Raw genomic sequence first — 141311 nt, 5'->3', positions numbered from 1 at the left:
AGCACAAGCAGCCAAGGGGCTGGCCTTGCACATAGTTGACCCGGGTTTGATCCCCAGCATCCCATAGGTTCCTTCAATCCCCACCAGGAGTAATTTCTGAATGCTGAGCCAGGAGTAACCCCTGAGCATCACCGAGTGTGGCTCAAAGCAAAATAAAGTAGCTTCCTGGAAATACAGACCCTAGTGCTCTCAATTCTTACAGAGCTGGGGTACAGACCCTCTGTGTTCTCTCTGGAACTGAGTCCCGGGACCATGTACCTTCTGGGTCATTTTTGTGCATTCTTTTGCTAAGTTTGGGTCATGCCTGGTGGTGCTAAGAAGCTGCTCCCAGCTCCGTTCTCAGGGTTGTTCCTAGTAGAGCTCAAGGCCTGTGCAGTGTGGGTTAGGGATTAGGGTCTCCTGCAGACAGAAACTGCACCCAGCCCTCTGACTGTCTCCCAGGCCCCTGGGGATTCAGCATTTGGGGGCAGTATTCATTCCACAGTGCTCAAAGCTTAGTTTCCTGGCTCTGTGCTTGGGGATTACCTGGTGGAGCTCAGAAAAATGGGATGCTGGGATGAAACCCAGGTCAGCCTTATGCACAACTCGTTCCCCACTGTGCTAGCTTTTGGGCATTCAAAACTTTTATGTGTGTGTGTGTGTGTGTGTGTGTGTGTGTGTGTGTGTGTGTGTGTGTGTGTGTGTGCATGAACATGTGCCCATTTCCATGACTAACATGTGGCTTCCTCTTGGTGCTCAGGGGCCTGCAGAAGGAGGAGATCGTGTTGCTCACTCACGGAGACAGTGTCGACAAGGTTGCTGACGGCTTTAAGGTCGTTGCTCGTTCTGGAAACATCGTGGCAGGTGAGCATCCTGCACTGGTTGGTACCTTCTCACTGATGCTCTTCCTTTCCTGCTGTTTGAGGATTCCTGGTTCCCAGAAATCTCAAGGTGTGAGGGACCCTAGCTCTCAAAAGGAACTGGACAGTGAAATGAGCTCAGCAAGGTTCTCTTCCCTGACAGTTTACTTCATTTTGAACCACTTCCTGGTGACACTGTGGGTTCTTCTTGGGGGACCTTTGGGACTGGGGGAAAACTCCACCTCACACACAGGAAGCCCAGTCCCCCAAGCCCTCATTCTTTTTTTTTTTTTTTTGGTTTTTGGACCATACCTGTTGATACTCAGGTTACTTGTGGCTATGTGCTCAGAAATTGCTCCTGGCTTGGGGAGGGGGGGACCATATGGAAGGCCGGGGGATCAAACCATGGTCCATCCTAGGCTAGTGCACACAAGGCAGATGCCTTACCGCTTGCACCACCAATCCCAGCCCCCTTAGCCCTTATTCTTACCCACTCTCTGGTCCCTGTCTCTCCACCCCTGTCCCCATGGCTTCTGTCGCTCTGCTCTGCCTCTCAACCCCACCCATATGACAAATGTTCATTGCAGTGTGTGAGCAGCTAACTATCCAGTGTGTCCACTGTGGCCTCTTTGAACAGTGCTGGGGTTATACATGTGTCTTGTGTGCATGTATGAAGGCATGTACTGGATATCTGAACTCCAGGTTCAGGGCTGGACCCCCTGGGTTTTGTGGCACTTTTGGCAAAGCCCCTCCATCACCAGGCGAAGGAAGTGATCTGGCCTGCTGGGCTCAGGATGTTCGGTCTCTCCTACAGGCATTGCCAATGAGTCGAAGAAGCTCTATGGGGTGCAGTTCCACCCTGAAGTGGGGCTCACTGAGAACGGGAAGGTGGTGCTAAAGAACTTCCTCTACGACATCGCTGGCTGCAGCGGCACTTTCACTGTGCAGCGCCGCGAGCTCGAGTGTATCCGCGAGATCCGGGAGCAGGCGGGCAACTCCAAAGTGCTGGTGCTGCTGAGTGGTGGCGTGGACTCGACAGTGTGCACGGCCCTGCTGAACCGCGCACTGAGCCAGGAGCAGGTGCTGGCCGTGCATATCGACAATGGCTTCATGCGGAAGCGCGAGAGCCAGTCGGTGGAGGAGGCACTGCATAAACTGGGCATCCAGGTCAAAGGTAGCTCCGGCTTGCATGGGCATCTCTGCGTCCCCTGCTCCATCCCCAGGCACGCACGCATGCATGCCTGCCCTTAACTTGTCTCTATTTAGAAATGCTGAGTGGGGACTCCTCAGTTTGGGCAGGGCTCCCCGAGGTTTGGTGTTATGTCCTGGTCACAGTAGGGGGGCTCCGGGGTTCTGGATTATTTCAGCTTTGTTGACCTGCATCCATCCTGGGGACTGAGGAATGGAGGGCTCAGGTCTAGGGGAGTTGAGATTACCCAGTGCCGGACTTGGAAGTTCTGGTGCTCTGGGCCAACCAGAAGGGCTGGCAGATTCCCCAGGAATCAAGGACAGTGAGGGGTGGGCTGGGGGGAGTGATGGTGTGGGGACCGTGACCCTCCGTGTCCCCTCTGACCTGGCATTTGCCCATCCCCCACAGTGATCAATGCTGCCCACTCCTTCTACAATGGCACGACCACCTTGCCCATATCTGACGAGGATCGAACCCCGAGGAAGAGGATCAGCAAGACCTTGAACATGACCACGAGTCCCGAAGAGAAGCGGAAGATTATTGGGGACACGTTTGTTAAGGTGCCTCTTCTCTCACCTTTGAGGGTGTGCACAGGGTGCCCTCTTCCTTCTCTGGGTGTTAGATAAGGCCACTCTACACCTTCTTTAGGTGTATTTAGGGCACCTGCTGCCTTCTGTGGGTGTATGTAGGCCTCCACCTTCTGTGGATGTATACAGGGCAGCCTCCATCTTCCTTGAGTGTAGAAAGGGCCTCACTTTCTGTGCTTCATAAGGTGTACCCAGTTTTCTTCTTGATCTGAGCCCTGAGTCTCCTGAAAGCATGTGAGCATGAGGCTTACAGAGGTTCAGTGCTACCACTGGCCATGGCTCTAGTTTGCTGTCTTGTGGACACGTATCCTGGGCTTCCCAGATCGCCAATGAGGTTATTGGGGAGCTCCACCTGAAGCCCGAGGAGGTATTCCTGGCGCAGGGCACACTGCGGCCCGACCTCATCGAGAGCGCGTCCCTCATGGCCAGCGGCAAAGCCCATCTCATCAAGACACACCACAATGACACCGAGCTCATCCGAAAGCTTCGGGAGGAGGTGAGCATGGCTCCCCAGGGTGTGGGTCTGGGCAGAGAAGACCGGGTGCGCTTAACTCAGCTTGTCTGTGTAGGGCCAGCCTGTTTGTTCCCTGATGTCAGAACCTTCTTTCCCGCTCTCTGGTTGTCCTGCAGGAGCTGCAGGATCTTTGTCCTTTTTTGGTTATTTGAACCACCCTAGTGGTGCTCAGAAGTTACTCCTGCCTCTGTGCTTAGGAATTACTCTAGGCAAGGCTCAGGGGACCCCAGGCGCCCTGCCCACTGGGCCATTTCTCTAGTCTCAAGAACTCCAGTTTTGAACACCAGCTCACTCTTGTCTTAGATTGTCATAAGACCTGCTTCAAATCCAGGAAATAGGCAGCTGACTTACTCATGTTTATACTGCTAAGTGTAAAATGTGTTTACAAGTGAAGGGAGGTGATGTAACTTCCCATCAGCATGTAGGAAATAGAGTAAAAACTGGTTATAAATACTGCTGTTTATACAAGGGCTGGGGGCATTTTTCTTGGACACAGCCAACCCAGAATCTTGGTTTTTGGGCCACACCCGGTAATGCTCAGGGGTTACCCCTGGCTATGTGCTCAGAAGTTGCTCCTGGCTTGGGGGACCATATGGGACACCGGGGGATCGAACCGCGGTCCGTCCAAGGCTAGCGCAGGCAAGGCAGGCACCTTACCTTTAGCGCCACCGCCCGGCCCCCCCAACCCAGAATCTATTCCAGCCATTCCATATAGTCTCCTGAACACCATCCACATTGATTACTAAGAGCCAGGAGTGGGGCTGGAGAGATAGCATGGAGGTAAGGCGTTTGCCTTTCATGCAAGAGGTCATCGGTTCGAATCCCAGCGTCCCATATGGTCCCCCGTGCCTGCCAGGAGCAATTTCTGAGCATGGAGCCAGGAGTAACCCCTGAGCACTGCCGGGTGTGACCCAAAAACCAAAAAAAAAAAAAAAAAAAAAAAAAAAAGAGCCAGGAGTAAGTCTTGATCATTGCTAGGTATGGCTCCCAAACCAAATATAACAACAAAAATGCTGTTTTGGGGGGCTGGAGAGAGAGCACAGCGGTAGGACATTTGCCTTAGGTAGGTACGCAGTCTACCTTACCTGGGACAGATTCTCGGCATCCCATATGGTCCCTTGAGTCTGCCAGAATTGATTACTGAGCGCAGAGCCAGGAGTAACCTCTTAGCGCTGCCAGGTGTGACCCAAAAAGCCCCCCCCCCAAAAAAAAACTGTTTTTTTTTTTTTTTTTTTTTTTTTTTCAGATTAATATCTCAAGACACCAGTCTGTGCTTTTTTGGCTTCCTTGTTGTCTGTGGTCCTTATTTGTATTTATTGGTCCTTTTCCCCTCCTCTAGGGGAAGGTGATAGAACCTTTGAAAGATTTTCACAAGGATGAAGTGAGAGTTTTAGGCCGAGAGCTAGGCCTTCCGGAGGAGCTGGTTTCTAGACACCCGTTCCCAGGTGAGACTACTCAGACTTGGATGGCATGATTTGTTCTCAGATTGTGACCTGCGGCAGCTTGGGAGCAGGACTTCTGCTGTTGCTCCTGGGCTCCCCTATATCCTAGCTCATCCTAGGGGGAAGCTGCCCAAGGCCTGGCTCACGATGCACGAGCTCCTTCATCACGTAGGTTGGTTCCGGGGACCTTCTTGGGTACCCCAGGTTGCACAGAACAGAGGAGTCAGTTTTATTTTGTGGGGAAGTACTTTGTGTTCAGGAGTACAGATGTCTTCACACTGCATTTTAAACTGAGTATCTTAAGTCTTTTGTCTCTTTCTTTTTAGGTCCTGGCTTGGCCATCAGAGTAATATGTGCTGAAGAACCATACATTTGTAAGGATTTTCCTGAAACCAATAATATTTTGAAAATAGTAGCTGATTTTTCTGCCAGTGTTAAAAAGGTACTGATTTTGAATGAAATTTGGGCATGCAGGGAGTCTTACTTATTTATTTTGGTTTTGGGCCACACCTGGCACAGAGCCACTTGGAGTGCCAGGGATAGATCCCAAGTCATGGTGTGCACTAGGCCTCACAAAAGGCATGTTTAACACCAGCTCATGAATGCTAGGAACTGGAGTGGAGGAACTGTTGTGTCCATGTGTGTAAGAAAAGTTCTGGGCCCAGAGAGAGCACAGCAGCATTTGCCTTGCAAGCAGCCGATCCAGGACCAAAGGTGATTGGTTCGAATCCCGGTGTCCCATATGGTCCGCTGTGCCTGCCAGGAGCTATTTCTGAGCAGACAGCCAGGAGTAACCCCTGAGCACCGCCAGGTGTGGCCCAAAAAAAAAAAAAGTTCTGAGCTGCATCAGGAGTAAGGAAGCCTATTGGGGGGTCTCTTGATTCAGAGAATCTGAGGCCTTGGCAGTGACTGAGCAGAATCTGCTCTTGCATCTCAGAAATGCGGTGGCTCTTTGTGGCCCCTGAGTGCTTGTCCCCAGTTCTGAAAATGCCACACAGTTTGGCAGCCTGGGTGGTGGGGTCCCCCCTGCTCCATGTGCAGGAGCAGCAGGAATAGCCACTAGCTCCTCAGGCTGGGCTGGTCAGAATGTTTCAGCGCTTTCAGGCTGGCAGGAAACAGCGTGACTCCTTTGCCAGGTCCCCCATAGGATGTTAGCAATATGGACAGTGCCCTGACCTACAGCACGGTGCTAGTAGTATGGGTTATTCTGGCAATGTGGGCGGTGCTGTCGGTGCAGATGTGCCAAGCCCGAGCTTCACAATGCTCTCTGCTCCCAGCCACACACACTGCTGCAGAGGGTGAAGGCCTGTACTACCGAGGAGGACCAGGAGAAACTGATGCACATCACCAGCCTACACACGCTTAGTGCCTTCCTGCTGCCCATCAAGACAGTTGGCGTGCAGGTGAGCTGAGGCTCCACCACCAATGCCCCTCGCCCCAATCCTGGCTTTGGTTGGCTCTGCATGGAATACAAGGACTGAGTTGGGGTACCTTGGCTGGAGCTGTGTCTCTCCCTCAGCCATGTACATAAACTGTGCTTGCTTTCAGGGAGACTGTCGCTCCTACAGCTATGTGTGCGGGATCTCCAGTAAGGATGAACCCGACTGGGACTCACTTATCTTCCTGGCCAGGCTCATCCCTCGAATGTGCCACAATATCAACAGGTTTGTACCATGCTGCTCCCTGGGGGAGGGACCCTGGCCCTGTTCTTGGCGGTGGCTGAGCTGAGAGCTGCTGCCAGCTCAGGCTACTCGAGTCCCTGCAGACCCAGAAAGCTGCCTGCGGGCTGGCTACGTAGACAAGGCCAAAGACAAGGAGTGGGAGGACAGAGGTTCCTCCTGGAAGAGGCAGTGAGTCCCTGCTCTGGAGATCGCTTTGGGCGACTTCTGTGTCGGTCCCTGCTCAGGGTGACATGGTTTGTCCAGAGAAAGTTGTGGGTCTTCAGGTAGTCTCACTTCCATCTCCTACGTGTTGAAGATATAGAGGCGAGTTCGAACTGTACCAGGGAGCCAGGCTTTTTGCTGTTCTGGTGGGTTCACTGTCCTTGCGTGGTCCTTTTGGGATTCAGAATCATCTTTCATTTTCACCTGTCCTGCTGGCTGCCTGATGGACTGCACAGGACAACCCAGGGTCAGGCCCGATTCCCTGTGGTGATGTTCATGAGGTTGACCCCCACCACTGTAGGTGTGACCTGAAACTTTTAGGTGGGGGGAGCAAGTTGGGACTTGGCCTGGTCTCTTTCCCACGGGTGTCTGCTGTAGTACCTCACAACCCCATTTCTGCAGGGTGGTTTATGTATTTGGACCCCTGGTGAAGGAGCCACCCACTGACGTCACCCCCACCTTCCTGACTACGGGTGTTCTTAGCACTCTGCGCCAGGCCGACTTCGAGGCTCACAACATCCTCCGGGAGTCAGGTATATCACAGTCTCACAGCCCCCCAGAACCCTGCGTGGCCTAACACCCCCTCCTGTGCTTGCAGGAGCCTGGTCACTCATGACCCACTGGCAAAGCCACAGTGGCCCTTGTGCCACTGTGACTCAGTGACAAGAGGGTCCAAATCTCAGTTTCTACTTCTGCTTTTGCTGGATTTCCCTGTGTGGCATTTTACCCACTCTCAGCCCTGCCCCAAGTGGCCCCAAGTTTGGGTAGACTGTGGAAACCATGTTTGTGGCAGGTGGGGGAAGCAACTTGTGTGGGGGCCATGTGCTGCCCTGTGCTGGCCATGGCTGCCATGGTATAGCCAGTGTCTGTGCCTTGCAGGTCATGCTGGGAAGGTCAGCCAGATGCCGGTCATCCTCACCCCACTGCACTTTGACCGGGATCCCCTGCAGAAGCAGCCTTCCTGCCAGAGGTCTGTGGTTATCCGAACATTCATTACCAGCGACTTCATGACGGGAGTCCCCGCCATTCCCGGCAGCGAAATCCCCGTGGAGGTAAGAGATGCATCTGCATGCTACACAGGAGCATCATGGCACAGATGCCAGCTCTCTGACCCGAGCGTCTGTCAGACACTCTGTGATTGGCTCCCCTGCTGTGGGGTAATCCTCACAGCTCCACCTCTGCTTGGGGACACTCCAGCTGCCTCTTTGAGCCCCAGCTCCTGGAGGAAGGAGCCAGTGATGGTCAGGGGGCTAGGAAGCACTTTGGGACATTGCCACTGTCCAGCTGTGCTGGGCCCAAGGCACTTACCCTGCCATCTGCATGATGTTACTGAATGACTGTGGCACATCTGCCCTTGGGCACAGAAAAGGGTCAGAGTAGGTCACTCACTGCCTCTGGGGCTTCTGGGATAGCCCCTGCTGAATTTCCTCTCTGCAGGTGGTGATGAAGATGGTGGCCGAGATCAAGAAGATCCCAGGCATTTCCCGGATCATGTACGACCTCACATCCAAGCCCCCCGGGACCACCGAGTGGGAATAATAAAGTATTTGTGTGTCTTGCCATATGTGTGTCCTTGTTCCTGGGCACAAGAGGGGCAAGGGTTATGCAAGGGACAAAGATACATACCTCCCCCCACCAGTGGGCAGATGGACAGATGGATGACATACCCACCTTTCCCAGCCCTGTGCTTGTTTTCTGCCCCAGACAAGCCCATTGTAGCAGTTTTTGAAGACCTGCCTCCCCAGGTTTGACGCAGGCCATTTGGATACAGCCTTGCTGGTCTGCTGCCTTGTAGAGTGTGTGGCCTGAGGCCTAGAGCTTAGGGTCTTGTTTAAAGTCTGGAAGGTTCTAGGAGGTTCATTTTATGATTTAGGTTCTTTGGTTAGGTAAACAGAAGTTCATAATTTCGATAACCCTAGAAGGGGCACAATTGGAGTATGGTCATGTCACCACACCACATGGTTCAGGCACACACCCCACGTGTCTGGCCTAGATTTGATTCACCATGTGCACCACTGAGTACTGTCAGTTGTCCCAGGTCCCCTGAACACAGCATCCTGGGCTCCTGAGCACTGCGCCCAAACACATGCCCCTAAGTAAGTATTATATCCAGGATACCTGCTTCTGAGCACCTTGTCCAGGGCCTCTTAACACTGTGTCCAGATCTAAGCTCTTGTCTAGGTGCCTGTGTGTCCAGCACCACCTGGAATAGGCCTGCATGTGTTCTTCCTTGGTGCCCACCCTGAGAGTTGTCTCATGACTGAGACTGAGGCTCCCCACCCCCACCCCAACAGCCCAGCTTTTTAGGACCTTCAAAGCACAGCCTGGAGAGGACCTCAGGAATACAACAGTGGGGTGGGCAGTGGGATCCCCAAGGCCAGCCTGTTGGTGAGACACAGCTCTGTGTATTTGCTATGAGAAACATGGGCAGACGCCAGTTTGGGGGGAAAAGCAGTGGACCTGGAAGAAAATTTTGAATAAGTTTCATGGTTGATAATTTCAGTTTTCAAGTTAAACCTTAGAGGCCAAACTTAGCAGAAGGGACTGGCTGATATAGCGAACCCTAGAGTTTGGTCAGAGGCTCTGGCAAAAATACAGCTGTCTCTACCTTGGTTACTTGGTTATTCATAACCCAAGCAGTCGGGCTGGATCCCTGATCCCATCCTACCACAGCAGTGTGGTGGGAATACAATCAAACAGCTGCAACATGGACAAATTTTATATAGAAGATCAAATTAATCAGAGGCTGAAATGTAAGTTCAAACCAAGAGTAATCTGAAAGCAAGATTTCCTGGAATCGGGCTGGAGTGATGGTGCAGCAGTAGGGCATTTGCCTTGCATGCTGCTAACCCACTGATGTCCCATATGGTCCCCCAAGCCAGGAGCGATTTCTGAGCTCATAGCCAGGAGGGGTGTTGCCCCCCCCCCAAAAAAAATTCCTGGAATCATTAGCTGGTAGGGAAATTCAGACCACAGTGAGGCACTATGAAGGTTTTCGTGTTTGAATTTAGTGTGAGGGCCACACCCTGCTCTTCCTGGCTTTGTGCTCAGGAGTGACCCCTCATGGTGCTCAGAGACCCTATAAAGTGCCCAGATCAGGGCCCTCGAGGCAAATAAATGCATTAACCCCTTCTCTCTCCAGTCCCTCAAATGCCACTTTATACTCGTAGGATGACTCGCAGGAAGGAAGGACCCATAGCAGACTGGAGAAGCCACGGAAAGACTGGACTGGCCCTAGTTGGTCAGAGGGCTTTAGGCACTTTCTCCAAACATTAATGGAAAAGTTCTGACTCAGCAATTTCAAGTTCCTATACAAGACGATTCAGAGCAGGCCTCAGGAGGACTTGGAGAAGCAGCCCAATGGATGTCCTCTGGGGCCAGAGACAGTGAAAAATCATGTGTGGCAGCATTGTGATGAGCAGGTTTGGACTGAAGTTTGGCTGATTGCAAGGAACCAGGGACTCGGCAGGGTGCCCAGAGAAAGAAAAGGAGGTTGCTGGTTGGGCCTGGGCCATCCTTGATGGCACCTATGCACTTGAAATGATGAGTGTTAGCTGCATAAATCACCCATGAGTGAGATCTCAAAGAAAGGTTGGTCTGGACTCTGAATCAGCCTCAGAGCCAGAAGTGTTGGGATGTCAGGGCCCAAGTGAGAGAAGCCATGGACCTAGAGTGTGGGGAGCAGGCAGGAGGCTCCAAGGCCAGTCCCAGGGTTAAGGGGACTGGGTGGTAGGCTCTCCCCCTATCTGGGAGCCAGTTCTCACAGCACAGCTGAATGCCTACTTTTTGTTTTGTTTTGGGTCACACCCAGTGGTGCTCAGGGGTTTCTCCTGGCTCTGTGCTTAGAAATCACCCCTGGTAGGCTCGGGGTACCATATGGGATACCGGGATTCAAACCATCGTCCTGTGTTGGTTGCATGCAAGGCAGAGCCTTACTGCTGTGCTATCACTCCAGCCCCTAGATGTCTCCCAAACCGATCTGACAGCTTTGTATTATGAGAGCTCAGGGGAAACAGGTACAAACACTGCCCAGAGGCCACAGAGGATAGCAGGATCCCAGGGGGCTGGACCTGAGTGGATTCAGGACAGGGCCTCAGACCCAGCACTGCCACTGGAGCAGGGGATGCACTGCAGGGTGTCTCACCCCTCCCCCACTAAGAATGTGTCACTGCTGTGTAATTAAAGCCCCATTTCACAAGAAAAACTAGTAAATACCCAGGTGGAAATGAAAACCATGATCCCAGTCTCTAGAAACATGCCAGGCAGAGATATGCAGATTCCTTTCTCTGGGTTCCAAGTCTCCAGAATCTCACAGGTAAAGTAGAAAGGTATGGGGAACTGGGAACAGGCTTAGGGTGCATTGGAAGTGCTCAGGGACCAAATTGGGTGCTGGGAATGGAACCCAGTCTGTGACTTTATTTTATTTTATTTTATTTTATGTTATTTTATTTTATTTTTGGGCCACACCCGGTGATGCTCAGGGGTTACTCCCTGGCTAAGGAGCTCAGAAATTGCTCCTGGCTGGGGGGGGGACCATATGGGACACCGGGGGATCGAACTGAGGTCCTTCTTTGGCTAGCGCTTGCAAGGCAGACACACCTTACCTCTAGCGCCACCTCGCCGGCCCCTAGTCTGTGACTTTTTTTTTTATTTTGGTTTTTGGGCCACATCTGGCAGTGCACAGGGGTTACTCCTGGCTGTCTGCTCAGAAATAGCTCCTGGCAGGCATGAGGGACCATATGGGACACCGGGATTCGAACCAACCACCTTTGGTTCTGGATCGACTGCTTGCAAGGCAAACGCTGCTGTGCTACGCCGATGTGCTATCTCTCCGGGCCCTAGTCTGTGACTTTCAACGCAGATGCCCTCCCTGCCTTCCAACTCCCATTTCTGCTCTTTAAGCAGCGTTATTTGAGAAGTTTTGTTCAATCTTGAGCTATTTTGTATCAGGATAAGATTCTGGGTGAGAGATGGACTGGGAGGGCTGGCGAGGGCCTAGAATTTCCTGCTGCTAATGAGAAGCCTGTTCATGAATCTTTCAGGCGGATAATGATGCTATCAGGTAACTGAGATCTCAGTTCCACCAGGGCATTCAGACAGCAGGGTCACACCTCAGACTGAAGCACCACCGATCTGAGACCTGAACCCTGATCCTGGGCTGCTGTCTAGCTTTAAGGACCAAGTTTTTGTTTGAAATGCTGTGATGTTTTGTTCCCAAACACTTGAAAGGGAAGCAGAAGCAGGAAGTTCGAGTCCCAGCAAGCAGCACAGCAAAAGTTGCCTCACTGGAATAAATATTAATTCCTATTAAAGGTTAATATCGCCACTGCACCTGGCCAGGTCACATTTATCCAATCCTGGCGACTGCTCAGTAGAGTTGAGTCTCAGCCCAGAGGTGGTCCTAAGCACCCTGGTGTGGCACTTGCTGTGGGAGGACTGATGACACGTCCTCCCCTGACCAAAGCCCCACAATGACTTCATAATTGCTTCCTCAAATGACGTCTGCAGGAGTCAGAATGTGACTTCTGGCCTGGTGCTTGGGTCCATGGGAAAAAATGATTCTGTAGTCTGACAGTGGGGGGCTGGAAGCACCCCTAGTTCAGTAAGAAATAGACACTGCAGCAAATGCTGGAAGGATTGAGGGCTGAGTGTGTGTGTGTGTGTGTGTGTGTGTGTGTGTGTGTGTAGCGAGGAGACCTCCAATGCCTGGCAGAGCTCCTGATGGTGTCTATTGAGGAGATAGGGCCTAACCTGGGAACCCACAGCTGTGGTGGGGACTCCAATAGGGAAAGTATGGGCCCTCAGCCTGGGAATGCATAGCTGAACACACCTCCATGTCCATACAGCCGGTTACTGTCCCTTAAGCCTGTCTTCCCTAAGGCCTTCCAGAGAGGCCCTGCCAAGCTAGTGCACCTCTGACCTGCTCAGCCCCTCCCTGAACATGTCCCGTACCCCTGTGCTTTCCTTTGCCTCCCTTGAGACAGGCCACCCTCTTCTCACACTCTCACAGGTTCCTATGGAGCTGCATTCCTGGGTAGGCCAGGCAGCCGCAGAGCTCTCAAGAGCTGACGAGCCAGCGTCTCTGCAGACCAGTACGGGCCCTTCAGACAGTGTGGGCCATGCTGGGGTTAAGTTCCCAGAGATTTCAGCAGTGGCGCCTCCACTCTTCCCAGGAAAATTCGCGATCCCCTTTCAGAGGCTTGGAGCCTTCTCGGTTTCACCCCGGGGCCAGGAGAGGGAGGTGCAGCAGAGCAGAAACTTCTTCCCGCAGTCCTGTCCATAGACCCAGAGACCCCCTCAGGATGCTGGCTGCCCGCACTGGGGCGGCGGGGACTCAGATCCCTGAGGAGAACCCCAAGCTAAGGAAACAATCTGGACCGCCTGGCAGCAAGGACAAGCCTGCCCGGAGAGGCACGGAGAGTGTGAGGGATGGTGCCCGGGGTCCCTCCAGCCAGAGCCAGCTGCGGGCACGACAGCTGGCACAGGCACGAGAGGTAGAGATGAACTTGTACCTGCAGCTCCACGAGCTGTCAGCTGAGCACACCACAGCCCACACCACTGGCATGTGGCACAGGTGAGAGGGCAGGGAAGGTATGGGGAGCAGCGCAGAGGAGATACAGGGGAGCACCACAGTCACCTGTGTCCTGCCCTCCGCTGGGTGGTCCGGGAATATTTCCGGGGTGACTCATGTTTGAGGGTGCTGAAGTTCCAGAACCTACTGAGATGTTTCCATGGTGGAGTGAAGCAGAAGCCTCATGGTCCCATGAGATTTATGGGTGACCTGTGAGCAGTTGGAAGGGGCTCACAGGAGCAACAGCCACTTTTGGGAGGGTGGGGACCCTAGGAGTGACCTGTAGGTCCCTCAGCCATCCCTGAGTCTTGTGTGACTGCTAATGTTTATGGGGGTGAATTAGGGGCTACACGGAGCAGTGCTCAGGGCTCACTCCTGGCAGGGCTCACTGGACCACATGCGGTGTGGGATGGAACACGGGTCTCCCTGTTGTTCTTGGAGTCAAGATCTACAGTGGGGTGAAGGAATGATAAGGACCCCCAGCCTCTCTAACAGAACAAATGGTGGCCTCACATCATATGGGTCTCACGCCCAGAAAGTCTTCACCCTATCTAAGCCCTGCATAGGGGTGCTGCAGCTGCAGCGGGGGCACTTCTAATTTTTTCTGGGGGCCATAAGGCCGGACTTGATAATTTAATCTATTAGCCGAGACTGGATGAGTCTCCTTAGTGCCTTTGTGATCTCAGAAAACTGTTGCTGATGCCAGCAGCCAGCAGAGAGCGCTGTCCCCTTTGTTCAGTTGAGTCTCAGAAGGGTGGTTGGGAGTCACCTAGAATTCAGTGCAGAGGATAGTACATCTATTAAGGCATTTGCCTGGCAACCAACCCAGGTTAACCTCCAGCACTTCTAGCTGCCAGGAGTGATCCCTGAGCACAGAGAAGGGAGTTAGCCCTGAGCACCACTGAGCATGGCCTCTGACCTCCCAAAATATAAAACCCCAGGAAAATGAAAAACTGTACTCTCTTCTTTTTGGAGGGCACCTAAGCACTGCTCAGGAGGTCTAGGGGCCCTCAACAGTGATTTTCTTTTCTTTTCTTTTCTTTTCTTTATTTTTTTTTTTTGGTTTTTGGGCCATACCTGGCGTTGCTCAGGGGTGACTCCTGGCTATCCGCTCAGAAATAGCTCCTGGCAGGCACAGGGGACCATATGGGACACCGGGATTTGAACCAACCACCTTTGGTCCTGGATTGGCTGCTTGCAAGGCAAACGCCGCTGTGCTATCTCTCCGGGCCCAACAGTGATTTTCGATCAAGTATACCAGTGGGTCAGCTCTGCTCAGGCCTGTGTGCTGGGAACCCCGTACCACCTAGAAGTACTTGTCTCCAAGACTGGACCTAATGAAGCTCAGACCTATGCTGGAAGGTACCCTGAGCATTGTGTCATCCCCAGTGCCATGAAACAAATGAATCTCGAGGTAGAAAGTTTGTTAGGGGATTTGAAACAAAATGCTGCAGGCACTGGGCCCTGCTCTTATCTCCGCCTTCCCAAGTCCAGCTCCATCCAGGCCTTCTCACACAAACCACCTCACTTTCCCTACTCCTGTTCCTGTGCCCAAAGGCCACACAGACTCTCTCTTTCTGGAGTTGGCTTGGGATATTGCTAGAGAAGACCCCTCCAGCTCTGCTTTCTCCCTGCCTTTTCTCCTATGTTTCCACTTGAGTTAGGTGCGGCCCGCAAGCCCAGCTGAGCTACTCTGGGATGCGGGAACTTCCTAACCCCTTGTTTTTCTTGAGACTAATGCAGCCCCCTGAAGGTTGGCCCTGAAAGCTGATCCTCAGCATCTGTGTGTGTGTCAGGGGAGAAACATGGATCTGGTGAGGTCAAACTGGTTGCATGCCCTGCCACCACTCCCTCTCCTGTCCCCCGGGTCTCTCTGCTCCATACGTCATTCCCAGCCTGCCTGCCTGTACTCTTGGCCCATGAGAACAGAGGCCTCTGGCCCACTTCCCACCCAAATATTTCCTTTTACTGAAATAGAATGTCCTGGGAAAGCGCCTCCCCGTTCCCCAGGTTGTTGCAGGCTGGCTGTGGTGCTTGTCCTAGATGGTGACTGCTTGGATGTGGAAAGGGACGGTGGGCACAGAAGAGCATGCACCTGTACAAGCCGGCCTGTGCTGATATCCCCAGCCCTAAGCTGGGGCTGCCCAAGTCTGGGGAGGGGGCTTTGAAGTGCAGGCGGCCCTTAGTAGGGACCAAGCCCCCTGCCCAGGCATCCTGTGGGACCAGCAGGCCTTGGACAGCAGCCGACCACAGGTCCCTGGAGAAGTTTCTGCGTGGACATGGAGTGTCGTGGCAGGACACCACTCGGGCAAGGACGGGCATGGCCTACAGGTGTGCGGACAGGGAAGCCTGGGTGAGAAGGAGGTGGCTGCTGAAGTAGTCACCAAGGGAGCGCGTGTGAGACCAGTTGGCTAGGATCCCCTCCACTCCATTCCTTTCCCTTCCTCACCCCTCCTCCTCTCTACTTTTTCCCCTTCCTCTCCTATCTCCTCCTCTTCTCCTTCCCTCTCTTCTCCATTTTCCCCCTCATCTTTTCTTTTCCTTTTTGTTTTTCTTTTCTTTCTTTCTTTCTTTCTTTTCTTCTTTCTTTCTTTCTTTCTTTCTTTATTTCTTTCTTTCTTTCTTTCTTTCTTCTTTCTTTCTTTCTTTCTTTCTTTCTTTCTTTCTTCTTTCTTTCTTTCTTTCTTTCTTCCTCTTTCTTTCATTTTTTCCTTCCTTCTTTCCTTCCTTCCTTTCTTTCTTTCTTTCTTTCTTTCTTTCTTTCTTTCTTTTCTTTCTTCTTTCTTTCTTTCTTTCTTCTTTTCTTTCTTTCTTTTCTTTCTTTCTTTCTTCTTTCTTTCTTTCTTTCTTTCTTTCTTTCTTTCTTTCTTTTTGGTTTTTGGGTCACACCCGGCAGCACTCAGGGGTCCCTCCTGGCTCTATGCTCAGAAATCGCCCCTGGCAGGCACAGGGGATTATGTGGGATGCCGGGATTCAAACCACCACCATCCTTCTGCATGCAAGGCAAATGCCTTACCTCCATGCTATCTCTCCGGCCCCGTTTTTCTTTTCTTTCTCTCCTCTCTCCTGCTCGCTCCCTGCTTTGTCCATGGGCTCCTTGCTAGGGGGATGAGTGGGCCAGTCAGGCTTGCCTGGGAAGTGCCTGCAGAAGTAGCTTGGCTGGGCTTGAAGGCTTCCCTGCGAGAGTGTCAGAGAGAGGACTGAAGGTCAGTGTCCAGGGCTGTGAGGGAGCCCCTCGGAGCTCTGACCCCCGTGCCGGGGGCTGTCCTCAGTCTGAAGTCTCTGTGGGAGGGTCCTGGGCTGGGTCTGGTGGGAAGTCCTTGAGTGCTCAGGGCTCATGCTGTCCCCATTGTGATTGCTTGCTCTGCTTCTGGGGGCTCAGGTCTAAGCACTTTCAGGAATACTCTTGTCCCTGCGCCGCCCTGTTTGATGGCCACAAGGTGGCGCCAGATTGCAAAGCTATGCCGGGCCTCTGCCTAGCGGAGCCGTTCTGGGCCTGGCCCTCGGAAAGGTCTCTCAGGATTCTGGACTCCACCCTTGGACACACTCTCTGGCAATACTGAATGAAGCCATGGCCAGCCCATCCTAATGCTTGGTGGCCTTCCTGACCTGGGCAGTTTGAGAGACACATGCTGTCAGGGTTAAAGTAAGGTCCTCAGGGGACTTTACAATACATGTCAAAGCGAAAAAGTGCATTTCTGATGGTGGTGGCCCTGGTGCATAAGGGACTCTCTGCAGCTAAGGTACCTAATGGTTCTGTACTTATTTTGGTTTGGGGCTTCACCCAGCGGCGCTCAGGTACTCAGGAATGGCTCTGTACTCAGGAATCACTCCTGGTGGTGCTTAGTGGGAGCATCTGGGTGCCGGCAACCAAACCCATGCAAGGCCAGCACATTCCCCACTGTATGATATCTCTGATCCCCATATAACTTTTAAAACCAAGTTATTAAGGAGAGATGGTCACCCATAGGAAAGTCTCTGCCAGCCCGAAAAGATGCTGTTCTGTAACCCGAGTGTCTGAGACTCGCATACTTGCAGGGTCTAGCAGTTCTTGCTGCAGTTTTCACCTTCTCTTGTGCAAGATCTTATGTGCCTATTCTCTGCCGCTCCCAGTGACTGTCCCAGGCCCACAGTGCACGAATGACACTTGTCTGCAAGCCTTGGGAGAGTGTGGGATGCCTAGTGTGACAAGCAACTTTGTTGGAAACCCCCTGGTATGGCTTTCACAGACCCCTGGTCCCTATCTTCTCCCATAAGCCTTACTCGCTCTCTCTCTTCTTCTCCTTCTCCTCCCCCTCCTCCCCCTCCTCCTCCCCCTCCTCCTCCCCCTCCTCCTCCCCCCTCCTCCCCTTCCTCCCCCTACACTTCCTCCCCTCCTCCCCCTCTTCCCCTCCTCCCCCTCTTCTTCCCTCTCCTCTTCCTCCCCCTCCTCTTCCTCCCCCTCCTCTTCCTCCCTCTCCTCTTCCTCCTCCTCCTCCTCCTCCTTCTTCTTTGCTTGGTGCTCAGGGGTTACTCCTGGCTCTGCACTCAGAAATCACTCCTGGCAGAGTGGAGGATCATATGGGATGCTGGGAATCAAACCGGGGTTGACCTGGGTTGGCTGCATGCAAGGCAACGCCCTACCGCTGTGCTATCGCTCTGGTCATTCTCCTTTGTTTTTCTTTGGGGAAAGAAACAGCCTGGTGGTGTTCAAACTGACTCCTGGCTCTGAGCTCAGGGATTACTTCTGCTGGGTCTTGAGAGTCCATGTGTGGTGCTGGGGATTGAACCTGGGTTGATTGCATACAAAGCAAGGGCTTACCCTCAGTACTGCGTCTCTTTCTCTTTAGGGCATTTTCTTTTCTTTTCTTTTTCTGCCATACTCGGTGACACTCAGGGTTATTCCTGGCTCTGTGCTCAGAAATTGCTCCTGCCATGGGGAACCATATGGTACACTGGGGGATCAAACGGAGGTCCGTCCTAGGTCAGCATGTGCAAGGCAAATGCCCTACCGCTGTGCCACCACTCTAGTCCCATCTTTAGGGCATTTTCTGTGTGGGTCTGTCCGTATGAACGATGCAAGGTCCTGCTTAGGGTGACATGCTATGCTGATCACCATGGGCACCTTCCTTCAGAACAGTGTCTGATTCACTGTAGCCCTGGACAGAGTAGCCTGCATGTCTCATGGCCTCCCCTGATCCTTGTCCCTTTTCCTGTCCCTCCCTTTGTGAGGTCCAGAGGTCAATGCCTTTTTACAAACCACATGAGAGGCCACTGAGGGCCACATGTCCCACTGAGCACAAGCCCTCCAGGCTCATCTGTGTTCTGTGATAAAGAACGACAAAATTGTAATCAACTCATTTGCTCCCCAATTTTTGATGTGGTATCATGACTAATAATCCTGTCTGAGGAGTTTTCTGCAGACGATGTTCCAGCATCACAGTGGTCCCTGACTATCTGTTCCCTCCCCACTCCCCAACTGTTCCTTGGGGAGCTTGGTTCTACCTTTGGCCTCTGGTTGATCCTGATTGTGCTTCTTTATGTCAAGTGTATGACAACGATCTTTCTGTATCTATGACCTTTCCTGGCTGCCTTCACTCAGCATGATGTTCTTCAGTTCCATCCATGCAAGTGACAAATTGCATGATTTCATTTTGTGTATAGTTACATGGTATTCCACTGTGTATTGATTTCAATTTTTTTGTTTGATTTTTGGGTCACACCCAACAGTGCTCAGGGGTTACTCCTAACTGCGCTTAGAAATAGCCCCTGGCAGGCATGGGGGAACATATGGGATGCTGGGATTCGAACCACCATCCTTCTGCATGCAAGGCAAATACCCTACCTCCATGCTATCTTTTTTCCTAAATAATAAAATAAGGATGGAGCAATAGCACAGCAGGTAGGGCATTTGCCTTGCATGTAGCAGACTGGGGTTTGACCTCCGGCATTCCACATGGTTCCCCGAGCCTACCAACAGTGATTTCAGAGTGCAGGAGTTACTCCTGAGAACCACTGGGTATGTCCCAAAATACAAAACAATAAAATAAAATAAACTCCTAAATTGAATCACCTTGAGATTCATTTACACAGTTATTTGTGATTGAGTTTCAATCATACAATACCTTTCACCAGTGTACATTTCCTGCCACCAATGTCCCCGTTTCCCTTCCACGTGACCTCACCCCTGTCTGCCTCTGTGGCAGACATCTTCTTCTTTATCTCTCCCTTTCTCTCTCTCTCTCCCTCTCTCTTTTTCATTTTAGGCATTGTGGTTTGCAGTATTGTTAATGAAGGGTACCTTGCATATCACTTTCCCTCCTTTCAGCATCAAGTTCTTGTCCAGAGTGATCACTTTCAACTCCCATTGTCGTAAAGACCACTTTCTTTTGTTTAAAGACCAGTTTCTCAATTCACTGACCTGTTCTTGGGCACTTAGGTTGTTTGCAGATCTTGGCTATTGTGACTAATGTGGTATTTGTGGAGGTGAGGTGGGGGCAAGAGAGTGTTATCTGGCTAGGGGCTCTGCTGTTCCCAACCCCACCCACCCACCCATTACCAATTTTGACCAGGTAAGGTTTATATGAGCTTGTCCACCTACCTAATTCTGGGCCCAGCCCTGTCCTCAGTGGATCCTGCCTTACTGATTGCATTGTTTTCCTGAAATCCTGCAGACCTTGTATTTCCCAGCCATCAACGCACTGAGTATGGGTCCCTCTCAGGTTTGCCCATGTTGCAAGCAGTGGGTTTTTTTTATTCTTTTGATTTTGGTTGTTTTTTGTTTGTTTGTTTGTTTGTTTGTTTTTCTTTTGGGCCACACTCAGCAGTGCTCCTGGCTCTGTGCTCAGAAATCGCTCCTGGCAGGCTCGGGGTGGGGGTGGGGACATATGGGATGTCGTGAACCAAATCCAGGGCCTTCCTAGGTTGACCGCATGCAAGGCAAATGCCCTCCTGCTGTGCTATCTCTCCATCCCTGTGATTTGTTTTTATCTTTGGCTTTTGTGCCACACTTGGAGGTATACAGGCCTCACTCCTGGTGGTGCTTGGAGGAGCATATGTGGTGCTGAGGATGAGCTTCAGGTTGGCTGTATACAAGGCCATTGCCTTTTCCACTGTCTCACTCTCAGGTCTCATAATTTTTTTTTTTTTTTTTTTTTTTTTTGGTTTTTGGGCCACACCCGGTAACGCTCAGGGGTTACTCCTGGCTATGTGCTCAGAAGTTGCTCCTGGCTTGGGGGACCATATGGGACACTGGGGGATCGAACCGCAGTCCGTCCAAGGCTAGCGCAGGCAAGGCAGGCACCTTACCTTTAGCGCCACCGCCCGGCCCCAGGTCTCATAATTTTTGTAGCTGATGGTGATGCAGTGTATATAGTAGACACCATTTATCTGTACATCAATCAAGCATTTCCAGATGTTGGAAATGATAAATAACAATCCAGTAAAGAGGGGTAGAGGCCGGAGAGATAGCATGGAGGTAAGGTGTTTGCCTTGTATGCAGGTCGGTGGTTCGAATCCCAGCATCCCATATGGTCCCCCTGAGCCTGCCAGGAGCGATTTCTGAGCATAGAGCCAGGAGTAACTCCTGAGCGCTGCCAGGTGTGACCCAAAAACCAAAAACAAACAAACAAACAAATAAATAAATAAAATAAAGAGGGGTAGGTACAAAGCTCTTTGAATCAGTCTTTATGGGTTTTTCATTTTTAAACATTTTTTTTAAAACTTTATTTATTAATTGATCAATTGATTGATTGCTGGGTCATACCTGGCCATGTCCAGGGGTTACTCTTGGCTCTGCACCCAGAAATCACCCCGGCAGGCTGGGGATTATGTGGGTGCTGGGAATCAAACTGGGTCCCTCCCAGGTTGGCCAATGCAAGGGTGTGCTACCGATGTGCTATCTCTCTGGCATCCTTTATGGGCTTTTCAGATGATTAGACAAAATTTAGACATTTTCATTCTATGAATTTTTTCAAATTAATTTACTATATTTAAAAGAACATGTATCACATAATTGACATAGTTGATCATAGTACATTTATTTCCAGGTAAGTGGGAGAGAAATTATTAAAAAAGAAAAGAAGAAAGAAGGAAGAGAATAAACAAAAATATAGTCACAAGAAAATTGTATCTCCAATGAGGTCTTTAAGTCATTGTCAGAAGGTTTAGAAAGTTCTTATTGCTAGTTGATCATTGTTACTTCTTTTGCTTCAAATTTTACATGACGTCCGATAAATATTGGCATATAAATAAGTGTGTTCCTAAGGGGATGATGGTATTAAACAAAAATTTGTGTCTGTTCAGTCCAGAAATTCCAAACATATTGCTGTTATTGTGGCTTTTGTGGGGCATGGTTTCAGCTGCCAGAGCTTCAGGAAGTACAAAAAAGGTAGGATAAGGGCTCTTCCACTTAAAAAAAAAGTACTGGTGAGAGGCTGGGGAGATAGCATGGAGGTAAGGTGTTTGCATTTCATGCAGAATGTCGGTGATTCGAATCCCCAGCATCCCATATGGTCCCCTGAGCTTGCCAGGAGCAATTTCTGATCACGGAGCCAGGAGTAACCCCTGAGCGCTGCCGAGTGTGACACCCCCAAAAAACAAACAAACAAATGTCCTGGTGATAGAAATGTTTATTTATTATTTATTATTATTATTATTATTATTATTATTATTATTTTTTGGTTTTTGGGCCACACCCAGCAGTGCTCAGGGGTTACTCCTGGCTATTTGCTCAGAAATAGCTCCTGGCAGGCTCGGGGACCATATGGGACGCCGGGATTTGAAACAACCACCTTAGGTCCTGGGTCGGCTGCTTGCAAGGCAAATGCCGCTGTGCTATCTCTCCGGCCCAGAAATGTTTATTTTTTTTTAGGGGGAACCTCTATACTGTTCTCATAATTCACACAATATGAATTCAATATGAATTCCATCAATGTATGCAATATACTACTTGTATTAATTCATATTCAACTGTGTAGGAAGCCTGCAGCATGGGCCCTCTTCCTACTGCTCCTTGCCCCAATTCCTGCTCAGACACCTGGATTCTACTCCATCTGCTGGGTCGTGAGATGAACCCCAGGTCCATACAGTCTGTTACTGCTGCTGAGTCAGGATGGGAGCGGCTTCAGGCAGTTTCAGAGGCCCTTCACACACCCGCTGCCTTTTTGTCTCCACACAATGTGTAGAGGGGGGCTTTATGTCCCCTAAAAATCCTCTAAATGGGTTTTGGGGCATCCAGGCAGGAGTCCAGCCAGAATCCAACCTTCCCTGGGCCATCCAGATGTCACTTAGTCCCCTCTGCTGTGAGCTCCAGACCCCTAGGCCAGCTTTGTGTCCATGTGGGGATGTTAGGGCCTGTAGTGCAAGAAGCCTGGGATGGACCAGCAGGAGGAATCAGGACTGTGGAGTGAGTCTGGTGTGTTTCAAAGTTTTCCCACTTGCTTCAGGAAGGACTTGAGCCCTCTGTTTCCTGGACTGACAGCTTGGCTCACACTGTTCTTCATGTGGCTGCTGCTCTCATACCCAGAAAGCCTTTGTTCTTTTTATTTTTTTGGTTTTTCGGGCCACACCCATTTGATGCTTAGGGGTTACTCCTGGCTAAGTGCTCAGAAATTTCCCCTGGCTTGGGGGGACCATATGGGATGCCAGGGGATCGAACTGCGGTCCTTCTTTGGCTAGCGCTTACATCTAGCGCCACCTCACAGGCCCCATTATTTTTTTATTTTTTGGTTTTTGGGCCACACCCAGCGTCGCTCAGGGGTTACTCCTGGCTATCCGCTCAGAAATAGCTCCTGGCAGGCTTGGGGGACCATATGGGACGTTGGGATTTGAACCAAACACCTTAGGTCCTGGGTTGGCTGCTTGCAAGGCAAATGCCACTGTGCTATCTCTTTGGCCCTGTTTTTATTTTTTAAAATTTTTGGTCACACCTGGAGGCGCTCAGGGTTACTCCTGACTTTGCTCTCAGAAATCGCTCCTGGCATGCTCGGGAGGACCATATGAGATGCTGGGATTCGAACCACTGTTCATCCTGGATCTGCTGCTTGCAAGGCAAAGACCCTACCTCTGTGCTATCTCTCTACCCTCCGAAAGCCTTTGTTCTATAATGTACCTGTCCTGGGGGTTGTGGGGTTGCCTAGTACTGCAGCTGTGTATGTGGAGCTATTGGACTCTTTGTGACCATAAGGAGCCCACAGTGGCCCACAGACAGCAGTCCACAGATGACTGTGCTCTCTGGCCTTTTGATTTAGAGCTGATCTGGTGCAGTGTAGGCATGTCTTTTTGGGGTCTTTCTGAGCATCTCCTGAATGAATAATGAGGTTGTGCTGTGTTTCTGTGCTCTGTAGCTGTACATACATTGGACGCATGTCACCTCTGTTTTAGAGGAGGTTCTATACCTTTCATTCAGCTATTAGTGTTCCTTTTTTATTCTGGTAGAGAGAAATGTCTACATTTTCCAAACCAGCCTAGTTTGTTCTTACATTGCTAAAGGTTATGAAATTAATGGTGTTTTATTTTTAGGAATTATGAATTATCTTTTTATTCTTATGAAGGGTGCTTTCACTGTGGTTTCTTTGATAAACCCAAACTTGCAGTTTCCTATATTTTTGTATAAGTCTTTATGATTACAGGTCTTAAATTGTACTTAAGATCCAGGATTTTGTGAGGGATGTGAGTAAAAATCTTTTCTTCTTTCTTTCTTTTTTTTTTAGTTTCAGTCTTTGGACATTCAGTTGTACCAATCTAAAAAAATGATTCTCCTTTTCCAGTTGAATTGCTTTGTTTCATTGAAAATAAATTGCCATAATGTGAAGATTTATTTCTGAACTCTCTGTTCTCTTCCATTCTTCTCTATGCCTGCACTTTGCCAGTACCACGTTCCTGATTACTAAAACTGGGCATTACATTCTGAAATCAGAGCATGTAATTCCTCTAATTATGTAATTTTTCAAAACTGGAACTTTCATATTTCTATATTAATCTTAGAATCCATTTGTCAGTTTTCAAAAAAATCCGGTTTAGAATTTTTGTTTGGGTTTTGGACCACACCCAGCAGAGCTCAGGACTTACTCCTAGCTCTACACTCAGAGATCGCTCTTGGTTGGCAGTGTTCAGGGGACAATACGGGTGGGTCTACACTGACTTATGTGTGCACCCATATATGTGTGCACCCACACCCACACCCACCTGCATGAACTCTGGAATCTTATTTGACTTGGTAGCCTCTAGTGGCTAGGACTCTCAGTCCTGGACAAAAAGTATACGCCCCCACCTGTTTCTGCAGGTCCATTGACATGAACTTGCTGGACTTCCCTGTTGGGTTGTCTCAGGCTCCTGGGACCCTGCACAGTTCTCTGGGGGTGGCAAGTAACTGCCTAATGGTCCTTCAGGAGCTGAGTTCAGGTCCCTAGCCTAGGGATCCTCTCTGGACTCTCTGAGCCGGACTATCCTCACTTACCACGTGGCTGCCTCTGGCTCCTGAGGCTGCAGAGTGAAACATGCAAGGTTCTTCCTTTCTTTGAAGGAATCTAGTTTATCCAAGAATTTGGCATCTTCCCACACACCTCTCACCTCCCTCCTTCCTTATCTCCCTCTGATTTTTTATAGAGCTAAAGGAGAAGGAGGAGCAGCGGGTACCCCCAAGGGCTGGGGTGCAGCCTTGGGCCCTGCCCTTGGATCTCTTGCCAGCCTGAATGTCTGGGCAACTGTCATATGTGTCAACCTGCGCTGCCCTGCTCCCTGCGGCAGTATTTCCCCATTCCCTACTTTCCAGCCCCCAGCTGGGCTGCTTTGCCTCCCACTCTGGCCCACAGCCACCAGCAGACCCCCCCTTCCTGCTTCAGTCCCTCTTCCATGAACTGTTTCTTCCGACCCTCCCACTTCTTCCTCCTCACACGTTGCTGGTTTCCTGATGCACATTGATCATCTCAGCCAGTCCTGTGGAAAAACAAACAGGTTTGGCGCGTTGCTTCCTGTCTGCCCACTGCTCCTCCTGCCGGATCTCTGCGTCAGCCTGGGGCTGGGAGGAAGCACCTCTGCAGGCCCTCATGAGGGATAGAGGGCGCTATTTCAGGTGAGGGGAAGAACCGGATTCCGCAGCAGGGGCCCAACTCACATTCATGGCCAGGCTTGCCACACGATGCTGTGGCTTGTCCCCACACTGGCTCTGCACTGCTGGAAAATGTTCCTTGTGACGGGAACTCTGGCAGGACCATGGGACCACACCTTCTCTTAGTGCACAGGGGACACAGTTAGATAGGATCCCTACTCCACACTGCTTGTCTCTGAGCAGGTTCTGCCCAGACTGCAGGTCACCTGTTGCCTCCTAGCAAACCCATGTCTATGTGGGCTCAGGAAGGCCCCTGAACCCAGGCACATGGGGTCTGCAAGGACTCAGAATAAGTGGTACCATTGGGAACTTTTGGACCTCTGCAAGCCCCACTGTAGACCTGCCCTGTGCTTCACCCTATGGGGGCCCTAAGGCTCCCATGAACTCACTGAGACCCCAAAGGCAGATGTTTGGGGTCTGTACCCAGCTCTCTTTCGCCAGGTAGACAGTGACTCGTTTCTTTTGGTTTTCAAGGCGCCTGGGGGTGGGTGGGTGGAGAATCTTGTGTGGAAACCAGAGTTTTTCAGAAACCAGCATTTTCATATTGACACTGGCTTCTGTGCATTGAGTTTTTCTTCTTTTGGGGTCACACCTGGCATCATTCCGGGGACATTCCTGGTGGGCTCTAGGGACCATATGGGATGCTGAGGAACCAACTGGGGTTAGCATCATGCCAGGCAAACGCCGTCCCCGATGTCCTATCGCTCTGGCCCCCTTTCTGTGCTTTTGGAGAAGGAAGGTCTGGGGCGAGTGGTGCCTCTCGGTAGGGTAGGTTCTGCGGGGTCTATGGGACAGCTGATATACCTTCAGCTGAAACTCCATTGCACCCCACTTCTGAACATATGGGGGCCACTAGCCGCAGGTGACCAGAGACGGGGCCTGGGTGGGTGGAGTGTTCCTGGGTGAGGATGGCGATGCGGATCCCCCTGGTCCCTGCACCCCACCTTGACCGACTGCACAAAGCCAGGCCAGGGGTGGGGCGGGTTCTCAGAAACTTCCAAATCCTGGTGGGTTTGGGGCGCGAGGGAGGCTGCGGGGAACGCGAGGAATCTCAGCTCGGAGCACGCCAGTTCCCGCGCCCTCACGTGCTGCGCGCACCGCCCCCGTTTCGTCTCCGAGCGTCGCGCTGCAGCGGGCGCGGCGCAGCCTGGGCAGAGCCCCCCGCGGGCCGAAACGGGGCGATCCATCCCGGCCGCACCGAGCGGCTTATTCCGGGCCACGCCCGGCCCAACCCCGCCCAGCGCTGCACACGCGTCGCACACGGGGACCGCGGGACCTAGGAGCGCGCACCCAGTCTCCAGCCTGCGCCCCGGAGCGCGCCGGGCACCCCGAGCCAGCGCGCTGCTTCTCGGCGCCCGCGGCCAGTGGCACAAGTTCGGGGTGCCCGGGGCTGAGCTGGCGCTTCTGGGACGGCCGTGCGGGGCGCGGAGCAGAAGAGCCCCCCGGTGCTGAGCCGCTCGGGGAGTCGAGCGCACGAGCCCCCCAGTGCCGGTGCGGGGCGCCGAGTGGGGCCGGCGCCCGCGGAAGCGATGCAAGTCTCCATTGCCTGCACCGAGCACAACCTCAAGAGCCGCAATGGCGAGGACCGGCTTCTGAGCAAGCAGAGCTCCGCGGCCCCCAATGCGGTGAGCGCCGCCCGCGCCAAGTTCCGCACGGTGGCCATCATCGCGCGCAGCCTGGGCACCTTCACCCCACAGCACCACATTTCTCTCAAGGAGTCCACGGCCAAGCAGACTGGCATGAAATATAGGTACGCGAGCGCCTCCAGGGCAGTGGGGGTGATGGGGACCCCAGGGACCGACCTGGCGGCGCTCCCTGCTTGCGGTGCTCCATTCATAACAGTGGGAGGTGGCCCTGGCGCAGCGGGGGCGAGAGCCAAGGGGGCGTGCGGGCAGTGGGCAGGATGCGGAGCGCTAGCGGGCTGCGAGCGGGGAGTGGGCAATGTGCGGGGAGGGAGTGGGCAGTTTTGTTTCCTGGCAGTGTGCAGGAAGGACCCCCCCCCCCATACCCCAATCGTCGGGGCTTGGAGACTGGTGCAGGGCACGAAGTGGTGCCTGTTGGAGCCTCCCTGCTTTGCACCGCAAACGTGTTGCCTGGTTTCTGGCCCGCCTTCAGCCCCTGCGGCTCTGCGCTGAGGCTGCAGCGTCGTCCCCGTTGCAGTTCCCTGGATCTGGCATTTGGGAAGTTTGTGGGGCAACAGGAGAGGCTCGTGGTAGGGAATGGAAGTCCAAGTAAGGACACCGGTAGAGTAGAGCCCGTGTTGGCTGCTTCCTCTCTCTGTCCACAGGATCCACCACCCCTCAGGGCACAAGGAACGAATAAACCCGATGTAGGGGGAGATTGACTCTTCCATCATGTACCTCCTTCCTTCCATTCTTTCTGCAGGGTCCCGGCCTTCCCGGTAGCAAGGGAAAGAGGGTCATGCTGTCTCGGGTACCTGCTCTTTGCTTGAGGCCATGAATTGGGCAGTTACTTCCCTGCCTCAGGCTTACTAGGATCCAGGGTTCAGGCGAGAAGGAACTTGGTGCCTGAGTCATTTTCCAGGTGGGCTGATGTTGCCACCAAAGTTGTCTTTGGGAGTTACTCTGTTCACTGAGAACAGGCCAGGTACTGGCATCGGCTGGCTCTGCCGTGTTTTCTAGTCAGTAAGAGATACTGTGAATGAGTGGGGTCCCTCATTAGAACCCCATTATGCCCTCTGTCCTAATGGCAGTGCATGAACCTCCTCCTCCTGGGCTGGGGCCCCATGACAGTCGCCTGGTATCTCCTGCCGCAGCAGTGACTCCTTCCTGCAGAAGTTCCTGAAGATGACCCAGGAGGCTCTGAGCCCAGTGTTTGGACACTTGTTTCAGATCTGAGCATATTTCTGAGGGGACCAGCAGCCACGTCTGAAATGGCAACTTTAGTCTAGGGCAGTCTGGGGATGGGGAATCCTTATCCAGAACATCATTTTGTACATCTGGGAGACAGCCAGGGATCCTCAGGAACTGGCATGGAAATGCGTCTCTCTCCTCTCCCTGGGTCTGGCCTCACTCTGGCTCCTTCCTTTTGCCACAGCCCTGTGATGCAGCTTTTCCGCATGTGGCCGCAAGCGCCTGTGTGTGACAGTGGACAATGCTCACCCCAGAGCACCCTACTCCCCTCTACAGCCCCCTATATCCCCCATCCCGGATCCTTGCCCCCGCTTAGGTGTGATTTTTCTCTTGATGTGGGGTGTCGGCATCAGACGGGGTTCATGTTGGTCGTCTTTGGGGCTGCTCTGCTTTCTGTGATTCCCTTGATACTCATTCTGCCCACAGTCGTGCCCCTGGGTGACTGAGCTGGCACAGAGGTCTCGGACAGGGCAGACTTGCTGTCACCTTGCCTTTGGTTGCCTTGAGTCCCCAGACCAGACCCTCACTTGCCTGTTCCTATTCCTCAGGGTCAGCAGTGGCTCTGGGCTGGTCCCCCGCCCCCACACCCCATCCTCTCTTCGCCCCTGCTTGCTCTGTTCTAGGTACTGACTCTGTGCCCAGAGAGCCCTTGTCTTTTCCAGCCTCAGAAAGACATTTCCATTCAGCACATTCCCCCTGGATCAGTCTGGTAAACTCTGAATCCAAGACCTAACTGTAGTGTCCCTTTCGTGCCATCTTGTTTGGCTGATACCCACCTAGCATTAGTGCATTGGGTCCCCAGGCACCTTGCTGGCCCCTCAGTGCTGGAAATGATGGATCACATGGATCAGCCTCTGTTCTGGGTGATCCACTGCACAGGGTTGATGTCACCAGGGAGGGAGCACTTGTGCTTGGGAGCATGGGAAGATAGCCTCCCGAGCTCAGAGCCAAGTATGGGTACTGAGCCTAGCACCAATAGATATGAGTGTTTGGGAGCTTGGCCGGGTGTGTCTGTGTGGTTTTGTGGAGTGGAGCAGTTTCTGGAGCTGTCCAGGGGTCAGGGGCTGGGGAGAGACAGGCGGCTCAGAACTGGGGCCTGAGGGCTTCCTGGCCTCACCTAGGAACCCCCCCCCCCCAGCATTTCTCCGGCCCACACTTTGTCGCCCACGAAGGTGGGCAGCTTCGTGCAGCGGCACCAAAGCAGTTGAATGAAAGCTCCGCCTTGGAGTGGTTACGTAAAGGCAAAGGCGGCGAGCACGCGCCCGGGGAGTGGGAGGACACTTGTGGCCGGGCAGAGGGAGACTGGTTCAGAACCGTGACTCTGTTCTGTCCAGGGAGAGCAGCTGGGTCCTTCAGAGGTGAAGGGCAGCGCTATAATCTACACTGCCCCCAACCCCAGTCTGCAGGCGTTTCCTTTTCCTCAGAGCAAAGATGGAAAAGACCAGGGCGTGGGTGGGAGGTAGTGGTGGCGGAGAACCTACCCAGAATCAGTTGCTGATTCAGCCTCAGAAAGTTTATTCTACCTCTGCGCGCCCAGTCAGGAGTCTGTTAGTTGGCGGTGAGAAGTGGTGGGAGGACAGGGAGCCCCCAGAGCTTGTGAGAGGAGGGTGAAGTTCCAGTGCCCTAGCTTCTGATGTGTGTGCACTCATATGAGCCTGTGCTCACCTGTGTTCATGCATGACAGGGCTATGAACTTAAGCGAGCACGAACCTGTGTGCATGTTTAAGTAGGTCCTGTGTGACGATGTCTTCGTATGTATGGAATCTATGTCTGTGCATGGTGATCTCTGTGCGCATGAATGTGATCTGTGCACAAATTTTGAGTGTATGACCTGTGTGTACCTGATCTGTGTTTACATGATTTATGTGTACATGATCTGTAATTACAGGATCCATACATATTTGTTGCATGTCTGAATGGAGGGTGTATGACCTGTGTACACACAGTCCTTGTGTGCATGGCTGGTCTGTGTGAGCAGTCTCTGTGCAACACGTACATGCGCACATGGGAAGCTCCACCTGAAGATTTAGAGACCTGCTCCCTGGTGAGCTGCTGCCTCTTTGGATATGCTCAGTCCCACATCCAAGTGACTCTGGAGAACCACATCACTTGATGCAAATATAGAAGCTTCTGACCAATATTTCAAGTTGTCACTGGTGAGTGTCTTGAGTGAGGAGACAAACCCTCCAATCACATCAGTTGGGGAACTCACCATTCCTAGCAATCCATGAGGTTTAGGCAGAGCTCAGCACAGTCAGACCTTATCACAAACCCTGAGTAAGCCCTGTCCTATGCCAGCTGTGCTCTTGCAGTTCCCACAGAACTCTCTGGAAACTCTGCCATACATTCTTTGTTGTTGTTGTTGTTGTTGTTTTGTTTTTGGGCCACACTCGGTAGCACTCAGGGGTTACTCCTGGCTATGCGCTCAGAAATTGCTCCTGGCTTGAGGGACCATATGGGATGCTGGGGATCGAATTCATGTTCGTCCTGAGTCAGCTGTGTGCAAGGCAAACACCCTACTGCTGTTCTACCACTCTGTCTGCCACACATTCTTGCTTGATGCCCGGCCCGGCCTGTCCAGCCCTCAGGAGAAAACTTGCTTTTCCAGTCTGCACCATATAGCAGCTGCTTGTCTAGCCCCATCACCTGTGAAGAAATCTTGCGTGATCTCCTCTGTAATGTCCTGAGAGCTCTCTGGGCTCTCTGAGAATCAGGCCATTTACTAAACCTTGTGAACTTGGAAGAAGTGGAGCATAGAACCCTTGGTTCTACCCATGTACCTCTTGGCTCTTAGCACTGACATGCATGTCCCATGCCCTGCAAATAGAATTACTTCTCTGGTCTGACCCCAGAAGTCCAGGCAGGTTGGACAAGGGACCAGCAAGCGAAGGGTGCACACCCTTCATCTTTCCCCACCTGCTGCTTTGCTCAGCTGCCCAGGATCAAGCTGCAGCTCCTTCTGCAGAGCAGCCTTTCTTTCCCTTTGGTAAAGTCCCTGAGAAGGGAGGGGTTTGGCTTTAGGTTTCTGATTCCAGGGCCCAGATTGGGTACATATTGCTTCTGCTCCTAGAATTGGTGCCCGGTTCTCCAGATGTGGTACTCATCTCGTGATAATTTCTGTGGGCTCTGCTGTCTTGGTCATGTCAGAAAAACCAGGGGCACTCCAGGGGTCTGGCCACACAGTTTATTTATGGACTCTGCATTCCAGGGTCGTGTTTGGAGTTGATGAAACTTCTGTGGTCCTTCACTATGGGTCAGTCTTTGAAGAATGGCTCAGGCCTGGTCAGGAGTCTGACATATATATATGAGAAAGATGCATGTGTGGCTTCCTGGCACTTATTCGCTTTTAGGGTGATAAACACCATCTGATGTTGCTCAGGGCTCGCTTCTAGCTCTGTGCTTAAGGCTCACTCCTGGCTTTGTACTCAGAGCTCACGCCTGGCTCTGCGCTCATGGCCACTCCTAGCTCTGTTCTCACTTCTGATAGTGCTGGGGGACCATGTGGGATGCTGGGAATTGAACCTGGGTCAGCTGTGTGCAGGTGAGAGCTCTCCCTGATATATTATCTTTCGAGTCCCTTCACTTCTTGCAGATAGAAAATGTGATAGTTGGGGTACAGGGTAGCTGAATCACAGAAAAATGACAGAAAAATGAACACTTTGCAAGATGATGAAATTTGTCTTCGATATACTAATTCAGATTTTTTTTGGGGCGTCATACCCGGCAGTGCCTAGAGGTTACTCCTGGCTCTACACTCAGAAATCGCTCCTGGCAGGCTCAGGGGACCATATGGGATGCTGGGATTTGAACAACCGACCTTCTGCATGCAAAGCAAATGCCTTACCTCCATGCTATTTCTCCGGCCCCTAATTCAGATCTTTTTAGAGAACATTCATTATCAGAGTTGGCTCTCTGCAGTCGGTGAGCCCTCATCTCACCTGGGAAACACTTTCTGTCAGCAGCCTCTGAACTGACTGCCCTGCAGGGATGTGTCTATAGGTTCCTGCAAGAAGTCAATTCCATGGGGACTGTCCAGGGCTGTCCTCCTGATAACCAAGTGATGCTGATTTCCAGACACAGTTCCTGGGCTCCTGGGTTCCTGGGTTTGTGCTGAGTCTGGGGTGAGATATCAGTCAGTACCGGCTCTAACATCTCTACGTGGTACAGCTGTATGTCTCTGCAGCTTCTGGAGGTTTCCATCTTGCTCTGCAGGCAGGCTTACAGCTGCTGAAAAAACTGGGCAGAAAGTAAGCGGGTTGGAAGTCCAGTTCTTTATGCTTCCTGAACGCCTGCATCAGGAGGTGTGGAATATTTGGATCCATTTATTTCCGGGGCACCTCCAGCATCAGGAGGTCCCTGTCTGCATAGGCCTTGGGGACGTGGGTGCCCTTTGTCTGTTGCCACATCCTGTCCTGAGGGTGTCCATGTCCCTCCTGGAGTGGCCATGGTGGGATGGGAAGTAGCCACTGGTATCCCAGGAAATCAGCCTCTTGCTGACTTCGAGGTTCCCTGTGCATCTGTCTGACTGCCTGTCCATGTGTCTGTGCCTGAGGTACCCAGCAGGTGCCACATTCAGAGTAGCCCAGGACCAGGCTCCTCAGCCCAAGGCATCAGGGGCTCTCCCTGCATGGCCTCCTGCTGTTGGGGTGCAGGTGTCAGCAGCATAGGGAGGGGTGATCAGCACACTCTCCCACAATGTCCCCGGCTCTGAGCACCTACTGGTCCTCATGAGTGTACTCATTGGCACAGGCTGTACTCCATGCTCCATCCTTGAGGGTCACTGCCTCAAACAGTGGCATTTCTCTTCCCCAAAAGATTTGCCTTACTATTTTTTTTTTGTGTGTGTGTGTGTGGTTTTTGGGTCACACCTGGTAGTGCTCAGGGGTTATTCCTGGCTCCAGGCTCAGAAATTGCTCCTGGCAGGCACAGGGGACCATATGGGACGCTGGGATTCGAACCGATGACCTCCTGCATGAAAGGCAAACGCCTTACCTCCATGCTATCTCTCCGGCCCTGATTTGCCTTATTTCTTTTTTTTTTTTTTTTTTTGGTTTTTGGGTCACACCTGGCAGTGCTCAGGGGTTATTCCTGGCTCCAGGCTCAGAAATTGTCCTGGCAGGCACAGGGGACCATATGGGGCGCTGGGATTCGAACCGATGACCTCCTGCATGAAAGGCAAACGCCTTACCTCCATGCTATCTCTCCGGCCCCTGATTTGCCTTATTTCTATGGGCCTCTGCACATGTGTCCCAGGGAGCTGTTGGGGCCATGGAGCAGACCCAGAAAGAGGGTGCCTGCCTTTCTGCCTTCAGGGCTCTGGGGACGGCTCTGTACTGCCCTCTACTATCAGCTGTGGCTGTGAGGGTCCCTGCTCCTGTCTACCTCTTGTTGTGGGTGCCCCATTGTTCACAGTGATGTTCCAGGGTTAAGTAGTGTCGCCCTCTGAACTTCCTTCCCTCTGACCCCTCCCTGGTGTGGGGAGAGGGGCTGAGCCTCCACTCAGGTCTTGCTGGTGTCTTGCATTACATAATTAAGGATGGGGCTGGATGGCGATGGATGGTGAAGGATTTCTTTCTGCCACTCCAGGCCACGTGGCTCTGCAACCCCATTTAGCCGGCGGGTTCCAGGCCCAGGTAATCGGCATAATCACTCACTCACAGGCAGGCGTTAGGAAGCAACAACTTTATTCATGCCCTATCCACCACATGTGTGTGGTCTACTCATAACCTTTTAAGCAATCAGCCATTCTAGGCTAGCCCTGCGTCTTAACTCACTTCAGCCATCTTCAGGGCCAAAGGAAACGGCCAAAAAGGCCGAATTCCCTTGGTTCCAGCCTTATCTAACTTTTCCAAGACCCCTCCCAGGAATGGGAGGGTCTTGCAGGTAAGGTTACACCTAATATTCAGTTCCCAAGACCCCTCCCAGAAATGGGTGGGTCTCAGGTACACTACACTGGTGTTGGGCACACTCATGTGGGTAGGGCCTGGGTGACAGTGGGGAAATGAATTCTGCACCATGGGGTGCATTGCGACTGCCCCCTACTTCACACAGAAAGAGAACATGCCTTGGAGGGGTGGGCCTGACTAAGGCTGACATGGGTGTCTGCATGTTGTGTGTCTGCACAGTGGCCTAGAGAGACCTAGAGGCCTAGAGGCCTAGAGGGACTGAGAGGCTCGTTGTACTCAGAGCTTCCTCCACATTCAGCACCTCGCTCATGGGTTTGCATCTGATGGCCTGACCCAGAGCCCCTCACACTTTCTGCACCTAGAAACTGCCCTGCACTCACACTTGGCTTTATGTTTGTTGTTTGGTTTGTGTTTGTTTTTGTGTTGTTGGTTTAATATTGGTTATTGGGTGTTTTTTTTTTTGGGGGGGGGTTGGGCCACACCTGGTGGTGCTCAGGGCTTATTCCTGGCTCTGTGCTCAGAAATCACTCCTGGCAGGCATGGGAGATCATATAGGATGCCCGGATTTGAACCAACGTTGATCCTGTATTGGCGGCTTGCAAGGCAAACGCCCTACTACTGTGCTCTCTCTCTGGCCCCTTGGGTTTTTTTTTTTTTTTTTGGTAGGTTTGTGTTTGCTGTTGGTCTTGCCTGCCTATCTCTTGCATATTTACCAGTTATCTATAAGTTCAAGTATCCCATGACCTCCTCCTCCATTAATGGTATGCATTGGTCTTTGTTTTTATGTTCGTTCTTGGTTTGTTCTGGTTGTTGCTTTTGTGTTGGTGGTTGTTTTCATGCTGGTTGTTGGTTTTGTGTTGGTTGTTGTTTTCTTGCTAGTTGTTGGTTTTGTGCTGGTTATTGCTTTTGTGTTGGTTGTTGCTTTTGGGTTTGTGTTCGTTGTTGGTTGTGTGCTCAGTTATTTGTGTTGGTCACGTTAAGAAACCTTTTCTTGATAGTGAACTGACTTATGGACAAGGGGCCAGCATGACCATCAAGTAAGGGAGCCTAGCACTCAACACCCAGCACCAGCTTAGCCTGACCAGGCCCCCTCCCCCAGCTTATCCGGGCACAGCCGCTACTACTAAGGCCATGCACGTTAGGGCACAGGCTCCACATGAGTGCTGTGATCTGGTTTGGGCATCTGTAGCTTCCTCTCCCATTTTCTGCCTCATGAGAGAGGGTAGCCCTGTGCTTCTCTAGCTCAAGAGAACCAAAGGCAAGATGTGAAGCGAGAGTATCGCCCATCTGTGTTTGCTGGCTGGTCGCAGGGACCCCCAGGTAGGAGCATGTATCCCCTCCTCTCTGTGGGTGTCGACTGCTTGGAACAAAGGTGCCAGTGGCTATTCTGGGAGCCGGCGCACCTTGTGCACCATTTATAACATTGTTTTTGGAGCAGAAGGCATTCTGAGTTCCAAACAGCCAGCTTGCAAATAAACTTTGGAGCCTCGTGCTATTTATAAGCTGCATTTCTTTGGAATTTTATTTTAGCTTTGAGCTAGTGAAGCAGCATTTCAAAGAAACAGAGATTCAGGATGCCCCAGCATATTCTCCAGTTCCAAAGAACCTAGGGACAGAAGAGACAGTATACTGGAGAGCACTGGCCTTGCACGCAGTAGCCCCAGTTTGATCTCTAGCACTTAGAGATTCCCTGAAAACTCCCCCTCCCTGTGTGACCCTGGGGATCCCTAGCACTGTATGAGCATCATCCTCAGATCCATACATTGATGCACAGGCCCATATGGTGAGAATCTCTGGGGGTGGAGGCTGGGCTTCCTGAGCACTGCTTGGGTCCTAATCGGTTCACGGTCACTGGTACTGGTTCCTTTAGTGCAGCTGGCCCAGGGCACCCAGTGAACCTGAGTTTAGAGCCAACTCCAGGCTCCTGAAGGCCAACCAGGCAGGAGGGCTTGGCCAAGGAAAGGGGCTCCTTCCACCCTGTTTTTCTACAAGAGTTCTTGGGGGATGAGCCCAGGGGAGGAGGGCAGGGTTGTGCAATCTTCCTGCTGTCTCTGTGATGACAAGGAGGCCTTAGGTGTTTCATGAGCACGACTGGGGGTATCCCTGTGTGCTAGAGGCAGGGCCAGGCCCAGCGCAGGATGCTATCTAGGCCCTCACAGCCTCGCCTTTGCAGGGATACCGTGATGGGCAGTGGGATCGAGTAGTACTAAAGCCACGGGCAGGGCAAGCACTTTTGCCTCCATTACTCAGGTCCTGAGAGCACCTTTGTCTCCATTTTTCCAGGTTTGTCCTGCCCTGTGCATTTGCTGCTTTTCTTTTGCCTTCAGCCCATTCACAGAACTTTCTGGATAGATGCTGCTGGGCACTGTTGGTGACGGTGCATAGGTGGACTGGGTGTGCTTGTGCTATGCATTCTGAGTTGTTACAGGATCTGTGCTATCTCATGCGATCTGTGACTTTGTATAGGGGAATCACTTATGTGTGTAATTGTGCATATGTCATTGGGAGGCATCTCATTTTGCATCTTGCACAGAATATATATATATATATATATATATATATATATATAATTGTACTTATAGTACATTTGGAGCAGTATAGTAATTCCTGATGCATAGTCAGGAGCAAGCCCTGAGCATCATCAGGTACGGCTCCCCATAAAAACAGAAGAAAGGAAGGAAGGGAGGGGGGGAGGGAAGGAGGGAGGAAGGGAGGGAGGGGAAGGGAGGGAGGGGACAGAAGGAAAGAAGGGGAAGGGAGGAAGGGGACAGAAGGAAGGAGGGAAGGGAGGGAGGAAGGAAGGGAGGAAGGGAGGAAGGAAGGGAGGAAGGAAGGGAGGAAGGAAGGAAGGAAGGAAGGAAGGAAGGAAGGAAGGAAGGAAGGAAGGAAGGAAGGAAGGAAGGAAGGAAGGAAGGAAGGATAGAGCAGTATCTTGTTGCAGATCTGCTGCAGGAGCCTGTCGTTGTGACACACACTATAATTGTGGACATGCTTGTGTTTAGATGAGTGCAGTAGTGTCTGTAACTGTCCTCACATACCTGTGTGCATGCTGAACTGTGGTACTGTAAGCCACAGAATCAGTGCCCAGTGGTGCATGCAAACTCCCCCTCCTTGTTTTCTTTTTGTTTTGTTTTTGGGCCACACCCGGGGTTGCTCAGGGGTTACTCCTGGCTGTCTGCTCAGAAATAGCTCCTGGCAGGCACGGGGGACCATATGGGACACCAGGATTCGTACCAAACACCTTTGGTCCTGGATTGGCTGCTTGCAAGGCAAACGCCGCTGTGCTATCTCTCCGGGCCGCTCCCCCTTGTTATCTCCTGAGCATCATCAGGGGAACAGAGCTTGTGAGGACCCCTCCGTGCTCAGGCACAGCTGCTGACCTGGCAGATGGCTCAAGGTCAGCATGCCTGGCAGTCTGACCTCACAGAGCCTGGGGAGGGGCTCTCAGCCACCAGGGAGGCCCTGACCACCTTCAGTGCCTTATGATGGCACATGTGACATTTCCCATAAGATGGAGCTGGGCATGGGAGGCACCACCATGGACAATTGGCTCTCAGGACCGGACCTTGGTTGCACATTTGAGACCTTGGCAGTGCCCCAGGTTGCCCCTATGGTGAGGCTGAATAGTGGTCAAGAGGGTTGGGAGTCCGAGGGATTTAGGGTCTAATTTACCACTGGTCTTTTGTTTTGTTTTTCTGATGGTGGTTCTTCATTTCTCGTGATCAGATTGTGCCTGTCTCACTGTCTAGCTGGAGACTCTTGTCTGTTGTCTGGGGTCACAGGGCCACTTGGCCTCCTGCTTCCCATTGTTGATGTTTTACTTAGTCTCTCTCTCTCTCTCTCTCTCTCTCTCTCTCTCTCTCTCTCTCTCTCTCTCTCTCTCTCTCTCTCTTTCTCTCTCTCTCGTTTTTGTTTTTGTTTTTGGGCCACACCCGGCAGTGCTCAGAGGTTACGTCTGCTCAGAAATCGCTCCTGGCAGGCACGGGGGGGGGGGGGGGGGAACGACACCATATGGGACTCGGGGATTTGAACCAACCACCTTAGGTCCTGGGTCGGCTGCTTGCCAGACAAACGCCGCTGTGCTATCTCTCCGGCCCCATCGCTTAGTCTCTTATCACCCGCTTTATAATGTCCCTTACCAGGAGACAGACAATTTGGATCCTCCTTTTCTTCCATCCTCGCATCCCCTGCCTTTTGCTTGGAGTGTTAGTCTATTAACAGCTGCTGTGGCTGCCAGTGGTGTTTGGATTAAGTTTTCTCTTGGTCTTTTGTTTCTTCCCAGCTCAAGGGAACACCAGGTAATCTTTTCCCTCCTGCTGTGGGGGTTTATAGAGAGCCCTGCAGGTAGCATGTGGTGCTGTTTGCAAATGCCAGGAGTCTGTCAGGAATTTCTTCACAGCTACCACTGGAGATTTTAAACCCTCCAGACAGTACTGTGAGTTTTCCTTTAGTGGTAGGAAGGAAGGCTGAGTCTATGCCTGAAGACTCCTGCTGTGCTCTGCCTCCTAGGAGCTTGGGCTAAAGTGCATACCATGGCAAGTGGGCCACAGAGTAGACACAGTTTAGGCACTGGGGAGACAAGCAGGCAAGACCCCATTTTCATTGCAAAATGGCTTGGAAATAAGCACATTCAATGAACCTTCCCCAGGTTTTAGACTCATGTTTATAGAAACAAACATGAACTTGTTGTTTTTGTTTGTTTGTTTGTTTTTGGATCACACCCGGCATCGCTCAGGGGCTACTCCTGGCTCTACGCTTAGAAATTGCTCCTGACAGGCTCGGGGGACCATATGGGATGCCGGGATTCGAACCACCGTCCTTCTGCATGCAAGACAAAACACCTTACCTCCATACTATCTCTCTGGCCCCTACATGAACTTGTTTTCCTGTAAACTCTCCTTTAGCCAGATGTTCCCAGTCTAGCTCCAAAGCTGGGAGAGAAGTTAGGGCTGGCTCTATGTGTGGCTTCCTGTAAGATAAGGTCAGAGAGGACTTCCTGTAAGGTTAGGCTCAGGGAGGACTTCTGTAAGGTCATGTTTGGACAGAACTTCCTGTAAGGTCAGGCTCATAGAGGATTTTATAAGGTCATACTCAGGGAGGACTTCCTGTAAGGTCAGGCTCTGGGAGGGCTTCATAAGGTCAGGCTCAAGGAGGACTTTCTATAAGATCATGCTCAGGGAAGACTTACTGTGAGGTTATGTTCAGAAAGAACTTCCTTCCGTCTTGCAATCTTAAAGGCTTTTGTAGCTGTGCAGAATGCTGGTTGGAGTGGCGTATTTGCTTGTTTTTCTTGGGTCCTGATGTGGCAACACAAATGTCACCTCAGTCACCTACCCTCCAATTTCTCTCAGAACCTTTATGTAGAATTGAAATTTGTTTGCATTTGGGCCAGGTCTAGTGTGCTCAGGGATCATTTCTAGTGGGGCTTGAAGGACCATATGGAACAGATGGGATGCTGGGAATGAAACCCAGTTTAGTTGCATGCAAGACTCGTGCCCTCCTGGCTGTCTCATTTCTCTTTATTTGGACCAGAAATTGATGTCCCCAAGAGTCCTGGACCCACCAAGATTTAGCAGTCTTAACTCCCAACTCCCTGAGAGCAGCAGGAGAGTTGCAGCTGTGGAAGAAAGGGGCCCTGCACCCCACAACCCTGTAGGCTTCCTGAGCTCAGGGTATGGCTGGAAGAGTTTCCCCGCAAAACCTACCCCCTGATCTTGAACCTAGGTCCCTACACACTTTCCTGAGCTGCATGTTCATCTTTTTACTTGAACTTCTTTTCTTTTCCCATAGGTGGTTTCAGGGTTGTTTGGTCGCTGACCAGACTGTGGCCACTTCTCTGTTGGAGCTACATTTTAAAAGAGGAAACACAAAACTTGGCCAGGTTGGAAGCAAAAAGCTTGAGCCTGAGGATTTTGAGGCTTGTTTGCTTTCCTTGCTCTAAGGATCACACCCAGGCATCTGAATTTTCTGCCTCAGGTTGGCTTTGTCTCTGCTGCAGGAGCTCCCTTGTGGCCTGCAAAACCATGGGACTGTGAGACTATTACTGGAAATGTTCCATGTTCCTGTGGAGATTCCTGGGCCAGAGTCACGGAGACAGGGAAAAATGCAATGTGGGAGGTTTTGCTAGAACATTCTGCCTGAAGCCAGATGCTGAGGAGCAGGTGCTGGACAGGGACACGGGACAGGGCGTAAGAGGCAGAACCAGTGGAGGATGCTCCCTCCTAGCCCAGAACAGGCTTCTTTCAGGAGGGCAGGAGAGGGGCTAGGAGCAGAGGCACACGCACACGGGGCTTATTGGGGTCTTAGTGTTCCCAGTTACACAGGACTGGGATCAAAGCCAGTCAGACACGGCTGTGCTGAATATGGGAACTTGCCAAGGTGTACACCAAACAGTTGTGGCCTTTTCTCTGCCCATACTCATACTCTCATCCACCGGACATATACATGTGTGCAGTTGTTTTCCTGGTGACCCTGTGCTGCAGGAGGGGATGGGAGCAGCTGAGGATAGTAGGCTTTGAGATCACCCTACTCTGGGCTTTCCAGGATCCATGGAACCACCCAGGACAAAGCCTGTGATGAAATCTGGGGTGGAGCCTGGGATAGAGGAGACCAGGATGGAGTCAGGGACAGCCAGGGATGACGCTAGAGATGGAGACTGGGATAGGGCTGGGGATGGAGCTGGAGCTGGGGGTAGAGACTGGGATGGGGCATGGTTGTCAGAGTCACTCTTGGGGAAAAAAAAAGAAGTCACTCTTGGGCGATTCCCTCCATGGCTCATGCATCTCCCTGAGTTTGAAGAATCTGAGTTCCTTGAACTTTCACTCAGCGGGCAAGAGGCCCTTGGTGCATTGTGATGTCTTTGATCTAACGTGGTTTGGGGGCCACAAACAGTATTGTGCCCAGCAGCCTGAAGGATGAATGGATGAGTGCGTGGCTGAGATACTCACCCCTCCCTGCATTCTCCTCTCTCAGCCCTTGTCTCTCTCTGGAAATGTTCTCTTCCATGAGCTCCACAATTCCAAGTGTAGAGGTTTCTTTGATAGTCAAACTTCACACTTGCCCCATGTGTCCTGCAGGGTGCAAGTCTCACGGGCCTTTTTTTTTTTTCTTTACATCTTGACTTTCTTCAATGGCTCTATCAGGAAGAGGCATGGTGTGGAGTTCCCCAGGATGTCCCCCTTAAGGAATTATTTATTTTTGTTTTGGGGTTAAACCTGGGGGTGCTCAGGGGTTACTCCTGCCTCTGCGCTCAGAAATCGCTCCTGGAAGGCTTGGGGATCATATGGGATACCGGGAATTGAACTGAGGTCCATCCCTTCATGCAAGTCAAACGCCCTACCACTGTGCTATTTCTCCACACACACCCCCTTAAGGGATTCTGTCTCTGAGCCCTTAAGGACCTCTGTTTTGACCTCCATTAGGGTCTCTATCCCCTTCTTAAGGACCTCTGTCTCGGCCCTGCTTAAGGACCTTAGTCTTGGTTTCTCTTAAGGAGCTATCTTAGCCCTCCTTAAGGACCTCTGTCTCTGTCCCCTTAAGGATCTCTGTCTTGGCCCCACTTAAGGACCTATATCTCTGTCCTCCTTCAGGACCTCTATCTTTTTTTTTTTTTTAATATGGAACGCTTCACGAATTTGCATGTCATCCTTGCACAGGGGCCATGCTAATCTTCTCTGTATAATTCCCATTTTAGTATATGTTCTGCGAGCACAGGACCTCTATCTTGAGCCCCCTTAAGGACCTCTGTCTTGGTCCCATTTAAGGACCTATGTCTCTGTCCTTCTAAAGGGCTGATGTCTTGGTTCCCCTTAAAGACCTGTCTTGGCCCTTCTTAAGGACCTCTGTCTTAGCCTTTCTTAACAACCTCTGTCTCAGTTCCCCTTAAGAACTTCTGTCTCATCACCCCTTAAGAAACTTTTTGGAGGCTTAAGGACTTGTCTCTGTCCTCACCTCATCTTTGTTCCTTTAAAGGACCTCTGTCTTGGTCCTCCTTAAGGACCTTGTCTTTGTTCCCTTTAAGGACATCTGTCTCTGTCTCTTTAAGGACCTTTGTCTCTGTCCTCTTTAAGGACCTCTGTTTTGGGGTCCCTTTTAAGGACTTCTGTCTCTGTCTTATGGACCTTTCTCTTGGTCCCCCTTAAGAACCGCTGTCTCTGAAATTAAGGACCTCTTTATCTACCTCCCTTAATGTACTCTTTCTCTGTCCTCCTCAAGAATCTCTGTCTCAGTTACCCTTAAGGACCTCTGTCTCTGTCTCCCTTTCTTGCCGAACTGCAATGCAGAGGACACTACAGTAGCAGGACAGTAGTGTCTTCTAGCGCTTGCTCCTCTGAGTTTGTTGGAACTTCAAGCTTTTCTTCCTGGACCTCTTCTCACAGCTCCTTGCCAGCACCCTCAGGGTTTGGCTGTGCTTGGAACAGTGGAGGCCTGACCTGTTTGATTCTCAGGGAAAAGGCAGTGACCTCTCCACAGCCCAGGGACACAGAATCTGTTCATGTTATTTTGTATTTGTTTACTGTGGTTTACAAAACTGTTAATGAGTTCCAGATGCTCTATGTCCCGGCCATATGCCCATCCATGTCCAGTGTCAAGTCCCCCAACAACTACCCACTGTCCTTCCTTGTTTTTGTTCTGTTTTGACTTTGGGCCACATCTGGTGGTGTTGGGTGTTTTGACTTTGGGCCACATCTGGCTCAGTGCCCTGGGCTCACTCCTGATTCTGTGCTCCGGGCCCACTCCTGGTGGACTCAGGGCCCCGATGAAGTCTTGCCACATCAGAACTTGACAATATCAGTCTGAGCGGTGCTGGAGTTGACGAGAGGTGCTGGGCAGATGTTGGGGGGGGGGCAGTTGCACCCTTGATCAGAGTCTCAGTGTTTGTGGATCTTCGGATGGAACTGAAGTGCATTTATGCTATTGATACCTGCTAGGAAGGGATTCCAGGGAACAGGTATTGATCTCCCACGGCTCTTGTGTCTACCCCGAAGCCAGGGTCCTCATCTCCTTGTCTGGACCCTGACAGGAAATCGTTACCTCTTTACCAGAGTGGGTCTTAGCCTAGAGGTTTCAGACAGGCAGCTTCACACCTGGTCCAGATCTCCTCTCTCAGAAACCAGCCTTGCCCACTAGTACTTACTGGGACCCCTGTTTCTGGGTGACTCTCAGATAGAGCTCTGGGGTTTGTACACTCACAGCCACTGCTGATGCCCTGGGAACACCCCTTAGCCACTCCAGGATGCTGTAGCTGAGCCAGGCCATGCCCTTCTACTCTCCACTGGACAAGACAAGGTTTAAGCCCTAGCTACCGAGCTGCCGACATTTGGAAGCAGGAAAAATTGAGGTGTTTCCCTAAGGTTTTCCGGCTAGTGTGCTGGGATCTTCTGACATCACTGTGTATCACTTGGACTCACTGAGCATCTACCCCAGGTGCTGCTCGCCCTGAAAGTGTGAAGAAAGAGTCCCCTGCATTGGTGTCCCCTCAGAAGGGAGTTCAGCCCACGTGGCCACCATCTATTCTCTCCTATTCCCTTCTCCTCGGGGCTCCTCTCCTCGTTCACTCCCTCTAGCCTCCTCCTGCCTCTTATATCTCACCGGGCTGGCAACAAGGTAGTTGGACACTCCCAGTGCATCTGGGCACCTTTTCCTTCCTCCAGTGGCAGAGCTGAGCTTTTCCCTCATAGCCAACCAATGGCCTTTCCTGTGGGTCTCTGAGAGACTCTTTATCAGGTGAGGGATGTTTCTTTTGTTCCTGTTTGCTGAGTTGTGTGTTTGGATTCTGTACATGTAGTCTTGCAGGTGTAAAGACCTCAGTTTGATCCCCACATGTATAAACCACATGCAAGTCTTCGTTCATGAAAACAAATCATGGGCACATGCAATGTAATGCTGTCCCCCACATCCTCAACCCATGGCTTTCTGTTTATAAGTGTTCAAATATTTTATTGTACTGAGTATATAAAGGTACCCTTTCAATGACATCCCTCTTATTGAGGAGATGGGAGTCTGTTTTTTACATAGTCTGATGGGTGTTTTAGTTCCCTAGAGTAGCTGTGACTAGTGGTAGGCCTTGAAAAGAGTGAGATTTTAAAACTGCTGCTGCTTCTATCTCATGTCGGAGGAGGGCTGATGGGTGATTAATTGGAAAGGAAATTGCTCATCAGGCCCGTGTATTTATGTTGCCTCTGAGAGTCTAGAAGCACTATGTTCCTTTTCCCTAGAGACACAGTGGTCAGTGGTCACCATGGAGGCTGATCTCAGTGCGGTCGGCTGCCCAGATCCGTGGCTGTGCCTGAAAATACAAATTATGCATGTATTGGCTCTGACTGTGTCCCTTCCTTGAAACTCCTCAGTCCCTGGACTCAGCTTTATGCTTCGGAAACCATGCTGACCCTTCCAGCCTGGCTCTCCCACTTCTCTGCCCCTCTTCTCTTCCTCCCCCAGGATGCTCACTAGCTGGAAGCTGGGAGGATTGAAATGGAGCGGGGCTGAGGGCTCTCTGGAGACAGTGGTGAGACTTAGCAAAGCCTGCGGTCACCAGCTTTCTGTGTCTCTACAAATGCAAGGCCGGGCCCTGCAAGATGCTGCTTCTGCCTGTTCCAGCCTGGAGGAAGCAGCAGTTCCAGAGGCAGGCAGGGGCAGGGCGAACTGGTTGGCTGTAGGTCCTGTGGGGCTCTGGCACAGGATTGACCGGGCCTTCTACCCTCACTACGAGTGTCACTTCCTTCCTGAATAGGTGACAACTAGTCAGGGTGCTGGGGACAAAGAGAGGAAAAAAAGGGACATTTGCGGCTGGACCATATCGCAAAACTGGCTTTGCTGCTCCAGCCAGGGCTCATAAACCACCTTGTCAGGCCCAATCAATGTTCTGCTTCTGTGTGTTTCTAGTTTCCAAGCTTCAGCCTATTCTCCAGGCCAGGAACGAAAAAGGAGGTAGGAATTTTTCCTTGCAGGGTTCTGAGAGTGAGGATCATCTGCAGTGATCCATGTTGTTAAGTGCACCTGCCAGCACTGGAATGTTCTAGAATCTAGAATCAAGGAGGCTGTCAACAAGTGAGTTTTTGGAGAGCTTCTCCCATCAGCATCTTTGCTACCAGGGGCAGCCCTGGAAGTCTTGCCGCCTTGCCCATTTTATTGAGAGGACAGACACCCCTTCCTCCTCCTGCATTTACTCAGCCATTGTCCCCATGGTGCTTCATGTTGCAGTTCCTGAACCTTGGGTTAGATCTATGAGTAGCACCAGCCCTGCTGTCTGAACTGGACACAGTTATCTCTGTTCTTCCCCTCCTTGGGCTGAGGGCAGCATGTCTGGGGTCCTGGGCACATGTGGCTGCATCTCCCTCCATCTGTGTAAGGACCCCACAGTCTCTGCCTTTGAAAGATTGTCAAAGCCACTAAATGTGCCTGTCTTGGGTACGGGTACAGCTAAGCCAGTCCAAGTCTTAGTATGAGTCTCTGAGGAGCCCATTTGCTCTGCCAGAATCTTAGATGATTCCAAGAGACCTGTCACTCCTGAGTAGGCATCATCTTAAGTACTTTCTTCTTCTTCTTCTTCTTCTTCTTCTTCTTCTTCTTCTTCTTCTTCTTCTTCTTCTTCTTCTTCTTCTTCTTCTTCTTCTTCTTCTTCTTCTTCTTCTTCTTCTTCTTCTTCTTCTTCTTCTTCTTCTCCTTCTCCTTCTCCTTCTCCTTCTCCTTCTCCTTCTCCTTCTCCTTCTCCTTCTCCTTCTCCTCCTCCTCCTCCTCCTCCTCCTCCTTCTCCTTCCTCTTCCTCTTCCTCTTCCTCCTCCTCCTCCTCTTAAGTAATTTCTTCTTCTTCTTCTTCTTCTTCTTCTTCTTCTTCTTCTTCTTCTTCTTCTTCTTCTTCTTCTTCTTCCTCTTCCTCTTCCTCCTCCTCCTCCTCCTCCTCCTTCTTCTTCTGTCACACCCGGCAGCGCTCAGGGGTTACCCTTGGCTCTACACTCAGAAATTACCCCTGGCAGGCATGGGGGACCATATGGGATGCCGGGATTTGAACCACCATCCTTCTGCATGGAAGACAAACGCTTTACCTCCATGCTATCTCGCTGCCCCCCCCCTTCTTTTTTGTTTTTGGGTCACACCTGGCAGCGCTCAGGGGTTACTCCTGGCTCTATGCTCAGAAATCGCTCCTGGCAGGCTCGGGGGACCATACGGGATGCCGGGATTCAAACAACCATCCTTCTCCATGCAAGGCAAATGCCTTATCTCCTTGCTATCTCTCTGGCCCCTCAAGTACCTTCTTAACAAAGGAATCTTGGGGACTTCCCTTCCCATTTCTCTGTTCCAGAGGGGCCCTCTGAGTGGAGCTTCTTGCTCTTGGTCTGATGGTCACATTCCACTTTCCCTCCTGAGAAGGCCACAGCCCATGCCCCCTATGACTCCAAGAATCTTGCGGTACCCACAGAAGGCTGTAGGGTGCCCAGCCAGCTTCTAGGAGGAGGTGGTCAACTCACGTCAGGACACAGCCACGTTATGGGCTGTTTTCCCCCTGATGTCATCATCACTCTTTCCTCCAGCAGGAGATTCCTGAGGAAAGTGGAATCCCCAGGGACCCACAGGGCTGGACAAATGGGCTGGACAATGTACAGCTCTGTCTGGTGGAACCACTCAGCCATGTTTGCTGCCCCACAGGGCTGTTGTCTCTGCACTGGCTGAGTCAGTCATGAGCATCCCCAAGGCAGGGCTGTCTTCCAGTCTGCCATGAGCCCCAACCCCAGGGAGTTCCCTCTGTCTTTCCAGGCCAGATGGGTCCTGCATGTATAGCTCCAGGATCAGTTAGGAGCATGTCCTGCTGTCTCTTTCCTTCTTAGGCTCTGTGTTCCAAGAAATTGAGCAAGGCCGTGCTGTCTGTGCCATAAGTTTCACCCTTGCAGATCCGGGGGTTCTCCAGAAAGCACCAAATGGGGGTGCAGGGTCTCCACTGGCCAGTTCACCTGCCCATGTCACCCACACTCAGCCAGGGGCCTCAGCCAGGGGTGAGTCTCTCTCTCTGATGGGGATGGGCCTGCATTAGGGTCTTACATGGTTCCCTGAGGCTCTTGAGCCTGGGTCCACTTATGCATTTTCTTCCCAGCTGTTTCTGGGCAAGGTCCAGCTTCTTCCTCATGAGCTTTAGCCCTGCTTTGCCAGCCCCCTTTGAGCAGCTCTTCCAGTCCCCTTGGTGTCTTCCCTGTCAAGAAGCTGATAACGTCACAGCTCCAAGCTTCCCCATTGTACCTCCTGTACTTAGGGGCCTGTGTCTGAACACTGGCAGGGCTGGGACTGACTAGCTGGTTTGAGCTGAGCAATACAGTTGGATGTTTGCAGATACCAGTTTGGGGAGAGGCTCCCACACATTGGAAGGGCAGAAGTGAGATGAGCTCTGAACAATGTGGGAGCTGAGCTCAGAAGATGGAGGTGGCAGTGGTGTGGCTGAGGTGGCTTTTTTTGCTGAGGTCCTGGGCCCCGACAGCCCTTTCCCAGAGCCTTTCCAAAGCACTGCAGTGGGTGGCAGCACTTTCTAAAGTGCCTGAGTCTGGGTTGAAAAACAACTCAGAGTTATGTAGTGTTGGGCTGCCTAGGGGAGCCCCAGTTCAGTCCCTTGCCTCCCACTAGCCCCCCAGTACAGAAGTAACCTCTGAGCACCCAAACCTGGATGTGGCCCCAGACAAACAGATAAAATGGCATCAAGCCTCTTCCACAGATGGGAGAGACTCTGCAGTGCCACATGCAGGAGCTCAGTAGTAACTGGTACTGCGCCTGCATGCTTCGTTCTGCTACAGAAACACCTTCCAGGACACCTTCCCCCTTGTTTGATGAGACTGGTGAACCCTGAAACTTCCAGGATGCCTTCTTCCTAGTTTGAGAAGGACATTGATGAACCCTAGAACTTCCAAGACACCTTCTTCCCAGTTTGACAAGGATGCTAGTGAACCCTGGAACTTCCAGAATGCTTTCCCCAGTTTGATGAGGACATTGGTGAACATGCGCCTGGCAGCAGATGGATCCCCAGAGGCATATAAACAGTCTTCGTCTTCCATCTGCAGGGAGATCCTTGGTGGCTGTGCCCCTGGGGGAGGCTGAAACCCTCCCCCCCAGAACTTTCAAGCATCAAGATGAAAACTGCACAGGGAAGCCTCAGCCCCAGTGCACTTCCAGAGATTCAGGACATGCTCTAAAGCCAGGGTTTGTACCCCTGCTCTGGTGCTGGTCAGCCAGAACTCGTGTCCCCATCCAGGAGCTCATCTGTGAAAGAGGCAGGAGGCACCAGTGGAGAATGGTGGAAACTGCAAATGTCCCTGCACTCAGCCCAGGAACTTCAGCTTCATACCCCAGCCCTCAGACCTTCGGAGACTCATCTGCTTCCATTGTGTATTTGAGAGAGAAATCAACAGTGACTTTCATCTCTGTGCCCAAGCCTTCCTCAGTTCCTAGCACTCCCATTCCCACATAACCCCCATTCTATTTCCTCTGGAATTGAAGAAGGAGGATTGCCACTAACCCCCAATTTTCCTCTCCTGGACTACCCTTGCTGGCCTGACTCTGGGACCAGGGGGACTCCTGAGATCTGGGAGGGCTGAATGGTACTTGCCTGGCCTGTTTGCAGATGCTCCCGCAAAGGACAGAGGCCAGGGCTTCCTTGGGCAGTGACCTTGTTAGATGTGTTGTGGACTGGGAGAATCATATCTGGATTTCCAACCCTTCAGCAAGCCTGGAGGAGAGTAGGAAGCAGGATTATACTAGTTAAAGGACATTCCCGCCCCCTCTGGCTGGTGGATACATTTTCCCATTCTACACGCTGGTCATACCTGGAAGTGGCTGGATTCGTGACTCAGGGACGTGGTGGAGTATGTGGCTCAAGGATATGGCTGGGGACATAGCTCAGGGAAGTGGCTAGGGCCATGGTGGGGCTATAGATCTGGGCATCCTGGCTTCCAGCCCTGCAGCTGCAGAAATCCATATGAAATGAAAGGGTCAACCCCCATCTCCTGTCATCTCCATTGCACCTTCTCTCTTTCTGTAGCCAGTACACCTGCAGTGTGGAGGCCCCAGGTTAGAATTTCATTCTCCATTGCCCTAGTCTCCCCTTTATGCTCCTTATTTAATGCTCATCTCCCTGCTCTTGGCCCCAGAATTGAACTCAGACATTTCATGGCTGTGTTCCCAAAAGGACCCAAACCCAGTGACCCAAATCAGTGACAGTACCCGAGGGTCAGTCAGAAACCAAGACTCGCCCTGGGTTTCATCGAAGCTGCTTCCTCTGAACTCAACCTGCTAAAAAGTTGTCTCTGTCCTCTCTCCCCTCCTCTCTCCCCTCCTCTCCAATCCTCTCTCTCCTCCCTTCTCCTCTCCCATCCTCTCTTCCCCCTTCTCCCACTGCCCTGACTCGGTTCCTTCCAAGTGGTCCCCCAGCTTCTCCTTGAGTCCATGCATTGTACCATGGCACCCTGGATCCCCCACAAACTGTCACTGCTCCTCCAGTCTCTGAGTCAACCCCACTGTTTTCTCCTCTCCTGGACCTGCCTTGTTTTCTGTGGACTCCGGGTGAAAGTCTGACTTCCCTAAGACCCTTATGCTCCCTACACCACAACTCAGCCAGCAGTCAAGAGGGTGCTCTGGGGAGACGGTTCTTTACTGTTGTGATCTTTGAATTTGTGCAAATCTCTGAACTTCACACAGACTCTCCACCAGAGTGGCTGGCCTGACCCCATCACCACATCTCTGCTGAGTGAAGGAAAAAAATTCCCCCCAATAGTTTTCTAGATTTTCTGCAGTGAATCAACTTAAGGGGTGTTTTTCCAAGGAAGGGACAAATCCCTAGTTGGAACATACAGACAAACTGATGATTTCCCTCAGAAAAAGTCCACAGACGAGGCTGGAATTTCCTTCCAATAGTGACTTAGGGCGAGCCGTTTTATTCCATTGCCGCTTGAAGGCAGGTAGGATGGAACACTTTCACTCTGCTGTACCTGCCAGCCGCTGCCATGGAGACGAGCCCCGTCAGGAGGCACCTTCGCCTACGTGGCCCCTCGCACGTGTCAGCACCCAGAAACCACAGCTCTGAGGGGACTACTTGGCACTGAGAACAACAGCCTTCTGAGCTGCCACATGTAGGTGCCCCTCACCCCTAACCCCAGCGCTTCCCCTTGAGTGTGCTGCCTGCCCGATATGTTTAAGAGGGGTTAAAGGAACATATCTTTTGAGAAATAAAACCCAGAGTCAGATCTGAAGGGAAACCCCTAAAATAGGGAGCCCCACAGCCTTGTGAGGTGGAGGGATCCGAAAGCTGTAGCGGGCAGGGGAGAGGGGTCTGAATGCAGGGAAACCAGGCAGGCGCCAACATGAAAACATGTGTCTCTGCTTCTGCTCACCCCCATGCACTGTGGATGTAACTCGGCATTCACCCTGAGTGGCTCTTTCTGTGTCATCTGAAGAAGGTGGGTCCCTGAACAGGCTGCCAAACACTGGCAGCTGTGAAGAAAGTCTTAGAGAACACGTTCAGAAGATTCACCAGATTCACCACACACTGCTCTTAGCACCTTTGATGTGTCGAGGAAACTCGCTTCAGAGTGGCCTGCTGGGAGTGAGGCAGGATTCCAACTCTCACACCCCATTATCGCCTCATGCTCAGGTGCTCCCCGGCTGCTCAGAGTTAAAGCAGGAGGATTTCCGTTGCCTGTAGCTGGCCATGGTGCTGGAATCTGCTTGGCTGGGCCCCTGGGCAAACAGTTCAGCGCTACTCTCTCCCCTCCAGGCAGCCTGAGGAGGGCCCCGGGGGAGGGTGACAGTCTCCTGTACCAGGAACCTGCACCGATGTCACCTATTTCTAATATTAGCTGCGGCCTGCTGTTCATGTGGAACAGAGAGCTTTTCTTTTGAGGGAACCCAGAGTAGCCAGCCTGGGCGAGGCTCCACTCCTGGTGCTCTGTCACAGTGCATTCAGGGAACAAAATTGAATTCCAAACTGAATGGGACAGTGATTGGCTTGTTTGGTAAATGCGAGGTGTCCACAGGATTTCAGCCACCCCCCCCTTGCGTGCGTAGTAGAGTATGTATGCAGAGTAGAAATTATGCAAGTCCTGTAGGCTGGGTTTGGTCATGAGTGGGGATAAAGAAGGTTCCAGAGCATGTTTTGGCCCAGCGTAGCAGCTGACCTCGCTGTTATTTGGGGGAAGAGATCCCACAGGAAATTAACTTTTGGAGGCTGTTTTAGGATCCTGAGATCAAGTCTGTCATGTGCGGGGCATCTCTGATCCCTGGGATGGAAGTAGGTCAGAGCAGTAATGCAGTAGCTCCATCTGCTCAGCCACATTTGGGGAAGGGGTGCAGGGGACTTGAGGGGGGCTTCCCTAGGTAGACTGGGAGGAGATGAGCTTCCTGCTTTCTTTTGGCCAAGGACCAGGGGCCCGACACTGTAAGGAAGCTACACCTTACTCTGAGCTACCACACATAACTTTGGTGACCTCTCGAGGGATGGTATGTGAAGAGTGAACTCAGGGAACAAAGTGCTGGGCTCCGTGCAGACCTGTTCCCATGGGACAGACTTTCCTGCCAAGTGTTCTGTGCCCAGCAAGTTTTTTTGTTGTTGTTGTTTTGGGCCACACCTGGTGACGCTCAGGGGTTACTCCTGGCTATGTGCTCAAAAATCGCTCCTGGCTTGGGAGACCATATGGGACTCTGGGGGATCAAACTGTGGTCCATCTTAGGTTAGTGCATGCAAGTAAAACACCCTACAGCTTGCACCACCATTCTGGCCCCTGTCCCTAGAAGTTTTGACCTCTAAGTCTGGAGCAGCTGGCGCCTGAGGTCAGGTCACAGAGTTGAAGAAATGGCTGCATATAGCACCTGCAGCCTCACAGTTTGATTTTTTTTTTCCTGACTATCCAACTTCTTCCTCACACTTGATCTTCCAGCCTGCACAGTGGTGGGACAGTAGCTTTCCTGGCCACATCACGAGGCTGGCAGAGCTTGTGCCTACGGTCTCCTGCTGCCCCATGCATGACCCAGCTTGGCCTTGCTGAGTCTGTCAGAAGAGAAAATCTGTTCCTTTCCAGCACTGCAAGCAGGTTCCTGCTGTTCTCAGCATGGTGGGGAAATGTTCCACGGCAGGAAAGCACACCCTATCTCCCTGGCACCCACATTGTTACTCAAATCAGTGGAGACAGCCCTTCCCTCCCCCCCCCCCCCCGCTCCCCCAAGCCCAGGTGCTCCCAGGATTCATGGAAAGACGCCCCCGCTGTGCTTCTCTCTACATTCTATGGGCTGGGGTGGGGAGCACATGGGGAACTTGGGTGAGAAAGCCCTGCCCCATGCCAGGTGCATGGACTACCTCTTAGTCATTTCCTGCCCGTCTTTCCTAATTTTCTCTTATGCTTGGGCTTGAGGCGCCCAATCTTTTTTTTTTTGGGGGGGGGCTTGGGCCACATCCTGTGGCACTCGGGTTACTTTTGGCTCTGTGCTCAGAAATCACTCCTGGCAGGCTCAGGGAACCATATGGGATGCCAGGGATCTAACCTGTGTCTTTCCTGGGTCAGACACGTGCAAGGCTAACTTCCTACCGCTGTACTATTGCTCCAGGCCTAAGGTGCCCAATCTTTTATTCAAGTACGAGAAACTGCTGAAGGAACAGGTTCTTGTGCAGAGAATTTCGTGAGAGGGTTACAACTGCTGGTTACCTACCCAGACTCTCTGATGTGGGACTGTCCAGGTGTGGGGCTTCAGCCCTCTGTCAGACTTGAAGTAGCAAGCCAGGGGTCTCAAACAGGGGAGGCAGACTTGGAGCTGCACCTGGAAGGGCAACCTCGGGACAATGCTCTGGGATTCATAGTGGAGGCTGCTGGCACCTAGCGGGCAGGAGCAGTGAGCAGGGAAGAGACAGAAGCAAAAGCTTGAGCACCAGTTCAGAGGAAAACCAGGGACTTGCTGCTGGATGCCACCACTGTTTGGCCTGGGTTGTTACTGGAACATGTGCTGTGGAGGGCAGGGTGTATCCCCACCAGGGACGCAGCCCTCAGTGACCCACGCTTAGCCCTGCAAGCCCCAAATACCTTATCCTCATCCCCATGGGCAGCTGCTGGTGGGACTTGGCATGATTTTCAGGGACTGGTCAGCACCAGTGGAACAGGTTTTTTTTTGTCCTGGAAACACAGGGGTGGCCAAAGGTGATGACGGAAAAGAAATAAGCCCTAAGAACTCTCTGACCCGGGCACTGGTCAGCCTATCACAGGCCAACTTGGAACTAGCCATGGTGCAGTGTCTGCTTGGGACCACAAACCTGTCTTTGATAATGATGGTCTCACAGTCAGGCTATCGCTGTCAGTTACTCAGCCAACAACTACCTGTGACCTGTCTCGTGTGTGAGACACTGTGAGACTCTCCCTGTGTGTTAGACTCCTTGAGACTTTCCAGTTTGTCAGACTTTGAGAATGAGTTCCATGTATGAGTCTGTGAGATTATGTCCCCATGTATCTAACTGTGACACTGTGTCCTGTGTGTGACTGTGAGATTGTGTCTCCCTCATGTCACACTCTGTGAGATGGTGTCATGTGTGTGAAATTATCTCTATGTGAGAGACTGAACCCTTGTTCCCATGTGTCAGGCTGTGGTGAGTGCTTTACTCTATTGCATCTGAGCATAGAAGTCAGTTTTCAGGAGAGAGAACAGGAAGCACTTCGGGGTACATCAGTCTTGAGGACCATTTGGGGTTGCTGATTGAGCTGGTCCTGTGTAATCTTCTGGGATGGGTAGGGTAGCTTGGCCAGGCTAGGTCTGTGGCCTGGTGACAGCAGCAAACACTGACCTGTGTCACTCTGTTTTTGTTGCAGGAATCTCGGCAAATCGGGGCTCAGAGTTTCTTGCTTGGGTCTTGGTGAGTATTCATGCAGTGGGTGTGGGGACAGCAGGGTGTGGGGGCTGGTGTGGTGTGACACTGCATGATTATGGCCACTACGCTGGCCTTGGCTTCCTGGGAGTGCCCCCTAGTCCCTGGGAAGGGTACAGGATCCAGGTTCAGCCCTGACAGCTGTGGGGCCTTCACACTTAGACTCTCCCACCTAGAGTGTCTCCTCACTGCTTCCCTTTGCTGAAGGTTCTCTTGTCTGTAGGGAAAGGCTCCATTGCTGATCTTGATTCTTATGGGCACAGTGTGGAGAGGGACTAGTGATGGATCCTTTTCCATGCATGTCAGTCCATTGGAGACAGTAGTGTGTGTGGACTGGCACTGTGTCTGGGTCACTCACACTTCAGCTGTCAGACCAGAAGAGTCAGTTCTGATGCAGAGGGGTGTCAAATGGGGAATGAAATGAGGCAGGCATCCCAGACCCCAGCACATTCTGAGGGCTGTGATGGTATTGGGTAATCCCATCACCTAGGGCTTCTGGTGACAGGAATAGAGTGATAGTCATGAGGAATCTTGACGGACGCCCTTAGGCTCTGTGGAGCTCAGGAGCTCTGAGGGGACACAGTGGGGCTAGGGGTTAGGAGTGATATCAACACACCTCAATGTGGGGCACCTGCGGATAGCACCTAGTCAGTGTTTTCTGGAGGCTTGGGCCATAAGGGGCACTTGGAGGGCACCTCGGTTCTGTCCAGTCTGGGGTGGCTGACAGGTGTCCTGCAGCCTGTGGTTGGTTTTCTGGCAACCAACTACCTCCTGGGTGCTGTCTGTCCACTCACATCCATCTCAGATACTGCCTGTACACTCACATGCCAAGAGATGCAGCTGGACTCAGAAGTAGCATCTGATGGCTCTGATGGTGGGAGGAGATGGAAAGGGAGTGGGCAATTGCATGAGGCCTGTTAGGGCAGATGGGGGAGGCAGAGGACTCGAGGCCCAGTGTGTCCCCCAGTGGCTCAATAGAGCCTGTTTCAGCATGAACCTAGTGTCACTCATAGGGTTTGGAAATGGCAGCCGCAGCCTTGGGGATACAGGGACTCTGGGACGATCCACCTGCTGCAAGCAGGGGAGGATGACACCGCTGAGTTTGAGCCCCAACCTGAACCCATCTCTGCTCAGAGGGTTTCCCAGCCTCAAGTACTGAAACCAGACACCTGAGGAAGACCTGAATCACTGAAGCAGATTCAAAGAGGGCATAGAGCCCCAGGACTGAATTCACTTGGTCTCTGAGAATGTTCCAGAATTGCCTTGCAATCAAAGGAGAAGTGATGCAGCAGTGGAGGCTCATGTCAGACTTTGTGGATGGTCCATCCTGGAGGGGTCGTGGTAGAGGCTGGGTGTCACCAGCTGTTCTGGTGCTGACATCTGTAAAGAATCAATCTTGCATGGCACCAAGGAATCCCCACAGCACTCCAGCTCCCTGTGCACGGCCCTGAATCTGCCTAAGAACACTGAATGCCAAAATGCTCCTTCATCTCCCGGGTGCTCTGCATCCTGCAGATATTTGCAGTGTTGTTACTGAAGGGCCATCGTGCATTTCTCTTTCTGTCTCTTCAGCACCCAGTTCTTAGAATGATCACTTCCCTCTATCAATGTCATAGTGCTCCATTCCCTGCCTAATTTCACTCTATCTTTTCCTACTATGGACTGATCCTCATGGCCCTCATTTTTATTGTCTTTGGGAATTATTACCATACTATCTTTGTGTTTAATATCTTTGTATTTATTTATTTATTTATTTATTTTTGCTTTTTGGGCCACACCTGGCAGCACTCGGGTTACTCCTGGCTCTGCACTCAGAAATTGCTCCTGGCAGACTTGGGATCATATGGGATGCCGAGGATTGAACCTGGGTCTGTCCGGGTCAACAGCATACAAGGCAAATGCCCTACTGCTTTGCTTTGTCCTACTGATTTGCCCAATCTCTTTGTTTTTAATATCTCACAAATGAGTGTGATCATTCTATGTCTATCCCTTTCCCTCTTACTCAAAAAGTTATTCTTTTTTTTTTTTTTTTTGGTTTTTGGGCCACACCCAGCAGTGCTCAGGGGTTACTCCTGGCTGTCTGCTCAGAAATAGCTCCTGGCAGGCACAGGGGACCATATGGGACACCGGGATTCGAACCAACCACCTTAGGTCCTGGATCGGCTGCTTGCAAGGCAAACACCACTGTGCTATCTCTTTGGGCCCCTCAAAAAGTTATTCTTAAGGGTGAATAGGGCTATACCCAGCTGTACTCAGGGCTCACTCCTGACTTCGTGCTCAGGGATTACTCCTGATGGGGCTACTTACTCTGGTAAGTCATGTGCTGGGAAAGTGCCCTTTCTCTTGGACGGATGCTTGCGTCTAGTGATGATTCCTTTAAAAACACTTTTACTCTAGAAATATTTGGAGCACCTAGTTAACACTAGTTGTTGTTTCGGGGCTACCATCTTTACTCAGAGCTGACTCCTGGCTCTGTGCTCCGGGATCTCTTCTGATGGGGCAATGTGTACTAGGGATTAAAGCAGTTGGCCGCATGCAAACCAAATACCTTAACCCCTGTATTATCATTGCAGCCCAGGACATTATATGGGTTTAGAAGGTTGCAATTGTTGACACTAGGAGCCTATGAGGCAGAGGCTGGGTCAGCTATGTCAAATCCTCACTCTATTGAGAAAGCCCGGAAGTAGGGGAGCTGGTGCGCATGAGGATTGGGGACCCTTTTAGTCAGTGGATTATACTGTATCATCTGCTTATATCCCCTCATCTTTATTTCCCTACATTTCCAAAGCTGCTTAGTCAAGCGGTTAGAGAATCTTTTTTTCATCAGTGGTATTTAACGCAGTTGTGGCAGAGCTCAGCCCAGGAGGATTTCCAAGCGCTAGAGTCAAATAGTTTCCCTCCTTTTCCCTGGATGCTTTGGATTTAATCTTCTCTGCATTAAAGAAAGCTTCTTGGCTTCACCAGGAAATGCAAATGCATTTCCTCATTTCCCTGACCGCTGAGGAACACATGTACACATTCCTGCACAAAGAGAAATGTGGGGGTGGACTTGCTTTCCGGGGAGAACATGTGGAGAAGGTTTGCATTGGCTCTCAGATTTCTGTGTCCCTAGCTCATTGCATTGAGGGGGGGTGTCCAGAAATGAAGTGGAACATTTATGTGATGATGTCCTGGGAATAAAGTAGGACTTTCCTCCTGAAATTCTCTTTGTTTGTGGTAGGGGGTGTGGCTTTGGTTGACATACCTTCCTGTGTTCATGGCTTACTCCTGGCTCTGTGCCTACTCAGGGATCCCTGCTAGTGGGGATTGAACCAGGAACTGCTGTGTGAAAGGCAGGTGCCCCACTCACTGTACTACTACCCCCAAGTAGGACTTTCAATCCTAAGAAATGTGTAAAATTGTTGAAGAAGCATCCTGAGTACCCTGACCCATATCGGGTCAATTCTGACTTGGCTCTGAGGTTGATTTCTGAGCCTCTCTGAGCCTCTGTGTTCTCCAGACTTTCTTGGGCTGAGGCTCCCGTGGGCAGGTTGGCTCCTAGTGCCCAGAAATGATGCCAATGGGCCTGAATGATAGTACAGTGGGGAGGTCGCTTTCCCTACATGGGGCCTACCTGGGCTGGATCCCTGGTACTCCATGTTGTATATGAAAATATTTCCCTAAGATTATTCTTTGCCTGTTGTCCCACCTTGACCTTCCAGATGGGGCCGCTGTTGAAAATGGAATAAATAGTTTGGGAGTAAGGTGTTCAGGGTCTTTTGCCAGAGTTGGCTGGCTGGCTTAAGGTGTGTTTTGGAGCTAGCAGTAGGCTGACAAAGGACTCTCTTCACCCAAACTTTAATCCCTTAACCCTCCTGTCTGTATGGATTATTTGCTGTGGATAAATATTATCAAGATCTCCCCCCAAAAGGGGACAAGAGGATGGGAATCAATTTCTCATTCTGGGAGCTCTTTGCGCATACACAAACAACCAACAAAGAAGTAAACAGAACCCAACAATGGGGCAACACTCCATATGATCCCCAGCACCTCCAGGAGTGATCCCTGAGCACAGAGACAAGAATAAACCCTGAGCATCATTGGATGTGCTCCTTCCCCCTAATAAAACCCCACAAATTGAAACTACGCTGAAAAATAGCTCATATGTGTACACATGGGCATGACAGAACAATAGCAGCTTAAACCAGGTCATTCAGTGTTGCTCAGTGTTCCCAGACCTACCGGCATGTAGGTCACCTGGTTACCACTGTCACAGGCTCTGAGGAGTAGGCATTTGTGCCTAAATGCTTTTCCCAATTAAGTAATAGGGATCATTGTTTGGGTTTGAGGCCATACCTGGTGGTACTCAGGGGTAACTCCTGACTCTGACATTCAGGGATCACTCCTGGCATGACTCGGGGACTCTATGGGGTGCCGGGAATTAAACTCCGGTTGACTGCATGCAAGGCAAGAACCCTCCCCACTCTGGACCCAAAAAGAAGATTTTTTGTTTTGGTTTTTGGATCACTCAGGGGTTACTCTTGGCTCTACACCCAGCAGTCTCCCCTGGCAGGCTCTCGGGACCATATGGGATGCTGGGATTTGAACCACTGTCCTGCATGCAAAGCAAATGCCCTACCTCCATGCTATCTTTCGGGCCCCCCAAAAGATTTTTTTTTTTTGGTTTTTGGGCCACACCCGGTAACGCTCAGGGGTTACTCCTGGCTATGCACTCAGAAGTTGCTCCTGGCTTGGGGGACCATATGGGACACCGGGGGATCGAACCGCGGTCCGTCCAAGGCTAGCGCAGGCAAGGCAGGCACCTTACCTTTAGCGCCACCGCCCGGCCCCCAAAAGATTTTTTTTAAGTATTATTTATTGAGGTTGTGTGACTTACAGCACTTACATCACAGTTAGTTATAGTTTTCTGTGCTCATAATGCCAACACCACACCCATCATCTGTGTACCCACACCCTCCCTGAAGGGCCCTTTCACTCCCTGCCAAACCTTCTCCCCTAAACTCAGGTATGTGGTTCAGTTTTCCAGTTCTCTGGCCTTTGGTCTTTTGTTGCTCCCTGTGTATCTCTAAGTTCCTTCTGTGTCTGTCCCTGTCCTGAAGGCCTTCATTCGGCATGATCTCTTGTTCCATCTGTGTCACAGCAGGTCGCATGATCATGTCCTTTCCTCGAGCAGCAGTGTTCCACTGGACACGTATAACTTCCTGATCTTTTTTGTCTCTCATTGGACATTTGTTCCTGTATCTTGGCTATTGTGCTAAGTGTGGTGATGCATGTGGGTGTTCACAGAGCCTTTTAAATGAATGCTTCTGCTTATATTAAAAATAGGATATCCTGGGGCTGGAGAGATAGCATGGAGGTAAGGCGTTTGCCTTTCATGCAAGAGGTCATCGGTTCGAATCCCAGCGTCCCATATGGTCCCCCGTGCCTGCCAGGAGCAATTTCTGAGCATGGAGCCAGGAGTAACCCCTGAGCACTGCCAGGTGTGACCCAAAAACCACAAAAAAAAAAAAAAAAAAAATAGGATATCCTGGGGTTGGAGAGATAGCATGGAGGTAAGGTGTTTGCTTTTCATGCAGAAGGTCATCAGTTCGAATCTAGCTTCCCATATGGTCCCCCGTGCCTGTCAGGAGCAATTTCTGAGCATGGAGCCAGGAGTTTCCCCTGAGGATTGCCGGGTGTGACCCCAAAAACACACAAAAAATAAATAAAAAATAAAAATAGGATATCCATTTAAATTGTGTAGCTAAGAGAATTAAGACATGCCAGAAAGACTGATCAACCTAAGAGCATTTGGGCATTTAAAGCAAAACAGGAGCTAAATTGCCCCTTTGAGACACCGCAGCCAACCCAGGGAGTGCAGGTCCTTGGCCCCACAGTGGCTGGGCTCAATGTGGGGCTTGGGTCATGTTTGAGGGGATTGACAGGGCTGGGATGCTCTGGTACTCTTCTCACAGCTCCCCCTTGTGCTTTACTCAAGCACAGAACTGCTCCCCAAAAGCTCCATGCCCCTAGCCCCCACTACACTCCTACACACTCCTCTAAAGTTTATGAAAGAGATTGACAGAACAGAACAGTTCGGAGCAGCTCTGCCCTAATGACTGCAGCATCTTCAATGCAAACCCATCCTGAGCAGGCAGAGACAGCTGGAGGGCAGCATGGGCCCCAAAGATGGTTGCTCCATGACACCCACAGACCAGGGCTCAGAGGACCCCTCTGTAGTCCATGGTGGACAGTCACAATTCTTGCAGCATCACCTGGAAATCTGTGCATTTCACCAAACCTTCTGGAGAACCTCTCTGAAAAATCTCATGCCCTCAGCTGCTCCAGACCCTTTGTTTGGCTTCATGGTAGTTTCAGTCCTCTAAGACCTGCAGGCGTGATGCCATCCTGCTCTGCTGAGTGGTTCTGTACAACAGAGAGGCCCCCAGGGGTGGACTCTCTGGGCAAGAGAGGGTGCAAAGCAGGCTGTATGCTCAAGACCCTCAACTGCTGCTTGTGCCTGCATTGTCCAGACCTAAAGCCAAGAAGAGGAGCCAACAGCCATGACAGGACGATGGAGCCAAACCAGAACCACACAGCCATGCTGAATCACACAGTCATACTGAACCACAGAACCACACCAGAATCACACCAGAACCAAGCAACCATACCAGAACCACAGAATTATACAGCCACACCAGCTTTTTTCCATAGTTCTGTGGCTCCCCAGCAGCTAGCACAGGGCAGCAGATCAGATCAAGCTTCTGTTTCCATTTCTGGAAAGCGGCTGTGATGTAGGGCATTGGCTTCTATTTCTAGTCTCTATTCACCAAGTTGTTCCTTAACGAATGAATTTTCCAAAGGCTGTTTGGTCAGAGGAGTGGAGTCAGGGAGCCCTTGTGCACATGCCCTGGTGATGTCTGGAGGAAGCCCCTGAGGCACAGGAGTTTGAGGACCAGGAGGAGACCAGTCCTTGGCCAGCACCGCTCAGTGGGGCCAGTGCTTGTCCACACCCCCACCCTACACTGCAACCCTATATCACGCACAACAGAAAGATATCCAGGGTGGTAATTACTGAGTCCAGGTTTGTCCCGGTTAAGCATTTTAGCCCGAAGTGCTCCTTGGTGTGAGAGGACAGGAATGGTGGGCACCCCCTCTCTCACTCCCCCGGGGTTCCCAGGGATTTGGAGCAGAGTTACTCCCAGACAGGACTTTTCTTCCCTCCATCCCCCCTTTCTATCCTTTTCCCCTTTCAGCTTCTCAAAGCATTGCCAGTGACTCCAGTTGGCAGTGCTCAGTTGTTCCTAGTGAGAGAGGGTGGCTTCTGGGTCTCTTGTGTGTCTGGGTAGTTACAGTGGCAGAAACCTCGTATGCCTGGACCCCATCCCTGCTGCAGCATTCCAGAGGCACTGCCTGCCCATCAGGCCCTCACTTGCTTTTCAGGGATACCCTGGTCTCTCAGGGCCAGAGAATCTGTCATATGTGTGTTGGTGCAGCTGGTTTGATCCCAGTGCCATGCAGAGCTGTTTTCTATACAAACGCTCTTTGTGCCCATCTCGAAGAAGAATATAAAAATGCCCCATGCTGTGCTCTTTTTCTTTGTTTTATATTTGGGCCATATCAGACAGCGCTCAGGGGTCACTCCTGGTCTGCACTCAGGGATCCCTCCTGGTGGTGCTTGGTATGGAATGGAGGGAGGGAACCAGGCCAGCCTCCCTGCTGTGCTGTGTCTCCAGCGCCTGTCTTGCAGTTCTTGCTGTGCTGCATGTTTAGTAGCTGACTAGGCCAGTTCTTCTTTCCTGATTCCACAGTCGGAAAATGAGTTCGTGGAGTTGTCACCAGCCCTGACACATGCTGGAAAGGTAGGGGGGTGGGGACCTGGCTGCAGAGATATAGGTTGTGGCTGAGCCTTGTGTCAGGAGAAGCTGAAAGGTTGGGAGGAAAATGTTCCTGAATGTCATCTGCTCATTCCAGTCTTCCCGGCCAAAGAGTGGCCAGAAGGACTTGGGTCCTTATCATGAGGAAGGACTGGTTTGAGCTTGTGAACAGGGAAGAACCAGCCTAGTTTCCCATGACCTGAAAGTATCTCCCAGAGGGGTCCTCTCTGTGCCCTCCTCTCTCCCTTGGGGAAGCGTTGGCCTGGCAGGTCAGGGTTCAGCTGACGTCCTGTTTCTTCTCCTGCAGGGACATGGGTGACATTCGGAGGCCAGATCTCAGATGAGGTGAGCAGCATTCGAGGTCTGGATGGAGGGGGAGCTTTTCAGGGCCTGGCCCTTTCCAGAGGGCCTGTCACCTGGAAAATGGGGAGCTTCTGGCTTTTCACAGCTTATGCCCTCCTAGCAGGCTCTGAAAAGGGAAAAGATATCAGTGCCCCAAGAAACAAGACTGTGCCCATCCTTTTGTCTGTGCCCAGTCCATTCCATCCCATATCCCACCCCAAGGTCAAAGGGACTGTGTGAGAACATATTGGGGGCTCTGGGGTCTGACCTCACCTCCTGACCGTAGGCACCCCTGTGGCTAACAGTGGCTGGAGGAGGGGGAAGCATGGCTGGACCTACCTGCCTCCCTAATGGCCCCTCTGTGGCTCCATGGACACAGGGTTGGGGGAGCCAAGGCCCTTCAGCTCCAGGGAGGGGGTCACATTGTGGTGGGGAGATGTGGCTGAGAACATGTCTGCTGGCTGGGACTGCGGGGTGTCAGGATGGGGGTCAGGTTTGTGGAGGAGCAGCAACTGTGAGCTGCCACTAGGGTGAGGCCCAGCCTCGGGATGGAGGGACCTCTGAGGGCTTCCGGCCACAGAGAAGGGGGCTCAGCCCTCAGAGAAGGAGCAAGAATGTCTCTCCAGCCTTGGGTCTCCAGCCTGCTGCTCTGGCCCAGGATGACCCGGACTTGAACTTCAGTTCTTGCAACTTGTCAGAAAGGCCAAGTGGATACTGGAGGAGGCCATTATACTGTTGTGGGGCAACACCCAACAGTGCTCAAGGGCTCACTCCCATCTTTGTGCTCAAGGCTTTCTTCTTGCTTTTCGATGATGGCTTCCTCCCAGGGGACTCAGGGGACATATGGGTGCTAGAGATTGAACTGGGGTCAGTTGCATGCAAAGCAAGTGCCCTGCCTCTTTCCAGCCTGCGAGTTTTTGTATTTTCTTTTTACCCTGGGAGTATTAGGTGGCAGTGCCGAGAGCTGTGATGCTGCCGGCTGAGGGGGTCACACCTGCCAGTGCACTTGGCACTGCATCCCACCACCATAGCATTGATCTGGTTTCCTTGCAGGTGGCCGAGCGGCTGATGACCATCGCCTACGAGAGTGGGGTCAACCTCTTTGATACGGCAGAGGTGTACGCCGCAGGGAAGTGAGCATCCAGGCCCCGGGTATCTGGGCAGCGGGTGGCTGGCTGTGAGCAGAGCAGAGCAGAGCAGGGGCAGCCCGTGGGGCCCTGCGAGGGGTGTGGAAGATCTGGGCTGAGGGGCGAGCAAGAAGACCCTGCGGCCACTCCCTGGAATACCCCTAGAAGCAGCTCTGCTCCTCACCCAAGTGAACCCGGGTCCCTGGGAAGGGCAAGGCATTTGTGTCCTCTGCGAGGGCTGTCAGCCCCCAACTTTCTGACATGAAAGTTTTGGAGATGAAGTGGGGAGAAGCCTGAGGGGATATGGGGGTTGCTTGGCCGAGACCTTCTGCTCTGTCACAACCTCCGAGGGACTTGGGGAGGGGTTCTGGAACAGAATGGGGGGGTGGTCTCTGGATCTGGTCCAGAGTAGAAAGGAGGACTCATCCCTGCTCTTTGTCTCTCACATTGTGGAAGGGCTGACCCTACCCTTCAGCAGCCAGAAAGCAAGGTTGGGACTGGGGGTGGTGGGAAGTGTGTATGGTGGTGTGTGTATGTTTGGGGGGTACTTTGGGTGCTGTAAAATGCCCCCCACAACTTACAGCTGAACTTATCCTGGGCAGGCCACAGTGCCAACTGCTCAACCCCAGGGGTTCCCATTTCCCTGAGCTCAGAGTTCCCTGGGGCACAGGGAGGTGGTGATAACACGGACCTGTGACTCAGCCTTAAGCTATCCAGGAATCCCCTGATAACTGTTGGGACAGGAGGGACAGTCCTGCTGGCCAGTAGGTACCAGTTGGATGCCTACAACCCCACGCAGTCCTGCCTCAGGACCCTGTTTCCTACTGGGCAGTGTGGGGTCCACTTGGAACTGGCAGGGCTGCAGACAGACAGGAGAACTCTAGTGTCTGTGCTCGATGCTTCCTTAGAGTGGGGCAGAGGACTGTGCAGGGTATCTTAGCCTCTAAGCCTCTCTCTGTCCGTCCGTCCCCCCCCAGGGCCGAGGTGATCCTGGGAAGCATCATCAAGAAGAAAGGCTGGAGGTAATGTTCCCACACCCCTGGTTGGTTTGTTTTTTGAGACTCTGCAGCAGGAAAGGGAAATCAAGTCAGGTGTAATGGGAGCAGGAGGGAGAGAAAAGGGAAGGGGTTGAGGAGGAGGAAGAAGTAGAGGAGGAAAGAGGCTAGTGGTGGCTGAAGGTGGTTCTAAGGATGCTCAGAGGTTACAGTCACAAGGTACAGAACAGGAAACAAGTTACTGGCCTTGCCCACAGCCCACTCTGGTTTGATCCCTAGCTCTGCACAAAGTCTCCCGAGTACCACCAGGAGTAATCCCTGAGCACAGAGATAGGAGTCCTCCCTGAGCACCACTAGGTGTGCCCCCAAAATCAAAACCAACCACCAATAAGACAGACAGGAGTGCACGGCTCACTGATGTCCCAGCCGGGCTGAGCCAACCAAACACTCCCTGAGGCTTTGCCCTGAGCCCCAATTCCTGTATTTCCACGAAGCTGTTCATGTATGACAAGATAAGACAGGCTCAACATGGCCAACATGCCCTGGGGATTCCTGCATGAGCCTGACCTGGACAGACTCCCACACCGTGGGTGGGTGGTGCCCCAGTCCTATGTCCTGCTGTTCTTCCAAGTGGCTGGAGCTCAGGAGTTTTGGGTGAGGGGGCTGACTCAGATGGAGGCTCCTGATCTTCAAGCCCATGTCCCCCAGGCCAGGTGCCACTGACTCCCATGACCCACAGCCTTCCAGGCATGTGGCTGCTGCTGTGTCTACCCTGGTCCTTGTAGTCAAGTTGTCCAGTGGGGGTAGATCGTGGTGGACAGCAGTGGTGTTTCTTGAGACCCAACCCCACTCTTCCCTGTATGTTTCTGTCTGGGCCCATGGACTCAGGCAGCTGGGGAGGATGGTGGCCTGAGCCCTTGACACCCCCAGTGGCAGCCGAACCCCTGCTCCTCTCCCAGGCAGCAGCAGACCCAGAGTAAGCTTCCCACAGTGACCTTCTGTTTAATAAGCTTACAGGACCATTCCTGCCACTCCCCACTTCATCTTGGCCTGGGGCACTTCCTGCCTGGCACAAGTCCCTTGGAAGGCTCCCAACTTCACAAAGGGGCCTCCACCTCATGGCAATATGCCTCACCCCTCCACCCTCCTCTTTTATACCACACCCCTCCACGCCTCACTCCTCCATCCTCTCTCCACACCTCACCCCTCCGCCATTCACCCTCTAGTTTTATCCCTCCATGCCTCACTCTGTGCCTCAACCCCCACGCCTCACTCCTCCATGACTCAACCCCCACACTTCACCCCCCACTTCAACCCTCCACACACCACCTTCCGGCCTGTTTATTGCCCCTACTCCCCTCACTACTCCCTCTCATCTGATTTGACTTTGGGCTCCCACCCACCAACTGTTCTTGGTTTCTGCAAGTCTCCCAGCATTTAAAAGGTGAGGCAAGGGCTGGAGACATAGAACAGTAGCAAAGGCCCTTGCCTTGCACACAAATGACTCTGGTTCAATTCCCAGCACTGCATAGGGTCCCCTGATCTCCACCAGGAATGATTCCTGAACACAGAGCTAGGATAAGCCTTGAGAACAAAGACTCAAAACCAAAAATGGCCTCAAACCAAAAATCTGAAGCATGAGATGGCCTCTGGAGGTCTAAGACTATGAGGTCAGGATGCAGTAAACTGTCACGAATTTAAATTTTTTTCTCTGTGTTTCTTTTACATACAGGAGGTCCAGCCTGGTCATAACCACCAAACTGTACTGGGGTGGCAAGTAAGTCCTTTGATTTCTCATCTTTGACACAAAAGCCAACCAAAAGTTTGTGGGTTGTTTTTTTTTTTTTGTTTTTTTTTTTTTTTTTTTTTTTTTTGGTTTTTGGGTCACTCCTGCATAGCTCAGGGGTTACTCCTGGCTCTATGCTCAGCAATCTTTCCTGGCAGACACATGGGACCATATGGGATGCTGGGATTCTAACCAATGACCTTCTGCATGAAAGGCAAACGCCTTACCTTCATGCTATCTCTCTGGCCCCGAGTTTGTGGTTTTGACCTTTCAAATAGCCATTTTCCACTGACTATCCTAAAATGGATTGGCTCAGAGAAAATGTTTTTTCTCATCCTAGAGAAAGAGCAAACCTTTTTGGAGCTGATTTTAGCAGAATTGACCCCAAAGAGAAATTTGGTGCAGAAACGTGGTCACTTGTTTCTGAGTCACACGTACATGGAGCATTTCAAATACCAGACTTAGAACCGTTTCTGAAATAGAGTCCAAATTTGGGGGAGAAAGGAAATAAGCAGAAGAAAAGCTCCTCAAATCTGCCAAAAGGCAGAGAGAGATTTGCAGGGAATGCAAAGATAAAAATATCCCGCCTGGCCTCACGTGGCGGGCTCAGAGTGCTGATCTGAGCAGAGGCAGGAAGAGGGATTCGTGCTGCCCAGCTGAGGAGTGGCCTTCCCAGGGTGCGGGCAGGGCCCCTTCCAGCTTGCAAAGGCTGATTCGGGTCCTCGGCACGTGACCCTTCTGGGGTCTTCTCCCAAAATAGACCAAAGTGCATCAGGCCCAAGGAGAGGGCATGGTGGGGAAATCTTTGCCAGGGTGCGTGACATCTACCTGGGCTCCACATCCAGCACCATGAAACCAACTGCCACTGACTGGCCACCTGGTGCCAAGACAGTGAGGTCAAGAGCAGGTCGTTAGGAATCTTCCATGGGACATGTCAACACAGCCATGGCTAAAAGAAAACAGGATGTAATTGGTGAAACCAGTGGTGCTTCTTTGGGTTTTAGGTTCCCTGACACCCGCCCCCCACACTAGTGCCCAAGCTGAGGGACCCTGTGGAACTAATTCTGAGGATCTGCTACAGGGCTCCGCCATGCAAAGCACTGTCTCCGGCTGTTTTGTTGATTTTATTTTACTAATGCCTGTACCTGGCTTAGAACAAAATAAAAGACTAAAGTGAAAAGCCAAACTAACAGAAACCTAAAATGTGTGGGTGTTCTTGGGCACACATTGTATTGCTGATTTTTATTTTGTTTTTGAGCCAGAAAGCTGGAACTCAGACTTTCATGCCCATTGTTCTCTATTTAAAATAAAGCCGTGGGTACAGCATCCTGTGATGTGTGTCTGGCCATGGATGCTTCTAAAGAAGTGCTTGGGCCCCACCTGTTCTTCAGGTAGAAGCAGGAGCCAGGCCTTCTGCAAGGGCCATCTCCCCTCCCTAGCCTGGTGAATGCGGAGACACTAAGTGACGCTGAGAACCGGGTTCACTGCCTGAGTCCCCATCTCCTGCTCAGCTCATGTTGCAGATCTTAGTGGCTTGGGTGGGCGGCTGGCCCTGACCCAGATTTGTCTGCTGAGGGAGCCCCCAGCTGAGGAAGACTCAGGCATGCAGCCCATTTGGAAAGAAAGGCAGCTACTCTTTCTTTAGCAAGATCCTTTCAAGGCTTGTTTGAAATGTGTCTTGCTCTGAGATGTGGACAATGCCCATAGCAGGCCAGGATGCCCAACATTGTGGTTCTGTTCAGGAGATGTGGGCCGATCTCCACGTCCATGTGTTGCTGGCAGGAGTGGAGACCAGGCAGCTGTGCCAGAGTGAGGCCAGCCAAACCAGTGCGCTTGCCTGGGGCTTTGCAGAGAGAAGGGGCACCATGTGCCTGCCCCCGGGGGCGGAGTTTGTCAAGAACTGGCTCTAAAATTAGCATCATTTCAACTCAGTGATTCTTCTGTACTTTTGCAAGAGCGATGTAGGGGAGAACCTCATTGCCCCTCCCAGCCATCTCTCTCTCCCTCCCTCTCTCTCTCTTTCGGCAGGGCTGAGACAGAGCGAGGGCTGTCAAGAAAGCACATCATTGAAGGTGAGTCCCTCCTGGCTGGGAGAAGCCCCATACACAGGGTATGAGGGAAGCAGAGACCATGTAGGAGATGAAGGAATTTTCTAGAACTCTTCTCACCTCTAGAAATTTCTAGAATTCTTCCCATAGCTGAGAATCTAGAAAAGGTGCTCCCAAGTTGCTTTTAAAAAAGATTTAATTTGGTGGCCGAAGAGATAGCACAGTGGTAGGGCATTTGCCTTGCAAGCAGCCAATCCAGGATGGACGGTGGTTTGAATCCCAGCATCCCATATGGTCCCTCATGCCTGCCAGGAGAGATTTCTGAGCGCAGAGCCAGGAGTAACGCCTGAGCACCTCTGAGTGTGACCCAAAAACAAAAACCAAAAGATTTAATTTGTTGGAGGGGCTTTGGGACATACCCAGTGATCAATTGGTCCAGGGTTTGCTCCCAACCTGGGCTCGGGACATTTTGGTGCGGGGGAACCTGAGGCACCCGAGGCATGTATGTGCTGGTGGTACCATCATGCCTTCTCGGTTTCTCCAGCTTGTGACTTGGTGTGTGTAGTGAAGACTAATTTGCACATCACAGAATGATCAGAGTTAGACCCACTCTGAGTGTACAGTGGGTGGTTCCAAGGATAAGGCCAGAGGTAGGAAATTATCACTGTCATTTAAGATTTACCTTTGGGGGGCCGGGAAGGTGGCGCTAGAGGTAAGGTGTCTACCTTGCAAGCGCTAGCGTAGGACGGACCGCGGTTCAATCCCCCAGCGTCCCATATGGTCCCCCCAAGCCAGGGGCGATTTCTGAGCGCATAGCCAGGAGTAACCCCTGAGCTTCAAATGGGTGTGGCCCAAAAATCAAAAAAAAAAAAAAGATTTACCTTTGGGACACACCCAGCAGTGCTCAGGCTTCCTCCTGGCTCTGTGCTCAGGGATCTTCCTGGTGATGCTCAAGGGTTACTCCTGGCTCTGCACCTAGGGATCACCCCTGGATGCAGGGGATCAAACCCAGGATGGCTGCATATAAGGCAAGTGCCCTCTGTACTGTGCTCTCACTGGCTTCTCATTAAAATTGTTTCATCACCATAAGAAGAAATCTTGGGGCCATGACTCAGCCCTCCTTCCCTCCAGCGACCTTTCTGACAGCTCAAAGCAATCCTAAATCCTGCTGCTTACAGTCACATGGGGGGCTATGGGCCCTCCAAATGGGCTCCACACCTCTGTCCTGTGTCGAGCTCCTCTGGCTTCTCTTCTTTAGATGATGATGTGCTTCAGTGTTTGTCCAGGAACCTGTGGGAGAAGGTCGGGGTCCTTCCCTGTTACTATTAGGAAGACAGCTGCAGTGAGCTGGTGATATCAAACTTCCACGAGCCATGGTACTTCCACATCGCAGCAGGGGAAAAAAAAAACACCTGGAAAATAACCTGAGGTGTGGAATCTTGTGCTGTCACTTGCACAGGGCAGTGCAGAGCTCGGAACTGCAAATCCAGCAGCCTGAAGCCTCCAGCAGTTTCAACCATCAACTCAGTTGAGGGATGATGACAGATGTGGTGGTTATTTCTCTCTAGCATGTGTACATGGTGTGAATATTTCATACCAGCAAGAAGCAATGAGTGGCAGGGAGCTCTGTATCCCACAACATGGATCTCCTTTTGGAAGGATTTCCGAAAAGCCCTCAACTTTTGTAGCTTTCGATGCATGACTGATCGTGGAGCAGACTTTTCCCTCTTCAGAAAGAATTGGATTTCGTGGACTATGAGTGTCCCAGAATGGAGATTGACCTCTCAGTGCACAGCTTCTAATTGGGTGTGGTTAATGAGGTCCAGTCCAGGCTCTGTCCTTGTCTCCATGCAGTCCTACAGCCTGCTGTGTCCTCCCAACTAGCCCCTCAGTTCCAGGGCTTCACTGCATGCCTCTGCTCACTTACACTGAGGCTCAGAAACAGACACACTTCATAATGGCTACACTTTGCTTTTTGTCCGTTCAGATACCTTTTATGAGCACACTCACTCATACTCACTTTGTGCCTTTGCCTTTGCCTTCTAAAATTTTATAAACAAACATACAAATGTCTATCCTTATGCAAATGGCCCAGTGCTGGCTGGGGTTTCATAATCTCAGGAATAAAATTCAGTTTAATGTGAAATTATTTTCTAAAAGCAGGAAAACCCTTTATGTGCTTATCGATAAACTTGCTACCAGGTTCGATCTTTCTTATATAATTATATGCTGCTTTTTCTGGAATCCAGTGCTCCATTCTAAACAGCTCTTCCCTGCAGTTATTTATCTTGATTTTATTATCTAGGGACCCTGTGTACACCTTGATGTTTACTCTGTCAGATATTTTCTCTCAACTTCTCTTCTCCACGTTAATTTCTTTCCTCTGCAACCATAGTCTGAGAGGTAGTTTGGGGTTTGTAGACTTTCATCCCTACTTGGAAGTTGGAATCTTTCCTATACACCAACAGAGACAAGAGTTTTGAAATACAAAATAGCTATTTTGAAATAATTTAAATTTTAAAATATTTATTAGATAAATAATTTATCACTGGGGGATATTTCCTGAATCCAGAATTTTAAAGCCTGATCACGGAAGGTAAAAAAATAATTACGTACGTACACATTTACAGATGTAGAAGTTATATATATGTCTCCTTCCTTCCTTCCCCTTCCTTCCTACCTTCCTTCCTTCCTTCCTTCCTTCCTTCCTTCCTTCCTTCCTTCCCCTTCCTTCCTTCCTTCCTTCCTCCTTCCTTCCTTCCTTCCTTCCTTCCTTCCTTCCTTCCTTCCTTCCTTCCTTCCGTCACACCCGGCAGCGCTCAGGGGTTACTCCTGACTCTATGCTCAGAAATCGCTTCTGGCAGGCTCAGGGGGCCATATGGGATGCCGGGATTCAAACCACTGTCCTTCTGCATGCAAGGTAAACACCTTACCCCCATGCTATCTCTCCGCCCCCAGTTGTCTGTATCTTTCGACTGTTTCAAAATCTTACATACGGGGCTGGAGATATAGCACAGCGGTAAGGCATTTGCCTTGCATGGAGAAGGACGATGGTTCGAATCCCGGCATCCCATATGGTCCCCCGAGGCGGTTTCTGAGCGTGGAGCCAGGAATAACCCCTGAGCACTGCCGAGTGTGACCCAAAAACCAAACAAACAAAAACAAAACAAAATCTTACATACAAGATCCATACATCTTACATACAAGGTTCAGCTAATGGACAATTGCGGACGGACATGCAGCTGTGCTTGTGACTGGCTCTGCAGTGTTTCTACAGCCTGGCTTGCCACGTCCTCTCTCCTTTGCAGTGTCCACGGTCACTTGAGCTGTGGTTCATGTTTCTTCTGTCGTGCAGGAGCGGGTGACTGTGCCTGTCATCGCTGGCCTCTCCACCACTGAGACTTAGCTAGGTCTTACAGGGGTTCAGCGGTGGGGCAGTATGGGGGGCCCTAGGGTACCCTGAGACCTTGGTGCTCCTGAGCTCTGGCACCACCACTACCTCTGACTCCTCTCCCTGCCCAGTGGCTGCTTCAGGATCCAGGATTAAAACATTGTTGTGATTGTATTATTTTTATTTAGTGATGTCAGCCGCTGCCTAGGTGTTCCCCCTCATCACCAGCTATTGTATTTGTCATAAACCCAGGAAAACACACAGCTCAGAACGCATGGGCCAGGCGAGATCCTGAGCATAGAATGAGCCTTCAGTTTACTGCCATTTAGAAAATCTTCTCCTGAAAGGCCCTTTCATGACCAAGACCTTGGCTAAGACTCAGTGGTGGGCCATGTTCACTCCATGCTCAGTGCTTGGGACTGCAGAGAAATAAGCAGATCAGAGTTTTCGTGCCAACAACGATGGTGGCAATCTCTGGGCAGACGCACAGCAAGTTTCATTGGACCCAAATCTACTTGCATTTCGGATAGTCACCAATGTTGTAATGTGACTCACAACATTGGCCCGGGGTCAGGAGACAGAACAACAGTCAGGATGCCCAATCCAGCTTAGTTTCCAGCACCACTTGCTCCCTTGAGCATCACCAGGTGTAGCCCCAGAGGCCCCAACATTTGCGGGTCCTGGGATCCTCAGCACCACAGGGACTGAGCAACACCACATCCTCAGACACTTGCTTTGGACCAAGGATCCAGTTGGCTGAAAGAAGCAGTGAGTACCCTTGGGAGGCCACAACAAACACAAGCCCTCTCGGATCTCAGCAGATGCAGAAGAACCCCTTGGTAGGAGTTTGGCTCAACCTATTCCTATTCTGCCTATTCCCCAAAATTCAGAGAGAATGAATCTGACTCTTGTATCAAAGGATAACTTTCTTTGCAGGCAGGGAACCCAAGACCTGAGATGCTCAAGAGACTGGATCACAGACTGATGTGGGAGATGTGGGTTGGAACACTGCAGGGTCCCTGAGCACTGGACTGGAAGTATGAGTGTGGTCCCAAAACAAACACAGTTACCAAGCTTGTCAGATGCCTGCCCAGATTTGAAGATGTCAGGGAACAGTGGAATGAGAGCTTGGTGGGCATGTTCCTGCTGAGATGAGGGGGTCTGCAGACCCCAGCGAAGGGTCATTCTTTTTAAGACAAACGCCTTAAAAAGTCAGTGTTTGAGCCAGAGATAGCACTGGCCTAGTACATATCCTCCCTGATTTGATCTCTGGCATTATAGGGTATCCCTAGGAGTTACTTCCCAAACTGAGTATCCCATAAATTCCAGGAGCAGCCTTAGACCCTCTACTCTGCTGGCGGGGCTGCCCTAGATACTGCTTCTAGAAGCCTCAAAGTTTCCAGAACTCCGCAGGCACTCCGTTTTCATCCAGGGAATCTGTGGCTGGACGGTTAGCCTGTTTGAACAGTGAAACAGTGAATTTAAATCAGCAAAGTCCAGGTGTGCGCAAGCCTCATTTAGCATGCAATTAATTTTATGTCTATAATGAAGAGGAAGAAGCTCGCCTTCCGGGGGAATTAAATAGACTTATGAGGAACCGCTGCCTCATGGAAATGAAAGAAAATAATTCCCCAGCGCTGCCTGTCCCTAGGGTTGGTGCTGGTGATGCTGAGCTTGTACATCATAGCTTGAATCTGTTCTGTGTCAGGGGGTGATCTCTGGGCAGGAGTGAAGTCAGTTCTCATGGGAACGCATTGCAATGCTTGGGGCTGTGAAGTTAGTGCTTGTACTAAATGTTTTGTTTGTATTTAAACTCTCACACTCAGGCCAGAGCAGTAGTATAGCTGGGAGGACATTTGCCTGGAACCTGGCCAATGCAGGTTCATTTCCAGCATCCCATATGGTCCCCTGAGCTCCCCCAGGAGTGATCCCTGAGTGGAGAGCCAGTTACCTTTGGGTACCACTGATGTGGCCCCAAAACCAAATTAAATGAAATAATTTTCACACTCTTCTTTTACCACTTTCAAATCTTTTTTGTTTTTGTTTTTTGGTTTTTCGGGCCACACCCATTTGATGCTCGGGTTACTCCTGGCTAAGCAGTCAGAAATTGCCCCTGGCTTGGGGGGACCATATGGGACGCCGGGGGATTGAACCGCGGTCCTTCCTTGGCTAGTGCTTGCAAGGCAGTCACCTTACCTCTAGTGCCACCTCACCGGCCCCACCACTTTCAAATCTTCATCTCTTGTAGTGACGTTTATATATATATATATATATATATGTATGTATGTATGTATGTATGTATGTTTTGTTTCTTCCCAGAGGATGGGGTGGCAGAAATAGTCGAGGATGGGAGTGAATGGCAGTACATGGCAGGAACAGCAGGCCTGACCTCATTTGAGGGGCTCCTGTGTGACACCTGCAGTAATGGCTCTGGCCATCTCTTGATCCCTCCTCTTCACCCTGCAATGGCCCGTGGCAGAATGTGTCATGCCTATGCACTTTGCAGGAGGAAAGGAGCCAGACACAGGCATTTCCCATCTGCCCCAGTGCTACCACTTGCATCCCACCAAATCTGGTTCTAATACCAGGTACTACACATAATTCTTGAGCAGAGTCAGGAGTCACTCCTCATTAAAAGGAGGGACAGTTACTGAGGAAATGCAGGGGAAGATCAAGCATGTCTCACCCCTCTGCACTTCGGCCGCAGACTTGGAGGTCCACGGGACTTTGGCCTATCTTTAGCACTGACTGTGTCTCACACAGGCTCACACACACACACACACACACACACACACACACACACACGGTGTCTGGGCAGGGGCTGGGTCATAGGGTGGGTCCCTGTGGGGACGCAAGCATGTCAGAGAACACACCTCATATCACTCGACCCTTTTCCACTCTCAGGGCTGAAGGGCTCCTTGCAGAGACTGCAGCTCGAGTACGTGGACGTGGTGTTTGCCAACCGGCCAGACGGCAACACTCCAATGGAAGGTGAGTGAGTGAGTCTTTGTGCTTTCAGCAGAATCCTCAGTACTTTCAGGGTGTTGCACTGAATCTGCACTTTAGAAGGGCACTTGGAGCACCATGATTCTTCCAGCCCATGATCAGACAATGCTGTCCCATTTCCTGTGTCCTGTTCTTAGCAATGATTCATTCTTCTTATGGTGAGACTTTCAATCTCCTTTGTTAAGTATATTTTAGGTATTTGATGTTGCTGGATATTTTTGCAAGGATTGTCTTTAAATTTTTTTCTCTTCTAGCACATTATTTACATATAGTTACGCCACATTGTTATTTATTAATTTTTTAACTTGCTACCTTAATGTATGGTTTATTGTGTCTAAGAGTTTTTGGGTGGGGTCTTTTGGGATTTTCAATGTATATCATCATGTTTTTCTGTTTTTTTTTGTTTTGTTTTGTTTTTGGGTTTTTGGGCCACACCCGGTAACGCTCAGGGGTTACTCCTGGCTATGTGCTCAGAAGTTGCTCCTGGCTTGGGGGACCATATGGGACACCGGGGGATCGAACCGCGGTCCGTCCAAGGCTAGCGCAGGCAAGGCAGGCACCTTACCTTCAGCGCCACCGCCCGGCCCCTCATGTTTTTCTGTAAATGTAGGTTGATTTGATCTTTTTCTTTATCATGGTGTGAGCTTTTAGAGCTCTGAACTTCCCCCTTAGTTCTGCTCATGCTGTGTCCCACAGGTTCTAGTAGTTTGTATTTAGTTTAGGCTTTGGGCCACACTGGTGATGCCTAGGGTCTACTCCAGACTCCATACTCCATATTCAGGTGCTTGGGGGATTATATGGGGTGTTGAGATTAAATCCAGGTTGTCTGTGTGCAAGGCAAGAGCCTTACCTGTTGTGCTACCTTTCAGACCCCTCTAGTAGTATGATTTTTCTTTTTGTTTCTTTTGCTTGTTTTTTTTTTTTTGGGGGGGGGGACCATATAGGATGCCGGGGATTGAACTCAGGGCGGGAACTTGCAAAACAAATGCCCTTCTTGCTATACTCTTGCTCTAGCCCACAGTTGTATGCTTTTATTTGGGGGGGGGCACACCCATTTGATGCTCAGGGGTTACTTCTGGCTAAGTGCTCAGAAATCGCCCCCGGCTTGGGGGGAACCACATGGGACACCGGGGGATCAAACCTCGGTCCTCCCTTGGCTAGCGATTGCAAGGCAGACACCTCTAGCACCACCTCTCTGGCTCCAGTTGTATGTTTTTTATTCTCATTTGATTCAGGATATTTTTTATTTCTTCTTTGATCTAAATGTTATTTACAATCTGTTGTTTTGTTTCTAGATATTTCATCATTTTTTTTTTTTTTGTGATTTTTGGGTCACACCCGGCAGTGCTCAGGGGTTATTCCTGGCTCCATGCTCAGAAATTGCTCCTGGCAGGCACGGGGGGGGGGGGGGGGGAACCATATGGGACGCCGGGATTCGAACCGATGACCTTCTGCATGAAAGGCAAACGCCTTACCCTCCATGCTATCTCTCCGGCCCCTATTTCATCATTTTTTTTTTTTTGGTTTTTGGGCCACACCCGGTTGACGCTCAGGGGTTACTCCTGGCTATGTGCTCAGAAATCGCCCCTGGCTTGGGGGGGACCATATGGGATGCCGGGGGATCGAACCACGGTCCTTCCTTGGCTAGCGCTTGCAAGGCAGACACCTTACCTCCAGCGCCACCTACCCGGCCCCCTATTTCATCATTTTTAATGATTTACTTTATGATTGATTTCTACTTTTGTGCTGTTTCTGAGCAGAGACTTGGTATGATTTGTGTTTTTGTGATTTTTGTGGATGTTTGAGCTGTATCTTATCATCTGACTTGTCTTACAAAATGTCCCATGTACCATGTGGAAGAATGTGGATTAGTTTGGGGCATGGAGGATCCTGAATAGGTCATTACACCTGGCTCTAGTTCCTCTTGCTTCTTTCCTGATGGTCTCTCTAGCTTATCTATTCAGAAATGATCATGGATACTGAAGTTGGCCACTTGGTACAGTACTTGATACTATTATCTATCAGATTACTGGGTTCTACCCAATAAGTATTCATACTCCACCCTAGAGTGTGATCTGGTGATGGGATTACTGGATCCCTTCCTACTTGGTATTCATTCCTTCTCCACCATAGGGTGTGGTCTGGTTCTTGTGAATAAAAGCCTGGGTTTCAGAAAGGAAGAGTCTAATTCTTCGGTCTTTCTTCATTAAGCTGCTTTCCTTCTTAGGAGCTGAAGGTGTATGTGTGATGGGGTTCTTGGCTTAAGTGTTGGAATTCCTGAGCCCATTCTTGCACCTTTTCACTGAATGGATTAGTTTCTGCGTTGATATTTGCTTCCTGACCAGTGTGTCTCCAGGTCCCAGTTTTGGAACTGAGGCTTCTCTTTCAGTCATCCATCTAACTCCGCAGTCTGTTAGAGGTCACCTTGTAAATGTGGTTGCTTGTTATTTGGGGCCACAGCTGTCTGTGGCATTTTGCCTTCTTGACCTGTTAGTCTTTTAGTTAATGTGCAACGTCCCCTAAGTCTTTTAGTATCTCTAGTTTGATGCTTTTTGGTCTGGACCCAGCAATGGCTTCCCACCTCCCATTAGTTCGTCAATTGTCTTCTGGCCACTGACTCCGAGCTTGTATTGATCACGAGGCTTGCATGTCTCCTAAAAGCAACAGAAGGATGGTTGTTTCCACATCCACCCTGTTCTTCTGGGAAAGTTCAGTGCATTGACATTTAGAGGAACCGCTGACCCGGAAGTGTTTGTGAGTCTCTGTGGGGAGTTTTGCTGGTGTTGTTCATGGTTCCTTTGCAGAGGTGGCTAAGGCACCTATTTTAAACCTTCCTCCACCCCCTGTGAGCATGTCCATCCTGGTTTCCTAACACACATGTCCAATCACTCTAATGTAAATGGGTTCAAATGCCAGTCTCATGCATCTGATTAGTACCCTGCAGGGCTTTTAGTCGAATTAAGTCTGAAACAAGACAGGAAGCTTCAGGTCTGCACAATCAGAGCCAGAAAAAGCCTTTTGTCTTCCCCCTTTCCAGAACCGCCTTTGGACCCAATTAGCTGTTCCCTCCCTCTTGTCGGGAGGAAGCAGCAGAAAGTGTTGGTGGGTGGAGAAGCTGCCACTGGGCGGGCGCTGACCCCAAGGGCCGCTGCCAGGCTTTCTCCTCGTCCCTCTTCTCAGTTATTCCTCCTGCAGCGCATCTGCTGCACCATCTGTCTCTGCCACCATTGCTGGCAACAGAACTGGTCCTGGGTCCAGAGAAAACCAGCCCAGACACCTCATTTCTTCTTCTCAGGAAGCTGTTTTTCCTCCTTAAAGTGGCTGAGAGTCCCTCCTGCCAGAGCCTCCACTCCCTCCTCACCCCCAAACACGCCATGCGCTTCCCACTCTTGGCTCAGCTCCTCTGACGTGAGAAAGAAGGTTCCAGCAAGAAAGGTTCCAACTGAAGGCAGCCAAGCCCAGAAGGTGCTCCCTGGTGCCAGGCGGGTGGTGAAATCTGTGCCCACCCACAGCTCCAGGGGGGACAGTGCTGGCTCCAGGCGCAGGCAGGAAGGAGGTAGACAGAAAGGAAGAGATCAATCCTTGCAGTTCCTATAGCTTTTCAAATGGGGAAAAAAGGCCCACTCTCATGCTGGTCTGAAAACACGATGATGATTTTTGGTGAGATTACATTTTCATTAAACTTAACTTGAAAGACACTTGCAACAGAACTCCCTCATTTTTCATGTGGAGCTTTTTGCCAAAAACAGTTCATCCCAAAGAATCCCTGAGTCATTAAATATTTATTCCCAACTTTAATTGAAGCTTAAATTATGTCTCGCTAGTAGGTCAGTACAGACATAAAACAAATCAGATGTTTTTACTCCAAATAAAAGAAACCAGATCAGGGGCCGGAGAGATAGCATGGAGGTAAGGCGTTTGCCTCTCATGCAGGAGGTCATCGGTTCGAATCCCGGCGTCCCATATGGTCCTCCCGTGCCTGCCAGGAGCAATTTCTGAGCCTGGAGCCAGGAGTAACCCCTGAGCACTGCCGGGCGTGACCCAGAAACCACAAAAAAAAAAAAAAAAAAAAAAAAAAAAAAAAAAAAAGAAACCAGATCAAAGTGAATTTCACTTCATCCCAGAATATCATCATGGCAAGCAACTCATTCATACTTTTATGAAGCCATGTTTTTTGTCACTGCATTTGAGTGGGCATATAGGAATGTTTATGGATGCCCAAACGAATAGCAATATTCAAGATTGCTATTGGAATAGCATCCAAAATGATCTATTTCTAGAGCACCAGAAACATCAAAGGCTTGATAAACATTTATTGGATAAGTTGGTGAAATTATAGGTAGATGGATATATGAAAAGTGGGTGGGTGGATAGATGGAAGGTGAGTGGATGGATGGATGGTGATGAGCAGATGCTGGGGGTGAATGGATAGGTAGGTGGATGGGTGGATAGATGGATGGATGATGGAACCGTGGGTGGAGGGATAGCTATATGGATGAATGTATGGGTGATGGAATTGATGCAGTGATGGATGACGGAATAGTGGATGGAAGTGAAAGATAGGTAGAGAGATGGATAGATGAAGAAACAGTGGTGAAGGATGGTGAGTAGATGGATGGACAAATGGTGGATGAGTAGGTGCATGGATGGATGGGTGGTAGGAGGGTGAGTGGAGGGACAGTGATTGATAGATGGTGAAGGGGTGTGTGGGTGGATAGGTGAATAGATAAATGATAGAGCAGTGGATGAGGGATGATTATATAGATGCATGGAGGAGTGAACAAGTGCTTGAGACTGTCAGAAAGAAACCATAGTCAACCAGATCCAACTGCATTGCCTCCAGGTATTCAGAAATCTAATTTGATTTCCTAACATCTCCCGATATCTGGTGCCTAATCTGGTTCAATGTATTTTAACACGATGTGAAGGGCAGGCTTCAGGAAATAGTGAAGGGCAAGACAGATGAGGTAGCTGCTAGGGGCCCTTCCTGACAGTTTGGCCATAGCTCAGACCTTTCCTGATTAAGTGACGGAGTGACTGAAACAGGGGTTGGGCTTGGTGACTACCCCAGCTCAATTCACATTGTATGCCTATGCATATGTGTTTATATACCTGCTGTAGGGCTGGGGTGGGACCCAGCGCTGGGAATGGCCATGGGGATGGGGCAATACCCCAGGGTACTCTAGTTTCCACTCAGTCAGCACCCAGGGGATGCTCCCAGAGTTACTGTGCAGCCCCAGCTCTTCACAGCACTCAGGACTGAGGACTGTGGACCTTCACCTTCCAGGGGGACATTTTCTGGGGCTGTCCACTCTGGGTGTCAGGTGCAATGCTAGAGTTTAGGTTTGCTCTGCTGGGATCCCTGTCTGATGGGGTGCTGTAGGACAGACGGGCTCACTGGTCCCCACACTTCACAGGCCCCTTGGTGGTTCATGCAGCTGTGTTGCCCTCTAGTGGACATACGAGGCAGTGCCGCATGAACCCACTTAACAGACCCGGTACCAGCCTGCCTGTCCAGGCTCACCTCCATGAAGATGAGGCAGTGGCAGCTTGAAATGAAACTCAGTGTCCTGCCCGAAGCCTGCTTATCCTTCTACCTGGCTCACGGGGGTGACCTCATTATGCCAGCCCGGCCCCTCAGCCAGCTTACAGCTTAATTCAGATTTTGGACTGCCCTGGATCTCTGCATCCTTGGGCCACTGTGGGGCTTGCTGAAGGTTCTAGGCTGCTGCTGTGTCAGAGACCAGGAAGTGAGGGAGAGCTCTGTGTGCCTGTGCATCTTCGGTCACTACAACAGCTGCTTAACTCAGCTAAGCCAATCTCTTCTGTATGACAAAAGTACTGCATCAGTTTGTAAACTTGTGGGAGGAGCGTGCTCCAGGGACTCACCATGCTCTCTGTTCCCACAGAGATCGTTCGCGCCATGACGCATGTCATCAACCAGGGCATGGCCATGTACTGGGGCACCTCCCGTTGGAGTGGCATGGAGATCATGGTGAGGAGAGTGCCGGGCTGTCATCCCATCCACACCTTGTCCACACTGAGGCCATCTCAGGCTTTCCTGACAGCTCACCACATGCTCCAGCCCCATGATCTGGGGAGGCCCAGGAATCACTCCCCATCTGGCATGTGGGGGCAAGTGAAGCTCCTGGCTCCTGTGCAGACGAAGAACAAAACGACCAAGAGAGCAAGCAGGGCGAGGGCACAGGCCTTGCATGTGGCTGGCCCTAATCCCACCCAGCTCACAGGACCCAGCACAGCATAGGTCCTTTGAGCACAGCCGGGGAGGCTCCCAAACAACTAAACCAAGAATGACCTGTGTGGGAACACACCTCATAGCTGAGAGATGCTGACTTGCCCACACTCCCAAACCGTGTTAAACACCTTCACTGGGCATCGCCTGCTGATCCCACATCACTTCTTTAGACCATCTGGGTCTTTCTTCCCTGGGCCCCTTCAAATCAACTAACTTTCTTTAGGAAAGTCCTACTTGGGCCCACCCGCACCCTCCCAGAAGTCTTCCCAGATCTCCCTGATGGGGCCTCTTACCTGGCTGGTCTGTTCTGATTCTGTGCCAAGTTCCTTACAGGCCTCCTGGGACACCTTCACCCTCACATGCCTTGTCCCCACAGGAAGCATACTCAGTGGCGAGGCAGTTCAACCTGATCCCGCCCGTGTGTGAGCAGGCCGAGTACCATCTGTTCCAGAGGGAGAAGGTGGAGGTGCAGCTGCCTGAGCTCTACCACAAGATAGGTAGGGCCCTTCGAGCGAGTGGACTAGGGTGTAGCCCAGGCCTGGTTGAGGGGACACCGCTGTTTAGAGACATGACCGGCCAGGGAGGGCGGGCACAAGTATGTCTGATCCATGTTACCTGCCATGTGCTGTGTGGTATCTCATTGGGTGTTGGGCATTGTCCACACTGCACCAAGAGCTAATGCAACAAGTGGGGAAATAACTGCTTCATGGAGAAAGCATATGGTTCCCATCCCCATGAGTCTGGGATTCTTGATACCCCAGGTGCTGTGCTGGCCATGCCTGACAGGTGGCTCTGCTGGTCATCCCACTACCCACTGTTCTTCTCCACAGGTGTCGGAGCCATGACTTGGTCCCCGCTGGCTTGTGGCATCATCTCAGGAAAATACAGGAACGGGGTGCCTGACAGTTCTAGGGCATCCCTCAAGGTATTGCCTCCTGCTGGGTTCTGAAACCCTAAATCCCAGGGTGGATTCTGCTGCTGTCATGTATACAAGTGAAGAGCATGTGGGAACCACCATTGGCTGCCCTGCCAAGGGCAAAGTCACTGCCCCAGTTCTCACCTCATTTTTAATTCTTTCCTCCACATACAAACCTCCCTGTAAATCACCTTAGGCATGGGGATGCTCCCTCCTTCAGTTATTCAGTCTGAGGGGACAACACAGGGCTGGCCTGGGGTCATCTCGCATCTCTAGTCCTGTGACGGCCTCTGTGAGGCTGGGACTCAAGGGGGAGAGCCAGAGACGGCTTTCACAACACAGGGAGCACATACACACACATACAACACACATGTATGTGTGGACACATGCATGCACACACTGCCCTTGCAACTAAGAGTAGCCATGTGTGGCTGCCACAGGACCCACACATACAGTGTGGAGTGAAGGACAGACCAGCTACGACCAGGCACAGGGCACTTCTGGGGTAACCATAGATGCATTTGTCCGGGCAAAGCTGGAAACTGCAATGAGAAAGCTGGGTCTTCAGGAACCTTTGGGGAAGCCTCTAAAAGCAGTCAGCAATCTCATAGATGGATAGACTGTGGGGCAAGCACCTGCCCTTACTCCCTACTTCCCCATGTGATGGACTATGGCCCTGCTGTGTGCAGCAGAGCTGAAAGCAGAGTGCAGGAAAGGCTGTGGTCACTGTCTCACTGTCCTTTTGTGACACCCATCACTGCCTGCAGGCTGCTGTGCCCTAGGAGTCCCTGGGCCTTGTCCCTCACTCAGCTAAGCAGCCCCCAAGGTCTGCAAGTACACACATCAGTACATGTATATACATAGGCACCGCCACACATGTACACAAACATGCAGAAAGCCCCCTCTGCTGAGGAGCAGATGGAGCTGCTTGTGATCAGGGCGAGCCAGGGCCCCCTGGGCAGCCGAGGGGTGCCATAACTGTTCCCCTGTCCTCAGTGCTACCAGTGGCTGAAGGAGCGCATTGTCAGTGAGGATGGCCGGAAGCAGCAGAGCAAGCTTCAAGAGCTGGTCCCCATCGCAGAGCGGCTGGGCTGCACTCTGCCCCAGCTGGCTGTGGGTGAGTCCCAAGGAGAGCTGAGTGGCCCCAGAAAGTGTGTTGGGGGTAAATGCAGCAGGCCAGATGCAATCTGGGATGGGTCTCATATCTCTCACAGAACTACAACTCCCGAGGTGGTGCCATGTGGAGACTCGCACCTTCCCAGCCTAGTGCCCTCCTCTGGCTCCTTTTTTTTTTTTTGGGTTTTTGAGCCACACCCGATGACGCTCAGGGATTACTCATGGCTATGCGCTCAGAAGTCGCTCCTGGCTTGGGGGATCATATGGGACACCTGGGGATTGAACCACAGTCTGTCCTAGGCTAGCGCTGGCAAGGCAGGCACCTTAACTCTAGCGCCACCGCCCGGCCCCTGGTTCCCCCTTTAGTACATGGTCTCACTAACAGCTAAAAGGCAGGAGGCAATCAGGAAAATCCAACAGTGCACGAGCAGATTCTAGAAAGAAAGAGTTAAGATGAGGCAGGGAAGGGGTGGAAAGATGCTATAAGGGCCCAGCACAGGCTCCATACCAGGCACCTTCTGGTCTCTGGGCTCTGCCAAAGGCTGTCAACCTTCCCAACAGCAAGTAGATACCTGCCCCACAGAGCTTCTGGTAGTGATGTGAGCACTGAACCAGAAGTCCACATTCATGTTTTAGCCTAGCAGGTGGTAGCCTCTCTATGGCGCCTAAACTCATGTTTGTTTCTGGGGTCTCCCAGCATCTGGACTCCTGATGTTGTTCAACCAACCAGGTTGTGCTCAGGCCCACGGGTGCCATGCCAGGTGCCCACAGACCAACCTGTGTCCTGGCCCTCAGCTTTTATGCTTGTTAGTGGGTGTGTATGTGTGAGAGGTGAAGTATGGAGGGTGAGATGTAGGGGTGATGCATGGAGATTGAGACTAAAGAGGTGAATTGTAGAGGGGTGAGGTGTGAAAAAGGAGGCTGAAGGGGCAAGACTTGAGGGAGGCTTCTCTGGCAGTGCTTATGACAGGCCGGGGCAGGAAATAGCCACTTAACCCGAGCAACCCACCACCTGACCGGGGTGTCTAGGTACTCTTACAGCTCTGGTCACCCCTCACCAGGCAACTCAGACTTGTTTGCCCAGCTCAGCCTCAATTTTCCAGGGTTACAAACTGAGAATGTGCAGCACCCTGGTATTTAAAGGCTGTGGGGGGACAAGTGGCTGAGCTGGGAAGTCAGGGAGTAGGTGTCAGCTAACGGTGTGAGGGGTGCCAGGTCTGCACCTCACCAGTGTGGACACTGGCTGGGAGGGCCAGAGGATGGACCTCAACACAGGAACACCAGGTTCTGACACTCCCCTGTCCCCAGCCTGGTGCCTCCGGAGTGAGGGTGTGAGCTCCGTGCTCCTGGGTGCATCCAGCCCCGAGCAGCTCATGGAGAACCTGGGCGCCATCCAGGCAAGTAACCCGTCCCGGCACATCCTTGTACGACCTGGGAGCAAGCAGAGGCCCTCATGGGGTGTTGGACTCTGTACTATAAGGGGCCAGACAGGGAAGGGGAAGACCCCCCCCACCAGCCACCAGGAGCCATGGCCCACTCCCGGCCCACTCCCAGTGCCACTGCCTGCCCAATGACTATACTACCCTCAGGCCTGGCTCACACTTGGCCTCTAGTATCTGCTGCTCTAGCTTTGCCCACTGGGACAGGTACATGCTGGCCAGTCTGCGAGTAGATGCATGAGGCTTCCTGGCACAATGGAGAGGTGAGGTCTGAGGGCTGTGTCCAGTCCTGGCCTTACCTGGGGGTAGGGAGCAGTGCTACATGACCCCCCATTGCAGGTGCTCCCCAAGATGAGCTCACAGGTGGTGGCAGAGATGGACAGCATCCTGAGGAACAAGCCTTTCGGCAGGAAGGATTACCGCTCCTAGGGGTCTGCACGCCCACACCCCACCTCTGCTTTCTTGTCACCGGGGCGCTTCTGGCCAGTCTCCTTCTGGCCCCGGGGCTCATCCTAAGGTCTGGCGAGTTGAAGGATCCTGAGCTTTAGCTGCTTCTCTGGCCATGCAGTGCAGTGCAGCCCAGCCCAGAGGCACCCCAGCGGCCTGGGCCCTGAAGGGGGCGTCGCTAGCAAGCTGGAGGGCTCAACCCCTGACTGCTGCACAGCCTGGCAACACTTGTGACCCTGCAACCACACTTGGCCCTGAGGCCGTGTTTGCTGAGGCAATGGCAGTTCAAAGGGCGGTTGGGGCTCCAGGGGTGCAGAAAGAAGGGGGTCTTGGCAGCGCAGTGATCATCTGCATGCCAGCTCTGCAGGCACCCTGGTTCAGGCGCCTCAGCCTCCCACACTTCTGGTCGCTTTGGTCCACCTGAGAATACTGTGGAAGACTGAGAAAAACGCGCTTTCTCTCTTCTTGGCTGTGTGCAGAGGGGCTGATGGAACCTCTGAGCAAAACAGACTCAACTTTCTAAAACTGACGGAACTTTCCGGTGCATGGCCTGCCCCACTTAGAACCTCGGGCATTGGCGAGTGGATGGCACCACCTGCTTCCCGGTCCCACTGCTGCAGCTTTGTTTCCGCACACACGCTAGCAGCCCCAGCCCGGTTCTGTTGGGCCCGAGTGTATTCTCAGAGTGAGCTGAGCAGGGTAGTGCTCACTCTTTAGTGCTCCCCCACACCCACCCACCCACTGACTAGGCGGTGGAACAGCGTGTTATGTGGCTTAACCTGCTTCAAATAATAAAAGCATTTTGTGTGTTTCCTCCCTGAGAGCCCACTTGCTGTCTTTACATCTGAATGTCTGTGTAGGCAGGGCAGGGGTCAGAGCAGAACATATATGACCAGGCTCAACTGCCGCCCAAACCTCCCTTTCTCCTCACAAACTACTGAAGCTCTCTTCCCATGGGGCCTTGGAAGTACTCAGATTTGTTCAAACTGCAGACACACGAGAGGGAAAAACAGCGGAGTGTTTGCCTCCTCACTGCTGACCTGGGCTTGATCCCCAGCACACCATATAGTTCCTGGAGTAATCCCAAGCACAGAGCCAAGAGTACCCCGTGCACCACCAGTGTGACCTAAACATGGAGAAAAACACCAAACTCCCTTAAATTAAAACCAAATATGCAACTGGTGAGCTGGGGAAAGTTTGTTTTTCTATACTCGGCCAAGGTAAACGTGTGGGGGAAGCCAGACCTTCCCAGCCAGAGGCGGAGGGAAAATTCCTTGAACAAGCTGGCTTCATGGATAAGAATCCCCTGGCAGCCACATGCTGTTCCAAGGGGGGCAGGAACCGCATCTACTTGGGGAGTCTGGGCTAGTGTGTGCCTGGCCCTGACTAGTATGGTGGCTGCAGGCCCCGGGCAGTGAGGACACCGCCTGTGCATGTGCCCAGCAGGGCAGACCAGTCCGTGCTCCAGGCCAGCACCTCTGACAGCAGTCTCAGTTTTTCAATGTCATGAACAAAGGGGCTACAAGAAGCCATGGGGCCCACAGCTGGATATAATGTGACCCATGGGTTGGGGGTGGAGCCCCCACATCCAAAGCAAGGCTCCTGGTGGTCAGACCTAATCTGCCTGTGAGAATGACCAGCCCACCCCAGAAGACCCAGTAGGACCAGAGTCCCTGAGCACTAGGCCCTGGGATACCTGGTGTGGCCCTGTGTGGGGTCACCTACTGGCCTCTGGGACCCCCAGTTCAGGCAGCAGCATCATTCAGTGTGGCGGCAAGCCCAGGAACAAAGTTCTGGGTGCAAGCAGAGGTGCCCTCAAACCCTGCAATAGTGGAGTGTCACCCCAGACACCACCCCATTAAGTGGGGGCACAGGGGCAGCCTAAGGTCTGGCAGTGCCTCTGGTAGCAGCTATGTACACCTTGAAGATTGGCTGCTGGTCCTGTGCCAGGTGGGCATGTGGCCCTCACAACTGCTGCTCAGGTGCCACCAGTTCCATGAGCATAAGACATGGGGATATGGGGCTGAGCGATAGCACAGCAGTAGGGTTTTGCCTCGCATGTTGCCGACCCAGGACAGACCTAAGTTTGATCCTCGACATTCCATATGGTCCCCCGAGGCAGGAATGACTTCTGAGCGCATAGCCAGGAGTAACCCCTGAGCATCATGGGGTGTGGCCCTAAAACCAAAACCAAAACAAGACATGGGGATGTGCATTGTGCACTGCCCTGACCAGCCTAGAGGGGGACAGGTATGAGGCAGACATGCCCTGAGCCTATATGCAAGAGCGTTTGTGATCCCTGGCTCCCATTCCCCATATTCGTGGCTGACACCAACCAAAGCTTCAGGCCTGTCCTCAGAAAGTGGTTCTCTCTGGAAGAATTGGAGTTATCCCAGGACCCCATGGCCCTCCTGGGAGCTGGCAGGAGCTGGCCTGGGCTCAGGTGCCAGATTCGGCACCCGGTCTATGAACTAGTCTTCACAGCTAGGTTATGGTGTAGGGATAGCCTGATCCATTGGGGCACAGTATGTGTCTGTCCCTCTGTCCCCAATACCCCACATCTGGGCACTATTTCCAAGCCACTCCTGGGTCTACCTTCTAGAAAAACAATCACTTCCCTTGACTCTGAGTGTCGCCTGCACACACTGGCTGCCCAATGGCTCCTGTGAAGAAACAGAATATGCCATGATATCAGCTTAAAACAAAGGGGTCACAGGATGCCTGTATACAGGCTTGGGGTGCTCAACTATAGCAGAGCAGCCAGGACTGGGGGACCAATCTGGAACAACCCCAGGGCTCTGCAGAGCCTCAGCCTCTGCCCCAAGGAATGAACCAGCACACAACTCCCATTTGGGCTTCTGACCCGTCTATTCCCGACAGACCCCATAGCTACTTGGAGCCGGTGGACAGGAGGGCGATGAGGCCTGATGCTGTGCTGATAGACAGAATGTAGTTCCTGTAGGAGTGCATTAAGGAAAAGTCACAGGGTTGCATGCAGATGCCATGAGAAGCATAGTTGGGGCTGGGCTGGGCCCAACAGCAGGAGTAGGTGGTGCACATGGCCCCAGTCCACAGAGCACAGCCTCTGCAAACTGTGTGGGGTGAGCCTGGAAGGCAGGGCATGGCCTTGGTGACTACTGCCCCACATGCCCCAGAATGCCCGGAGGCAGAAAGGAGTTGGGCTTAACTGCAGTGTCTGCTCATGAAACGCTGACCCAGCCAGCAAGGCTGCAGAGAAGGATACACAGTGGGGTTGAAGTTCTTCAGGACGAAGAAGGAGGCGATCAGCACCAGCAATAGGAAGAGTGTGTTGTTGTAGAAGATGGAGAAGGTGGTGGCTTCGTAGTCTGCCACCTCGTTCTTCTTCCATAGGATCCTGCCAAACAGGCCACACATAGTCATGCACCCCAAGGGGGCCTAGGGAACCCCTGTCAGAGGGGCCCACATGCAACACCACACCTGCTTCTGCCCACTTCCATTGGGGTTTCTGTAGCTGTACCTCAGTCAGTTATACATCATCACACTCACAGCTACACTCAGTCACACACAATTACTCAGTTAAATTCAGTTACAGACTTACACTCAGTCACACTCACATAGCTACCCTCAATTATACTTTCACACCCTCTGCTTGCTGCACCTCTCACCTCCACAAACTGTTTCCCTCACTTGACACTGTCACCTAGCCCTGCACAGCCCAGCAACACCAAAGACCTGCTTGCCATAGCCTCCAACAGGACCCTGAGGCATCAAAAGATCACAGATCCGGGGCCTGCAAGGTGGCGCTAGAGGTAAGGTGTCTGCCTTGCAAGCGCTAGCCAAGGAAGGACCACGGTTTGATTCCCCGGCGTCCCATATGGTCCCCCCAAGTCGGGCAATTTCTGAGTGCTTAGCCAGGAGTAACCCCTGGGCATCAAACGAGTGTGGCCCGAAACCCCCCCCCTCAAAAAAAAAATCACAGATCCGGATAGGAGGCTCCCCCTCCCCAGGTATCACTGCATCCCTTTGGTGTCACCACACCAGGCAGAACCTGGATCACTTGGCAGCCAGAGCAGCACCCTGAACTAGAAACCAAGTGGTCTCCAGAGCACTGAGCCCCCACCTGCCCAGAAGGACATGACCACCATGGCAGGGACAGGCCCCCCAAACCAGCTCTTTGCCCACATTCTCCAAGGATGACATATGGCAGGGTCCAGTGCCTGGATTTCCCCTCCCATAGAAGGGCTCCCTGAGGAGCTTGAGAGTGGGGCTCAGATTACTCAGGCCAGCTCCCCACAAGCCAAGGACAGCTTCAATACCCCAGAGCCCAGTTCTCCAGCAGGACACACCCCACCCCATGCAAGACCAGATTGGAGCAGGTGAAGCTGAGTAGGACAAAGAGGACAGGGCAGGGCTCACCCACCTCTCGTCCTTCTCCTTCCGGGACATCTTCCTGTTATCGGCCTCTGAAAGTTTGCGCGTCACCTCCCGGGATACGGCGTCCTCCCGTTTCTGTGCCACCCTGGGGACGACAGGGACAGTGAATGCCACACTGCACTTGAATGTCGAGGCAATTGGACACCATAGTACCCGGATGGAGATCAGAGGGCCAGAAAGTTCCAGACGTTGCACAATGCCCAAGTCCAGAGAGGCTGTCTCCTCAGACTGGATGCATTGGTAAGGAAAATAACCACTTTATTCTGTAGAGTCCATACCAAGGGATGAGACCAGGGTCAGAAAACTGAAAAATGAAGCTCAAGGTCTTGGAGCAGCAGCTGGCACAGGGTTTATCCTGAATGGCGAAGGACTCCATGATGGATTCTCCAGAGGCCTGAAGCCCCACACAGTTCTCTATACCCCATTCTCCCTCCTCCCTGATGCAGATGCTCCTCCAAACCTCTCAAGCATACTAGGGCATACTCACGAGGTGCTGATATCTCACCCAATCCCTTTTTCCTAAAAAAAGGTGGAAGGACAAATCCTAGCAGAGCTGGGGGATGCCGGCACTTACCCCAAAAGCCAGAGCCAGGAGGAAGCCCTAAGCACCACTGAGTGGGGCCTCAAAACAGAAAGCCCCCCAAAAGGCAGCAATACCCCCAAAGCTCAGAACAATTCTCTCCTGAAAGAAGTCTTTCTGAAACTGTTCTCTCACTTGGTGATCTTGTTTTCTGTAAACTCTGTTACAAGCATCACATCAAGCAAAAAAGAAAAGTACAGTACAGAATTATGTGTCATGGATGGTACATAGAAAAAACAAGACAAGGGCTCAGACAAGCCCTAGACACAGGATTGCAGAACAGAGATCACACACGGGGAGGCATGATGATATGGAGGCATGAAGTGGTGGATCAGGAGTGACACGAGGTGGTGGAAGGTCTCAGGCACTTTGGGGGTGGTGAGGGGCAGGGATTCTGTGAAACATAAACTCAAACACCATTGGGATCATGAGACTTATATGACACCGATTAAAAACCAGGAACAAAGACTCCCTCAACATCAGAGGAACCATCCCTGCACCTAAGGCGTAAATGTAGCTGCACCAGGATGTATCTATACTTACAGGGCTGGACAGAGAACACACAGGGAAAGGCACTTCACTAACAAGAATGCCACCTGGGTTTGATCTTGGGTGTTGTATATGGCCAAGCACAAGAAATACATATGACCATACTTATCAGTATGCTTATCGCCACAAGCGGACTTTCAGACATCATTGCTATCCAGAAGCTCAATCTTTAAGGGTCCTTACTTGTGTTTGAGAACGAACTTGACGTTCTTGTAGGCGAAGGCTACCAGGTATGTGCTCACGAGGGTCATCACGCTGTAGAGAATGGCCGACTGCAGGAGGTCCATGTGCCATATTCGCCAGTACAACCCTAAATAAGGTAGGAAAGGGGTCCCGGGACGGGACAGGGGGGTGGTGAGACATGAAAAGGACCACAACGTGACACCCCCATCCACCCCACATGGACACAGGCCTGCAGGCTGAATCAACAGCCCTTCACTCCCGTGAACTTGGGAGTCCTAAGGTGGGGGTGCTCGGTGCAAAGGCCGGCTCGAGGGGTCCCGCTTCGCCAGAGCCACCCCGAGCTCAGCCCCTGCAGACCCCGCCCTCCTCGCAAGGAGGCGGCCACGTTGCAGGAGGCCGAGACCGTAGCGATGCCGACGTGGCGCTGCGGAGAAATCCGGACGGCGATCGGCCCCACGGGGCTGGTGCAGACAGAGGGGGGCGTCCCCTAGCTCTCGGCCCGCTGGGCCGCCGTGCTGGGGGCGCGGGCCACGGGGAGGGGACACGGCCGCGCGCATCACGCAGGTTCGGCCCCTCCGGAGCCTCCCGGGCCACACTGGCTGCGGAAGCGCCCGCCGCCCCCGATAGGACCCGACCCGACGCAACCGACGGTCTCCGGATCCCCGGTTAAACACGCCCGGCCTCGCCCGCCCCGGAGCTCACAGATAGGGATGGCCGACACGATGAAGGCGTTCCCGAAGAAGAGCGCCGACGACTTGGCCGAGAGGTTGCGGCTGAAGTCCTGCAAGAGCAGGTCCTCCTCCGACTGCTGCTTCGAGCTGCCTTTGGGCGCCATAGCGGGGCTGCTCACGGAGCCGGCGAGACGCGGCGAGGAGGGTGGCGGCGCGAGCGTGACGTCACCACAGCGCCGTGCGGAGGCTCTCTTCGTGATTGGTCGGTTTATTGCGCCTGCGTACAACTCCTCACGGGATTGGCGAGCGCCTCGCACTTCCGGGATTGGTTGCTTTTTTTTCTCCTTCCCAGACACGTCGACTTCTGGAAGTGGGCGGGGATTTGTGGTTTCAATGGGCGCTTTTTTTAAAAATTGTTTTCAACAAACAAAACTTTATTGACCCGTCGCGTCGCGGCAGCAGTTTCACTGGCTCTTTGCAAGTTCACACTTGCATTCATTCATTTGTGCGTGCGTGCGTGCTTCTGTGCGTTCATTCATTTCTCCGTATGATTCATACCTTGTGGGCGTCCGGCAGGAAGATGCGGAGGCATCTTCATCTTTCACAGTGAATTTTTTTCATTAAATAGTCGCAAGAATCTTGAAGCTCTGAATTGTCCCATTTTGTATGTCAAGAAACTCCCTGTGCCATGGTTGATGAAGAATGTATGCAGACATATATATGTGTGTGTATATACATACGTGTGTGTGTGTGTATGTGTGTGTGTGTGTATGTTTTGTTTTTGCCGGTCACACCCGGCAGTGCTCAGGGGTTACTCCTGGCTCTGCGCTCAGAAATTGCCCCCGGCAGGCACGGGGGACCATATAGGATGCCGGGATTCGAACCACTGTCCGTCCTTGGTCGGCTACATGCAAGGCAAACGCCCTCCGGCCCCATGAGGACAATATTTAACACGTGTCTAAATACACGTGAAAATTAGTGGTGGTGGCCCGGAGAGATAGCACAGCGGCGTTTGTCTTGCAAGCAGCCGATCCGGAACCAAAGGTGGCTGGTTCGAATCCCGGTGTCCCATATGGTCCCCCGTGCCTGCCAGGAGCTATTTCTGAGCAGACAGCTAGGAGTAACCCCTGAGCACCGCCGGGTGTGGCCCAAAAAAAAAAAAACAAAAAAACGAAAGAAAAAAAAAAAAAAAAGAAAAGAAAATTAGTGGTGGAGTTGCTCAGGAGCTATTTCTGTGCTATGCTCAGTCAGGAGTGACCTCTAGTGGCGCCAGGAATGAACCAGAATGGATGGACAGGCTGCGAAGCTTTAGCTCTAATAAGAACAAAATCTATCAGAAGGCTATACGATCAAAGAGTATAAGGCATCAGGATATTAATTTTTCTATGTGTATGTGTATGTGTATATATATTTATATAGGGTTTTGGGGGACAAGAAATCACAAAACAATGATGAGGTTAAAAAGAATTATAGAGGGGGAACTGAGGAGATAGTACAGCAGTGAGGGAGCTTGCCTTGCACAGGCCGACTGGGTTTGATCCTTGGCATCCCATAAGGTCCCCAAAGCACCTACCTCCAGGAGTAAACCCTGAGGGTTGCCAGGTGTAGCCCCAAAACAAACAAACAACAATACGGGAAAGATAAATAAATAAAAGAATTGTAGGTGAGAGAAGTATCTAGGCAATTGAAATAGGAAAGACAAAAGATGATACATAGGTACGACTATTAAAATGAAAGAATTAAAAAGGAACTAGCAGGCAGGAGGGGTTTTGCTGTAAGCATGTCGACCCCATTTCAATCCCTGGCACTACAGAGGGTCTTAGAGCTCTGCTAGAAGTGATGCCTAAATACAGAGCCAGCTGTAAACATTAAGGATCACTGTAAAATGACCCCCCCCAAGTATTAACCCAAGACAAAGGCATTCCCCCATCCTTCTTTCTCTGTTAAATCTCTCTTTTGATATGTGAAAGCCCACCTGGATTACTCTACCTGGTGTATAGGTATTGGTTTAATAAAGAAAGAGCAGTTCTGGCTTTTGGTTCAAACAGAGATTTGGAGACAAAAAACAGACTGGCTTCATTCATGTCTTTTTTTCTGACTGGCTTGGTTTAATAGTCTTTTGCTGTTACCCTGCTTCTTCAGACCTGTCCACTTGGGGATTTTATTTTACAGATCACCATGTTTGGCCCCAAAAATAAACAAAAATTATTATAATTTTCCAAGAATAGAAACTGAGGAAAATTAAACAGAAGAGAATTTAAGATAGTAGGAATTTGAGGCTGGAGAGATAGCATGGAGGTAAGGCATTTGCCTTGCATGCAGAAGGACAGTGGTTCGAATCCCAGCATTTTATATGGTCCCCTGAGCCTGCCAGGAGCAATTTCTGAGCATAGAGCCAGGAGTAACCCCTGAGGGCCGCTGGGTGTGACCCCCCCAAAACAAAACAAAACAAAACAAAAAGATAGTAGTAATTTAAAGTGTTTAATAGATGTAAATTAAGGAAAAGCATTTGCTTAGGTTAGAGGTGGATTTTGTTTGTAGGCCACAGCTGATAATGTTCAGGGCTTATCCTGCTTTTGTTCTCAGGGTTCACTTCTGGCAGGGCTCAGGAGATTATAAGCAGTGCTGGGTATTGAATCCAGGTCAACCACATGCAAGGGAAGCAACCTACCTATTCCATCTTAGAGGTGGAATCTGAGGGGATGGTAACAGTGAAGATTATCTTCTAGCCAATGTTCCAATGTTCCCTGGGAAGAGCAGCCATGTTGCCGTGGAACAGCCAAAGCCCAGAAGCCAAAGGAAGCAATAGTTGGTCCAAAGATTTGTGAGGTAGCCTGCCTATTTCCAAAGTTTGATCTTGGGAGAAATCCCCCAGACCTGGTTCTGACCAGCCTGATTCTAGTCTGAGATTTGGGAAGTCATCAGGGATTGCTTTACATGTCCAGCTGGGAATAGAGCAGGAGAGAGGAACTCAGAGCAGGTCTGTCTATGCACACTTTCTTCTCCTACATCACTGGGCTTTATGCAAGAAACTCCGCAAACTGAAAATTCTGGAGCCCAGGCAGAAATCAGCAGGATAGCACCTGCCCTGCCAGCCTGTGGCTGCTGGGGTACAGAGCTTGATCCCCGTCTGCACAGAATCTTACAACTAAAATGTGTGGGCACCACAACCAAACATGTGAGACCTCCAGTCTGACTATGCAAAAAACCGCCACAGGGTGTGGAGAAGATATTTAAAATAATCAGTGTATCTTGTTACAAGGGGTGAGGGTGGCAAGTTACCTAGCTGATAACAAAAACCACAGGGAGATTTCTCTAAAAAGACCAACAAATAAATGTCCAGGTATACTCCAGAGAAAGGAGATGAAAGTTCTCTGTTATAAAGCCCATTTGATATGATTGTGGGGGAGAGAGGGGTTTGGGCCATTCCTGGGGATGCTCAGGACTCACTCCTGGCTCTGCTCAAGGTTCACTCCTGGTTCTGTGCTCAGATTGTACTCCTGGCAGTTTTGTGGTTGGGGTGGAGGATCCTGCCCCAAGACAAGGATTTTGTAGGGTTTAAACTGAAGACCATGTCCGGGGATGGTACTTCTGAACCTCGGCCCTGGGCTTAGTCCAGGTGAGTTTGTAGTTGACCTATCAGGGTTTTTCTGGAAGTTTAGAGCAAGGGGACAGGACCTCACCTGGAAGATTGGGATCAGGACCGAGGGTCCCTCCTTCTGGCAGAATTGGTTCCAGCCCTACCTTGAATTACCTTGGGTGTCTCCAAACCATCTCATTAACATAACAAAGGCCTCCAACAAAACCCAGGGCATTCCTTACAGTTCACTCTTTACTTGGCATCAGTAAGGAGTGTAGGGGCAGTCCCTGTCCCAGCCAGAGAAGGGCTCCCTGCACCCTTCTTGAGCTCTGTAGGCTGGGGGTGGGTAGCCTGACTTCTCAGTCCCTCTCCATCCTCCAACCCATAATTCAGGGAGGCTGTGGCAGGGGAGGCTTCTTCTTGAAGATAAGATCTGGAGAATATTCTAAAGGCAAACCTCCACTGAATTGATTTTTAAACTAAACAAGGCATTAAAACATTCAAGGGACAAACATTTGTCTTTGACCTGGAAGCTTACACATTCCAAGATAAATATTGCTTTGCCTTTTTAGGAAAAACACTGATTATGACCCAAATCAATGAGAGATGGCTTTGGAAACAGAAAATGGTTTCTTTATTGCCTGGGGGTACTCATAAATCCCTATACTTTTTAAAGGAAAAGATACGCATCAACAGAAAATGTATTATTTTAATAATCGCTAAGAGAGACTGTCATATTTTAACTCTCAAAAACTCCCTCTGGAATCTTCTAAATGTGAGAGTCATCACACACTGATCCTGCGTGAAACCCTGCAGGGTACGATACAAATCAAGACTTGCACCGGAAATCAATTTGCTTTAACCCACATTTAACCTAAATGCTATGGTAACAGAACAGAAGATTAAAGTAGGTCACAAAGAATTTCGACTGGAATGGCTCAGATGATACAAGAACTCATCCATAACTCATGGCTCATGTTTAAGGAGGAGACTTTTTTATTTAAAAATCTCTCAATATCACATACCCCAACCAATATTATAGAACCACTAATCTCTAGATAAAAATCTTAAGATCAAAGCCAGAGAGAAAGTTGTCTGGCATGCAATACAGGTTCGAACCCCTGACACTCTATATGTCCCCCGAACACCACCAGGAGTGATCCCTGGCTACAGAGCCAAGAGTATAAGCCCTGACAACTGCTAGATGTGGTTCTGAAAAAAGAAAAAAAAAAAACAAAAAACTATGAACGGGATTCTCTATCTAGTCTATCATGTCAGGTCATTTGGTTTGCCAGATACCCATCTAAGGCAACTCCACACACAGGAGGGAGAAAGCTTGGAGAGGCTCCTTGAAGAAGCAACTGTGCAGAATAGATTGAAGTCATTTGTGGGGGGTTAGGGGGGGAATTGGAGATCAGAACCAGGAAGCATAAGGGGATCAGGAAAGAAAAACATTTTCCTGCACCAGCCATCACCTTCAGAGCCTCAGCTATCATCCCTGCATTTCCATGCTGGAAACAGAAGGAGTGAATTAAGCTCTGATTTCTCAGATAGTATTTTCCGCTCCATCTTCTTTGTCTCTAGGGCAGACACATTCTTCTTTTTTATTTACTTTTCTGCCATTTTCTGGGGGCTGCTGGGGGTTGGGGTGCCCTTTCAGGACAGATGGGAGAATCCCAATGATTATCTACCAAACAGGTACAATGAAAGGGTCCATGGATATGGTACTGGGGGTCCCCATCGATGCTCGTTAGATCGTGTGGTGTCAGGAATTGAATCTGGGCCTGGTGCATGCAAGGTTGTGCACCACCCCCTCCACCTTTGTCTCCTAAGTCACATGTTTTATTCTGATTTAACTGCCTCCTCTGGGCTCTCTCTGTATCTGCTGTTCCCCAGGCAGACTCTCTTCCTGTACTTACAGCTGCAGGATTTCCAGACAGGAAGGTCTATTTCCTCTGCTGTGCATCTTGGCAGGGACTCACCCCCTCTCACCGCCTCTGCGTAGCCCTACCAAGACGTGAGGAAGGCCGGTGAGTAATAAGCAGCCGATCTCTGAGCCTCCTTGCCTGGTGCCTGGGAGCTCTTTCCTCTCGCTCCACTTTCTGACGTCCTGAGCACATGCCTCCCACCCCCATTCCACTCAATGCACAAGGGCTGGTATTTTGAGCACAGACGTATCAGCCCAGCATGCTCAGGATCCTTCATAAATTTCCAGCATAGGTTGGCCACCTGAGTATTCCTGGGAGTAGCCCTGATGGCCCATAGCACCACCAGGGAGCCCCCAGTTAGGGAGCCCACACACATCTTGCAGTCTCCTGCAGTCTCTTCCTACTTTAGAACCACCTGCGGAAAATCACCAGACTGATGGGACCTTCCCTGACACAGCTCTCTGGTGAGTCTGGGGCCTCTACTCTGCTCATTTGGGGGAAGTCCAGAAGCCTCTTTCAGAAACTTACAGGGTTATCCCACCCCAGTGGTGTTGTGGGTCAACTAGGCATCTTCTCAGGAAACTCCTGACATAGGTGACTCATGACCCGATCCTGCAGGGCCAGGTGGGGTGATCTCTATGCCACTTCCTTCATGGGCACCTGAGCACTAGTGAGCATGGGACAGGGGGTCATTTCCTCACCCAGCACTGCAGGGACAGGGAAGAAGGGCTGGCCAACCCTCCCACCTCATGCTGGATGCAGGGTCTACCAGTCTACCTGATCTCAGCTCCCCTGATGCGACTTAAGAAGAAGGCTCCTGGGCCCGGAGAGATAGCACAGCGGCGTTTGCCTTGCAAGCAGCCGATCCAGGACCAAAGGTGGTTGGTTCGAATCCCGGTGTCCCATATGGTCCCCCGTGCCTGCCAGGAGCTATTTCTGAGCAGACAGCCAGGAGTAACCCCTGAGCATCGCCGGGTGTGGCCCCCCAAAAAAACAAAACAAAACAAAAAAAAAAAACAAAGAAGAAGGCTCCTGCCTTGCTGTGTGGGCAGTGTTAGAATCTGTGTGTGTGTGTGTGTGTGTGTGTGTGTGTGTGTGTGTGTGTGTGTGTGTTAAATGCTTCCCTGCGAGAATTTTGCTGTAGAAATGGAGCACCTTTCCATTACAAGGTGGGAGAGATGGAGCAGGACAGTCAGATGAACTGCAGGAGTGGGATAAGGAAGAGCGGCTTGCCAAGCTCGCTCGGTTTGGGAGCCTGACTATTCAGAATCCCCCTCTCAGGGATGCCAAAGCATGTCCAGGAAAGTAGAACTGCTCTCACAGTGCAGGGAGCATCTGTTTCTGCTCAGGAACCCTAGCTCTACCCAAATCTTGGCCCTGCCCTTATCTCTGTCCTTGGCCTTGTCCACTGATGGGCCCTAAGACCCAGTGCATCTGTAGTGGAAATGAGGAAGAGGAGGTAATAGATGGACCTTCCACTCCAAGTATTTTTCGGGTTTTTTTTTTTTTTTTGGTTTTTGGGTCACACCTGGCAGCTCTCGGGAGTTACTCCTGGCTGCTCTATGCTCAGAAATCGCTCCTTGCAAGTTCGGGGGACCATATGGGATGCCGGGATCGAACCACCAATCTTCTGCATGAAAGGCAAACGCCTTACCTTTGTGCTAACTCTCCAGCCCCTCCAAATATTTTTCTTTTCTTTTTAATTATCTTTATTTAAACACCATGATTACAAATATAATTGTAGTTGTATGATTACAGTCATGTAAAGAACACCCCCCTTCACCAGTGCAGGATTCCCACCACCAATTTCCCAGATCTACCTACTCCCCACCCCACCCACACCTGTACTCGAGACAGGCTTTCTTTTTCCCTCATTCATTCACATTGTTATGATAGTTTTCAGTGTAGTTATTTCTCTAACTGCACTTATCACTCTATGTGGTGAGCTTCATGTCATTAGCTGCACCTACATGGGAGGATGGGGGGAAGTAAGGGTTGGGACTGAGGCAGTAAAATATTAGAAATGAGCTTTGTAGGGCAGTATCAAGGTCCCAATACAAGATGGATATTATAGATATATAGAATATATGCACACAATACTATCAATAGGAAAACAAAGAGAAAAAATTTCCACTGACTGTCCCAACATAAACCCAGTGCTAGAACAGCCTGCCCTCCTCCCAGAGCGCATTCCCTTTAGTATAGGGAGAGATAGGGGGAAAGCCTGTTGACCCCTATAGAGTCCACCTAGACCGGTGCCCAGGGAAAGACTTAAGTCCAGGGGAGAAAAACCCTATACCTGGCAAGAGCTGGTCTCCAGAATCAAGGAGGAAATAGGAAGCCAGATGTCTTCCTGCCCTCCTCCCCATGCACCTCCACCCTGGAGTACGGAGGGAGGGGGGAACCTGGGGACCACTAAGAGTCCACCTGAACCCACTTCTGGCCATCTGAGCTGGTACCCAGGGAAGGCCTGGAGTCAATGAAAAAGACAAGAATGGCTGGGGGCCTGCCAAGCCTCCCAGCACTCCCCAGGCTAGGGAGAAAGGCTCTGGTATGGGGCCTCCCCAAACCCCATACCTGGTGAGGGCTGGTCTCCAGAATCAAAGAGAAAACCGGAAGCCAGATGTCTGCCTGCTCTCCTCCCCATGCACCTCCGCCCTGGAGTACGGAGGGAGGGGGGAACCTGAGGACCACTGAGAGCCCACCTGAACCCACTTCTGGCCATCTGAGCTGGCACCCAGGGAAGGCCTGGAGTCAGGGGAAAAAGACAAGGACGGCTGTCGGCCTGCCAAGCCTCCCAGCACTCCTCAGGCTAGGAATAAGGGCTCAGGTAAGCTCAATTTTTCTGATCTGTTAGTTAAGTGTGAAAATATCTAATTTCAGTTGACAAATCTTCTTGATGCTTAATTTCGCTCCAGTCAAGTTTATCGATGCTTTTTTTTTTTTTTGAGCTCCCTGAACATTTTCCATAATTCTACTCTAAACTTCTTATTTGAGGGGATACCTGTTTCCTACTTTTTAGATTATTAGAGGAGCCATCTTGATTTCTGTAAATATGGGGGTGTACTGCAAAGTTACTCCATTGGCAACGCTGTAGATTGCTTCTTAAAATGTGCAGAAATGGAATTCAGGGGTTACAAGATGTGGGTGTGGGTCTTGAAGAGGTTATAGTCCTTGGCGTGTAGGCAGGCTCAGCAGAGAAAAGGCAGAGAGCAAGGCCGCCGTGGTTTATAAGTCTCTGGGTACCCAATCACGGCAGGAATTGGCCCCACGTGCGTTGGGTGGGGACATCTTACCGGGTTTGGGTCCTGAAGAGGTTATAGTCCTTGGTGTGTAGGCAGGCTCAGCAGAGAAAAAAAAGCCCAAATATTTTTTAAAGTCACTGAGTCTCCTTCAGGAAATCTCAAGGCCTACAAAATTGTTCTTTGGTTGTATGAATGGGCTCCTTGGGTGCATTTATTTTAATAGCTTGTTTTCTAATCACAAAATAATTGAATGTCCATTTATAACAGTAGAAAATGGAATTTATAACTGACTATAATCTCATTGCTCAGATGGAACCACTCGGAATATTTTGAACTATCTTTTTTTTCATTTTTTTAAATTGTCCTCGGATAGAGGACGTATCAGATATTAAGCTGATAAGAACAGATATACTTTACTTGATCTTAGTCAAAAGGCTGAGAAGCGATCTATTTTGAACTATCTTCTTATTGTTTTTCTATGACCAGTTATCACATACTTAAAGTAATTAAGATAATCAATTACAGGCATGTTCCTATGTCATTAAAATACTTTCTAACAATCAAAAGAACTGAATGAACTGTACTGTTTGGAGTGGGTAGAAAAGTGTCTTCTGGGGCCGGAGAGATAGCATGGAGGTAAGGACGGTGGCTTGAATCCCCACATCCCATATGGTCCCCTAAGCCTGCCAGGCGTGATTTCTGAGTGTAGAGCCAGGAGTAACCCCTGAGCGCTGCCGAGTGTGACCCAAAAACCAAAAGAAAAGAAAAAAAGAAAAACAGAAAAGTGTCTCCTGGGAACATGAGGAGGTCAGAGGACTGTGCCTCCCCACTCCGGGTCTCCAAGATCAGTACACCCGGAGACTTGGCATTTAGGTCCTAAGTCTGGGAGTACTATGTGTATGTGAGTGTGTGTGCATTCATATGTGTGTGCACGTGTGTGTCTGTGTGTGTATATGTGTTTGCATGTGTGAAAGTGTACACAAGTGTGTACATGTGTGTGAGAATGTATATGTACGTGCACACTTGTGTGTGAGTACGTGTGCTTGTGCACAGGAACTGCCTCTGGGTTGAGCCCGGGCTCCAAGGACACTCACCTGTGGTTATGATGTGGGGTGTCTGTTGCTTTTCAGATAACAACTGAAGCAGTACCCAGATAAAAGTGAGCAGGGAGGAATGTAAGGATCAGTTATGCATGTGTGGACCTCTGCATGAGTATTTTTATTTTGCTATTTTCATTTTGGGGCCACACCCAGCTATACTCAAGGCTCATTTCTGGCTCTACACTCAGGGATCATGCATGAAGGGGATCAAACTCAGGTCAGCCATATGCAAGATACAAGCCTTCACTTGTTCTATGGTCCTCCACGCTTGGATGTTTTTATCTAGAGGTGTATTAAGTTGTGGACTTGGTGCCATTACCCTTGGGGGCCTAGTCATGTTGCCCTGGCTCAGTCTGTCATGTGTGCTGAAACCCAGCAGGGAAGGTGCTGTCCCCACCACAGCAGAGTGTCCTTGTTGTCTTTGGGGCCTATATGACTCTTTTTGCAGTTCCAGTTCAGCCTGGGAGACTCACTGGGCTTAGTTTGCTTTCTAGTTTCACTGGTTTATATTTTGTCTTGCAATGGATGGAATCAGGTCCTTGGCTGCGCTCCTCAATCTGTGGCTATTTTCAAAGGACTCTGTTCCTTTCTTCACTTGCTCAAACTCCAGCAAATCTTGGGACTGGAGACATTGGACAGGGGTTAAAAGCATTTTCCTTGCATGCAGCTAATGGCTGTTGAATCCTGGGTGCCACCAAGTGTGATCTCTGCGCAATGTTTCCTCTTTTTGCCGTCAGGCCTAGGGCCTGACTCACAGAACCATCCCAATGAGTGTGCTAAGAAGGTTTTCTTTTTCTTTTTGATTTTGGGCCATACATGATGGTGTTCAAGGCTGACTCCTGACTCTGCCCTAAGGAATCACTTCTAGAGGGGCTGAGGGGAACACATGGGATGTCGGGAGTGGGGTGGGGGATAGAACCTGGGTCAGGAGTAAGTCTTGAGCAGAACTGGGTATGGCCCCAAACCAAAAAAAAAAAAAAAAATCAAAACTAAATCCTCCTCTCCTCCCAAGCAATTTTGACATCTTAAGGAGCCAATTTGGCTTAGTTCCTGGTGGAGGAGATTAGAGAGATTAGCCCTCCAGCATGGAGGGCTGGTCTGAGGGTGCACAGGGTGGAGGAAGAGGGACTGGATGGAGATGTATGGAGGGCTAAGCTTGAGAGTGCACAGAGGAGCCAGAGGGGCCAGATACTCTTTCTGGGGCTGACCAGGGAGCCCTGAAAACCCCCAGAGAGGGGTGTTTGGGAAACCTGAGGGCTGGTATGTTTCCCCATGGGCCTGGGAATCAGGGGGGTGGGTCTCACAGTACAGGAGGGACAGAGCTAGGACAGCCCCAGAGAGACTGCATGAGTTCCAAAACAAACAGTACCCCATGTCCCAGTCTCCAGTGCTCAGGGGGCCCCCAGTGCTTGCTCCCAGGGCCGCCTGCCAAGTGCCTCTAACTTCGTGTTGCAGATGCTGCTTGGCTTTTTCTTGCCAAGAAAACGTCCTCACTAGGAGACAAAGTCACCCGGATACGCACAATTAAATCAGCCTGGACATGACGGGCTTTTAGTCCGGGGCAGGTCACTGTGCCCACAGCCGAGCTGGGAGCTGCACGCTCCGTACCTGGCCCACATGCCTGCATGTCTTGTGCCCTTTGCAAAGTTGCCTGTTTACAGGTGCTGGGTGCAAATGTGGCTCTTCTGCAAAGCCTCAGAATTCTGGGGGCCAGGCTGGGACACTCAGCCTGGGACACTCAGCTCAGTTTCCAGGGGTGCCCTGCTGAGTTGTCTGGGCTCTGATCAACGTGTTCTTAGCCTGGAGTCGCTGTTAAGGTGCTTCCGGGACTTGAATGCCACAATCTATGGTGCTGGTTGGTGAGTGACAGGTAAGCTCCCTTTGAGACTCAAAGTTTCAGGGATTCCTGAGATGAGACTGTTGCAGAGTGCCCAACCCAGCATCCTGGTTCCTTTACTGTCCCTCTTTCTGCTGTCAGGCTTGTGGTCTGACCCTCAGAGCCATCCTAATGACTGTGTTAAGAAGGTTTTCTTTTTCTTTTTGATTTTGGGCCACACTTGATGGTGCTCAAGACTCTGCACTCAGAATCACTCCTGGTGGGGCTCAGGGGACCATATGGGATGCTGGGGATAGAATCTGGGTCAGTCACATGTAAGGCAAAAGTCCTACCTGCTGTGGTAGACTGCCAATCTGAATTTTCTTTTGTTGTTGTTGTTTTTTGTTTTTTTGGGCCACACCTGGCACCACTCAGGGATTACTCCTGGCTCTGTGTTCAGAAATCACTCCTGGCAGGCTCGGGGGACCATATGGGATGCTGGCGATTGAACCTGGGTCTGTCCCAGGTTGGCCTCATGCAAGGCAAATGCTCTACCACTGTTCTATTGCTCTGGCCCCAGACCTGCATTATCTCTTTTCTTTCTTTCTTTCTTTCTTTCTTTCTTTCTTTCTTTCTTTCTTTCTTTCTTTCTTTCTTTCTTTCTTTCTTTCTTTCTTTCTTTTCTTTCTTTCTTTCTTTCTTTCTTTCTTTCTTTCTTTCTTTCTCTCTTTTCTTCTCTTCCTTTCTTTCTTTCTCTTTCTTTTTTCTTTCTCTTTCTTCTTTCTTTCTCTCTTCTTACTTTCTTCCTTTCTTTTCTTTCTTTCTTTCTTTCTATCTTTGTTTCTTCTCTTTCTTTCTCTTCTTTCTTTTTCTTTCTTTCTTTCTTTTTCTTTCTTATCTTTCTTTCTTTCTTTCTTTCTTTCTTCTTTTCTTCTCTTTCTTTCTTCTTTTCTCTTTTCTTTTCCTTTCTTTCTTTCTTTCTCTTTTCTTTCTTTTTCTTCTTTTCTTTCTTTCTTTCTTTCTTTCTTTTCTCTTTCTTCTTTCTTTCTTTCTTCTCTTTCTTCTTTCTTTCTTTCTTTCTTTCTTCCTTCCTCCTTCTTCCTTCCTTCTTTCTTTTTTCTTTCTTTCTTTCTCTCTTCTCTTTCTCTCTTTCTCTTCCTTTTTTCTTCCTTTCTTCCTTCTTTTTCTTCTCCTCCCTCCTTCCTTTCTTTCCTCCTTTCTTCTTCCCTCCCTTCCTTCCTTCTCCCTCCCTCCTTCCTTCCCTCCTTTTCTCCCTTCCTCCCTCCCGCCTTCCTTCCTACCTTCCTTCCTCCCTCCTTCCTTCTTTCTCCTTCCTTCCTTCCTTCCTTCCTTCCTTCCTTCCTTCCTTCCTTCCTTCCTTCCTTCCTTCCTTCCTTCCTTCCTTCCTTCCTTCCTTCCTTCCTTCCGTTCTCCTTCCCTCCCTCTCCTTCCTTCCTCCCTTCCTTCCTTCCTTCCTTCCTTCCCTTCCTTCCTTTATATCCCCGTGCTGCCTCTGAATTAGTATTGCTGCTTTTTCTCATAGGTTCCTCCCAGCACTTGTCAATGTGACTTCACCAGCCCTGGTGGTAAGAAGGAGGTTCTTATCAGTGAATTGTCAGGGCATGGAGATAAGTCAGCCCATCTACTCCTGGAATAAAACAATGCTTCTGGGACTGTAGTTCATTGGCTGGAAAGTTTAATGGGCTGAGGGCAGGCTGTGCATGCAGGGGCCAGAGCTCCACCCCTGCACTGCATGGTTCCCTAGCAATTCTAGGCAAAGCCCTGAACATGGCTCAGGTTCACTTCCAGTCCAATTGCTCACCCTGGCCTGAGAGAGTGTGGGGCCCCAGGAGGCTTTTGTTTGTTTGTTTACATCCCAGGGTTTTGCTGTTACAGCTGTTTGGGGAGGGTTAGGCCACACTTGGCAGTGCTCATGGGGTACCCCAGCTCTGTGTTCTGGGTCTCTTGGAATGGGTTGGAGCTTGAACCTGGGTCAGATGCAGGCCAGGCAAGTACAGTACTCCCTGTTCTATCTCACCTGCCTGTTCCTAGTGGTTATTTTTTTTTCCTCGTTTCTTTCCCACAGGTCAAAACAACCAGCAGTAGGATCAGGGGCTTGACTGTATGTGCTTAAACAACATATGGTTGCAAAACTGGATTTTGAGGTTGCAAAAGAAATGGCAACACTGAAAGCCTGCTGAGCTCTGGACGCACTGAAATGAATTAAAAATCCACCATGGAATGAAACATGCTGCTTCTGGCAGGGTTCACCCATGTTACATTTCCTGGGGCCAAGGGGTGGTGAGTGGAAACTTTAGGAGTAGAAATACTGGAACTAAGAGCTAATACTAGGAGCAGGCTAAGTGTGTGGCTTTTATAATCCACCAAGAAGTTAATTTTTGACTGTGTTTTTGTTTCTTGTTCTTCTACCATCCTCACCATAATGGTTAAAAAGCAACCACGAGACCCCCAAACCTTCAGGGAGGTTCTAGAATACTTGCCACCCCTGATTTTTTCTCCAAGGCTTGTTCTCCTGATGTCGGGTGTGTGTGTGTGTGTGTGTGTGTGTGTGTGTGTGTGTGTGTGTGTAACTGATGGGGGTCCACACCTGTTCCAGCACCACAGGGCAGGAACAAAGTTCTTTTTTCAGATCAAGACTTATTCCGATATGCAGCAAGTGAATAAATGTGATGGCAGCACCCAGCAAACAGACGTTCTCTAAGCTTGGTAGTCTTAGCGATCCAGAGCAGAATCCATTGCACAGCACCTCTGGATGCTCTCCCGCTGGTCTTGCTGGTGTCTTGTCACCAAGTGCAGGCCCATGGGGGAGGGCCTAGGGTCCACAGGCAGAGTCCGCATACAGAGACCAAATTGCTTTCTCCCTCCAAGGGCCTGGCTTCTGGGTGCCTGATTTCTCTCTGACTTGTACTTTGGGAGGGAGGAGAAGGCCGTGTGGCCATTTGTTGGAGCTGCCCTTGTTAGTCAGAAGTCTGGGGGGCTTCGGCCAGTTATGGTGGCTGCAGGGCCACCGTCACAGGGACATTCAGGTATGCAGAGGCCAGAGCTCTGTAAAGCAGTTTCACTAGATAGGAAATGGCAGGAAGAGAATATCTCTCTCTCTCTCTCTCTCTCTCTCTCTCTCTCTCTCTCTCTCTCTCTCTCTCTCTCTCTCTCTCTCTCTGTCACCATTTAAAAATATTTGAAGAGGGGCCTCCTACGTGGTGGCACAAGCCGTGGGGAATTTGCCTTGCACGCGCTAACCTAGGATGGACTGCGGTTAGATCCCCTGGCATTCCAAATGGTCCCCCAAGCCAGGAGCAATTTCTGAGTGCATAGTCAGGAGTGACCCCTGAATGTCACCGGGTGTGACCTAAAAGCCAAAATAAATAAATAAATAAAACTAAAAAATATATTTGAAGAATGGGGCCAGAGAGAGGACAGTAGGAAGGTGTTTGCCCTGCACATGGTCCACCAGTTCAGACTCCAGCTCCACTGTAGTCCCCGGAGCATTTCTGGGAGGGAGCCTTGAGCACAGACCAGGCGTTAGTCATCCCTGAGCACAGAGCTGGGAGGGAGCCCTGAACACATATCAAGGCAGGGAGCCCTGCTTTCAGGGTGAGACCAGAGCACTGCCGGTGGTAAGGACTAGAGTTTGCCCAGCCTGGCAGAACCTGTCTGCCTCCTCCTGAAGAATATACCCGTTTTGCTCCCGAGTTTGGCACCCCCAGCCCTCCTGACAGCACCACCCTGGGCTCCTCTCAGGCCTTCCAGACCTCCAGCCCTAACCTCCTGGCCCTTTCTTGTCTTCCCACATTCACATAGAGCACCTAGGCAGTTCCCCTGGCCACACTGACCATGAGGTCATTTCCATGAAGATTACTGAAGGCAGTGCACCACCAGCACTCTGTATTTGAGGGATCTTCCATGTTAAAACACTAGTGTGGGTAGGTGAACCCTCATGCAGCACAGGGAGGTTCTCAGGGTGCTAGACACCAACTGCAACTCCTGTGTGTGCTCCACATTTTGTTCCAGTGATTTCCTGCCTGATTAGTCAACATTCTGAATACAGAAATGGCCCATGTGCTCCGGTTAATGGACTCTAATACACATGTGGATATAAAGCTGCAGCAGGGCACTAGACTCCAAGGTTGCTGCATTGTTCTGTTTGTTCAGGGGCCACATTTGCTTATACTCACGGGCTATTCCTAGCTCTGTGCTCAGAAGCGACCCCTGGCAGTACTGGGGATCAAACCCAAGCCAGCCACATACAGACAAGTTCTTGACTTTCTGACTGCATCTCGAACCCTCATAGTTAACTTTTTCAAACCCAGATCTGGAGGTGAGGGAAAGTCCAATAACAAAGAAGCACCCAGTTGACCAGTGTGAGGCCTTGAGTTCTCCCACTGCTGCCCTGTTGTGCTGGCAAGGTCCTTGTTGCTTTGCTATTTGGCATAACTCATGCCACAGAGGTTTGTCACCTCCCAAACATCCTGGACAAGGGCATGCAGCACACACAATAGTGTGTGTCCTCTGCCGCTGCCCTGCTATCACAGTTGGAGATGTGCTGGCAACTGGGTTGGAGGTGTGGTCAGTGCAAGGACCACAACCAAGCACACATGTGGGCCTGTCCATGCAAGCAACAAGGGCAAAGATGTGCAGAAGCTCAATCCTAGGCATCAGCACCAAAATAGAACAAAATATGGAGAGACCAAGATAAATGCAAGAAGAAAATACCTGATGTGGGTCAGGAGCAATAGCACAGCAGGTAAGGTATTTGCTTTGCATGTTGCTCATCTGGGTTTGATCCCCAGCATCCCACATGATACCCTGAGCCTGCCAGAAATCATTCTTGAGTGCAGAGCCAGGGAGTAGCCCTGAACACTGTCAGGTATAGCTCAAATGCAACCTACATACCTACCAAATAAATAAACAAAAAAACTCCAATGAACACATTATAAGAGTGGAACTATGGGGCCGGAGAGATAGCATGGAAGTAAGGCGTTTGCCTTGCATGCAGGACAGTGATTCAAATCCCTGCGTCCCATATGGTTCCCTGAGCCTACCGGGGGCGATTTCTGAGCTTAGAGCCAGGAGTAGCCTTTGAACACTGCCGGGTGTGACCCCCTCCCCCCAAAAAAAGTGGAACTAGGGGCAGGATCTGAGACCCTACTTACTCAGTCCTGACATACACTTGATCTTGATCCTAGCTTGCTTCCAATAAAAATAAAGAATGAAATCAATGATGCTGGTTTGGCAATTTGGGTTTTCAAATGTTGCAGAAGAGCATCAGTGCCTTGACAGCTGAGATGTTTGCATCTCCTCCAGTTGGAGCCCCCTTGGCCATTTCCAGTTCACATCAGGGTCTGTAAGCCTGAGTTTTTGCACCCTTTGGAGCATGTCTCGCAAGAGTCAGTGAAGCCCCTTCTCACGTCTGAAGTACAAGTGGCATCTGAAGTCACTCAGGGCCTGCTGTGATTCTGGAAGATGGGAATTTTATCCTGGTGGGGGAATGAGATCTGCTTTTCTCTGTGATTCTGGCCGTTAGCCATGGCTGCCTCTCTGCTTCCCTAAACCGGGCCTTAGCTGGGTGTAGGGACAATGTTAGATCCTGCTTGTTATGTGACAAAGGTTACTTTGGGGTCCCACTAAGGGGGCCTGGGCACCAAGAGAAGAATCGGGACTGCAGATCCTGGCGCTATGACTTAGGATCTGGTCAGAGTTGACCGAGCCTGAAGCCCCTGACAGGCTCACAGGATGGTCTTTAAGAAAGTCCCTGGTGGGTGGGGGACAGGGGGAATTTGGAGGCAATGGGGTCATTGCCTTTATGGTCTCGGCTGGCTGCTCGGCAGCACCCTAGGTGATGTGGAGCTACCCTAAGCCCTGGAGTTCCTGAGCAAGTGACAGCACATGCACTGGGCTCTGGTAGGTTTGTGGTGGTGTTGTGGAGGACTTGATGGATCTATCCCAGCCTGGCTTCAGGGTCACTACCTGGAAACCTATAAGGGACAGAGAAAGGAAGGGACTGGATGCTTCTGCAGGTAGATGGGGATGGGAGAGATGCTATATTGTGTGCTGGTGTGGGAAATCTCCAAGTGCATATGCCTGCGCAGATACCACCCATATATACACACCCATATACACAATACACAAACCTATATACATGCAGACATGCCCTTATATTAAAAATCCATATGCACACATATATACTCATCCATATGTATATATGTGTGCACAAAGACACGCACCCATATATATATACATACGTAGACAAATCCTTAAACTCACATGTATACACACACTCCTATATACACAAATCTGAATACACACAGAACACACTATATACACATGTGTGTACACATAGAACACACCACATACACAAACACCCATATCCACATAGACACATACTCATCCACATAAATGTACATGCAGAACACAGCATATACACATATGCACACCCACAGACACACATATGTGTACAAAGTCACACCTATATACACCCATGTGCATGCACATCCGTATACACACAGACATACACATGTACATATACTTATGACAGACACACATACAAAACACATGTGTACACATGCATACATCATGCATGTAGATAGATACATATACACACATGTCCGCACACCTGTATACATCTATATGATGTGTATACACCATATACACATATCAATATACAAATGCAGAACCCATCTACACTCATGTGCACAGATACACACACCTGTACACACATATGCAAAGATACCCCCTATACACATATGCACAAACACACACTTCTGTACACATAAACACATGCACAGACACACATCCCCATACACATATGCACTCCCTAGGCATGCAGACTGCAGGCAGGATGGCCCAGGGGAGCCTAGGCATGGGTGCATCTCACTTTCGGGCAGAGGCAGAGATTCTGGGCAGAATCTCTCTGGTTCTCTTCCTATTTTCCCAAGATTCTATATCATGAGAGCACATGTATGGCAGATGTACCAGCATGGCCACTCCTGTTCTTGGATTCCCCAGACCAGCCAGTGTCTGCTGGACTTTGATGACACCCACTGAGGGGTCCTGTTTGTCTGGGTGTTAGAGTGTGAGGTTGCCAAGGAGACAGCCTCCTTGAGCAGAGAGGACATGAGGGGCTCAATGCACTCCTTCCCAAACCACCTTGTTCCCTGACCACTCTCCAGGGGTAGCTTCACCATTACCTTTATCTTCTGGGGGCAGTGTTGGAGCCACACTCTGAAGAGCTATTCCTGGCAGTGTTGGGGATCAAACCAGGATCAGCCACATCCAGGCAACTGCCTCCCCCTGTGCTGTCTCTGCAGCCCTGAGACTCGAGGGGTCCATGTGGCAGTTGATTGTATCCGCCATCAGAGTCTGTGTTCATGAACATTGTTCTTCTCAGGGCTGGGAGGTAACACAGTGGGAAGGGCATTTGCCCTGCACACGCTCTCTGCCCAAGTTCAGTACCCAACACCACATCCCCTGGCGCCCCAACAAGAGTAATTTCTGAGTCCAGAGTCAGTAAATCCTGAGCACCACCAGCCGTGGCCCCCAAACCAAACCAAAATATTGCTGATTCCTGAGGAATGAGATTTCCCCCCACATTTTTTCAGTTAAACAACTTGGTGTTTCATCTGAATACTTTGAGTTACTCACTTGGGAAAACCAGCTCAGCAGTTCTGGCTTTTCTGGAACTGAAGCTCCTGTCCCTGGGCTTTATCACATCTCTCTAAAGGTGTTTTAGGATGTGAAATTGGAACAAACCTGAGGACATGCTGGTTTTCATCTATGAGCTGCGGTTGCCAAGGACAAAGGGTGAAATGAATCTCTGATAAACATCTCAGGCGCCTGTACTAGATGGCCCGAAAGCACCCGCTGTGTTCTGGAAAGAACAAGGCACCCCCTTGGGCTCTGCAGACATGCTCCAGTCTGGTGCCACGCTGGGTACCGGTTTGGCTGGAGCATTAGGGACCAGCTGTTCCCCAGGAGAGAACAAGCCTGAAGCTGCCAGGGTGCTGAGACGGGAACAAACAGGGAGGGAGGCCGAGGGAGACTCTCGGGACCATTCAGATCAAGTGGGACTAGGCTGTGCTGGGCTCACACATCTTCCCCGAGGGTACAGAAGCCCATGGCCCCTCCTGCTGCATGTTCAGAGGTGACCCCCACCTTTTTTTTTTTTTTTTTGGGTAACACCCAGCAAAGCTCAGCAGTTACTCCTGACTCTATGCTCAGAAATCGCTCTTGGCAGGCTTGGGGGACCATATGGGATGCTGGGATTCAAACCACCATCCTTTTGCATGCAAGGCTAACGCCTTACCTCCATGCTATCTCTCCAGTCCCCCACACTCACCTTATTGGCTAATTCCATCCTCTCCCTCTCCCTTTTCTTCTTTGCTGTTCTTGCCATGACGGGGTGGGAATATGCGTGGTGCCAGCACAGCCATACTTAGTAGTGATGCTTTCCACGTCTTTGTGTAGTGCTACCTGGGGTGACACCCCCATAGCATTGTGCCACTCACATCACTGTGGTGTGGCTGGAAACCACTAGTGGTGCTGGGGTCTACCTGGCAGAGCCACCAGTATCCAGTATGTGACCCTGGGGTTCAGACTCTGCTTGATGTCCACCAGGAACTGTGTCAAGTCCCTGAGCTCTGCCCCCAGCCCGCCTGTGGTTTAGTAATTATTACTGGTGGTGGTGGTGGGGGTGGTTTGGGGCCACAAAGGTCATGCTCTGGGCTTATTCCTGGCTCTGGGATCAGGGATCACTCTTGGAAGTGTTTGGGGGACCCTGTGAGTGCCAGGGATGGAACAGGAGTTGATCACACGCCAGGCCAACATTGCTTCTGAACCATCTCTCTGGGCACTGTTGGCTTTCCACGTCCTGCTGACTGAGTTGTTCAACATCAGAACGGGGCAGAGATGCCATGGGGATGGTCTGGCACGATGAGCTCATCAATGCCAGAATGGTGATGCCTGGGATGGCTTGGCACACTGAGCTTGCCAATGTCAGAGTGGTGATGCCTGAGGATGCTGAGTGTCAGGACCTTCCTATTGCCACCTCTCTGGGGCTCTTTGGCCTGGTTGGAGTTTCTTCCTTTAAAGATCAGAGTGGAGGCTCCTAGGAAGGTGGGCTGCCCTTATCTCCTGGGGCTGGGCCCCCCTCGAAACTCTGTTCTTCCTCCTGCGAACATTGAGCTCTGAGTGCATGTTGAGCAAATGAACAGAGCGTTCTTCAAACAGACACAGCTACTGTCTCAGCTGGTTCCTCCCACGCCTCCCTCGCCTCCCACCTGCCCCTCTCCATGTAGCTGCCTCACCTTTGGAGCTCCACCCAAATCCCATGTGGTCTCAGCAGCGTTTTTTCCCACAAGTATTCCAATTTCCTCTCCAGCCGATGGATGCACTGAGAGCCGGAGCCCCATGGACAGCCTTACATTCGTGGGCAGCCTGTAGCCCCCACAGAGCCTCAAGGCACAAAGGCCCAGCACTCCTTTACTTTGTTGATCCACCTTAGGCCATGGGATTCCTCCTTGCTAGACTCCAACTGCACACTTCTAAGGGAACTGGTGGTGCCCCTCTTGCCTCTATGTATACTCCACAGACCCTGCCCACCCACCAGCTCCCCAGGTCCTCCCCAGACATTCTTCGTGGTGGTGCCACGTCCCCAGGCTGCCAGTGCATCTTTCCAGTGTGTGTGTGAGGTTCTGTTCGGCCACCACACACTGTAGGGTGGGTCCCTCCTTGTGTGGAGGTCCTGTGGAGGTCTGATTCACCACCACCTGGATCATGGATCTTCCCTCTCTAGGTAGAAAGGGCAAAGGGCACACTTTTCTGAGGCAATGATGGATTCTTTATACCTAAAAAGGAAAGAAAGGTCCAGTGGGCAATATTGGTTAATGGTGCCAGTGGGAAACCAGTGGGTCTGTGCTGCTCTCCAGGGGTACCTCCATACTGTGGGTGCTCATACTAAGAGTGCTCCCACAGTGGGTGTTCCCACTTTAGATTTTCCCATTTGGGTGCTCCCTGATCACCCCAGGCCACAGGCTGACCTTGTCTCACGGGAGAAAGGACTTTAGCTCTAGTAAACATCTGTAACACAAGCCCCAGCCCAGGTTCAGTGGAAGGCCTAGGACCTAGGGGATTCTCTATCTGTCTCATGGCTTTGCCTGAGCTGCCCTCTGCTCTGTCTCCTGCATCCCAAGTGTCCCAAGGTGGGAATCTGATGAAAGTGCCACATGCACGTGCATGTCTCTTTTTGCCATCCCAAACCCCGGAGAATCCTTCCTCGCCCCTACAAACAGAAAGTCATAGAGACCACTGGGCTTTCTGTATGACTCCCCTGGCCCAGCCCTGCTCAGAGAGTTATGGGATTGCCAGGGATCTGAACAGGCCACTAGACCAAGAGAAAGGCACCATGGGCCCTTGCATGCCCATATTCCAAATGTCTGTGCGATAGAGTTCTAGTGTGGAGAGACTGGAAATCACAAACACCTGCTGGGTCCCATAAGCCCCTTCCTTGCTGCTGTGTCCAGCACCCACATATCCAGTGAGACCTGAAAGTCCGTGACAATGACATTGCCACACAGCTGCTGCCCAGATGCAAAAATACTCTCCTGTCTCTTGTAAAAGGAAATCTCTAGTTTATTAGAAAGTTCCCTCCAAGAAGTGCCAAAATGCCCAGAGACCTCAGAGTCACTCTGATAGTGCTCAGGGAGTTCAGCTTCACCTGATGATGCTCAGGGACTATGTCATGTGGGGTGAAGTGAGAATGGCAACACCAGGCCTTTTAAATCATGCTCTGTGCCATTTTTGGCCCCTGAGGACTCTGACCTTATGCAGACACAGGAAAAAAGGACAGAAGTCTGTGGTGGGGGTTAGGTTTCTGGGGGAATGCTTTGCTCTAACACGTGCTTCTTCTTCTCCCTGGCTCTATTTTCGTCCTCTCCCTCATCCTGGTGCTGGTGCCTCGTTGATCTTCTATGACCTTAAACACAAACTACACCCTTCTCTCGAGGCAGAGCCGAGAGCTAGGGGTGCCCAGGACCTGGGTGTCAGCTACACTCAGGAGTATCCTTCTGAGAGAGCAAAACCGGAGCCTGCAGCCCCAGGATTCCAGAACTGAGGGATCATGTGTCTAAGGTGAAGGGGAGTGGGGTGTGTGTGTGCTGTGAATGCAGGCAGGGAAGGGCACTATCCTATCCTGTCAGAAAGAAGCCTTCTCGAGTGATGGCATGAGGATCCCAGAAAATGAGCATCAGAGCAAGATACAGAACAGACACTTTAATTGGGGCGTGCTGGGTTCAAACCAGAGCCTTCCATATGTCAGGTCATGACTGAGCATCATCCCTAACCAGGAGAATAGAATGAACAGCAGCAATCACCTTGGAAAAGTTGAAAAAGGCAAAACCAGGGGCCAGAGCAATAGAACAGTGTGGAAGGAGTTTGCTTTGCTTGCAGTTGACTCAGGTTGGATCTTTATCATCTCATATGGTCTTCCTATCAGGAGTGATTCCTGAGTGCAGAGCTAGGAGTAACCCTTGAGCATTGCTGGGTGTGGTCCAAAAAAAGCAACAAACAAAAAACAACAAAGAAAACAAACAAAAAATGCAAAACCTCGGGCTAAAGAGATAACATGAAGATAGGGCGTTTGCCTTGCATGCAGAAGGAAGGTGGTTCTAGTCCCGGCATCCCATATGGTCCCCTGAGCTTGCCAGGAGCTGTTTCTGAGCATAGAACCAGAAGTGGTCCCTGAACGCTGCCGGGTGGACCCCCCCCCCAAAAAAAAAGAAAAAAGAAAGAAAGAAAAATTAGCAGCAATATAGTCCCCCTCCCATTAAAGTATTTTTATGAATGGGTTTGGTGGTGCTGGGGCCACTCCTGGCAGTGCTGGGACATCAGCCTAGGCCTCCTGCAAACAGCTTGTAGAACTGTTTCTCCTGCCTCAGAGGGGTATTCAAAAGAAAATAAAAGCTAATGAGGACAATGAAATGATACCCATGGTACACAGACAACTGTGATCAGAGCGAGTCAGTAGGTCACTGTCTTGGCCCCTTCCTTACCGTCACAGTGACACGCCACACATCATTCCATTTCTCTGGAGGTCCCACAAGCAACTTTTCTCTGATAAAACCTTCACAGGCCTCATTCTTCAGGGCATAACCCAGAAAGCTTGTATCCAGCACCATCATGTCGAGCCTGACTGTTACAGACTCAGCAGTGCCCTGGAGGATTTGTCCACCCTTTCCTCACGACTTGCTGTGTCCTTAGCTGTGTCCTCATTAGCTGAATGATCTGGACCACAAATCCTAGAACCAAAGGCATGAACACCACTAAGCTCTTTATAGAAAACTGCCTGACAACTTCCCAGGGAGGTCTGGACCTACTGACACAGGCCCCAAATTGTGAGCACACAGATACCCCTAATCCCCCGCCCCTTATCCTCCCCTATGGCAGCTATGAACACAGTGGCTGGTGGAACTTTGAAGGATTTTTGTTCCTCTCCCTGGTTACTAGTATAAAGACATCTTTTTGTTGTTATTTACTAACTAGTGTTTTTCTTAGCGGTGTGTACTGTTTGGGTATGTGTTGTGCTCATTGTAAACATTTTCCTGGGACTGGACAGCTAGTGCAGGGGTTAAAGTTCTTGCCTGGCTTGGGGCTGGCCTCAGTTTTTTTGTTTTGTTTTGTTTTGTTTTTTGGATCACACCCCATAGCTCTCAGGGGTTACTCCTGGCTCTACGCTCAGAAATCACTCCTGACAGGCTCAGGGAACCATATGGAATGCTGGGATTTGAACCACTGACCTTCTGCATTCGAGATAAACACTTTACCTCAATGCTATCTCTCTGGCCCCTGGCCTCAGTTTGACTCATGTCCCCCAAGCATTGTCAGGAATAACCAATCCTTGAGCATAGAGTTAGGAGTAAGGCCTAAGCATTGTTGGGCATAACCTCCAAGCTCCAAAAAGAAATAAAATGAAATAGAACTAAATTTTTGTTGTTTGTTTTTGTTTTTGGGTCACACCTGGCAGAGCTCAGGGGTTATTCCTGGCTCTATGCTCAGAAATTGCTCCTGGCAGGCTCAGGGGACCATATGGGATGCTGGGATTCGAACCACCAATCTTCTGCATGCAAGGCAAATGCCTTACCTTCATGCTATCTCTCTGGCCCCAGAACTAAATTTTAAACATTTTCCTACTAGCCTATTAATTTTATCTTTGAAAAATTCAGTTTATGGGAACTGGAGCAATAGCATAGCAGTTAGGACATTTGCTTTGCATGTGGCTGACCTGACTTCTATCCCTGGCATCCCATTTTGTCCCCTTAGCCTGCCAGAGTAATTTCTGAGTAGCCTCTGAGTGCCACTGGGTGTAGCTCCCAAAACAAACAAAAAGATCAGCATATGGCGGGATATTTTATATAGACCAAAAATCACTCTTTTTAGTGTAAGTTCTATGGTTTTCCACAAACATGCAGCTAAATAAAAAACAATGAAAATTCACAGCTTTTCTCGTCCCTCCAAAACAGACCTTTATACTCCTTTGTAGGAAACTCTTCTCTCACTCCCAGCTCCTGAACTATCATTCTGTTCTCTGAACCCCAAGTTTTGCTGTTTCCAGATTGTCCTAGAAATGAAATAATGCAGCCTGTTGAGTTTAGCTCCTTTCATTAGTCCAAGATGTTGGACAGAGGCATCTTTATGATCACATTTTTATTGTGGCAAAGTTGGGGTCCATTGTCTTCCAGTGTTGACACTCCGTACACTTGCTGAGATATTATTACAGTTCATTCCTGCCTTTGTCAGTAACAAATAAAACTTTTTATTGACACACATGCACATATTTTGAAATACTTTGCCATTGGCTCTGCCATTTCATGTCACAGAAAAGCTCCTCATTTTCATCAGCCTTTGGTATTGCCAATTGGGTTTTATTTAGGAGGGGTTTTTTTTCTATTTATTTTATTATTTTTTCTATTTGTTTATTTATTTTGGGGGAATCACACCCAAGAGTCATATCATGGTAAAGGAGGGTCACTTAGTCTGACTGGCCTCTAAAGAAGAGAAATTGGAAACCTGACAAAAGTAGGGTATAGAACAAGAAGAAAGAACGAGAAATGAGGAACATTCATAGCAGAACCAACTCAATATGGGTCCATGACATGGGAATGAGCTTGCCATATTGGAGAAAGGTGACCATCAAAGCAGCTGAGGATGGAGCTGGTTGGTGTATGTGGGGATGGAAATAAGGTCACTCAGAGGACAAACACCACCTGGACCCTTGTAAACTATTTTCATTTTGAAGCACATGAGATGCACATGAAATTATTGTCAGAGGCCTGGTTTGATCTGGCTTTTAGGCATTAGGCTCCCTGTTTGATGCTCTTTTGTGAGATCAGGGCCATTATTGAAACAACCATGGGGAAGGATGATGGTGGAAATGACAAAATATTAAGTCTAGCTACTGTATGAATAATAGTTTGATATATTTAGTTTAAATAAAAAGAATCCATTGAAAGGAAAGTGGTAAAAGCAGATGTGATGCTAGGATAATAAAAAAAGAAAGGGGCCGGAGAGGTGGCGCTACAGGTAAGGTGTCTGCCTTGCAAGCGCTAGCCAAGGAAAGGACCACGGTTCGATCCCCCGGCGTCCCATATGGTCCCCCCAAGCCAGGGGCAATTTCTGAGCACGTAGCCAGGAGTAACCCCTGAGCATCTAAGGGGTGTGGCCCCCCAAAAAAAAAAAGAAAGTGGGACCGGTGAGATAGCATGGAGGTAAGGTGTTTGCCTTCCATGCAGAAGGACGGTGGTTCGAATTCCGGCATCCCATATGGTCCCCTGTGCCTGCCAGGGGCGATTTCTGAGTGTAGAGCCAGGAGTAACCCCTGAGCATTGCCGTGTGTGACCCAAAAACAAGCAAAAAAAATAAAATAAAATAAAAAAAGAAAGTATGCAAAGATGGCCTTCTTTGGTTATTGCTAATACCCAGGTACCTGTATATTTTTTGAAAGATTATATCTCTTTCATACAAATTAGGAGGGGTCTGTGGGGGCCTCCATAGCCATATTGGAAAACCTACAACCAGGGATACTTAGAAAGCTATCTGGTGCTAGGGATCCAATTTGGGACCTCATGCAGGTTAGGAATATGCTTCAGACCTTTGAGTTATCTTCCAGACCTCTTCCTGAGCTTTCCTGATTCAAAGCATTTGTTCATGGGTTCTTCCCTTTCTTGTATCCAAGCTTGATTGGATTCAGACATCAGAATCCTGCAGCCAGTCCAGACTCTCTTGGGACTCCATGGAGATCTGGCCTGATAAGAACAGGGACCAGAGGAAGGTAGAAGGTCCAGTTCACAAAAGGCATGAGGAGCGCCAGTACCCTGTTTCCTGCACAGTTGCTCTGGTTGGCCTGCTATAGCCAACTCCACAACTAAGGCATGATTCCCACTGTGTCCAGTGATAGGAACACAGGAGAGCAAAGGATGAGCTTCAAGGACCAGCAGGGAATGTTTTTGGCTGTAAATGAATGATGTGGAAAAAATCACCTTCTCGTTTTTTGAAGTCAATTACACAGTTAAATTCTTTTTTTTTTTTTTTTTTTTTTGGTTTTTGGGCCACACCCTGTGACGCTCAGGGGTTACTCCTGGCTATGCGCTCAGAAGTTGCTCCTGGCTTCTTGGGGGACCATATGGGGCACCGGGGGATCGAACCGCGGTCCGTCCTAGGCTAGCGCAGGCAAGGCAGGCACCTTACCTCCAGCGCCACCGCCCGGCCCCCCTACACAGTTAAATTCTAAGAGTTGAACATCTATAATGAAATTTTAAAGTTTAGGTCCATGGTATTAACAAATGTCTGCATATTTCTGCAAAGATGGACACAAAATTATTTATACAAATTGCTTCCAATGTGGCATCTGCAAAGGGGTGACTAGAGTCTGGGGTGAGAAAAGTCACAACCTCCTTCTCACAGACTCTGCTACTTTTTGATATTGTATTTGGCACTTACTATATATCTATATTAATGTCTAGCTAGAGTAAATTTATTACAAATACACCTTTATGTGTTCAAGGGGCACTCCCCATTACTAGTGTTTCCTTTCATAGTTATGGTATATTTTCATGTTAAGGATTGGAGTGATGATACTGGTTGCTTCACGGGTGGTCAACTTGGGTTTGATTGACCCCTGATATCCCAGAGGGTTCCCTCCCCAGCACCACCAGGAGTAAAATCTGAACACAGAGCCAGGAGTAAGTCCTGAACACTGATGGCTGTGACCCACAAACAAAACAAAACAAAACAAAACAAAATGCTGGCATTTTAAAACTTCAGACTTAACTTTTGTGAGGCATTCTTGATGTTGCCTGTCCTGGTCCCCTGCTTGGTAATTGGTTTCACAAAGAAATTGAGGATTCAGGAACAGGAGTGGCTCCATGACAGAGGTCCTTCCTGGTGAGGGTAAGCCCATCCCCTAGCACCACCTCATGGCGAATGAAACTAAGACACTGATTTGATGATCCTTGAGCCACTACAATATGGTGTGAGCTCCAGCATACCACAACCAAGTGTGTGAGTGTCACAACCTAGTGCATGAGAGCCACAGTAAGTGTGTGAAAGCCATAGAGGAGTGTGTGAGCAGCACAACCAAAATGACATGCCCTGGGCTTCACCACAACAGAGGGAAGGATAGGGGGAAATGTGCATTAGCAGAATGAAGTGCAGCTCTGGAGCATCCTCAGCTCCCACAACAGGTTTTTAAGGGCTGAACTCTTCTAGAAAGTCTCATGGATGAAGACTCATTCTTCTAAGATGAAGTCTCTCCTCTCGGGAACCAACCCAAGTGGGTCTATCTCAGAGGTGGGTCCCGGGTGCAAAGGTCAAATGGTTGAGTTGTGTGGGTGCCTATCTGTCTCCCCTGACAAAAGCGCCAGCAGTGTCTCCTCTGATGCAGTCAGTACCTTCTTTGATTGTTCCCGAAGAAGTGGGCAGGAACAGACAGGAACTCGGTGCTCCTCAGCACACACTACAGGACTGATTCCAGGAAATGGCAGGTCCCCTGTGGCACTTATTCCGTGAAGTGTTGCTGAAAGATCTCCTCTCGGTCTCCCAGAGAACAAACCAACCGCTGAGAGATTAGGACAAGCTGTAACGCTGAGTGCCTCTCTAGGGTCCCTGTGTGGTTTGCAGACTGTGCGGCAACACCCACTGTCACCAATAGCCTCTCTAGCAGCCTCTGCACAGCTCAGCTTCCTCACATCCAGGCTCAACTCCTGCATAGGCTGGCTACCTCAGAACCTCATCCACTCCCTCAGAGCCAGACTAGATTCTCTCACACCCTAACTCCACTCCCTCAGAGCCCTGCTGGCTCACAGGATGGCTTAGATTCTTATCAACACCCTCAGAGCCAAACTAGACTCCCTCATAAACAGGCCTGACTCCTTCAGAGAATGGTTTCCTCACAGGCTGGGCACCTCAGACCCTTGTCAATTCCCTTAGAGTTGGGCTTTACTTCCTCACAGCTTGGCTCTACTCCCTCAGAGCCATGCTGTCTCACATGCTGGCTCGGGAACTTATCAACTACTGTAAGGCTCCATCCCCATCCCCAAGAGAAGGGGTCTGGAGCAAGGTCACCACGGAAAATAATCTAAACCAAGCATAAGAGTGAAAAACATGGAATTAGGTACTTTCAACCTTATGGTCTCGAGCCCACTAAACTGACTTCCTTTTATTCACCAGCTCAATTCACAACCAGGCAGGGGTAGGGTAGAGAGTGACAGGCCAAGTGCCTATCTGGAAATAATTCAGTTTAGGTGGGCCTTTTACATGTAAGATGGAGTGGATGAAAGAGTACCTATACTGGGGCTAGAGGAAGGTCTTTGTTTTGGGTATTGCAGGATATCTTCCCACAAACTCCCTTAGTGCCAGACTCAACTCCTTCACACCCCAAGTTAACTCCCTCAGAGCCTGGTTCCCTCACAGACCAACTATCTCAGAGCCTTATAAACTCCCTCAGAATCAGTCTTGGGAGAAACCCAGGGAGAAGAAAAGTAGATTTACTCAGAGGTCAAATGTTAAGATTGCCAATTAACCTCAACTCTGTGGCTGCATTCATTTTGTCCAGCACCACTCTGAATCTTAAAGCCAGGAGTTCAACACTATATGAAAGGCATGTGGTTTCTCCCAAGCTACACCCCCCAGCCCCTGCATCTCTGCAAAGTTGCACATATTTGGCATGTCTCCCCAGAAAAGCATTCCTGCAGGAAAAGCTGCTAGGAAGCATAGTTTAAGCTCTGCTCCATGGATGGTGCTGCCTGCACATGGCAAAAGTTCGCCAACTTTCTTTTTGTTTGTTGTTGGTTTGGGGTCACAGCCAGCCATATTCAGGGCTTATTTCTGGTTCTGCACTCAGAAATCATTTGTGGTGTTCATGGGACTATATGTAGTCCCAGGGATCAAAACAGGGTTAGCTGTTTTCGAGTCAGACCAGTCCCAACAAAGTTCTGAGTGGAGCAAAGTCTCTGAGGGAGTCCCCTGGGTCATCCAACGAACAGCGGGGAACCCAACAGAAGAATATATAGAAGATGAGGTGTGGGGGTCCCGAAGGGTCACTGCAGCACCAGATAACCCATTGGGAGAGTCAGCAGTGAGTAGCAGAGTATGATTTACCTTTCAAAGCACTGTTTGATCTGGTGTTTGGGGCAGAAACAAAGGAATGTAAGGAGGACATGATCGAAATCTGAGGGGGAGAGAAGATGAGAGGGAAGGTGGATTCTGGGTGGAATTTGAAGGTGAGATCCAATGGGTTCACTCCTAGATTAGATGGGAATTCTGAGGGAGAGGAGGAGTCCCAGGGCTGCTAGAGAAGGGAGCAACAGTTCACTCAAGGGGCCTCCCAACTATTTTTTTGGTTTTCAGGCCACACCCAGCGTTGCTCAGGGGTTACTCCTGACTGTCTGCTCAGAAATAGCTCCTGGCAGGCACAGGGGACCATATGGGACACCGGGATTCGAACCAACCACCTTTGGTCCTGGATGAGCTGCTTGCAAGGCAAAGGCCACTGTGTTATCTCTCCGAGCCCTGTTTTTGTTTTTTTGGGCCACACCCGGCACTGCTCAGGGCTTACTCCTGGCTGTCTGCTCAGAAATAGCTCCTGGCAGGCACAGGGGACCATATGGGACACCAGGATTTGAACCAACTACCTTTGGTCCTGGATCGGCTGCTTGCAAGGCAAATGCCGCTGTGCTATCTCTCCGGGCCCTGTTTTTATTTTTTTGGGCCACACCCGTTTGATGCTCAGGGGTTACTCCTGGCTAAGTGCTCAGAAATTGCCCCTGCCTTGGGGGGACCATATGGGACGCTGGGGGGATCAAACCGAGGTCCTTTCTTGGCTAGCGCTTGCAAGGCAACATTACATCTAGTGCCACCTCTCAGGCCCCTTGTGATTTAAAAGGCTCTGGTTGTTGTCTTAAATTCAGCGATATGAAGCAGGCTTAAGACTGACTGACACTTACCATTTCCATTCTGAAATTCTGCTGACAGATTTTAGGTCAAAGAGAAAGGCCTTAGTATTGACCTCTGAAGACCAGTTCCACGGATGAACCTGATTCCTGCATCTGTTCTGGCTGCTCTGAGATAAAGCTGGATCATTCTGAGTAAAAGCCATAGAAATGATGCGGGGCCGAAGAGATAGCATGGAGGTAAGGCGTTTGCCTTGCATGCAGAAGTTCGGTGGTTCGAATCCCAGCATCCCATATGGTCCCCTGAGCCTGCCAGGAGCAATTTCTGAGCATAGAACCAGGAGTAACCCCTGAGCACAGCCATGTGTGACCCCAAAACAAAACAAAACAGAAGCCATAGAAATGATGGTTTGGTTCTCACCAGTAAAGCCATCTGGTGTGCAGGGGAAAGAGCCCAGGCCCAATGCTTCCATCAGTGCTGAAGCAGACACAGACCCATGCTCTCTGCAGTGGAGGCCCTGACGGGGCCTGGCCTATTTCTGGCTACCTGGGGTCTCCTCAGGCTCACCATCCTACTTCACCAGGAAGGAGAGGACTGGTTGGCCCCAAAAGCAGCAGATAAAGGGTTATGAAGCCTCATGAGTATCTGGGGTAACAGCTGACTTGGGAGACCAAAGGCCACTGAATCATTCAAGTGATGTGGCTGAGCCACAGTAGCCACATGATGGGGCCTGGTACCTGCAAGCTGCACTTAAGTGGTGTTTTCTGGCCAGTTGCTTAGCACCTCTATGCCCCCCCATCACCTTAAGCTGGCTTCTTTCCTAATTTTGCATTGTTGAGATACAATTTAAAGATGTAATATTCGGGCCCGGAGAGATAGCACAGCGGCGTTTGCCTTGCAAGCAGCCGATCCAGGACCAAAGGTGGTTGGTTCGAATCGCGGTGTCTCATATGGTCCCCCATGCCTGCTAGGAGCTATTTCTGAGCAGATAGCCAGGAGTAACCCCTGAGCACTGCCGGGTGTGACCCAAAAACTACCAAAAAAAAAAAAAAAAGAAGATTTTTATGGGGCCGGAGAGATAGCATGGAGGTGGGGCATTTGCCTTGCATGCAGAAGGATGGTGGTTCAAATCCCGGCATCCTATATAGTCCCCCGAGCCTGCTAGGAGCAATTTCTGAGCATAGAGCCAGGAGTAACCCTTGAGCGCTGCCCAGGTGTGACCCAAAAACTAAAAAAAAGGGACTGGAGAGACAGCATGGAGGTAAGGCGTTTGCCTTGCATATAGAAGGACAGCGGTTCAAATTCTGCCATCCCATATGGTCCCTGTGCCTGCCAGGGGTGATTTCTGAGCATAGAGCCTGAAGTAACCCCTGAGTACTGCCGGGTGTGACCGAAAACAAAAAACAAAACAACAACAACAACAACAACAAAACCTAAAAAACAAAGAAGGTTTTTATCAGGGGCCAGTGAGATAACACAGCAGTAAGGCATTTGCCTTGCATGTGGCTGACCCCAGACAAACCTGGTTTGATTCCTGGCCTCTCCTATGGTCCCCCGAGATTGCCAGGAGCGATTTCTGAGCACAGAGCCAGGAGTAACCTCTGAGCATTGCCGGGTGTGGTCCAAAAACCAATCAATTAATAAATAAACTGCTTGAAAAATAGATTTGGTTTTTGGGCCACACCCGGCAGTGCTCAGGGGTTACTCCTGGCTATTTGCTCAGAAATAGCTCCTGGCAGGCACAGGGGACCGTATGGGATGCCAGGATTCGAACCAACCACCTTAGGTCCTAAATAGGCTGCTTGCAAGGCAAACGCCACAGTACTATCTCCCCGGCTCCAAAAAAAAAAAAAAAAAAAAAAAAAAAAAAAGATTTTTATCCTTTCAACACTCCTCCCCCTCTCCGAACCATGTCCACTTTCAATTTCACTGACTGCTTTTTTTGGGGGGAGGGGTCACACCCGGCAGTGCTCAGGGGTTACTCCTGGCTCTGTGCTTAGAAATCACTCCTGGCAGGCTCAGGAGACCATATGGAATGTCAGAATTTGAACCACCGTCCTTCTGCATGCAAGGCAAATGCCCTACCTCCATGCTATCTCTCCGGCTTCTCCACTGACTGCTTTATCATGTCATGTCGTGTAAGTAGAGTTTTCTAGAGCTTGACTTTGGTTCACTGGTTTCTTTCGGTGGAGTTTGTACTTCCATTGGCCTCTGGTAGTGGCAGTCACCAGCACTTCTTTTACTTTCCTCATCTGGGTAGACAGACTCCTTTAAAACTCCTTAACCATTATATATAATGGTGCTAAGAGCTGTCAAGAACATATTTTTAGGATCCCCTAGTTTTCATTTCCCTGGATATTTACCTATAAAATTATTGGACATGTGATTTGCTCCATAGAAGTTTAAAATGGAGAGGAACTTCCTCCAGCCGGGCTCTAACATTAACCTTCCTAGGGAAACACACAGCTTTAATTTCTCCACCCTCTCTAGACAATGTTACTGATCTTTTGGGGTCCGACAATGCTAGAAGGGCTGGGATGAGCCAGACAAGAGATATGTGCGTAATATGTGTGTGGATGTATATATGTATGTGGTGTTGGGATGTCCACTGAATTACTCTCATATATGGCCCTTCTTTATTTTTTTTTGGTTTTTGGGTCACACCTGGCAGCATTCAGGGGTTGCTCCTGGCTCTACACTCAGAGATTGCTCCTGGCAGGCTCGGGGAACCATATGGGATGCTGGAATTCAAACCACCGACCTTCTGCATGCAAGGCAAATGCTTTACCTCCATGCCATCTCTCTGGCCCCATATATGGCCCTTCTTGTCTTAAAAACCAGCATCCTGGGCCCGGAGAGATAGCACAGCAGCGTTTGCCTTGCAAGCAGCCGATCCAGGACCAAAGGTGGTTGGTTCGAATCCCGGTGTCCCATATGGTCCCCCGTGCCTGCCAGGAGCTATTTCTGAGCAGACAGCCAGGAGTAACCTCTGAGCAACGCCGGGTGTGGCCCAAAAACCAAAAAAAAAAAAAAAAAAAAAAAAAAAAACCATCATCCTGGGGCCAGAACAATAGTACATTAGGTAGGGTTTTTGCCTTGCACATGGCCGACCCAGGTTCAATCCCTAGCATTCCATATGGTCCCTGAGCCTGCCAGGAGTGAGTTTGTTTGTTTGTTTGTTTTTTGGTTCTTTGGGCTATAGCTGGCGGCACTTAGGTTACTTCTGGCTCTGTGCTTAGAAATTACTTCTTGGGGCCGGGTAGGTGGCGCTGGAGGTAAGGTGTCTGCCTTGCAAGCGCTAGCCAAGGAAGGACCGCGGTTCGATCCCCCGGCGTCCCATATGGTCCCCCCAAGCCAGGGGCGATTTCTGAGCACATAGCCAGGAGTAACCCCTGAGCATCAAACGGGTGTGGCCCAAAAACCAAAAAAAAAAAAAAAAAAAAAGAAATTACTTCTGGCAGACTCAGGAGTCTATACGGGATGCCAGGGATCAAACTCAGATCTGTCCTGAGTCTGCTGCATGCAAGGCAAACACCCTACCACTGTGCTATTACTCTGGCCCCAGGAGTGATTTCTGAGCTCAGGGCCAGGAGTAACCCATGAGCACCACCAGGTGTGGACCCAAAACAAACAAACAAACAAATAAACAGCCAGTACCCTAGTCAGTGTGAAGCAGTGATCCGCATAAACTATCACAAACTTACAAGATGAAACTGAAGATCATGCACACACACACACACACACACACACACACACACACACACACACGAGGGGCTGAAGTGTTAGTACAGTGGGGAGGCATTTGCCTTGTGTGTAGCTGACCTGGGTTTGACACCTGGTGCATATATGGACCCCTGAATTCATCACACATAATTCTCGAGTGCAAAGCCAGGTGTAATAACCAGGTGTAGCCCCCAAATATAACAAATAAGCACAAATCCAAGTCTTACCTTGCTGACCTATAGGATACCTGTCACTTTTTCCTATGTAGGGAATAGAATTGACTTCATTAACATTGTAGATATTTCTGGTGAAAAATGGAACCGGAGAGTCAAGGGTGTCAGCTCAGCTGTGAGAAATAGAATCAGCGACACAGAATAAAAGCTTATTGCTTTTTTGTTTTTGTTGTTTGTTTTTTGGCCACACCCGGTGGTGCTCAAAGGGTTCTCCTGGCTCTGCACTCAGAAATCGCTCCTGGCAGGCCAAGGGACCATATGGGATGCTGAGGATTGAACTTAGGGCAGTCCCAGGTTGGCCAAGTGCAAGGCAAGCGCCCTACCTGCTGTGCTATTGCTCAAGCCCCTTGGGATTGTCCAAGAAGCCCAGCAGCAGTCGAGCCCTGGAAGGCTGACATGAGCTGACATGTCCCATGTCTTCCTGACTTGTCTCTGCTGTGTGGGCCCTTCCTTCATCCAAGGGGCCATTTCCTTGCACAGTGGCCTGTGGAGCTTGACTGCACATCAGGCACTAAGAATGGGGACATAGAAGGCATGCCCATCTTCTAGGGTTGTTGCAAAATAAAGGGGCATCAGGACCCCTTATTGCTGGAGCTGAACCAGGCTATGTGCTGCTGAAAGGGAGGCTGGGATGGAAGGGGCCTTTCTTCTGGACAGCAGTGCCATCTGTATTCCTTCACAGAGGCTTTCTGAGGATGAAAAAGTTTTGGACAATTCATTTATCATAAGCAGAAAGGAGGGATATTTTCGATATTTCTGTTTTCACCATTGACAAAGGAACCCCCCCCCCAAATGCTTTTCAGATGAGTGTGAGATACCACAGATGAGAGGACCAAGGCAATGGCCTTTAAACTTTAGGCCCCTGCATGCCATTTTTCTGATTAAGTTGTACGGTGTGGTGTGGAACCTGTTCATCAGACATTTGGTCTTACTTTTTAAAAAATCGCTTTGGGGGACCGGAGCAATAGCACAGCAGTAGGGCATTTGCCTTGAATGTAGCCAATCCCCAGTTCGATCCCTGATGTCCCATATGGTCCCCCGAGCCAGGAGTGATTTCTGAGTGTAAAGCCAGAAGTAACCCCATGAGCATCACAGGGTATGGCCCAAAAAAACAAAAACAAACAAACAAACAAAATAGCTTTGGAATTCTGACTCTTATTTTGTGTGGATAGAGGACAGAGACAAATATTTTCCTCATGCAGAACATGTCTTCTTCCCCTGGGCTGCATCCGTGTAAAGCTGCTACTGTGCATCAAAGTTAGGGGACTATTTGGATGAAAGAGAGAAGCTTGTCTGAATCATGAAGCTCTTGAATCCAAGATCTACTAAATGTTGACTTGCCTACTAGTGTCTGCTTAGGAGAAAAAAGCCCAGGCTTTGGTGAGGTTGGTGGGGCCAGAGTGTCGCCATTACTGTGAGGACCTATCCGAAGGTTCATCCTGCTAGCAGCTACCAGCAAGTTTCCATATTGAGTAGAACACATTTTAATTGCCACTTAGGTTCAGTGCATGCATGAACATCCTTGTGACTGGTGAGTGTCTATGTAACAGGGCCCAGACAGAGTGAATCATCCTGAGCACATTAAATTTTGAGCACAGGAACCTACTCAAACCCCATTCAGATTGCCCTCTCTATTTGCCAGGGTGCTTGTCATTCAGAAACTCAAAATAGCTTTTCAGAGATGCAAATGCTGACAAGCAACCACCAGACTATTCAAGCTGTCAGAGAGTCTAGCCACTCAAGAAGATAAGCGGGCAAAGGTTATGTTTTCTTGGAATTGTTAATGCAGAGGCCTGTCTTTTAAATCAGGATGTGAAATGAGGAGAAGAGGAATAAAAGAGAAACTGTACAAAGAAGAAATCTAGACAGGGCATTTCCTCCAGCCCTTTGCCTCCGGAAGGAATGCCATGAAAGCATTTGAGCAGATGAGAATCTCTACTATTTTTATGGTCCTAAGTTATAGACTTACACAACCCTCGCCAGACAACATTTCACAGCAACAACAATTTACAGTGAGAAACATTTCTCTCTGGATCAGACTCAATGGCTCTGGCCAGACTAATCCCATCCCACCTTGCAGGCCCTCAGTTTTTGAGGGCGATTTCTTTATGAAATTGTCTCACATGCTTGGAAACTGGATTAAATGAAACTTCAGGCTTCTCTCTCTCTCTCTCTCTCTCTCTCTCTCTCTCTCTCTCTCTCTCTCTCTCTCTTTCACTCTCTCTCATGTAATAAGAGAAGAAACATTTAGGGAATTTATTACTTTTGGTTTCATATAAAACACACAACATATATTTATAAGTGTGTACAAACATATCTATGCAATAGTATATATTAATTAAAAATTAATGAAATTAAGAGATGAATTTAAAAATATCTAGAGTTTGGAGATGAAGAGATAGTACAGTGCATAGGGCATTTGCTTTGCACATAGTCTACTTGGTTTTTTGGGGGAGGCCACACCCAGCTCAAGGGTTGGTTACTCCTGACTAATGAATTACTCCTGGTAGTGCTCAGGGAACATGTGGGATGCTGGGAAGTAAACCTGGTCAACAGCATGCAAAGCAAGTACCTTCCCTGTGATAGCACCTGCCCCAATTTGATAGATTCAATGATCAAGGTACTGCCCTGAACTTTTGGAATAGTTCAAATATTTTAAGTGATTCAAATCTGCAGACAAGCTTAAGGATCAGCTTCTAAACCTACCACAAACCTATTTCCCTCCTCTCCTTCCTTCTTACTACCAGGAGTGAGAAACTCATCCTTATATTCATGAGGAACCTCGACAACACTGGGAAATGGTCACGGTGGATCTAAGAATAGCAATTTACATCCCTACTCACCATTAAAATAAATGGGATTTCAAACATCTTCAGAAGGCCAGATAGATGCAGTGGGTAGGGTACTTACCTTGCAAAATCAACCAACCAACCAAAAAACACAAGGAGGTTTGATCCTTGGTACCGCTGCATATGGCCACCACACCATCAGGGATAATTCCTGAGCACAAAGCAAGGAGCAAGCCATGATGAGATGAATTTAAAAATATCTAGAGTCTGGGGCTGAAGAGATAGTACAGTGCATAGGGCATTTGCTTTGCACATAGTCTACACTGCCGGGTGTGGCCTCCAAACAAACAAAAATCTCCAGATACTTGGGATTTTGGTTTTGGAGCCACAGCAGTGGTGCTTAAGAGCTACTCCTGGTTCTCTTTGGAGATTGTTCCCATCAATGCTTAGGGTCCATGTATGCTGGGATCTAACCCAGGGCGCTGTCTCAACACCAGGGTGGAGACCTGTGATGAAAGTTAGTGATTCTAAATTGTTTTCCTGAGGCAAGTCACTTCAGAACCAAACAGGAACTTTTATTAAAAAAGAAAGATCTGGGCCCGGAGAGATAGCACAGTGGCATTTGCCTGCAAGCAGCCGATCCAGGACCAAAGGTGGTTGGTTCGAATCCCGATACCCCATATGGTCCCTCGTGCCTGCCAGGAGCTATTTCTGAGCAGACAGCCAGGAGTAACCCCTGAGCACCGCCGGGTGTGGCCCAAAAAAAAAAAAAAAAGAAAGAAAGATCTGGGGCCAGAGAGATGGCATTACATGCGGAAGGACAGTGGTTCAAATCCCAGCATCCCATATGGTCCCTCATGCCTGCCAGGAGCAATTTCTGAACATGGAGCCAGGAGTAACCCCTGAGTACTGCTGGGTGTGACCCAAAACCACACACACACACACACACACACACACACACAAAGAAAGGTCTGGGACTGAAAAGATAGCATGGAGGTAGGGCATTTGCCTTGCATGCAGAAGGACGGTGGTTTGAATCCCGACATTCCTGATGGTCCCCTGAGCCTGCCAGGAGCAATTTCTGAGTGTAGAGCCAGGAGTAACTCCTGAGCACTGCCGGTGTGACCCAAAAAGCAAAAAGAATAAAAATAAAAATAAAAGAAAGGTCTTTATAAATCACATTACCAAGATGAATTAAAAAAAAAAAAAGTACGGGCCGGTGAGGTGGCGCTAGAGGTAAGGTGTCTGCCTTGCAAGCACTAGCCAAGAAAGGACCACGGTTCAATCCCCTGGCATCCCATATGGTCCCCCCAAGCCACGGTTAATTTCTGAGCGCCTAGCCAGGAGTAACCCCTGACCCAAAAAAAAAAAAAAAAAGTCCAACCACCACCGCCACCACCATTACCATCACTCCATCCACCCAAAAAAGAACAAAAATAGAAAAAGAAAAAAAAAGTTCAATGGACATACTTTTCAAAAACAAAAACAAACAAGTTTGTTATTGAGTGTGAGAAGTTGTCTGATCTCAGTTCTGGATGGGGGGCAGCAGAACAGACATATCTGTTGGGCTCACCCAGTGTCCTAGCTCCTGTTCCTCATGTACAGTGGATAGATCCATTGCTCTGATTTATTTTCTTTTTTTGTTTTTGTTTTTTTTTGGTTTTGTTTTGTTTTGTTTTTGGGCCACACCCGGCAGTGCTCAGGGGTTACTGCTCAGAAATACTGCTCAGAAATAGCTCCTGGCAGGCATAGGGGACCATATGGGACACCGGGATTCGAACCAACCACCTTACCTCCATGCTATCTCTCCGGCCCCAAGGATAGGCTGCTTGCAAGGCAAACACCGCTGTGCTATCTCTCCGGGCCCTTGTGTTTTTGTTTTAGGCCAGATCTGGCATTGCTCAGAGGTTACTCCTGGCTCTGTGCTCAGAAGTCACTTCTCTTTTTCTTCTTCTTCTTCTTCTTCTTCTTCTTCTTCTTCTTCTTCTTCTTCTTCTTCTTCTTCTTCTTCTTCTTCTTCTTCTTCTTCTTCTTCTTCTTCCTCCTCCTCCTCCTCCTCCTCCTCCTCCTCCTCCTCCTCCTCCTCCTCCTTCTTCTTCTTCTTCTTCTTCTTCTTCTTCTTCCTCCTCCTCCTTCTCCCTCCTCCTCCTCCTCCTTCTCCCTCCTCCTCCTCCTCCCTCCTCCTCCTCCTCCTCCTCCTCCTCCTCCTTCTTCTTCTTCTTCTTTTTTGGGGGGGTCACACCCGGCAGCGCTCGGGGGTTACTCCTGGCTCTACACTCAGAAATTGCCCCTGGGGCCCGGAGAGATAGCACAGCAGCGTTTGCTTTGCAAGCAGCTGATCCAGGACCTAAGATGGTTGGTTCGAATCCTGGTGTCCCATATGGTCCCCCGTGCCTGCCAGGAGCTATTTCTGAACAGATAGCCAGGAGTAACCCCTGAGCACCGCCGGGTGTGGCCCTAAAAACAAAAAACAAACAAACAAAAAAAAAGAAATCGCCCCTGGCAGGCACAGGGACCATATGAGATGCCGGGATTTGAACCACCGTCCTTCTGCATGCAAGGCAAATGCCTTACCTCCATGCTATCTCTCTGGCCCCAGGAATCACTTCTAAGGACCATATAGAATGCTGTGACCATATTGAATTACCTGGGTTGGCCTTGTGTAAGCAAGTGCCCTCCCCATTGTGTTCTAGCTTCAGTCCTCTCCTATTTCTTAGAGCTGAGTTGTCTCAGCTCTAAGAGTTTATTATTGTTTTAGTTGTGCATTAATTTTATTTTATTTGTGAAATTATAAGGTTCCTGTTTTCCTGCCTCTGCCTTTTCTCTCTGAGCTGAGCACCTCCTGTCCCATTCTTCATTGCAAACACCAGGATTTCATCTTATTCCAGAGTAATGTTTCATTATTTATATATACCATAACTTTTTTGGGGGAGGGAAGGTGGACATGCCTTGTTCTGCACTTAGGAATCATTCCTAGTGGTGCTGGGGGGACCATATGGGATGCTGGGGATCAAATCCAGCAACTTGCAAAGCAAGCACCTTTCCTACTGTCCTATGGCTCCAGCCCGCAGACTACTTCTTATCCATCCATCTGCCATGGGCACACAGACTGTTTCTAGACATGGCCATAAACATAATCTCGTCAAGTGAATTTTTTTTTTTTTTTTTACAATTTCTTGGGGCACTTAAGCACCAGTTTTTGGGTCCTGGGATCTGAGGGCACAGAATCTGACTAGAGTTGACACCCTCTTTCCACAAGCAGCACCCACACTACAGCTTGGAAGTACTGGGTCAAATCTCAATGATAGTCTACTCCTGACTTCCCAGCTGGACCCCCATGAGAGAGGGAATAGGATTCTGAGAAACACATCCTGACACCAGAAAGCTGACAAAGTGCTGGCATCTCTGTGCCTTCTTGCCTGCTGCCCTTGAGGCAGGGAGCCCAGAACTACTGTCACCTTGGAGTTGTGAAGTGTGGCCTAGTGCTCCGCTGCATGAGTTTCTTCAAGGCTCTAACACCTCCCCACCCTCCCACCCTCAATGCAGATTTGATGCTCTGTGTGCCTTATGCAGGCAGGAAAAGCAGCTGGGAGTTAGGTGGGGAGCCAGGTGTGGTTAGCTGAAACAGGGTCTGGCACAGGGTCATAGCTTCTGATTCAGATTTTTTTTTCAGGCCACACCCGTTTGATGCTCAGGGGTAACTCCTGGCTAAGGGCTCAGAAATTGCCCCTGGCTTGGGGGGGACCATATGGGACGCTGGGGGATCGAACCGCGGTCCTTCCTTGGCTAGCACTTGCAAGGCAGACACCTTACCTCTAGCGCCACCTTCCCAGCCCATTCAGATTTTTTGGGGGGGACGGTCAAACCCAGTGATACTCAGGGATTACTTCTAGCTATGTGCTCAGAAATCGCTCCTGGCTTGGGTGACCATATGAGATGCTGGGGGGATTGAACTGCAGTCTGTCCTAGGTTAGCTGTGTGCAATGCAAATGTCCTACCGCTTGTGCCACCGCTCAGGCCCTGGGTCACAGCTTCTGATGCTGTGTCTGTGCACTTCCACTTGGGCAATCATTGGGACTCTGTGCTGTTTGCCCTAAGCAATGCTGAGCTGGGTGTAGGCTGAGAACCTACTCAGGTGAATTCACCCCCCAGGCAGTACAAAGAGAGGCATTCTGGGGCTTCCTTGACTCAGACAGCTGGGATGAGAATCTCATTTTCTTTGTAGAAAACTGGAGAAGGGCATGTGGGACTCTGAGGGTACGTGGGACTCCAGGTCCCATCCTTCACTGCCAGGTCCTCAGAACACTACCAGGAGCCGAGAACTGAGCACTCTGGGAGGGGCCCCAACAGAACTAAAGCAGGGTCCAAAGCCAATGGGGGATCCCATGGTAGTTCCAGCTTTGGGAGCCAGTTTACGGAGTCATGATGCTACCTGTAGATGAAATCCTATTCGGGCTGGCATGGTACAAGGACATCCTCATGACTGTGAGTTCTAAGGAGCTCACTGCAGACTGTTTCTCAGTGTGGACCTGGGCAGAAAGTGCCTTCCTGGGAGCTGGCATCCATTGGGTCCTGGCATGAGAAGTGGCTGTTTGTAGAAACCATCATCATGGTCACTTTCATGTCCAGAGCCCTGGCGTGCCTGTGCTCTACAAACAAAGACAGGAACTGCCCCAGAACAGTGGTCCTACTTCTTGCTCCTGCTCTCCTAGATCTGCAGCCTCCTGAGAATGCCAGTAGGATGCAGGAAGGGCTGTGAGCACTGAGGAATAGGCACACAGCTGTGGCTTCAAGGTGGCACAAAAGCTTCCTTTTGCCTGGCACAATCCACCCTTTTGTTCTGAATAACCCTGACAAAGGCTCCCCTAGACCATCCATCCCTCCTGTCCTTGCATCTTGCCCTAGAGTGGCACTTAGTATTCAGCAGCAAATATTGAACAAGTCACTAATAGAAATAATGCCCAACCCAGTTTCCTGGGTTATCAGTGGCCCTGTTCTAGAAGGAACCTGACTTTAGTTTGTCCCTGCACCTCCTCCGTCTGTGCTCAGATTGTGTTGAAATCATTGCCCACATGTGCCAGGTTTGGATGGAGCCCAAACTCACAACTTTGGGGCCCAGATCCCCAGCAAGCAACTTCTTTCCTCCACCAGGGGCAGGATTACTCTGAGTGGATAGCAAGGTTCTGGGGTGGGTGGGTGCAAGAAGGTTCCTGTGACTAGTTTGTACCTTGGACCAGGTTCCCAGCACAGCAGGAGATACTGTCCTAGGTCAGTGTCCAGGTCTAGGCACTGAATTAGGAGTGGGGGTGTGGGCATCCAGCAAGAAAAGGCAGCATTCCCTTCCTCTTGGGCAGTGTCTGCTACAGGTTTCAGGTCTGGGCCCTTCCTGGACATATGCAGAAAAGGGAAAGCATAGGGAGGAGGGAGTGGCAGTCATAGCAGGGGACTCAGCTCTGGGTTAGAGCAGCCAGGAGAAGGGCTGGTGAGAGGCCCCCTGGGACATGGGGAAACCTAAGGGGTCCTGAATCAGCAAAGCCCAATGCCTGCCCTGCTCAGGAACCCTTGGAGTGGGCCGCATAGCAGGTCACTTGTGGGACAGAGACCAGCAATCCTAGCAGGCCAAACCAACTGCAGATTTATCCATAGTATCAGGGCCTCTGAGTCTCTCCCCAGTCAGTCCATCTCACCGCCCCCCCCACCATACACACACTGAGTTCATCTCATGCCCTCCCAAATGAATTATATAAGCGGCTCAGGGCACATTGCTCACCACCGGCTGATCCATCTTCCCCACATGCCACCAGTTCAGACTGTGAAAACACCCTCCCAGTGTCTCAAAAATGCTTGTGGAGGCACCTCTGCATAGCCAATGTCAGCATCACAAAACTTGAACTCACAGACTTGACTTATTTGGGGGTGCCAGGGGTAGAAGCTGGGGTCTTATCTATGCAGGATAATGGGGGGATTCTCTTCCGTTCACCCCGTCCACCCTACACATGTTCAGCAGAGCTTGTTTCCTGGCAGTTGCCCCACCTCTCCCGCCTTCACTTAAATTGTAGCCACCAGGGCCTGCAGACAAGCTGAATAGACTCAGAGTTCTTTGCACACTGGAGTCCTGGTTTCGTCCCCAGTCCAGGAATCCTGGAGTCAGATAGAGCCCCTGAGCACTTCCTGTGTGCCCCCAAACTGAAAATAGAATAAAATAAAATAAAATAAAATAAAATAAAATAAAATAAAATAAAAGCCACAAGTGTTTGAAAAATGAAAATGGGACAAAAGAGATAGTGTAGCAAATAAGGTGCTGGCCTTGCATGCAGGCCCCTGGACTTGATTCCCAGTACCACTTATGATCCCCTGATCGCCACCAGGAGTGAGTGATACCTGAGTGATAGCCAGGCATGACCTAAACTCCTACTCCCAACCCCAAATCAAACTGCAACCTCGACACCATATTCTTCACGACTCTCTTGCTGCTGTGCAACATTTGTTTTGTAATCTTTGCAGCTGAACTTTATTGAGCTTTTTTGCTCCTTTATGAACACATTCAAAGCATGAGGGTTTCAGGGTCCCCCAGAGTCCCCAGGAAAAACTTGGTCCATTTCAGGAAATTCAGCCTGAATTAAAATGGCATGACACTTCAACCTCATGAGTTTGTGAGTCTGTGAGATGTTTTTGTCACATGGTTTCCATGAGGAGTGACCCAGCACTTCAAGATAGTGATAATGTCAGAATCAAGAAGAGAACCCCACCCACCCATGAGCAAGTCATCTTATTTTCAAGGGCCATATTAAGGGCCCATGACATTTCAAGGACCCTTTAAGACAGGCAGCCGGCTCTCCTTCAAATTTGCATCCTGTTTACCCTTAGTGAAATCAAACTCCTTTCCATGTATTTGTTTACTACTTATTTCCTCTTGAATAGCCTCTATCTCTTTCCCAGCTCATTTACTTATAGGGTTTTAATGTTTCAGTTCAAGCTAATATCCCTGTGGATATTTCCCTTTACATGCAATTCCTAGGGGGTGTGCAAATGCTTCCCCCACCACCCAGGCCCCAGAATTGCTTTGGAAAACTTTGGCAATTTTTGGGTCCCAAGGGTAGATGCTACTAACTCACAACCATCCAGATTAGACAGTTGTGCAGATTTGGGTGATGGGCCAGGCATACAAATCCCTGGGTAGTGCTAGACTAAGGTGGTAATGGGCTGTTTGCAGCAGAAGCAGAAGCAGATTTGTGCTCTGTGGATATGGCCTCACTACTCACAATAGCTAAGACCTGGAAACAGCCCAAGTGCCCTGGAACAGATGCCTGGATAAAGAAACTGGGGGTTATATACACAGAGCATACTGTACTGCTCAAAGAAAAGAGGAAATACTGCAAACTGCTGTTACAGGGATGGATCTGGAGAGGATCAGGATGAATGAAGTTAGCCAGAAGTCGAAGGACAGACACACAATGAGCTCTCAGATGTGGGATGTACTAAATACAGTAAGAGAATAACCAATGGCCAAAAGCAATAGAATCCAATAATAGGCCACAGAACTGAGCATTCCAAGAATGGGGAGGAGAAAGGAAATGGGGGGATTGGGGCTTGAGACAATGGTGGAGGTGCCATTGCCTTGAGACAATGTTAATGGATGTGTAGAACCCCCTGATGAATGCTATTGTTGATCACCATGCTTCAAACTGAAAAATCGATTTAAAAAAGTTAGAGATTTGTGTGAATGGTGGTGAATACAGGCCTTTGGGATGTGGAGAAAGAGCCAGGGCATCCTGAGTAAGTGGTATTGGGTACCATGGATGCGGACCCAGAGAGGCTTGGAGACAGTGATCTCAGAGATGGCATCCTGGGAGGTAGCGGCTAAGCTAGAATGCAGCTTTGTCTATGGGAGCCCTCAGTTCCTTCCCCCTAGTATCCCTGGGAACATCAGAAAAAGCCCCTGAGGGCTGTCAAAATGACCCACAAACTAAAAAGGAAAACAAAGGCCTTTTTCCTCTGCTTCCCATTCCCTCACCCTATTCCCCACAGATTTATGGCCCAATGCCCATTAGAAATTAGAATTCAGAGCCAGAGAGATAGCATGGAGGTAGGGCATTTGCCTTGTATTCAGAAGGACGATGGTTCGAATCCCAGCATCCTAAATGGTCCCTCGTGTCTGCCAGGAGTGATTTCTGAGTGCAGAGCCAGAAGTAACCCCTGAGTGCTACTGGGTGTGACCTGAAAACAACAACCAAAAAAAAGAAAAGAAAGAAATTGGAATTCAATTTCCACTGAATGATTACTCAACTAAACAAAATTTCCCAAGAAGGCATGAACAATTGATACTGATTCAGACACGCCCTTAGGGGCCTTAGTGGATTCTTTTTTTTTTTGTTTTTTTTTTGGGGGTCACACCCAGCATCACTCAGGGGTTACTCCTGGCTGGCTCTATGCTCAGAAATCGCTCCTGGCAGGCTCTGGGGACCATATGGGATGCCGGGCTTTGAACCGATGACTTCTGCATGAAAGGCAAACGCCTTACCCTCCATGCTATCTCTCCGGCCCCTTGTTTTGTTTTTGTTTTTTGTTTTTTGTTTTTTTTTGCTTAGTGGATTCTTAGTGCAGCTTTCAAAAACCAGAATTTTGATCCAGGCCCCACCCTAAGCCCGCCTAATTTAATTCATGAATTTCATTCAATGTTTAAGAAAATGTGACATCAATGTTACATCGATTCCTTTATAAAACAGAGCAGGTACATTCACCAGATCCTTCTACAAATCAAAGACTGTTAAAGATATTCTAAAAGGGGTTTGAGTGATAGTGCGGCAGGGAGTGGCATGGCCTTATACACAGACAACCTGTTCAGTCCTGTTCAGTCCTGGGGACTGATTCATTTCCCAGAAAACCATATGTTCCATATGTCCCCTGGAGCATTGCCAGGATTCCTGAGTGCAGAGCCAGGAGTAACACCTGAACATTACCAGGTGTAGTTGCCCTCCCTCATGTACCACCCCTCAAAATATTGTAAGAGAAGCAATCCTGAGGCCAGAGAGATAGCATGCTTATCTTGCATGTACCTAATCCTAGTTTGGTTCCTGGTGCTTCAGTAGGTCTCTTGAGCACCTCCAGGAGTGATCTTTGAGATCTCTGAACAGAAACAAAAGACTTGAGCACTACCAGCTGTGACCTGAAATTTTTTTTTAAAAGGGAAGAAAAGGAAAAGCAAATCCTTGGCCAGGGTCCTTCATGAGTATAGATGCCATAATGTTGCCAGGGGAAGAAGAATAGCATTAGATGAGGCATAGTCAAGCCCAGAAAGGCTTGTCTCAGGAAAATAAGGTTGATTTGAAATTCAAAAATTGACCCATGTAATCAGCCATGTTAACAGAATAACAGGAAAATACAAATCAATACTCATCTCAGTAGAAAAAGATAAAAAGGGGGGTAAATGTTTTGTTTATGATAAAATCATCAAGGGGCCTGTGAGACAGGATAAAGGGTGGAGATACTTGCTTTACACACAGCTAATCCCTAGTTGGTCCTTGGTACTACATATGGTCCCCAACCATCACTAGAAATGATTCCTGAGCAAAGAACCAGGAGTCAGCTCTGAGCACTGCTTGGAGTAACCAAGGCTAATCCCTCCTCTCCCCAAACTCTCAACAAATGAGAGCTGGATATGTGGCGGTGTGTGTGTGTGTGTGTGTGTGTGTGTGTGTGTGTGTGTGTGTGTGTGTGTGCATGTCCTCTGCCCAGTGGAAAATCCTATGAGAAAGAACAGTTCCCATCTCCTATGGTTGAAAAGAAGAAAAATGGGAATTGTAGATGGACCAATATTTCTTAAAATAGAAATAAGGTCAACTCATTTAAAAATGACAAATCACTACTCATCCAAATGAAACACTTTTAGAAAGACAAAGTTAATGAAATGTTTTAGAATTTTTTTTTAAAGACAGCTTTGGGGGGCCAGAGAGATAGTATGGAGGTAGGGCATTTGCCTTGCATGCAGACGGACGGTGGTTCGAATCCCAGCATTCCATATGGTTCCCCGAGCCTGCCAGGAGCGATTTCTGATCGTAGAGCCAGGAGTGACCCAAAAACCAAAAACCAAAAAAAAAAAAAAAAAAAAAAGACAGCTTTGAGAAATATTTGCAAACACAACAGACAAAAGGCTGGTAGCCAGATATATAAAGAATTTTGGCCACTCACCAGAAGAATCCAATCAAACAGGGAGGGACGGTCAGTATGCAGATCCTCGCAATGGGCATGTGAAACCATGGGAAAAGCAATCACCAAAAAAAATAATTGGTGTAGATTTCCTTCCTACTTCCCTCCCTTGTTCCCTCCCTCCCTCCCCCCTCCCTCCCTCCCTTCCTTCCTTTTCTGTTAATTGTTATACATCATCTGAGACTCTTCCCCTTCCCATTCTCTTCCAAGTTTTTGGGTCATACTCAGTGATACTCATGGATCAGGAGCTATTCTTGGATCTGAGCTCAGGAATTACTACTGACAGTGCTTGGGGACCATATGGTATGCTGGGGATTGGATCCTTGGCAGCTGCATGCAAGGCAAGCATCCTACTTCTGTACTCTCTCTCCAGCCTCCAAGTTTTTTGGTTTATTTTATTTATTTATTTATTTATTTATTTTTTATTTATTGGCCACACTTGGCATTCCTCAGGGATTACTTCCAGCTCTGAACTTAGAAATCACTCCTGGCAGTGCTGGGGGACCACATAGGAACCCAGGGATCAAACTTGGGTCATCCTCATGTAGGGCAAACACTCTATCCTCTGTATAATTGCTTCATCTCCCTGTTGTATTTTACTCTGAGGGAGGCCACATCTAGCAGTACACAGGTGCTCCAGGCTCTGTGCTCTTGGGTCATTCCTGGCAATGTTCAGGAGACCCTTCAAAGCTACATTCCAGTAGAAAGACTACAGTTGAAGTTGAAGAAGGTCACTCTTGGCAAGGATATGGAGCCCTTGGTGCCAGTGCAAATTTGAGATGCTGTGTCTGCTTTGAAAAATAATGGGTAATTTCCTTTGGGGGACTCCCAGGGGTGTCAGGAAGACAGACCTGGCAGTAGTTGCAGGGGATTAATAGATCTCTCTCTAGCTATTGAACCAAACACTCAAATTTACAGATAAAATTTCCTTTATCTTTACCATGTGAGATAAAAGAAATTCCTCCATTTTATCTGGCTTTCTGGCTTGCTGGAAGTGGTTGAGATGATGTGGGGCAGATGGGTAGGAGGGTCCCTACAGACCCCTGGCCATGGGTTGCAGTGCTTATCAGGGTCAGCCTGTCACATTGCTCCCCTGAGGTGACACATCTGGTTGTGGGGCTCACACATAAGGGGAATGACTATTTCACGAACTATTTCACAAAAAACACTGATTCAACACATTGTCTTGTGGGGCATATGGTGTTGGAATGCCAAATGCCTAAAACCCTATCAATTACAATGGTGCAGATCATGATGCTACAAATAAAAACAAACACAAAACACATGGCAAGGACCATACCTAGGAACACACTTTCTGTCTGGGAAGATAAAAAAGTTTGGGAAAGAAATGGAGATAAATAAATTCACACTATTAAAATGAACCCAGTGATCTGACTTAGGGTGGAAACAGCCTGTTATATATTACATGTAAGTTACAATAAAATAACAAAAGTATGGAAACCAATAAAAGAGAGCTAACCGAAGGACTGGAGCAATAGCACAGCAGGGAGGGTGTTTGCCTTGCATCTGCCAACCTGGGTTCAATCCCGGACATCCCATATGCTCCCCAAGCTTGCCAGGAGTGCAGAACCAGGAGTAATCCCTGAGACACCGGGTTGGCTTAAAAACAAAAACAAAAGAGATCATATCTTTGGAGTCCAGATTTTCAGAAAATAAAAAGCTTCAGAGAAGTTACAATTTCTTCCTTGGTGTCTAAAATATGGAAGAGAAAGTTTATTTGCAAAGAACGACAGAGTCGAAGAATGGGGATGATATTAATAGGGGGAGGGAAGGCAGAGATTAGGCTCCAGCACGGGGCCTAATATCAAAGAAGCTTGATATAGCAAGCACTTATTTTTCTGGCAAGATAAGTTTCCACCACCTAAACTGCAGTTTTCTTCCCGTACCGGAGCTATGAAAATGTAGATGAGACAGCACCTGTTAGCAGAATTAGGAATTAAAGTACCAGTATTAAGTTTCTTAGGGACTTAGTCATCTCTAGAACACTTCTATTCCCTGGAATTTATGTGACTGGCATGCCTATATTCCATGCTTTTATGGACACATATTTGGTTAATGATGCTCAGTGTTAGGAAATATCCTCAGAGTGACAACCTGAGTGTCATTAGTTTCTTTCACACCTTGCAAGACTCATGACTGAACATTTATATGGATATAAAATTTTAGTGTTACCTTGCAGGCACTAACCTAGGACAGACCACGGTTTGGTCCCCCAGTGTCCCATATAGTCCCCAAGTCAGGAGTGATTTCTGAGCTCATAGCCAGGAGTATAACCCCTGAACGTCACCAGGTGTGGCCCCAAAAAGCAAAAAAAAATAATAAT

General features: G+C 50.1%; 3 protein-coding genes, 1 non-coding gene and 1 pseudogene across 4 annotated transcripts in view; 2 read left to right on the top strand and 3 right to left on the bottom strand.

Annotated features, from left to right (window-relative positions):
* Positions 1-8016, top strand: part of GMPS (guanine monophosphate synthase) — a 16288-nt gene extending 8272 nt beyond the window's left edge. Inside the window, exons 5-15 of the mRNA XM_049775227.1 lie at positions 740-843; positions 1654-2013; positions 2437-2588; positions 2938-3111; positions 4469-4574; positions 4898-5013; positions 5849-5974; positions 6120-6235; positions 6857-6987; positions 7334-7506; positions 7892-8016. Coding sequence (XP_049631184.1) covers positions 740-843; positions 1654-2013; positions 2437-2588; positions 2938-3111; positions 4469-4574; positions 4898-5013; positions 5849-5974; positions 6120-6235; positions 6857-6987; positions 7334-7506; positions 7892-7993 — 1660 coding nt within the window. The 3' untranslated portion in view covers positions 7994-8016. The remainder of the gene's footprint in view (positions 1-739; positions 844-1653; positions 2014-2436; positions 2589-2937; positions 3112-4468; positions 4575-4897; positions 5014-5848; positions 5975-6119; positions 6236-6856; positions 6988-7333; positions 7507-7891) is intronic.
* An 18279-nt stretch (positions 8017-26295) lies between these two features.
* Positions 26296-85313, top strand: KCNAB1 (potassium voltage-gated channel subfamily A regulatory beta subunit 1). The gene is made up of 14 exons (XM_049775233.1): positions 26296-26863; positions 53710-53753; positions 61929-61966; positions 63017-63096; positions 64068-64112; positions 65818-65862; positions 67900-67943; positions 74215-74301; positions 80226-80311; positions 80949-81069; positions 81403-81497; positions 82485-82605; positions 83913-84001; positions 84383-85313. The coding sequence occupies exons 1-14, from the start codon at positions 26643-26645 to the stop codon at positions 84470-84472; spliced, it is 1206 nt and encodes a 401-aa protein (XP_049631190.1). The 5' UTR covers positions 26296-26642; the 3' UTR covers positions 84473-85313.
* On the bottom strand, positions 41503-41608 carry LOC126013126 (U6 spliceosomal RNA). The gene has a single exon (XR_007497457.1). It is a non-coding gene; the product is annotated as a U6 spliceosomal RNA (small nuclear RNA).
* A 2021-nt stretch (positions 85314-87334) lies between the features above and the next one.
* On the bottom strand, positions 87335-91077 carry SSR3 (signal sequence receptor subunit 3). Its single transcript, XM_049775235.1, has 5 exons — positions 90921-91077; positions 90219-90345; positions 88893-88991; positions 87735-87866; positions 87335-87446 (listed from the first exon to the last, which is right to left on the bottom strand). Exons 1-5 carry the CDS (start codon positions 91051-91053, stop codon positions 87380-87382), a joined length of 558 nt encoding a protein of 185 aa, XP_049631192.1. The 5' UTR covers positions 91054-91077; the 3' UTR covers positions 87335-87379.
* An 8838-nt stretch (positions 91078-99915) lies between these two features.
* LOC126012771 (uncharacterized) lies at positions 99916-100089 on the bottom strand (annotated as a pseudogene).
* Positions 100090-141311: the final 41222 nt, after the last annotated feature.

The sequence above is a fragment of the Suncus etruscus genome, chromosome 6 (genome assembly GCF_024139225.1).
Source record: "Suncus etruscus isolate mSunEtr1 chromosome 6, mSunEtr1.pri.cur, whole genome shotgun sequence".
Lineage (NCBI taxonomy): Eukaryota > Metazoa > Chordata > Mammalia > Eulipotyphla > Soricidae > Suncus > Suncus etruscus.
The sequence above is the reverse complement of the archived record's forward strand: the minus strand, read 5'-3'. Positions and strand labels throughout refer to the sequence as shown.

Excerpts from the sequence above, each read along its gene's own strand:
- KCNAB1 (XM_049775233.1), top strand. The coding sequence starts at position 26,643 with ATGCAAGTCTCCATTGCCTGCACCGAGCACAACCTCAAGAGCCGCAAT. Across the intron at positions 67,944-74,214 it reads AAGAAAGCACATCATTGAAG|GGCTGAAGGGCTCCTTGCAG; the intron begins GTGAGTCCCTCC and ends TTCCACTCTCAG. Across the intron at positions 81,070-81,402 it reads TGAGCTCTACCACAAGATAG|GTGTCGGAGCCATGACTTGG; the intron begins GTAGGGCCCTTC and ends TCTTCTCCACAG.
- SSR3 (XM_049775235.1), bottom strand. The coding sequence starts at position 91,053 with ATGGCGCCCAAAGGCAGCTCGAAGCAGCAGTCGGAGGAGGACCTGCTC. Across the intron at positions 88,992-90,218 it reads AAGTTCGTTCTCAAACACAA|GGTGGCACAGAAACGGGAGG; the intron begins GTAAGGACCCTT and ends TGTCGTCCCCAG. Across the intron at positions 87,867-88,892 it reads CGGAAGGAGAAGGACGAGAG|GATCCTATGGAAGAAGAACG; the intron begins GTGGGTGAGCCC and ends CCTGTTTGGCAG.